The 115,509-nt window shown below is 36.4% G+C and overlaps 12 protein-coding genes across 20 annotated transcripts; 5 read left to right on the forward strand and 7 right to left on the reverse strand.

Moving 5' to 3' along the window:
• Positions 1-4,852: 4,852 nt before the first annotated feature.
• Positions 4,853-16,990, forward strand: camk1gb (calcium/calmodulin-dependent protein kinase IGb). Its single transcript, XM_032558856.1, has 13 exons — positions 4,853-5,033; positions 6,745-6,847; positions 10,575-10,700; positions 10,785-10,859; positions 10,948-11,086; positions 11,645-11,768; positions 11,854-11,929; positions 12,842-12,954; positions 13,049-13,127; positions 13,215-13,302; positions 14,519-14,868; positions 15,530-15,625; positions 16,195-16,990. The coding sequence occupies exons 2-12, from the start codon at positions 6,762-6,764 to the stop codon at positions 15,585-15,587; spliced, it is 1,314 nt and encodes a 437-aa protein (XP_032414747.1). The 5' UTR covers positions 4,853-5,033; positions 6,745-6,761; the 3' UTR covers positions 15,588-15,625; positions 16,195-16,990.
• A 6,027-nt stretch (positions 16,991-23,017) lies between these two features.
• g0s2 (G0/G1 switch 2) lies at positions 23,018-23,971 on the forward strand. Of its 2 annotated transcripts, none has more exons than XM_032567993.1 (2): positions 23,018-23,137; positions 23,235-23,971. In XM_032567993.1, exon 2 carries the CDS (start codon positions 23,252-23,254, stop codon positions 23,600-23,602), a length of 351 nt encoding a protein of 116 aa, XP_032423884.1. In that variant the 5' UTR covers positions 23,018-23,137; positions 23,235-23,251; the 3' UTR covers positions 23,603-23,971. The 2 variants fall into 2 exon arrangements, with proteins under 2 accessions (XP_032423884.1, XP_032423877.1); XM_032567986.1 differs by having other exon boundaries at positions 23,021-23,137; positions 23,232-23,971.
• A 518-nt stretch (positions 23,972-24,489) lies between these two features.
• Positions 24,490-28,771, forward strand: taf8 (TAF8 RNA polymerase II, TATA box binding protein (TBP)-associated factor). The gene is made up of 8 exons (XM_032558870.1): positions 24,490-24,670; positions 24,953-25,106; positions 26,045-26,143; positions 26,231-26,293; positions 26,377-26,501; positions 26,608-26,755; positions 27,034-27,176; positions 28,092-28,771. Exons 1-8 carry the CDS (start codon positions 24,623-24,625, stop codon positions 28,230-28,232), a joined length of 921 nt encoding a protein of 306 aa, XP_032414761.1. The 5' UTR covers positions 24,490-24,622; the 3' UTR covers positions 28,233-28,771.
• Positions 28,573-31,597, reverse strand: LOC116717460 (protein pitchfork). Of its 2 annotated transcripts, XM_032558891.1 has the most exons (5): positions 31,295-31,597; positions 30,844-30,939; positions 29,677-29,807; positions 29,492-29,609; positions 28,573-28,638 (listed from the first exon to the last, which is right to left on the reverse strand). In XM_032558891.1, the coding sequence occupies exons 1-5, from the start codon at positions 31,451-31,453 to the stop codon at positions 28,573-28,575; spliced, it is 570 nt and encodes a 189-aa protein (XP_032414782.1). In that variant the 5' UTR covers positions 31,454-31,597. The 2 variants fall into 2 exon arrangements, with proteins under 2 accessions (XP_032414782.1, XP_032414773.1); XM_032558882.1 differs by lacking the exon at positions 28,573-28,638 and having other exon boundaries at positions 29,136-29,609; positions 31,295-31,596.
• A 636-nt stretch (positions 31,598-32,233) lies between these two features.
• Positions 32,234-38,907, reverse strand: LOC116717475 (V-type proton ATPase subunit S1-like). Its single transcript, XM_032558901.1, has 10 exons — positions 38,745-38,907; positions 37,380-37,500; positions 36,755-36,829; positions 36,480-36,673; positions 35,477-35,514; positions 35,301-35,386; positions 34,971-35,200; positions 34,853-34,885; positions 33,829-34,051; positions 32,234-33,190 (listed from the first exon to the last, which is right to left on the reverse strand). Exons 1-10 carry the CDS (start codon positions 38,864-38,866, stop codon positions 32,978-32,980), a joined length of 1,335 nt encoding a protein of 444 aa, XP_032414792.1. The 5' UTR covers positions 38,867-38,907; the 3' UTR covers positions 32,234-32,977.
• Positions 38,908-40,835: 1,928 nt separating this feature from the next.
• gdi1 (GDP dissociation inhibitor 1) lies at positions 40,836-51,066 on the forward strand. The gene is made up of 11 exons (XM_032558950.1): positions 40,836-41,152; positions 43,348-43,455; positions 43,557-43,656; positions 45,006-45,140; positions 45,246-45,444; positions 45,540-45,671; positions 46,842-46,941; positions 47,026-47,197; positions 48,139-48,283; positions 48,381-48,435; positions 50,223-51,066. Exons 1-11 carry the CDS (start codon positions 41,108-41,110, stop codon positions 50,373-50,375), a joined length of 1,344 nt encoding a protein of 447 aa, XP_032414841.1. The 5' UTR covers positions 40,836-41,107; the 3' UTR covers positions 50,376-51,066.
• A 1,393-nt stretch (positions 51,067-52,459) lies between these two features.
• On the reverse strand, positions 52,460-66,518 carry itih6 (inter-alpha-trypsin inhibitor heavy chain family member 6). 4 transcript variants are annotated; one of them, XM_032558940.1, is made up of 17 exons: positions 65,564-66,518; positions 65,058-65,093; positions 62,411-62,565; positions 60,538-60,648; positions 60,173-60,420; positions 59,095-59,264; positions 58,901-59,017; positions 58,614-58,785; positions 57,012-58,529; positions 56,582-56,608; positions 56,002-56,019; positions 55,866-55,913; positions 55,761-55,784; positions 55,586-55,630; positions 55,395-55,508; positions 54,881-55,264; positions 52,460-53,787 (listed from the first exon to the last, which is right to left on the reverse strand). In XM_032558940.1, exons 1-17 carry the CDS (start codon positions 65,669-65,671, stop codon positions 53,540-53,542), a joined length of 3,543 nt encoding a protein of 1,180 aa, XP_032414831.1. In that variant the 5' UTR covers positions 65,672-66,518; the 3' UTR covers positions 52,460-53,539. The 4 variants fall into 4 exon arrangements, with proteins under 4 accessions (XP_032414831.1, XP_032414812.1, XP_032414821.1 ...); XM_032558921.1 differs by having other exon boundaries at positions 55,586-55,681; XM_032558930.1 differs by having other exon boundaries at positions 56,002-56,022.
• A 434-nt stretch (positions 66,519-66,952) lies between these two features.
• On the reverse strand, positions 66,953-82,056 carry LOC116717526 (6-phosphofructo-2-kinase/fructose-2,6-bisphosphatase-like). 3 transcript variants are annotated; one of them, XM_032558982.1, is made up of 14 exons: positions 81,868-82,055; positions 76,387-76,512; positions 76,181-76,277; positions 75,448-75,514; positions 75,120-75,194; positions 74,134-74,190; positions 73,936-74,057; positions 72,620-72,827; positions 71,254-71,400; positions 70,447-70,551; positions 69,391-69,520; positions 69,231-69,293; positions 69,087-69,151; positions 66,953-67,351 (listed from the first exon to the last, which is right to left on the reverse strand). In XM_032558982.1, the coding sequence occupies exons 1-14, from the start codon at positions 82,025-82,027 to the stop codon at positions 67,292-67,294; spliced, it is 1,482 nt and encodes a 493-aa protein (XP_032414873.1). In that variant the 5' UTR covers positions 82,028-82,055; the 3' UTR covers positions 66,953-67,291. The 3 variants fall into 3 exon arrangements, with proteins under 3 accessions (XP_032414873.1, XP_032414882.1, XP_032414891.1); XM_032558991.1 differs by lacking the exon at positions 81,868-82,055 and adding an exon at positions 78,042-78,167; XM_032559000.1 differs by lacking the exons at positions 69,087-69,151; positions 69,231-69,293 and having other exon boundaries at positions 81,868-82,056.
• Positions 82,057-86,332: 4,276 nt separating this feature from the next.
• Positions 86,333-103,540, forward strand: LOC116717513 (UDP-glucuronosyltransferase 2B17-like). Of its 2 annotated transcripts, XM_032558969.1 has the most exons (3): positions 86,333-86,440; positions 88,930-89,630; positions 102,583-103,540. In XM_032558969.1, the coding sequence occupies exons 2-3, from the start codon at positions 88,932-88,934 to the stop codon at positions 103,471-103,473; spliced, it is 1,590 nt and encodes a 529-aa protein (XP_032414860.1). In that variant the 5' UTR covers positions 86,333-86,440; positions 88,930-88,931; the 3' UTR covers positions 103,474-103,540. The 2 variants fall into 2 exon arrangements, with proteins under 2 accessions (XP_032414860.1, XP_032414852.1); XM_032558961.1 differs by lacking the exons at positions 86,333-86,440; positions 88,930-89,630 and adding an exon at positions 101,301-101,418 and having other exon boundaries at positions 101,882-103,540.
• LOC116717541 (P2Y purinoceptor 1-like) lies at positions 93,197-94,475 on the reverse strand. The gene has a single exon (XM_032559013.1). The coding sequence runs from the start codon at positions 94,313-94,315 to the stop codon at positions 93,329-93,331; it is 987 nt and encodes a 328-aa protein (XP_032414904.1). The 5' UTR covers positions 94,316-94,475; the 3' UTR covers positions 93,197-93,328.
• A 2,362-nt stretch (positions 103,541-105,902) lies between the features above and the next one.
• On the reverse strand, positions 105,903-107,244 carry LOC116717551 (P2Y purinoceptor 1-like). The gene has a single exon (XM_032559023.1). It carries the CDS (start codon positions 107,016-107,018, stop codon positions 106,029-106,031), a length of 990 nt encoding a protein of 329 aa, XP_032414914.1. The 5' UTR covers positions 107,019-107,244; the 3' UTR covers positions 105,903-106,028.
• Positions 107,245-109,299: 2,055 nt separating this feature from the next.
• Positions 109,300-110,799, reverse strand: LOC116717558 (P2Y purinoceptor 1-like). The gene has a single exon (XM_032559035.1). It carries the CDS (start codon positions 110,723-110,725, stop codon positions 109,748-109,750), a length of 978 nt encoding a protein of 325 aa, XP_032414926.1. The 5' UTR covers positions 110,726-110,799; the 3' UTR covers positions 109,300-109,747.
• Between the last annotated feature and the right edge of the window lie 4,710 nt (positions 110,800-115,509).

Below are 115,509 nucleotides of genomic sequence, written 5' to 3' on the forward strand. Positions count from 1 at the left end.
GTTTTGAAACTTTTGGGGAGAAAAAGGAAAAACTACCCTGAAACAGACGGAAACAAGATCAAAATAAATATCAATTGTTCATATCAGTCCAGTTTTATTTATTGGACCGATACCAATATGTCATAAAATTACTAATCGGCCAGTACCGATGTTAGTCCCGATATATTTTGCACCCATAATTGGTTCCAGCTGCTCATCTTTTAATAACTTTTTAAAACTGACCTCTATATTTATAATATGCAAAAAAGGCTCCAAAATTCACTAAAACACCCTTTAGATTTGAGTCTGGAAATTTGCATTTTTAATTAATGACAGATGTTTAGGAATGTTGCTTTATTATTAAGATTATCTCTCAAAATCTAAATAATTGTACTGTTATTAGTGAAAGAAATTGTTGAACCTTTGTTGTATTTTTACAACAACTATTAATAGGATGAGACATTTAAAAAAAATTTAAATCCTCTTTTCTGCTCAGCCTTTTTATTTTCTTGTTTCTTTTTTCCAGATTAAAGCATCTGTTTGCATTGTATGCGTTTGAAATGTAAATGATTAATTCTGTAAGAAATAATGAGCTGAATCCTTTCCTGTGAACGATTGACCCGGCTCTGCAAGATCCTTCATCGTTACGTCAGCTGGAAAAAGATCCAACCCTCTGCCTGCAACTCTAAACAGGATTAAATGCTATTAGAAAAGAGCTAAATAATGATTAATGCCTATTTTCAAAATGTATGCAATGAAGAATCTTTTCTTACTCAAGTCTTGAATTAATTTTTCTACACAACTAATGCATATGTTGAAGAGTTTTATCTGGGTAAAAAGAGGAAACTGTTCCAAATTAATTAAAATATCCAACATGTGGGCAGCATAAACTACAAGAGTTTTTAATTTTACCTCTGAAATAACTTACTGTTAATTCAACAAAAGCACATTTGCTGACTAACTGCGATTATTTCTGGCACCTCCAGGCCTTTAAAGCCACCCTGAACGTTCGGCCCTTCTAAATAAAAGTGCATAATTGCAGAGCACCCACTTGCTTCTAAATAAAAATGATTGTATAACCTCATATTATTTTAACAAACCAACGTTTGTTTTCAACAGATATCAAGCTAACAGTGTGTGCAGCTGCCACATGCTCTCTACTCTCCTGTCTTTAATCCAGGTTATATGAGCATGGATTAAATTAACACCCAGATGAACATAAAGTAGTTTAATTAAACAACCTCCTGGTTCCTTCATGTCAACAGTCAAGCATGCAGTAAGGATGAAAAATGATAAAATCTCTCGCAGTCGTTTTATCATTTCAGGAACAATTTAAATTATATAAGGCCTTTGATCCATTTAGCGTAATCCTGGTGAGCATTAATTTAGTCACCGGGAATCTAAAGAGCTGCAGGTGGTTTACATCACAGAAGTGACATAATGAAAGGTGAGTCTTAGATAACGGCTGGTGGGGATTAAAGTGCTGTTGGTAGGACGGCGCTGCTCCAATCAGAAATTTAAAAAACAAAACAGTGGCAAATTATACTCAGAAAATGAAATGTATGATATTTCCATTTGTTCTTAAATAAGAACTACAGAAGAAAAACACAACTGGAAATCTACAACAGAAAGTCAATAGTTTGTTTTCAACTTGGCAACTAATAAATGGTACATTATCTCAAATAAAACTAATAAGTCACATTTCTGTTGAACCAGGAGTAATAGTGTTTATTCAAAATGTTTCACATATCATTTGTTGATGTTTGATATTTTTAACACTTTTGCATCATGAACTAGAAAATCTTTGGAGTATTTTTTTTAAGGATTTAACATTTTCAGCTAGATTTTCTCACGAGGTTATAGAGTAAAGAGCTGTGATTTAAACGTCAACTGGACCGGAGGAACCGACACCGCTCAGTTTGTCCAGGAACACATTTATAATTAAACATCAGAAAACCAAGATCAATTCCTGATATTGTTATTTAGCTGGGAAATTTTCTGTCAGTGTGAATCATCAATGAAATTGATGTGAGGCAAAACAAAACATTTTCACAGGAGCTTTATTTATGCATTTTTATGAAGAAACATGCGTGTTTTGTTTTCTTACTTACCTGTAGTTTATAGACTATTTTCAGCTGAAAATCTTATGTAAGCTCCTGTCCTGATGACATGATGGCTCCTCTTTTCATAGAAAAAAAAAAATCACTTGAAACACCTAAAATAGCAGATGACCACAATAACCTCTTGAGCCAGTATCCATGGCAACATAAAGGCGATAATCAGTTTGTTCAAATTCTGTCTCTGTTTGCGTCAGATGGATTCACCTCAGGTAGCCGAGTCCATCAGAATCCCTTCGTTCGTTTGTTTTGGACACCAGGAGCTTTTTCATGAACAGAAAATGAACAAAGAAAACAATAACATAATATCAGAATATGCAGGATATAATTACAGACGTTTGGGGGATTTTATAGATCCAACTTCTGCAAGTTTTCTTTTCCAGTCTAACACAGGAATCTGCAACCTGAACCAAATGTGCTTGATAACAATGACTAAAATTGAAAAAAATAAATAAATAAATTTAAATATAGATATAACAACAAATGCAGGATTTAAACAATATTTCTTCTTTTTTTATTGCAATATTTGCACTTAATGTCCACAAAAATGACCCTAAGGCACTAGTAACATTCCTTTTAGATCTGCTTTTTCTTGTTTTTGCATTTTCTGTCTCAGAAATACTCATCCTTTCTTATTTTTGTGACATTTTAAATGCCACATAACGTCACATAACGTTCATAACGGCTCTAAATTAGTTTTATTTGGTTTTCCTGAGAACACAGTGACTCTTAAAGGTTGCAGATCCCTGGTCTAAAAGAAATCTGCTGGGTCCGCTGTGAATAATCTCAGTTTCCAATAAAGAGATTAGAAATAACCTCTTAATTGTTCCCAGTCTGAACATTTATGAGTCTGATAAATGCTCAGACTGTTCTCTGTCTGAGCATTTATCAGGTCACTGCTGATTTATTTCCATCTAGCTGCAGCGTTACATCATGTCTTATATGGAAAACGTAAGAGCAGACCTATGTTATTGCTTCTGAATTTCAGAATTTTACATAAACTTTATTGTTTTATCATGTGGTAAAATTAAAACCAGAAGAGAGCACAGTTTGTATTTACCACTAACCATAGCAGCACATCTGCATGTACCCAGGATCTCTCTTCTCAGGTGCATTATTTAATTTAAGCTCAATAAAGACTTATTGTATTTTGCACAGACAGTGCTAATGTTTACCAGCTGTAATTACGTGACCAGAGGGGGCCATCTGCATGGTCTGCACAACATGTCCTCTGTCCCCGCTGCACGCCTGTTCGTACAGCAAGTGACAAGAGCACCTGATGCAGATTAAAACATAAGCCTGTTAAAGGTTACCCTGAAGTCGAGTGGTGTGCAGCATACCGCAATAATCCAAAGCCCTGCAGCTAAAGGACGCCTGCTGACCTAAATTTACATTTTCATTAACTGTGAAAGTGATGTCAACCCCAGAGTTTGAGAAGGAACTGTTTGTACCCATATAATAATGGATCTGATTCCTCTAGGACGGTAAAATTAAAAAGTAGAATCCAAAAAATTACTCAAAAATTCTACCACAGAACCAGAGGTGGACAGAGTACCCAGAAATTGTACTCAAGTAAGAGTAGCACTGCTTAAACATATGTATAATTTAAGTATTTATAATTTTACTTTTATACTCAAGTAAAAGTAAAAGTTGCCATCCAAGAAATACTCAAGAAAGAGTAAAAAAGTATTTGGTAAAAGGACTACTCAAGTCCTGAGTAACTAATCAAATCATCAATCATTTAATATTTAAATATTACATCATCAGATGGATCAAAATATAAAGTAAAGTGGAAATTTTGGTATTAAAGGACCAAAATGATAATAATTCATATAAGTAACCAAAAAAAATTACCAAATGAGGCAACCAAATTAGTTTTTTTTTCCAATATAAAACTTATGAAACTTTAACAAAAACTGCAGGTGTGTGTCTGTGTCTGGTGAATTTTTGGCTAAAACATATTTGCTCCCCAACGCAACGTTTACACCTGAAAATGGCTGCTAACAGATGTGCAATTATACAACCATACATCTTTGAAAAGCAATAGTAGAACCTCCTGCACAACCAACAAGAATGCAGCAAGTAGTTTCTGGATTGCAAGTCAAAGACAAAACATTTGTTTTTACTGAAGTCACTGTATAGTGCGTGCAGCAGAAAAAACAGCTGATGAAACATGTTGGAGCTCTGCTTGGGTTGCTAGGTAACAGGCGGGGCTTGGCTGTAACTTAACAATCAGGAGGTTTTTGAAATGGCTCATAGTTCTGCTTTTGAATGTATAAAATTTTAGCTCACCTCTCTCGCGCCCTACAGCTTCACCCATTCAGAAGACTTTGTTGTAAATACTAAGGCTAGTTCTCTAAGGCTAGTTAGCATAGCCTCCGATGGGAGCGGAAAAACAGTTTTCCTGTAATGATGAGTTGTTTCTCCCCTTTTACCACATTCAGCAGGTTCATGAGGTTGATTGAAAGCACTAAGCCCCGCCTCCTGGCTCTGATTGGTTGTTTTTGGTTGAAAGGTGCAGTTCTTCAATAGCAGCCCAGAGAGAGGATGGAGGATATCGATCTTTTTACAGATTATCTGTCAAATATTTTACTGTCACGTGGTGTAAAATGTAAAAAAAAAAAAAAATTAAGCTATTTGTGTAAAATTCCCAACTCTTCAAAAATATCGTGACGTTTACTATTATTATTTTTATTCTCCATTTGCTGCAGGGCTGTTCCGCTGCTGCAGGCAGATGAATGATGGAGCTGCAGGTGATCCGCTCCCAGTCTGAATGAGAAGCCCCGCCCCTTCCGGGTTCTGTCCACTGGGACGCAATAATCCCCAACGTGACAACGGCTATTTGAGCGCTGCTGCACTCGGTAATCTGTCCAGACCCGCTGAGTTTTTGGTAGGAGATTCACAGTGATACAGCTCTTTACCGTGCAGAGCATCTCGGTGAGTCTCAGCTGTTTGATGCCTCATTTGTATTATGCGAACAGCTTGTTTAGATTAATAATTGACAATATCTTCTATTTATTGTTGTGCTTTTTTTTCTTTTTTCTATTATGGGTTCAAACCTGAGCTGAATGTCTGATGATTCGTTTATGTCGCAGAGATTTTTTTTTTTTTTTCCGCGGATGCTGCAGCCTCTTCGGCTCCTCTGTTGGTGCATGAATGCATCATCCAGTCTCAGATAGCAGAGAGTATTTTCTCTCTTCTGTCACGACAGAATGACAGCAACAGCAACAGAAATTAAACAGGGGGATAAATGATCTCTTTTTAAAACCGCAACTTGTTGCATGTTTTTGACTTTTAGAAATCACTTTTGTTTCCCTGGTTTTGTTGGTTTTGCTGCAGCGTCTGCAGTCATGTAAGGAAATGAAAACAGAATCTGCTCTAAAACTCATTAATTTCAACGTTAAAGTTTAATACATTTAACTGAACTTATCGAGACAGTTCATAAGAAGAAACTATTTTTCATTAATACATTCCGGAGCCGGTTTTTGGAGCATCTCACTCAGTGTAAGGTTGAACCAAATGCCCTCTGTTTCTTTGTATGTCATCTTTTCCTTTATAAACAGGTAGTACCATTATAAAATATAAATCTGTGCAGTGCAACCAGTTATTTAGATAATTTCCCTCACAGGCTGTTTTATTTATTTTTTGTTTGTTTTCACTTTGTTCTATTAGTGTCAGTATAAACGGTGGGTTTTTTTTGTCAGTAATCTGTTAAATATATATATATATATATATATTCTCCTTTCAATATCGTCACCTTCCTAAAATAATAGTCTAAGTATTTTTTTGTTGAAAGGGATTTATTTTATTTTTTATTTAATTTTTTGTTTGCCTAAATTAAAGAAGAGGTGGCGTTTTTGTTTGTTTCTTAGTAAACCAAAACACTTCTGGCAAAAAAAAAAAAAAAAAAAAAAATTTGTTTATTTATTTCAGGCAGACAATAGATAATAAAACAAATCATGCCAACTGACATGCAATTTTACACGACTTGTTCAAAAAGAAACAGGTAGAAGATACAATATCTTGTGATTTTCTGCCCCTCCAAAATGACTTAGGTTATTAATTTTAGGGCGGTGATGATATGTTTCATTAGGCCTTAAGGTATTTCCGGGTGTCACCTGTGAGACGGTCAGGTCTCCAGATCAGGAGTTTCTAATCCCTTATATAAGAGGAAAGAGGACAAGAAACCAAAGTGGGTAACCTGCTCATTAAAAGTTCTCCTAATCCTTCTTGGAACCTCCAGTTTTAATGGCTTCTCCCCGAACTCGGTTTTAATCCTTCCAGGTCTTGATCTGGTTATTTCCTCAGGATCTGATTATATTCTCATCATTCGGTTTTACTGTATTCCCTTTGTGAAGTTGATGCACAGATGTGAGCTGAATAAACTGGCTTCTGATCAGATTATTGGGCGAACCTTTAGTCTGCTGCTGTCAGACAGTCTGAGCTGTGCGGCAGACGCATCAACCTTCACAACTGCTTCGTCATGCCTGCAGTAATCCCACATGACTGTCTGGACGTATGATTATTATATCACGGTGGATGAGTCGGCGCGCTGAGCAGGCGTCGCCTCCCAGGCAGCACTTTGACATCCGTGGAGCTTCGGTGTGCGCTGACCTCTCGGCTTGTGTCTCCTGTTTCCCTCTGAAAGAAATCCCAGCCGCAGACATGGGGCGCCAGGAGGGCGACTACGCGTGGAAGAAGAACACGGAAAACATCCAGGAGATTTTTGAATTCATAGAAGAGTTGGGATCGTAAGTACTTCGCTCATCTGTCTGTCACTTGTTGTTTGAAATGTTCCGCACAGCTGGAGGTGGAGCAGATTAGTGGTTTGATTGGATTGACCTAAGGAGGCCTGTTTCGTTAATGTTTTAGTTTCCTGATGGAGTCTGTCTGATGAGGCAGAGACAAAGTTCATTCACTAAAACTGGGACCTGTCTATTGGCATTTTTCTTAAAAAATTAGTACAAAAAAAACACGGATATGTGCCGCTCAAACAATCTTTCTTTTCATAAAGAAAATTTAAAGCTTCAAATGTCTCATATTAGCAAAAATTAGGGGCAAAATTTACATTTTCATTCATGAATAAAACAGAAAATGCAGCTTGAGCATGAAAAATAAATGTACAACTCATGAAAAAATTAAGTGACCACTTTAAATGATCAGTTTATCTGATTTCACTCTTTATATGAACTACTGACAACATGTCTCTGAAATCCCAAGCCAAAATTTAGCATTAATTTCCAGAACATGAGAAAGAGTCACAATAACAAAAAAGATGCAGTGCTTTCTGACCTCAAATAATGTCAAGAAAACGAGTCCATATTCATTTAGGAACAATAATGCTAATGTTTTAACTCAGGAAGAGTTCAGAAATCAACACATTTGGTGGAATAACCAAGAGGTTTTCAATGGGTTTTCAGTGCAGTGGTCTCGTCATTTTTTCCAGATAATATTTTAGATAATTTTTTCTGTATGTTCCACATGTTACCTGAACAAAAGTGCCTATTTTTTTTACTTTTTGTCAAATTCTCATCTCCATAAATGATCCTAAAGGTGAAAAACTGACCTTTAAAAAAATATTTATGTAAATGTGAACATATTAGATGCTCCTGACACGAACAGTGGTTTTCTAATCAGTGTGTGGTGATAAGAAATATAAATTCAATATATATATATATGTACAGTACATATATATATATACAGTACAGACCAAAAGTTTGGACACACCTTCTCATTGAGTTCAATGAGAAGGTGTGTCCAAACTTTTGGTCTGTACTGTATATGAAATAAGACACTAAAACAGACTAAAATATAAAGCATTAGTTGTAATTCCTCCTGCTGAAGTCATTACTCTGTAACTTGTTGCTCCACTCTGTGCAGACGGTTCTTAATCTCATCTGCTGGCCTGATTTCCGTGCATCAGAGGTGATAATCAGCAAGTTGAGCATCTTAAAAACAACAGATATAAAAAAAAAAAATCTGATGTGCTGCCAAACTGAAAACGCAGTCTTGTAGAGAACGCTGTCGAGGGATTTTGAGCTGCGAGGATCAGCAGTGATTAGTCTGTGTTTTCCCTGGAGGGAATAGTGTGTGGCTCAGTTAGTCAAAAGCAATTACGTTTATTTCCCTGAACAGCTTGAAAAACAGGCTCAGGGTTTTGGTTATGTGGGCGAAGATTTATGGAAACCATAACGTGCTAAACGTTTTTTCATTGGTTTGCTAAAAAGAGGCACCAAAATCGTCTCTTTGTAAGTTCACTTTCATTCGAGTGGTTGACCCACTTTCAAGAGAAATGTAGCTTCCTTCACTATATTGTCATGAAAATCCATCAGAATTAAAAAAGAAATAAAGCACATTCTTAATGGATTAAGCTTAATTAACAATAGATAATTTTATTTTGACAGTTTGCTGAGAAAAAAGATAAATTGTTTAAATTGTAGTACACTTAAATTATTAATATCAAATTTAGTAGTTGCAAATGATGGAGCAGTCAAAAAGAAAATGTTTGGCATGAATAAATAAACAAAAAAATTACAGCAAACTTTTTTTATATATAGATGTGGTGATAAGTAAACAAAACATAACATCAGTTTTATAATAAATTATATTGTCAGCATCCTGAAGTAATGGCCCAAGCCATTTTATTTATTAATTTTTTTGCCAAAAGTTATATATTTTGCCTAAATCATCTTTTGGCAAAAAAAAAAAAAAATTACTCTAGGAAGATCAAAATGCACCAAAAACTTGTGGACAAAAAAATTAAAAAATACGGTTTGTTTATCATTGTGAGATTTGACTATCCTGAGTCTCTGTTTTCTTTTTGTTTTATTTAAAAAATGTTATATAAACTGTAAAAATGTTTAAGTGTATCAGGATGCTTCTGACTTTGCTTTTTGGGTGTTATTTGTGAATAAAAATAAATATGACATACATTTGTTCGACTAAAACATATCAAATCCTGCTATTGTACTAACGGAAGTGTGGACTCTCTTGAGAGCCAGCTTGATGAAGATGTTCTCATTTATTTTCTCTGATAGTGCCTGAATATTTCTAGCTTTACCACTTGGTAATAAAAACAAACCGGGTCATAAAACTACAAGCAACTTCAGCCCAGATCAGCTTTGACCTTTTATTTTTTTCGTCTATATGAAAAGTGTGTCACCTCCTGGGCAGATGGCGGCTTTATGATATCCTGTCTGCCTGAAAACCTTGACACCTGTCCGTGACCCGGTCCGCTCAGCGTCTGCTCCTTAAGACGCCCCACCGCCGCACATGCTCACCGTCTGACCTTTGGAGCCCTCAGCTGGCCACGGTTTCCGTTGCGTCAGGGATAAACGCTCTAATCCACCTGGAGGAACAACTATTCCCAGACTGCAGCTGAAGATAGCATGGGAACAGAACACAATAACAGGCTTCTGGCATGCGAATAGTTAAGCTGCAGAGTTGATCAGATCTTAATCTTATGATAATACTATTTTTTATTAGCTCCAAGAAACTCAAATCTGGACATTTTTATTCCAAGAAGAGGCATTAAGGAGAATAAATGAAACATTTCCTGTCTTTGTAACACAAAAAACATACAAATAAATTGGTTATTCAATCAAATATCTTGAAACTACGGGATTTGGTTAATTTAAAAATTGTATTAGTTATTTTTACATTATTACCAATTAATTTACAAAAGTTTTTTTTGTATTTTGTCTTTTGAAACTAAAACTGTGTGAACTACTTTAAAGCAAATGTGCATTTCAGTGAATTATGGAGTAAAATTCTGGAATAGTTTGGAAAAGGACTTGAAAAAATTCTCTACTTTAAACGAATCCAAAATACTTTTTAGGAAAAAGAGTATATATTGTTTCCAATTTATATTCTTGATTTAATGTATGCAGCAAAAAAAAACAACATTTATTTTAAATTATTAAAAAATGTTTTTCTTCTTCCTGCTCTCTTTTCACTCATCCAGAGTAAATTTAATAACAGAAAGAGTTTGTATGATGAAATTTGTTAAATTGAGTGAATAAAACTATTGATTGATTATTGATATGTTAAACTGTAAATAACTGCTGCAGTGTTTTACAAAGCTTATCACATTTTGTCATGTTTACCACCACAACCAACCACAAATTAAAAAAAATATAAACTTTTTTTCATTTCTCAAATATGCACTGCCTTTAGTTGGTCTGTCACAAAAAATCAAGGTTAAATTTTGTAAGGAACTAAAGATTTAGTTGCCTGGTTAAAGTGTTTTTTTTTTATTTCCAAAAGTAAAAATAATTTTCTACTGACTCATCCGAAGCTGCTGATGCATTAAATTATCACAACCTACAAATGAATGTGTTTAATTAACTTTCAAAATGTGAAAAAGCTCCTAGCAGACGAACAGGAAAGCAGGTTAATGATTATATGACTATGTCATAAAGGAATAACTCATTTCCTCCAGCGCTGATTGTCTTAAAGTCATTTGTGTGTCATCAACAGAGGCGCGTTCTCTGAGGTCTACATGGTGAGAGAGCGGAAGACCGGGAAGACGTTCGCCATGAAGTGTGTGAAGAAGAAAAAGAAGAGGGACATCAACCTGGAGAACGAGATTGCTGTGCTGAGAAAGTAATTACTGTTTGATTAACCGTTCCTCAGCTGGAAGAGAGTTAAAAATGTCTCATAAAATCCTGTTTGTGTTTTTTCAAACAGAATCCAACATGAGAATGTTGTAGGGATGGAAGATCTCTACGAAAGTCGGACGCATTACTACATCATCATGCATCTGTGAGTTTTCCGTTTTGCGTGAGAATCCAATCAGAGCCGCTAATGATGGGGATGGTTGAAATTTACCGGCGCGGATTTTCTGTTTCAGGGTTTCGGGCGGTGAGCTGTTCGACCGTATTCTGGACCGCGGCGTTTATTCAGAGAAGGACGCCAGCAGGGTGATCCAGCAGGTTCTGGAAGCCGTCAGCTTCCTGCATCAAAACGGCATCGTGCATCGAGACCTCAAGGTGAAAAATCACAGTCATATTTTATTCCCCTTTTAATACAACAAACCAGAGTTGGGCTGTAACTTTTTGTTTGTTTTTTTTTGTTTATGAGGTTTTTTTCCTATGCTGTACTTTTTACTTTTATTTGAGTAACTTTATCATAAAGTTTTTCTACTCTTACTTGAGTAAAGTTTCTGGATTTTCTACCCACTGAATGAAAAACAAACTTATTTAACCAAAGATTCACCTCACACCTGAAGTTTTTATTGAAAGAAAGTGTTTTGGAAACATTTTCTTTTGCCTGATTTTGTTATATTTTCTTACTTATATGAATTATTGATATATTGGTCTTTAAAACACCAAAATTTCCACTTAACTTTATATTTTGGTCCACCTGATGATCCAATTTTTAAATATTAAATGATTGATAATTTGACTTTTTACCAAATACTTGTTGATTAGTCATCAGAATTATCATAAATAAATATCATAAATAATCATTAGTTGCAGCTCTCATCAGCCTTATAGCTACTTTAGGATGTTGGGATGAACTGATTTTGTGTGTTGGTTCCCTCACAGCCAGAGAACATCCTCTATTACAGCCAGGACGAAGACTCCAAGATCATGATCAGTGACTTCGGCCTGTCAAAGATGGCCGAAAACGGCATCATGTCCACAGCGTGCGGCACCCCAGGTTACGTAGGTAAGGAAACGCTCTATAGAAAATGATCAAATACTAGAAATGTGACACAATATAAATTATTTTAACCTTTTCTTCTCTCTCTCAGCTCCTGAAGTTTTAGCACAGAAGCCCTACAGCAAGGCAGTCGACTGCTGGTCCATTGGAGTAATCACATACATCCTGTAAGCATCAATTCAAAATCGATTTTCACATTAAAGGCTGCTTGATGCATCTGGGATCTATTTTTCTAAATACTAAAAGTATTGATTGATTGATGAAGAATGCCTTTAGGAGGCAAGAATATGCAAATACAACAAACATATGTTAATAGTAGGTGAACAATAGCACCCCCTAGTGGAAATGTACCTTCATACAGCCGATATGCGGATTTAAATAGTAAAATTAGGAACACTGATCAACATATTTGATATGTATTGATCAGAGCTGAGTAGTAACTAATTACATTTACTCAATTACATTTAATTTAGTAACTGTTTTGAAAAAAAAAATTACTTTTAGGAGTATTTTTTTACTATTAAGTATTGTTACTGTTACTTGAGTTACATTTCTGGATTCTCCACCGTCTGAATGAAAAACAAACATGTTTTAACCAAAAATTCACCTGAAACAAACACACATCTGAAGTTTTTGACAAAGTTTCAGAAGCTTTTTTTATTGAAAGAAACTGATTTGGAAATTTTATTATTTACCAGATTTTGCTATTTTCTTTGTTACTTACATGAATTATTGTCATTAAAATACAAAAACTTCCACTTAACTTTATATTTTGGTCCATCTGGTTATGTAATTTTTAAATATTAAATGAGTAGACTTTTCACTAAATACTTTTTTTACTCTTACTTGAGTAATTTCCTAGATGGGTACTTTTTACTTTTACTCGAGTAAAAATACATTGAAGTAGTGCTACTCCTACTTGTGTATAGTTTTTAAGTATTGCTTGTTTCACAAATTGATGACTTTCTATGATGTATAACACTTTTAATCTATTTGTTGCTGAAAGATGATATACAAATAAACTTAAATTAAATTGAAAACATCCAGTTAAATAACTAAATGCCCATGTTTCATTGCAGACTCTGTGGCTATCCTCCTTTTTATGAAGAAAGTGAGACAAGACTCTTTTCCAAGATCATGAAGGCTCAGTATGAGTTTGACTCACCATTTTGGGATAACATATCTGAATCTGGTAATTACTTTCCCTTTTCATGCACACAACTCTCTCTTTATAGTGTTTTTTTGTTGTTTTTCCAATAAAGTAAGTGTCCCATTTTCCTCTGCAGCCAAGGATTTCATCCGTAATATGATGCAGAAGAACCCCAGCATGCGCTACACCACAGAGCAAGCTCTCAGACACCCCTGGTGAGTTGCACTCACCTGTTTCAGGTAATGGCCTAATCTCCATCTTGGAATAAATCTAAGCTTTCCATTGCGTTGTCCATTCTCCAGGATAATCGGAAAGACGGCTCGGAGCCAAGACATCTACTACTCCGTCAGCTCTCAGATCCAGAAGAACTTCGCCCAGTCCAAGTGGAAGGTCAGTTCGCTCTCATTTCCTGGATTTAATGTGATGTAACCTGAAGTTGCAGTTTGGAGTCCATTAATCAGGTGTGCACCTAAATCCTTCCCGATTAAGGTCGGTTAAATAAGATGGGCTTATGGAAAAGTCACTAACTGACGATGAGGTACCAAACCAAATCGGATTGGTCCCCAATAGAAATTAGCTTAAAACATCTGCCAAGTTTATTTGTGTCGCACATTTCAGTTCATCATTAAAACATCACCAACTACAACATTTTAATTTGTCAAAATTAAGAAAACACACATAAAATATGTAGATTATTGTTCTCTAGACAGGTTGCAAAATAATGGGGGGTTTTTACATTAGTTGAATATTGACAAAGTTTTGCGTACATTCGTAATAGAAACGCAGCTAATGTTCCACTAACGTAGAAAATCTTTTCAATTTCTTTTTTTCCATTAAATGCGAGTAAAGTCACATGTCATTAAAAACATGTCATGAGCCTCCAACTTCTACTTCCTGTTGTCTTCTTCTTCCTGGTTTGTTGATCATACGACTCATGTAATGTGAAAAAAGTGTTTTCATTGCAAAATAAACCAATTTTGAAACGGTCAAAAAAAAGAATACGTCATAAAGCAAATTTATTTCCCAAATGTCAAATTATATAGTCAGTGTAGCTAGCGTGACGACTTTAAAGGAGGAGTAAATTCACGCCAAAAAATTAGGACATTTCAGAGTTTTAAATGCAGAAAATTTACTAGAAAAAAACTTTGAAATGTTGAGATTAATCTCATAAATTTTCAAAAAAATAAATGGAACTTTGAGTTTCATAAGTTTAACATTTGCTAGAAAAAAATTTACATTTTCCAAAAGTCAAAAATTTTCAGATTTTGAAACTCCAAGAATAAAAAAATCCATATTTTTTTCCTAAAAACTTATGAGATTAATCTTAGAAATTTGAGTATTTCTCCAGAAACTTTTCCACTTTTCAAGCTCAGATTTATTTTTGTTTTTTCAAGAAAATATCTATTAACCCAATTTTTTTTTTCAATCTTTTTTGACTTTTCAGATTCAGTATTTTTATCTTGCTTTGTTGATTAAAAATACAACAACAAAAAAACAATGCATTAATGGCATAGTTAATGGAAATTGGGGTGATGTGCTCCTATCTTTCTGGCTTTAATGAAAAACCAGGAAGCTTGACGCCTGTTTTTCCTTGTTCTCCATACAGCAAGCCTTCAACGCCGCTGTAGCCATCAATCACATGAAGAAGCTGCAGCTGGCGCACACAGAGCTGGCCCTGCGGCAGGCCAGCGTCCCAGACATCAAAGTGATCGATGTGTCTTCACCAACAAAGAGTCGCAAACATCCGGATCCGGAAAAACCAGAGGCCAAGAAGGAAGACATCAACGGCAACATAAGCGAGACGCAGCACATGTCTCTGCCCCCGAGCCACGTTGATCTGAAAAACCACTTCCACCCACTGAAGGCCAGTCAGAGCCAGAACGCCGCACAGCACGCGCCCACCATGGCCGAGCAGGGGAAGCACGTGTACCACTCAGAGCCCGCCAACCTGAACGGGTAGGCGTCAGAATCCACTCATGGATCTGGACTGTGACAGATGCAAACATCTACAAAAAAAGAGCAGGCGTACATTTATGCCAAAAAAAATCTCAGAAATATTCTAGAAAAACTTGGAAATTTCTTAGTTTGAAAAGTTGAAAATTTGCTACAGGAAACTCTGAAATTTTAGATTAATATCTAAAATGTACTAGGAAAAAAAAAGACATTTCCGAGTTTGTAAAGTCAAACATTTGCTAGAAAGATTATCAGACATTTTCATGAAAAACACTTAGAAATTTCCGAGCTGCAAAGGCTTTAATTTGGTAGAAAAAACTCAGAAACTTTTTGATTAATCTCAGAATTAAAAAAAAATATACATTTTAGTTGTGTCAAGAAGAGCTTGAAAAGTCAAAAATTTGTGTTGAACATTCTCGACTTTTGAAATTTCCATGTTTTTTCTAAAAAAATTAACACCAAAATTTCAGAGTTTCTCCTAGCAAATTTTAAACTTTTCAAAAGCCAAAATTTTTCTTCTTTTCACTGGAATATATATGAGATTCATATCAAAATTTCTGAGTTGTTTTTGGCAGAAATTTACTCTTTTTTAAAAATTTTATCTGCATTGGTCTTAGACACATCTGATGTGCGATAACGTTTCTCTCTGCTTTCTTTTTTTTAGATATGCTAAAAACCGGAATGGGAAGACTGTACAGACCGGAGTTTGCTCTATCATGTGAAAGCTGGATGAAGTTTTAATGGGTTAAAACTTTTTTTGGTAAGTAGAAAATCAAATGCAATATAAATAATGTTGCACTCTTTCACATTTTGTCACTTTACAAACAGCATACATAATATATTTTGTTAGTATTTTATGTGAAGAGTCCACACAAAGGCTATACTTAGCTCCTGGAAGCTGAGCCTCCACTTAAAATCTCGGATCTCATTTGCTTTTTCCGCACCTTTGTAAATATATTTGAATTTTATTGGCTGGATCCAATTTCTTTGGGTTGTAAGTTCAAGTACAATTTGAGCTCTTGAAATGCTATCAGCTGCTCCCAGTTGTAGAAACAATGCATTGTTGCCATGGTTACACTTGTAAAAGCAAAAACTCTTTCAGCTGCACAGCATCCAAAACCAAATGGAAAAATCACCCATTTTTTTGAAAACCAAAAGAAGACAAACAACACAGAGCAGAGTGAGCTGCTCTGTGATGATTTATTACATAAAATCCTGATAAAATACACAAATTTGAGGTTATAAAGTGACAAAATGTGCATGAATACTCATGCATCTCAGGTCCAGCTCATAGGAAAGATGAAACTCTTGTGTTTCTGCCCTCTGCAGGTCAGTGCTGCTGTTTTGACTCGGTGTGACGCCGTCTTGTGTCAGCAGCTCCTCTCTGCTCAGAGTCAGAGGAGGTTGACCCCCAGTGGACCCGACCGGTCCGCACCATCAGTCTGTGGGGCTTCTTGTCGGAAAGAGTGCCAATAAAAACTCAAAACACTCACATTAAACCTCCAAACATTTATCTAAGACACACATCTCCACATTGCAGACGTTGAGTTTCAAAGGACAAGATGGTGGATTGGAAAAGAGAGTTCATGATCTTTTTACGGAAAGTCGACTTGATACCTTTCATGTTTGTTTGCAGCTTTTTTTCAAAGGATCATTTGAGATCTGAAAAGCACAGACAGGAAGGAGACGATAACCTTCACCCACTTTTGTAAATAAATAAAAACCCACATTGTAAATAAATCGTTTTAAAGAAGTGCTCACAGCTTCTAGTAAGCAACACTGATGTAAATCTACGTCTTCATTCTTCCTGTAAATGTTTTTCTTTGCCTGCTCAAGTGAATAAATCACAGTAATTATGAATGTTGCAAGTATGATTAAAAATTGCCAATGCATAGCTCTTGCATGCCATCAGTGATTTAATACCTAAATGTTTATTAATTGCTTAGTAAAAACACACTTTGTAACGTGATTTGTTTTTTTTCTTCAGTTTGGTGCAGTTTTATTGATCTTGTTTGCAGTGTATTCTGAAGAAATCTGGTTGGCTCAGAAATAAAAACTAAATGTGAAATTTATGTAATTCGTCTACTTGAACTCATGAGTCAATAAAATATTCATTTACCAAAAATGTTTCTCAAGTTGTTTTCTGTTGCTTCAACAGAGATATTTTTCAAAAATAACTATATAAATAAAAAAATATATATTAATAAAAATAAATAATAAAAAGAATTTAAAAATCTACATAGAAGAGATCAAATGAAATGTCTGAAATAGGTTAATTCTGAGCTGTGGAAATTATTTTCAGCATTTTTACTGACTAAAGTAAGCACTGATTAAAGTGCTTAGAAAATGTTACTACATATAATTTGACCCAGGTATAATAAAAATTGTAAAATAGGCCAAAACATTATAGAAAATCAACTCCTAATAAAATGAATAGAGAGGAGTGTTTGTTATATTGGGTATAAAAAGAGAGTCAGCAAGAATATTTTTTAAATGAGTAAAAAATAAAACTGGCTTAAAAAATACCTGAACTTTTTTATTAGAGCATTTATATATGACTGACTGATCAAAACTGTAAATAAACTTTTTTTCTTACTGTATTTTTCTATTTTCAAAAACTCTTCAGGCATATTCAAACATTTTCACCTTTGACCTGATTTAGTGTCTCCAATTAAACTAACCTGAAAGCCAATTAGCAGGCAACACTTCATTAGATCAGATTACATTTAAGCACCCAACACAGTTAGGATTAACACGAGAGTGTATTTAGAGCAGCAGGTTTCAAAACACGTGAATTACACTCAGCATAAAACACATTTTCAGAAGCTACAACAACAAAAAATCCCTAATTCAATGTATGTAAGTTTAACCAACTATATTTTATACATTGTTCCTCTTGTCTGCATTTGGTCTATATCTAAAAAAAACTCTTGGATTAAAAACAAATCACCCTTTCATTTTTGAAATGCTGCAAATAAACATTCTAGTCAGGTTGTTAGTAATAATTTTTATTTAAAGCAGAATAAACAGGACATCCTACCCTTTTTCATCCAAACCCTCACTGAAAAGCCTCCTCACATCTGGACCCGTTTCCTCACCTCACCTAAAAGACCGGCTTGGTGAAGTCCAGTGGGAAGACAGACTGTCCATTCAAGTGCAGAAACGCAGCAAATTGGGGGAAAGGTCTCCAAACAGACTCAACCTTTTCCCGGCAGCTGCCAACTCAAATGCCCAGAATCCAAAGTCACTTTGTATAGAGGAACATTTTGGACAACGTAATCACAGAGAGATTACCACAGCGTCTTTGGAAAGTCTCGTGTTTATTTAGCAAAAACAAACCAAAATGTGCAACATTACCAATACTCACATCAGGGTAACCATGGAAAAACATAAAAGAGATAAACTGGTGAGAGGTTATCCTTACATAGAAACAAAGTCCCAAATTTAAGTAGGAAATCAGGGAACTTTAATGGCTTTTGGTGTATAATTTTCTTCCTGATGGATGCTCGTACACTGCAAAAGCACAAAATCTTACAGGGTTTCCCAAAGAAAACTAGTTTTTGAGTTGAAAAATGTTTAAAGTTGGCAGGAAATTTGAAAATATTACTAGGTAATTATGTGTTACTCAAAGAATTATCAACAATACCTAAACACCAACTACAAGATCTTTAAAAAAAGGCAAACATTAAAATAAATAAATAAACAATTCTTAGTCTGGTGGGAGTATAAGCAGTGGTGGAGAAAGTACTCAAAAAATGTACTTAAGTAAAAGTACAAATACACAGGCAAAAATGTACTCAAGTAAAAGTCAAAGTACCACATTAACATTTTACTTAAGTAAAAGTAAAAAAGTACTGGCTTTTAAAAATACTTAAGTATTAAAAGTAAAAGTACTTGCTGAATACATAACCTAATCGCTAATATCATTAAGTGTGCCGATAGTATTTAATTTGAATATATCATAAATGTGCCATTTTAATAAACAATGTCACAGATTAAACATGTTCTTATTGTGTTTATTCTCTGTAAGAGTTTAGACTTAGATATGTGATTCTATGCATCATAATTTCAGGGATGGAAACATCTTATTTCCTGTCCTAACGTAGCATGAACTTCATTAGTGACATTTATTTAGAAAGAAATCCAACTGAAAGGGGATGGAACGAAGGTGTGGGGGGGAAGACATGCAATCGAGGAGCCACGTAGCAGAGTTGTAGTCAAGACCACTGAACACGAGACCAAGACCAGCGCCCTGCGCTACATGACACAATAAAATGAAGTGCACCTATCAAAATTGGTTCTCAGATTGATCTGAAAGATCCACATTTCCATAAAAACACCTAGATATAAATACTTAGAGCTGAAATATATTTAACCAGTATCAATTACAACTCATTTCATTCTGTTTTGCTTTCATCGCTGTGCTACAATCCGCAGAGGTCGCCTGCCATCCCTATAAAAATAACGCCCTGGGCGGTTGCCCATATTGCCCATGTCAGAAACCACAACTGTCTGCACCATTAAACCATGAAACATAGCAATTAACTGTAATTGCTATGTTACAATTACAGTTGTAATTGTAACATTACAACAACACTATGAACACTGTCCAACGGCGCAACAAGCAGAAGGAGCACCATGACTGTTCTCATCCTCCCTCCCACTGCACGTTTGCCACCATGACAGGAGACAAAATCAATCAATGAGCATGCTCTGTGTTCATACGTTCAACTTTTACTTATTCGGCAATTAAATAAATGTGTGTGTGTGTGTGTATATATATATATATATATATATATATATATATATATATATATATATATATATATATATAGCTATTGCAGTGTATACAAGAACAAAGAACGGCTCTCAGTGAGGCTTCAGTCCCATCAACCTTAGTAAAGATCCGTCCAGAAGAATCGGATCGTTCCTGAATCCACACAATAATTCAGCGCGAGTGACAACTTTTTTTCATCGCAGATGCAACATGTGTCTCAGTACAGCTAGCTTTGCTAGCATCACGTCCACAGATCTTACCTTTCTTTAAGCTTTCCTTCCAAGTGACGCTAAAAGTTGGACAAAGTCCCACCGTCTGTGAAAGCGAAGCGCTGCTGGTTTTACATGTCGTCATATCTTATGATTTATGCAGCTATTATCGATTAGTTAGACATCTTCTCCCGCTCAGAGGAAACCACTGCGCATGTCTGGAGCTCCGCGTGCTAGTAAAGGGGGAGGCGATGGGTGACAACAGACACTAAGTCACGTTATTGCTTGGATTTTACGGCGCCACCTTAAAGTCCCTGAACTTCATATTTTAACGGACAAAAAGAGAGCAGTGCGACTTGGATGTAACGAGTAACGCGACACTTTTGTAGAAATGTAGTGAAGTAGAAAGTACAGATACTTACTGTAAAATGTAGTGGAGTAAAAGTAGAAAGTACCCATTATTAAATCTACTTAAGTAAAGTACAGATACATGAAAATTGTACTTAAGTACAGTAACGAAGTACTTGTACTTCGTTACTTCCCACCACTGAGTATAAGTTATACATTCTAGTATAACTAAGATAGTTAGTTATACTAGACCAAAAATACTTGGTAAGTTTAAGTGTTTTTGCAATCTACTACAGTGGTCCAGAAGTGCAAGCCTTTAAAAACAACAAATTGAAAAACATAGTAACTGAAAAATACAACGACATAAACAAAACAGCAGAGGTAAATCTCAGTGGGATTTATAGTTTGGTTGCATTCCAGTTTGCCCTGGAATTATTTGCCTCTGTTGTTGTGTCCTGCCTTGCCTGAAGGTGTTGGCAAGGCCCTTCTAATGTTGGTCCCCGACAGCAACAGTACGCAAAGAAAGCGAATGCACACATAAAGTTCTGTGCTTTTGCTTTCGACCATATCCTTAACAAATTTTGGAATGCTGCAAATGGGAAAGTATCCAGCATGCTTCCCTAGAGATAGCAGATATACTCCTGCTTGGGTTTGAAGCAAGACATCCTGATCCCATGGTTTCATATTTAAAATCTGATGCAGTCAGGAAAGCAGTAAAGGTAAAAATCCAAGAGATTGCTACTATGGAGAGTAAATGCAGCCAGGTGAATGGACGTTGATGCTAATCCAAGAGTTACGCTGAGTTCATAGGCTAAAAAAATCCAAGATTGCTACTAAGGAAACTAAATGCAGCCAGGTGAAAGGACATTTACGCTATTCCAGGAGTTCATAGGCTAGTCCCAATGTCTATGCACTTTGGATATTGATGGATATGAGATGTAATGTAAAATTTTATAATGTGCTCCTCAAACCTCTTCTGCTTTAGGTATTTCTGCATGGTCTTATCATGAGATTGGTCAAGCTGCTCTCTAGACTTATGCAGTGTCATATAACAGCAGGGGAGAGCTCCTTGATCCTTCAGACTATCTAAGTGTTACTTCCCCAACATGGAATTTACGTATCTGCCCTCTTTAGCATGAAAGAACAAACCCCTATCTTTAACAATAGACAAATGGCAAAACCATCTGTGTTGGGCTCCACAGAATCCTGGTACATCACAATCTGGGATTCACACCTATAGTCCGATCAAGTCTCTCTTCTCTGACCAGAATCTATAAAAGGAAGTCAGATCCACTGTTAGTCAGAGCAACTCTTGACAGACTCCTTTGACTCTGTATTTCTGTTCTCACCTTGCAAGGTTTTAATAAATTTTCCAGACTCTTGTTAAAGTAATTTTTTCCACAACAGGGATAGGAGCTACACTACTCTGTGGTGCTGTTAGATCCCTACATCTAGAAAGCTTCTTATTCCTTAACATTACAGGGGTAAAAGAAATGCAAGGAATGGTACAATCACTTCCTCTAAGCAATGCATAATTTCAGTCTTCTTTCTATTCATGGTAATAAATGGACAGCCATCATGCAAAATTGTGTTTTTTTGTATTTTTTGATGAGTTTAAGTGACTATCTGTACTACTGGAAAGATACAGATTGAATTTTCTTTCAAGGTGACGTTATTGTTCTCTATCCTAATCTTTTAAAAAGTTCTTTTTGTATGTTCTTTCCACCTTGTTGACATTGTCAATCGATATGACAACTTTGACCACAGAATTTGTTTTTATTTACACTCTTGCATGAAACTTGCTATTTTGACGCGGTTATTCCCCAGCAATTGTAGAAGTTCTATTCAAAATCTGACAGAGAGCGCAATCATTGGAATAATTGAAGAAGACTGCATGTAGAGTCGAGTTTTAAATCCAGGAGAGTTGCAAGAAAGACAATTACCTCAGTATATGCTGTGTCTGCTCTACCACTGACCCATAAGTCACCTAGAAATTTAAATATTTAATTTATCAGATATTTTCTGACTGGATCACTGAAAAGACAAAAGATAGACATTCGCCATCAATGTGGCTTAAAATCCAACTGGACTAAAAGCTACCGTGTGAAGCGTGCATCATCTGTTGTACAGATGTTGATTCAGCCCTAATGTGTGTTCTGTGTCCGTTTCACTGAGTCTGCATGACACATGGCCCTGTGTGACAAAGAGCAGACTCGTTTCCCAACTGTCGCGTGCAGCAAGATCTGGGTCGAAGGGCATGGAGTTTGAGGCAAAGATTGCATGCGCACGTGAACACCCCCACACACGAACACCCTAGTCTCTTACCGAGTCAGATGGGTTGCAGGAGTGCAGGAGTCAGAGCAGCACAGGACTGCATGATTCAAAGGATTGTGTAGCTACTTATCTGGCCATGGAACTTATCTGTCAGTGTTCAATAAGGGGTATTCCTTGTATAACCAAGCAATCTTTGTCAGTCAATACGTGGGAGGGACTTTTCTCAGCCACACATACTTTGATTGGACATTGTTCAAGCTCACCTGAGGAGGTCTATGTGCATAGTTACAACTCACCCAATGCAAATCAACCACACATGTTATTCAGTTTGTATCAGTATTGATGGATATGCCAAAACCCAATTGTCAGAGATTGTCCACACACCAACCTGTTTACTGTATCTGCTTTGGTAAATGTGATGTCACATGCTCAGCATCATGCACAAGGAGTGTTTCACTTCTTGCTCTACAACTGCATGCCCTTTGACACAAACAAGTGTGAATCGCTTAAAAAAATGACTGCAGTACTCATGAATATTCATCAAGTCTGAGGGAGTTGACGTGGCTCTTCTCGCCCTTAAATTGCAGGATTTTCTCTTGCCTTTCCACCATCAAGATTGAGCCAAACACTTTGGGACAATCAAGACTTTGGTACGTGCGTCAAGGTGAGTTGTTGCTTCTAAAACACGGTGAACATTTTCAGGACTATTTTCTCAGACAAAACAGGTTTGTACATTGTTTTTCTTGATTTTTTTTCAGCAGGGTCATCAAATCCAAATATGGAAAGCATAAGTGACATCATCCCTTTCGCCAAGGATCTGCTGAGCCAGAAGCCTACCCGCAGCATGTTGAAGATCTACATGCTCGGCTCCACTCTGGCTGTCCTTGGAATGGTTGGCGGAATGGTGGAGATGATTTTCCTGCCCTTTGAGGAGGATCGCACCATAGAGGAAGAACTGGAGCAACTTCTCATTGAAAACAAGAAAAAGAAAGATGTCCCAACAGCTGATACTACCTCTGTTCGTATTGAAGCTGAAGACATGATGGCAGTCGTAAAGTCTGAGGCGAAGGTCAAACATCCGGGAACTGCTTTGCAGAGAAGCTCAGCCAACCGTTTGCACGCATCTTAGGGAAACCCTTCGTACCCAGAAATGGACTCTGAAGACAGGGTTGTTGATGGCAGTAGTGATAAACCCTATCACCACATTAAACTGATCCCCTTTTCTGCAGTATTTATTTCTCATGTGGCTAAAAATGTAGTTTGCCCTTGTTGTTGACAAAACAAAATACGGTGAACTGTTTGACTGAAAAACTGCAGGATACAGTAATGTTCGGCTGCTGGGCAGCAGATTCTAATAAATGACTTGTACTGGATGTTCAAGGAAGAATTTTTACATGTTTTGTATAGTAATAAACAGCTTTTCTTTTGCAAGCAAAATTCTACATGTGACTTTTATAACTATGTGGGCTAATTCAAATAAATTCATCATAAAATGTAAGCAAAATATAAAATCATTTGTAAAATTTAAATTTAAAGCAAAAAAACTGTTCATAGTCTCATAAACTGGAAAGTTTCACAAATCAATAATGTTTTTTGTCCTGACTTAAATAAGTGAGCAGAATCTGCACATCTCAGGATTTGGAGATTTGTTCACAGGAGCGTAGATACACAATGTATAATAATTTAGAGTGTTATTTAACCCCAAAACTGTTCTGTGACATAAAATTAGACATCAATTATTCTACAAACATGAAAGCAGCACATTAATTTGAGAACTATTGTGATGATCCATCTTCCCGGTGATGGCCTGAATCAGTTGTTTTAAACACACATAAAGATACTATGATGTAAACAAAATCTCTATTTAAATTTTTAATAAATAAAACAATAATAAAACGGATGGTGTTAAAATAGTGCAAAAATCAGACTTAGGATTTGTTTTTCATGGTAACAGATGTGTCGTTTAACAAATTAGCACTAGATGGCAGTGTTAAGTAAAACTGCAGGTGGATTCAACTTCCGCCCAAGTAGCGGAAACGACGTCATTAAGCCGCACTATGTTTACTATCAGTAGCTACGCGCCAGTCGAATGAGTAAAATACGTTTACACATTTATTTAGCTAAGGAAAGAAAGTTGAAGTGAGTGCAGATGGGGGATTCCTCGGCAGCATCGGGGACGTCGCTGAATTCAAGCGGGGTAAGAGTCGCTCTCTTCGGTCACGCAACAGAATGTAACGGTCTTTAAGCTAGGTAGTGTTAGCTCGCAGTCAAACAGCAGATATATTTCTTCAATGTCTTACATATTGAGAAGGATTAGTTACTGAAAGTCATAAATATATTTACAAATTACTGCGCTGTGTTATGAGCATTAGGTTCAGATAACTTCCTTTTTGGTCATATCTACATATGTTTTGATAAACATGTAGCTAACTAAAGATGAAGTCTTTATTCAGGCTCTGTTTCCTCTGTGCTCTGTCAGCGGGGAGCTAAAGCAGCCTCCAGCCCCGCAGAGAACTACCAGCTGGCCCGGCGGCGGACCCTGCAGGTTGTTGTCAGCGCCCTGCTTACCGAGAGCGGCTTCGAGAGCGCCGAGAAGGCCGCCGTGGAGACGCTGACGGAGATGATGCAGAGCTGTACGTATGATTCATTTAACTGGAAGATTTAAAATATTCTAAAGATCGTAAGACTTCAATGCGAAAACTTGAAATGGTGTCCGCCCATAAAATAATCATCAAAATAGAGCACTTAAAAAAAGAGATGTTTGAGAACCTGTCTTTTACTTCTCATTAGGAAGTAAAGAATAATCTTCTTGGGCAATATTGCCAAAACTGTTATCACGACATATGAAAAATATATTTATATATAAAAATATACAAAATCACACAATGCTTTTTGTGCATCAAAGAAAATACAAAATATATCTAAATATAAATGTAAACTACTTTTGATCAGCTACTAAGTGTAAATAAAAATACTTAAATAGAAAAATGAGACAAACTGCTGTGGTTCAACAGAGCTTTATTTTACAAAATGTTGAAAAGTGTTTTCCACTCACGTATCTTTAAGAACTCAAACATTATGTGCAAAATTAAGAATCTTTGTTTTAATATAAAAGGAAATATTAATTTTAAAAATGCTCAACAACAAAATACGTCAAATAGAAAAACCCTGGAAAAAGTAAAAGCTTGTGCTCGCTTCCTATTGATCAGGAATTTTGTTCATTTTTATTTCTACCATCTAACACGAACATCTCCATAAGAGTAATGACTGCCAAAGCCTGTCAAATGACTACTTATGTTTGTTGACAGTACTTAAATCTGTTCTCCACTGAAATATATTTAAATAAAAAAAGCTTTTTGTGGTGAATTTTTCTCATGTAATTAAAAAAATGAATACATTTTCTTATTTAAAACATAATTTTTTTAAACATTTAATTAAAAAGCAGGATATGATTTAAGAAATGGCAATTTTGTATCCACTTTTCTGTACAAACACAAACCCTTGAATATTATTACATCCCTTTTGTTGTGTAAAAGAAAAGATAAAATATTTGTCTTTTTGTTCCTCCAAGACATAACTGAAATCGGTCGATGTGCTAAAACGTACTGTGAACACACAGCCAGGAGCGTCCCGACGTTGTCGGACACCGTGGTGACCCTCATTGAAATGGGTGAGATCAGAAATCCACAAACCGACGGCATGCGTTTCCTTTTGCTGCCGACAGACTCAAATCTGATGAAATTCAAACTGTTTGTAGGTTTCAACGTCGACACGCTGCCTGTGTACGCCAAGCGATCTCAGAGGATGGTCATAACCGCCCGTAAGGAAGTTGTCTGCCTCTCATTTATGTTCCCTGTGTGCTTTCCAAACTTCTAACTTTTTATTTTCATTTTTGAATTTCAGCTCCAGTGACGAACGCGCCTGTGACTCCTAAATCTCTGTCTGCTGGACAAAAGCGGACGCATCCGTCTCACATTCCCGGCCACTTCCCGGAGTTCCCCGACCCTCACACCTACATCAAAACACCCGTGAGCCAGAAACCAGTTTTAGAAAACAAATCCTTGAAAATCAAATGAGCTTACTGGTTTCTCTGAAGGTAACTGCTGATTACATTTGAACTTTTACGTCCTTCAGACATTTCGAGAGCCTGTGTCGGACTACCAGGTAGTGAGAGAAAAAGCTGCCACCCAGAGGAGAGACGTGGAACGAGCACTCACCCGTTTCATGGCCAAAACCGGAGAAACCCAAAGCCTCTTCAAAGATGACATCTCTGCCTTTCCCTGTGAGTGATGTCATTGTAACACTGGTTATTTTATAGTGTAAACTTCCACAGTATCTGTAGTAGAGACGACCCTAGAACTCACCTCCTTTCTTCATACCTTGTTTGTTGAAATGAATTGTTTCTCAATAAGGTTTTAAGTAGAAAAAGGAACATTTTAAATCAATTCAGCTGTTTTTCTGTATCAGATTGGTATTTACTGATACTAAACCTAAGATACAAGTATCAGAAGTGAAATAAATGTATCAGTGCATCACTAATATGTATATAACTGATTTCAGTGATCGCTGCCCGGCCGAGCACCATCCCGTACCTCAATGCCCTCCTTCCTTCAGAGCTGGAACTGCAGACTCTGGAGGAGACGGACTCATCAGAGCAGGACGACCAGACAGACAGCGAGAACGCAGCAGGGAATGTTATCGCTGTAAGTCTTCACAGCTGGAGTCTAACACCATTTTTCTATGATTTTAGTACTTGGATGTATTTTTGTGGGGAACTTTCTTCAGAAAATGTAGTTTTTCTTACTAATCTTACCAATATTAATCTTGTCTTTCTGAACTCACACAATCTGGAAATTACCCACAGATTAGAGCTGGGTAGTATGGCTTAAAATAAAATTTCAAATTTTTATCATGTCAGATATTATTTGATTTTTATTTCTTATTTTTGCTCGCTTTCTTTTCTAAAAAAGAAGAAAATATATTTAATAAGTGGTGTTTATTTCAGTCATCCCTTCTGTGAGTTGTATTACTGAAAATCTTTAATTACAAGAATATAATCATAATATTATTAAGATTAATAATAAAAAGACGCAATTTTACTAGGAGAAACATCTTAAAATTCAGAGAGAAAAAAGTTCTTTAAATAAAAAAACCATGCTTGTCCTGGGCATCCTGACATCACTGAGAGCTATGGAAACCAAAAGAGTGCGTTGGTGGGAAAAGAAATCCAGATATTCCAAAAGTTAAATCTTGAAAAACAAAAATTTGATTAGTTGATAAAATCGATTTATCACCCAACCCAATATTATAATAGTTTTATTGATATTTTTTTGACAGAATAATCAGTTTCATTTATGATTTTGGTTATATGGTTTTTAATTCCATTTATTTTATTTTGGATATTTAAAATATCTTGCAGTTCCAGCGTCAAGTGTCAAACTTAAAGTTTATTGCTCTTTTATTTACTCTCACTTGTAAATTGTCTCAAAACTATATGAACGCTTATTGCTTTCCTTTTTTGTCCTTCACTGCTCTATAAAAAATTTTTTAGTGGCTTATTTTATTAGTTTGATGCGGGAGCGGACATATTTTAACGTAAAACTTTCTTTGCGTCTCAGGATGATCCGAGCGCCGACAAAGAGAACTCCGTGCTGCCCCCTGGTGGCGTCGTTCCATCAACCAAGGCCAGCGAAGACAACGTGATCGACAACCCGTATCTCCGGCCCGTCAAGAAACCCAAAGTGAGGAGGAAGAAATGACCTCGCTCTAATGATGAACTCTTGTTTGCTTCTTTTGTTGCGGCTCAGCGGTGAAGACGTTTTCTCCTCTCAGAGACGAAACTTTAAAAACCTGCTTTGAGAGCAGGAAGCAGCCGCTCACTGTTTTTTTTTTATGTTTTCTGTACACACCCACTTCATATTGGGATTTGTATGCAACAAATGTTCCACGTCACCTCCTCCCACTTTTTGTACAAATGCAAAAAGCAAGTTTGTTTTTTTATTAACTCTTACGGTATCTCCTAGGTGAGGATTTCTGCAGCTTCAGGCAACTCATCGCGGCATCCATGTTGTGATGTGATTTCATTCCGCAGCTGTAGAGTTAAAAGTACAAACTCAGATAGGCCAGTTTGCCCCTGTGCCTAACGAACCCATAGTCATTGGGTATCTGAGGGGAGGAAAGAAAAACAGAAGCTGGCTTTCAGTTGCTGCGTGTATAGTTTATACATCAACCTTTGTTGTTTTTGTTTCTTCATTCATAGTGTTGGATTGTCTTTTAAATACAATGACTTGGCAAAGTAGTGGAGCTTTTTTTTCCTTCAAAGTTTGTTTTGTAAAACCTCAAATCTCTTTGGATTTTATTTAAATCCAAACATAAAGTAACACATTTGTAAAGTGGGACCAAAATGATACTTTGTTTTGTAAATATTTTAAAAATAATGTGCAGTTTAGGGCTGCAACTACTGAATATTCTGACAATAAACAGGATTTAAAAAAATGGCACATTCTGCTAATTTACACTTACGCCATTTTATACAATATTAGAAATACAAAAAAGATGCTAATAAACAAATTAAATTTTTAAAGAAGAAAAATATTTTATTGCCTCAAATGCATCGACAGCATTTATTTAGTGTTTGCTTGATCATTTGAAGCAAAGGACGCATCTGCAGCTAAAAAATACTTGTAAAATAAAAAATAATCAGTACAGTCTTGATTAATTTTTGGATTAAGTTATTAATAATTAGGGGAAGGTGCTTTAAAGGAGATTTTTTTAAGGAGAATTTGATTTGGTTGCATTGAATTTTATTTACAGGTATCAGCATAAACGAGGCTGAAACATCCCATTCACACTTTTCAGGAAATCAAATATGTTTCATTTCCTTCCTGATCTAAAATATTTGATACTTTGTGTTGATCTATTACATAAAAGCCCAAACAAGAAGCAGTGAAGTTTGTGGTGTTAATGTGAAAAAGTTCAAGAGGTATAGGCATATATTTAGATTTTTGGTGTTACTCACCGTCACTTTGACAGCCTTCTTGTTCTGATGCGGCAGTTTGGACCAGTCTGGTTTCCCAAAGCACATGGGCCAGATCACCTTCCTGTCCTTTTTTGTGATGTGTTCGTAAATCCCAGGGCTGAGTCAGGAAGAAACGACCGTTAGCTCAGTTCAACTCTGAGGCGTATTTATGGATCGTCTCTCACCCTGGGCTGTTGTAGGAGGTGTTTTTCGGCATTTTGAATTTATATTCATAAGAACCGAACGGAGCTCTGCCGTGGAAAGGAACTCTGGATTTGCTCTGATCTCTCTGGTACTGCTGAGGTGATGGAGTCAACTGGAAAAATGAATCAAAAATGAATTTAAGGATTATGGATCAATTCATAAATCTGAATTAAATCAAGGTCAAGGGTCAAACGTGACAGGATTGGTCAATATTTTAAAGGTGCAGTATTCTGGGACATTATCTGTAACCCAATTCTGATCGCCACTGCATCAAGCAGTGTAACTTGAATCGGTATTACACAAGATAAAAGACATAAAGAACAGAAACCCATAAGGTAATCTCAGGTCAGCAGAGTGAAAACGCACACATGTTCTCTATTAAACTGAGTCAACCTCTCCATTTGATTTAGTGAGGGAAAAAATCCAGCTCACTGTGCCAAAGATAAGAAAACCCATCGAACTCTGAGCTTCAACAAACTTTACCAGGTTGTGTTTGTGCAGGGCGCCCATCAGTGCTGCTTGAGAAATAAAATAGTTCAGTGTGAAGGATGTTGGTTTTGAGATCTGAGTAAACTGAGGAAAGATATGCTGCTGAGAAGGTGAAGCGTCTTTTTTTTTTCCAGCAGAAGAATTCAACAGATCGCTTTACAGACATGAGTCGTTTAAACGATGCAGGGTGGAGTTCTGAAACAACCTCATCTTCCCTTATCAAAATGAAAAATTTATACCTCAGAATCAGAGAAAAATCCTCTGAAGTGTTAGTTTGCACATTAAAACAATACAATGATCACTGCAAAGAAATATTGCAGCAATTAGAAGAATCTTCTAGATCAAAATCACATCATTTATTAAAACATCACTGCTTAATTCAAGTTTTAATTCATTATAAAATGATTGATTCCACATTAATTTGCCACCCAGACAGAATCAGTCTTGCTTTATTAAATTTTGTTTGTAGAGCAGGTAAAAAAAAATTATACCTTTAATCTTTTGCTATATCACTGAAAAAAATAATGTTTTTGGCACTTGAACACCAGTCTTCCAGCACCACAAAGAAAGGCTGCAGGTTGTTCTTTTTTAAAAATTAAATAATAGCTGTATTTTATAACGGAGTTAACAACCGCCTCGACATGTAGTATAAACTATACCTTAAAAGGTGGAAAACGAATGTCAGTCCGGGCAGAGAGAGTATATCCCTTGTAACTCACAGGTCTGGTTTCCAGATTGTAAACAATGGAGCCAAACTGCAAAGAGAAAAAAAACAGCAGTTCTCTTAAAATTCAACATATCGTAGTCTCAAATCCACATCTCCTATCTCCATTTATTTATTTATTTTATAACATCTTTCACATTTACAAAAGATTCACAGATTTACTCATTAGGGTTTTATCATCTGTACAAACCACAAAAAATGTGTAATTTAATAATAAACAAAGCGGGGTATGAGCTAATTTCCGTTTTTTCTTTTTTCCTTCCAGTACTTTTAGATTAGGCTATCCTTTAAATAAAAAAGTACAACATAAAATGGGCACTGTATCTTAGATTTTTTTTTTTTTTTTTTTTTAAAAAGGGGGAATAATTTGTGATCAACGTATTCACCTCATCGTTGGAATAGCAGCCCGGTCCGAGATGAGGCGGTTTCCGAGCTTCTTCTCTTTTCAGTTGGTTTCCTAATCGGTCGAGTGGAAAGTAGCGGGGGTAAATTCTCCTGTCCTGTGAGCTTCCGAATCTAACGCGACGAGAAACCGGTTTTGGCATTTTAGAGGCAAACTGTCAACAGGGCGAGTAAAACTGGCTTAAATGTTTAGGGCCGTTACTATAGTAACAGGGACGTCGCCATAGTTACACAACGCCCGATGTTGTGTAAAGTTCTGGAAGTGTTTTAACGTTCAAATGTAGCAAACGGCTATGCTGCGAGTCCAGACAGCAGTAACTTATTTCCGTTAGGAAACCTCAAAGTTTTGAGATTATCAGAAATTTTCTAAAAAATAAATAAATAAATTAATAAAATAAAACTTCCAAGTCAAAAACTTTCTATAAAAACACTAGAATTTTCTAGAACAATCACAAAATGTCTGAGCAGCAAAAGTTGAAAACTTTGCGAGAAAAAAACCGCAAATGTTGAGATTAATTTCCAAAAAATATTTGTAAAAAAATATTTTTTTTGATTTTCATAAATCTAAAATTTGCAGCCTTTGAAGCTCAAATTTTCACGTTTTTTCTAGGAAATGTCAAAAATTAATTTGCAAATTAAAAAGCAACTTTTTCTTGCAAATATTTGACAATGGAGTGCTCAAATTTATGACATTAATCTCAAAATTTTTGTTTTCTCACAAACATTTTGCTTCTGGAGTCAGAATTTCTTTTTTTTTTCTGTTTTATCTTTTCTATCTACCATGGTCCTAATATTTAGAGCTACATTAACAATAGCTCTAAAACAAAATACACACATACACATTATGTAATATTATAAATTATTACATTACACACACACGCACCCACCCTCACACGCATACATATATTCAAACATTTTACAACTGTTTAATCCATTTATTTTTATTCACTATTTTAATTCAAATTCCAAAATACTTTATTGATTCCAAGGGAAAATTAAATGTTCTTGTAAAGCATTAATTCAATATTCTTTCAAGAGTTATTGTAGATGTTAAATTAGAGGCAATTTACAGTACATGCAGTAGCATTTGCACATCAAAAGTTTTGATAAATATCCAATGAGGCACAAAATGGATTAGCTGATAACCATTAGGCTTGCAAGGCAAAGTACGGTAAACGGAGTAATTTTATTTTTTACAAATAAATTACAGTCTAAGCGAACATCGTATAACAGTGATAAACTAATGTGGCCGAACCCTGACAAGTGAAAAATAGATATTTTACACAGCCACGTTTGTTTTCTTTTACTAGTAATGCTAGTATATGATTAAAAAAGCAAGATTTGAGGTCTGTAATGTTCCAGCCAGCATTCAGTGAACACATGCATTTTGGCAATAAAGGCATTTTCAGGTAAGAGTGCAAACTGCTTGTTTCAGGCACACTTTTCTTTAGCACAGACATTAAATCAAATTTTATAACTTATAGATTTTGGGACATTAAAATATGGTGGAAAAAAAGGAATGTGTTTTACTCTCAAAACGTCTGCCAGGGAATTGCTAAAGAAAACTGAACAAAAGCATTTGTGTCTATAGAGGTCCAGACGTAGAAGCAACATGGCAGCTTCATTAGGGACTGATGGACACTGGAGGGCATCTTTGGTTGAACGCTTTAATCGGACTGAGGGACTGAAATCGATGGACCTTTGGGGTCATCAAACCGGTCCATTGTGTTTAGCTGCATGATCATATGCAAGCCGTACACAAAAATTAGCAGCATGAGCAGTGAGGTGATGAGGCCCATCCAAATCCCAGCCGTAAAGAAACTGGCGCAGTCGCTGGCGTAAGAAAAGTTTGTTCCATTGGCCAACCGGAAACCCTGAATCTGCACCGGAAAAGAAACACAAAAAATTATTAAATTATTTATTTTTAAAAATCATAATTTCCTTAAACTAATCATTAAAATAAGCACTTGGCATTCATGCGATGTTAGAACAGTATTTTCAGTATTTTTCAAAGTGGGAGCGCTAGAGGGCGCCGTGGGGCATCAGAAAGGTAAATAAAAATATGTAACAAATTGAATCCCATGCGTTTTTTAATCTTATAAATTTTGCTTTCTGTTATTCAATCATTTTTAAATATAAAACATAATTAAAAATAATTTATTTACATTTTTGTTTCTGATTGGCCGACAGTGAAATTAAACAAACCGTTTTGCTCCTCAAGCAAGACATTAAAAAGTTTATGACAAAAAAACAAAAAATGTGGAGGAGATTTGGTGGAATAAAGTAAAATATTAATGGGACTAATACAAAACAGTACATACTTCCTTAAGATCAAACGTTTGATAAAATTTTCCGCCACAGAACTCATGGCCAATTAAAATCAGAAGGTGTGAGGCAGCATTTATGCTAAATGAATGTAAAAATTACTGAATAGTTAATAATAATAAAAAATAAAAACATTCTAAAAGTTTATGTTTCCTTACATATTTTGTAACATTATGTGGAAAACAGCTATTACCTGGAAGTCAACAAAACTCAGCCTCCACTGAGTGGAGTTTACAGGGACTAGCAGGGCGTCTCCGACCGACTGGCAGTGGAAAGAATACTCTGCAGGCGCGTAGATCCCGTGACTCCCAACAAAAGACGCGGTCTGACCAGATGAACGCACCTGCATCTGAACAGAGTCCAGGGTGAACCAGTTTCGAGCAGAAACTGGATAGAACCGCTGACTCATTGTAAACCTGCCAATTAGCAGGAGAAGAAAAGAGAGTTACTCGAAAATGTATTGAGAAATGATGAATTGATTTCAACAAATGAAAAAAGTGTCAAGATTATATTAGTATAGAAATCTGAAAAGTTTATAGTTTCAGAAACTATGGGGAAATATCAGTCATTTTTATTGATGCATTTATTTATTCACCTGGTATGGATCAATATTAAAAAAGCTTTCTTGCATTTTCACAGAGAAAAGTTACAAAACATTTTCTAAAAAAAAAAAATTCTTACCAAGTTTCTGGCATTAAGCAAATAGAAATAAATTTGGTAATTCTAACTAAGGTAAAAGAAGAAAAGTTCAGTCTGATTTAACTACAGACACTGAGAAAAAATATTTTGTGTCTTTTTTCAGTGCGTGTAAATATCTGACTTAAAACTGTATAATAACTATAAAAAACTTTGATAATAAAAACTCCTACAATGTCTCATTATTATTGTTTTGTATTTTGTTTGTATAAATAAAATATTATTGGACTGTATTGGATGAAGCACTGTAGTTTGAAAAAAAAACAACTAAAAAAGGTACAGCAGTTAAAAGACAAAATATAGTTTTACAATATATTATGTCTACTAATCGAATCAGGTTTAAACTCTATATTAAATACATGCAGCCTTATTTTTCTATACAGCTTTAAAAAGTTATTTTTAGACGGTTACTTTCTAAATACTTTCCATATTTCAGACTTTAGAAAAGTCAACCGATGACTGTCGTTCAAAACATTACTCAAATAAGATTAAAGTTTTTAGTGTGCAGCTTGTTGCCTTACCTCAGAGTGTAGTTCAGAAAGGTAAGCACAAGCCTACAGATGGGGGAAAAGCAATTAAATAACTTTATAATCTATAATATAAAAAAAATCATCTTTAAACTGAAAACCGCTGTCTTACTCTGAAGTAGTGTTGCTACACATGGATCCATTCGTTGTTGCGTTTTCTATAGGAAGGTAGATGGGCTTCTGAGGGCCTGGGGGCGTGATGGAGAGATTCTGAGCCCACAGCATAATGCAGGGAAGTCCGGCCGTATTATTAAATATTATAGGCTCTTTATCATCAGCTGCAGAGGCTTGTAACAAGGTCCGGCCCACTTGCTGGTTTAACGAAGATGACATTGAAATCGCCTAAAAATTTGAACAAAGTTCACTGAGTAACTTGTACAAAAAAATCCAGAGCATGTCCAAACTTTAACCATTTATGTTTCTGACAACTGTGAGATCTTACTTGTGATGGCTGCAGCCCTGTGTACACTGCAGTGTACGAAACATCTTTGGCCTTCAGGGAACTCAGAACTTTCCCTATAATCTCATCTGGTGACAAAAAAAATGTGTTATATCCATTATACTGAAATCAATCCCTAATTCTGTACTTTAAACAGATAACCAGTATTTTAAACATACCATTGCTGGAGAGGACTTCCTTGCAAGATTTGAGTGAGCTGCAAAACAATAAAGAATTGGTAAATCTCTGCGTTTCCATTACAAATGTGAGCAAATCTGTCAATGTTCTGCTGATGTTGAAAAAACACAATTTTGAAATTAAATTTAAATAAGCTTGTTCATACAATAAGTCATTAAAAATTATGCAACAGTGGATGTAAAAGTTTTATGAAATGTATCCATGTTTCAGCAATCATGATCTATCAGAAGGAATGTCTGTGTTTTATTCAGGCACTGGGGAGACAGGCAATAAGCAATAAATCAACTAATCGCATGACAAATTAAAATAAGCTCAATAATTTCCATTTGCATGATTTATCATTTATCTCTTTTTACCAAAAACTGGATGACAAATGTCTTCAACTAGCCATTCTTTTAAAGGACAATTTTGTTTACGAAGTCTTCATTATTCATTTTATTTGTCATTTCTGTTGTTTTAGTTTATTTATTTTCAATATTCAAAACCTCTTCCAGTTCCAGTCAAAAACATTCATCAGAATTTAATGCCAACTGATCTTTGAGAATGTGTTCTTGCATTATAATACCATTACTTGAAAATGGCCTCAAAACAACAATATTGTCATTTATCGTAATAACTTCTTTAACGGTTTATCGTCTAGAAAAATTATTGTGACAGATTTTAATTTGGGGCATTTTGGGGAAATTGTAGTCAGATTTCACAGAAGAGCTATAGATTCAACACACTCAAAAGACAACCTTATATGAACCATCACTTCCTGTCTTCTTCTTCATCGTTCCCCTTACATCTAATTCCGATACGGCTAAAAAAACCACCTCGTCCTACTACAAAACTTTTTTTATTGAAAAACTTCAGTTTTCTCTAAACTGAAGTTTCTATTAAGAGAATTTATTTTCACAATTTCAATTTGCGCATTTTTATGGTTACTAGGAACGCAGCTGGTGATTACAAATGGAAATTCACAGAAAAACAAAAGAATCTCACTCGCAACCGTAAGGCAGATTGATGATCAGTAAATTGCTGATCGATGTGTTGAGGCTCAGGTGAGACAGAGTGTCTGGATCGACCAGCAGGGGGGCAGCGCCGAGTTTCTGCTGCAGCAGGGTGGGGATGGCAGACTCTCCTGTCCACTCCAGAGCAGGAAAATTCACTGAAGAGGAAGCGGACTGGAGTGCAGCCTGTAAAAAAGTGATTGGAAAGAGTTTTAATATTATGCAGGTTAGTTACCAGCTCATAATTAGTGCCCAAAATAAACCCACCTCAAGGTTCCTAAAGACACTTTCCTGCTTGTTTCCAAACACTCCACCAAACAGGGTGAAGTCATCTTTGCTTAACTAAACATATAAATAAACATATTTAGTTAAAAACAAGCAACAAAATGATCAAAATGAGTTAAGTAAGAATCAACACAATAACCAAACTGCAAAAAGCCCAGAACAATGAAAGCAGGAACCGTGCAAAGGGAAGTACAGTAAAAGCTCAGAGTCACGCCAGAATGAGAAGTCTGTTCCAGAGTCTCCTGATTCAGTAAGACTGGCGCTTTTTGTTTAACATTTACTGCAGAGAAGGAGGCTGGGTTTTAATTTACCCACTTGTTGATTTGTACAAAAAAGGTTCTGTGTGCCATGGGATGTCTCAAAACGCCAGGAAGTCCAATAATAATACCCTCTTTGATAACTGATGGTTTAAAATAATTATATATATACAAATTATACATGACATTTGTGCTTTTTTTATTACAATTTATCTCCATTGTTTGTCTTTAAGTACTAACAGAAATAAAAATGATATTTAGTGAATGCCAAACTGTCTTAATAGGGGAAGGATGTTAGCCTCAGCTAACTTGTGTTAGCAAAAGCTAACTAATGTGTGCGATGCTCTGACCTTGTCCTGCAGGAACAGGATCACAGTGTTGGAGCCAGAGCCAAACACAGGCGTGAGGTAGGCGGCCAGCTCCTCCATGGATGTTATGTGTCCGGCCGGTGGAGAGGTCAAAGATGGCAAACTGAAAATGACAACAACAGAAGCTAAATGCTAATTCTTCAACTTAGTTGCTAAAACATTAAGAACAGTCATCACAGCAATTTACAGGTTTATCCATGAGTCAATACATTTTCAATTAAAGTATTTTCATTAGTCTGTTAGACGTGTCTGCTGTCACAAAATAAATAAATTCATTTACTTATTTGCAGCGTATATTTGTGATCAAATCACATGAGAGATGATTAAGCTAACACCTGAAATGTTCTTTTTATTTCTTATTCCAGATTTTAGCTTTGAGGAATTCAGATGATAATTTAAACAAATACACAATATAATTTCTTAATTTTGTTTGGTTCATTAATAACCAGTACCTATATGCTAAATAAGTCACTGATTTGATACATGAGCACCCAAAAATAAAATCAGGTTTTAGTTTTTAACAATAATGTTTAGCAACATTAATGCAAAGCCTTTTTGTTTCAAGGCAGATTATTCTTTATTACTGTTTTTAATTGTATAAATGTCATTTTACTCTAAAAAAAAAAGTTACACTCAGGCTAAATAAAGGGATTGAAATATGCAAGTAAATTACATCTATATTACTTACTAAAATCACATATAATTCAACAAAGGTCATAAGCTGAATGTTTCATGGCAATTTCTAAAACATATACGTATAAAAGTGAACTTCTTTGTACATTTTGGTCACAGTATTTCAAAGGCTTTAATGATCCAAAATTGTATATTTTTAACCTAAACTCAACATCATAGCATCAACTAAAAGCTAGTTTAGTGTTCTCTCAGACGAAACAGTTTGCTTTGAAATGCAACTCTTTAGAAAATGTTGCTAACATTCCTAATAATGCCAGCTAATCAGCTCGATTATTGAGCCTCTTGTCATGTCATTGACCCACAATCACACAAAACACAATTTGCAGCTTTAAGAAAAATATGTGTGTATTTTTACATCGGAAATTTAAGTTGTATTATTAGTTATGCTGGACGTTTGTTTATGAAAATAAATACAACACTCTATATTTAATAACGCCCACAGATGAATTGTCGAATAAACTCTTTATAGTTTCTTTAAAAAAAAAAAAACTACGAATACAGAAAAAAATCCATCTTTTCTTCACGTTTGTGTTGTTTTAGAAATTCTAGACATTAAAAAGCTACGTAGCCACTTGTGTTAGCTTTAGCATGTAAGACCAGACTTCAAATGAGTCTTGCTACGTAAATTTAAAAACGAAAAAGAAAATTCAATACCTTTTGGTAGACCACATAAGAAGTGGCACTTGTGCCGTGCTGCTCCCTGAAGCTAAAAAGGCGGCGAAAAAGAATATAAAAGCCATTATTGATCCTTTACTGAAGTTCCTGGATTCCGCCATTTTCGTTCTCCTTTCCGCACTGCTGCGCGTCACGTGACTCTAACCAGCTGACAGTCATGTGAGCAGATCCAAAGAAAGAACTTCCTGCTTCTTTCATTCAACCGGAGCAGCTCAACACTCACTCCCAGTGCAGCGGAAGGCTGCAGCCCTTACCATTTTGTTCTGTTTTAGTTGAAATTAAAGCTTAAGGAAGGTTTTAATTTACACAACCTGGTATCGCTGAACATATTAGCTCTCTTCCCGCCTGCTTTAATGTTAAAAATACATCATAATGTTGCAATCTGTAATAAAACACCTGCTATTGTTCTTAATAACGCTTGAAAATGTGTTTAAAGTGCGCTGACTAAAAAGTGAGGGTTCACCTGGCAGCTGTCCATGGTGCTGACACTACCTAAAATCATGACAATTTACCACCACAGCTTTTATATGCCTCGATGTTCACACATAGCGATATAAAATTCTGAAAACAAATACTACAAAGAAAGTAACTGCATATACAAGTAAAACTATATGATGCCTTTTGTTATATTTATAAAGCCCAACGTGTTTTCAGTCTGAAAAACCAACTCCCATCCACCCAGCTGTGGCGGCGGAGGGATACCACTGCGTGCATCCACGCAGGCAACGCTGGACCTACAACTGGGAAGGAAGGATGGAAAATACTCAGAAACAAGCTTTGCTCCCAGGATAAACTGGTAAAATCTGAACAGAAATGTTGAACTAAACTTTAGGTGTGAAGAAGGCAACTCAAAGTGGGGTTTCCCTCTGGCCCCATTGTGTTGTTAGGTGGGAAGAAGCATAGGCATAGAAGGGTAGACGCCGCATAAGCATCCGGATTGTGCATCAACGTCGCCGCCATATTGGGGGTGTCATTTATAGGGAGATTTATCCAAAAAGATTATAGAAAGGATTTTATATGGAACTGTTTGTAATAATGAATGAAGAAAATTATATTAATAGTAATGATAACAAATCTAATTATTTTATATACAAAAAATTTGGAGAGAAGATGTGGAAAAATGTTTAAATATTACACATTTTACATACGATTTCTATGATCGTTGTAGAATTATTTTATTATATTTAACATCAGATTTAAAAAGTCAGAATATATAACTTGATTAAAAAAAATTCTACCACAGAACCAGAGGTGGACAGAGTAACCAGAAATTGTACTCAAGTAAGAGTAAAAGTAGCCATCCAAGAAATACTCAAGAAAGAGTCAAAAAGTATTTGGTAAAAAGTCTATTCAAGTACTCAGCAACTGATACAATTATCAGTCATTTAATATTTAAAATTGCATAATCAAACCAACCAAAATATAAATTTACATGGAAATTTTGGTAGTTTAATGACAATAATTCATATAAGTAACAAAAAAATCAAATCAGGCAAAGTAACAATTTTCCAAATCATTTTCTTTGAAACTTTATCAAAAACCTGCTAGTGTGTGTTTGATGATTTTTTTTTTTAACATTTTTGTTCTGGGTAGAGAATCCTGAAATTTGACTTGGTTAAGAGTAGTAATAAAGTTACTCAAGCAAAAGTACAAAGTACAGCATAGTAAAAATACTTTTTCAAAAATGTTACTCAAGTAAATGTAACTAGTTTTCTACCCAACTCTGAATAGAACTAGTTGCCAACTAAAACCAGAAGGTATGAGGCAGCATTTATGTGAAATGAATGTAATAATTATTGAACAGTAAATACAAGCGATAAGAAAAACATACAATTCAATGTTTCTTTATATATTTTGTAGCCTTGTCTAATCAACATTTGGACTATACAAAACATATATTGTACAGAACTTAATTCAGCAAAATCATTTGAAACGTAAATGTTGCTTTCCAAGGCGAATACTCCACTCACAATATGGCGGACGCGCTGACGCATCGTCTGTGCTTCGCTACGTCTATGGGAGGATGGGAGAGAGAGGAGGATGCGCACTATTTCCCGACGCGCAGTGACATTGTTCTCTATCGCTCCATGGACAGGGCCATCTTTGGTCGTCTCCGCCGGTGACAGTGTGGGCTGTATTCCCCATTGATCATTAATGCCCAATGATTAATAAATAACACGTTCCGCTGAAGAGCCTTTTAAAGCAGCCACGCCTGAGAGAAAACACAGGAATTTAATTTCTCAGCTTTTTTTTGTGGAGCCACTGGCATTATTTCCTTCAGCACCCCTTCATTTCCCCAGGCTGAAAAAAAGAGGGCGAGACGGGAGAGGCGGTGATACAACATGGATGAGGAATATGATGTGATCGTTTTGGGCACCGGACTCACAGTGAGTAGAGACAAATAAAAACAGAGTTTGTGAACTTTTTAAATGATTTCCCCCCCTCCACACACAGAGACAGAGATAAGGCCTGCTATCGTCTCTGGAGCGAAAGCCTCAGCTGCAATTGTGCGCTGTGACATCAGATAATTGTGTTTGGATTTGCGCATTAGAAATATCGCTAAATAAAACTACAATTGAGCTTCTCGTCTGTCGCCAAGAAGCCCGCAGATCTCAGAGTCAGCTGGGTGGTTTTTAAATATTTTTTATTGTTATTTCGGCTGCAGACTGTGCTCAGTGTTGTGTTACGCCCTGTAGCATCTTTTAGGCGTAACCCTTCAGTGTGTCATGGTTCTCTTTGCATAGACAGGCCTCCATCCTGGGGTTGGCGCAGGCCTGATGGCACAGCTTTTTATTCACGGCTTTACTTTTCCTAAACACGCACTGCGACAGAAACACACCGGCCATCAAGATGTTTCATTTTCACCATGTTTGCAGCTATAGCAGCAAATATTTAGGTAGGTTATTATTGTGTCACACGCCTCTCTAACAGCTGTTTATATAATAATAATAATAATAATAATAATAATAATAATAATAATAATAATAACAATAATAATACATTTAATAAAGAAAATAAAAAATATTAAAAAAACAATTCAATAAGATGTGATTAGAGTTAATTCACTTAATAAACATGGTATCTAAAACATAATTTAACAAGTTATTATTAATATTATTACAACTTTCTCTGGATCATGATGACCTTCAAATCCAATTTAATGTGTTTGTAACTCATTAGTTCAAGAATTTTCAAATAGTTTTTTATTGAAAGTGATGGTTCTGCTGTAGCAGTCTGTGTTACAGTGAATTTGAAGAAGCCTCTGACTGAAGACACTGTTTTTTCTAATATGGTCAGAGTTGTCCATCATTTCATTTATTTTATGTAAAATCCTTTAAACTTAAGTAAAAAATATATCTTTCCTTAATTATTTCTAACATATATAAAGACCCAATATATCTTGTTACCTTGTTGGGTTTTTTATTTACTTACTAGTTATTTTTCAATAATAATAAAAGTTATTTTCCTATTCACTCATTGTTTTTCATGTATCTATTACATAGATACATGCTTTGATTTTTGATCAATTTGAAAATGATCAAATTGATTTCATGATTTTATGAAAAATTCTCTAACGTTAAGTAAAAAAATACCCATTTATTAAATCATTTATAGCATAAATAATTCAACTACCCATTATATCTTACCTGTAATAACGCCATGGTCAGTTACATTTTTAGTTATTTACTAGTTATTTTAATAATAATAATAATAATAATAATAATAATAATAATAATAATAATAATAATAATACTTACTTCCCTATTTACTTATTAACATATATGTTGCTTCTATGTAAAATTTTCAACTTTTTAACAATTTTGAGGTAGGAAATGATCAAAATTGACATAATTTTATTGAGTTTAAAGATGGATGGATGGGTATTTTCTAAAGATTTATTTATATATATTTATTATTACCAGACTGTAAGTAGCTCCTAGCGGAACTTCATTTGCAGCCGTTTTTCTAATTGCACCCACTGAAATTATTACAAACTTTGGAGAGTCAAAGAAGAGGGGTGAAGTTTAACGATTAGATTATTAGTTATTGGTCAACAAAAAATGTAGGGAGGTCATGAAACACAGTAGAAATGTGTAAAGTAGCAATGAAATAATTAAATGTACACACAACAACTCCTTTTATAAACTTGTCCTGTGCCAGCAGGGTGACTAAACAATTACAAAGTCATTTTATACTTTGGATCGACTCTGATCACATTTACAGTAAATTAAGAGCAGAATATAAAAATTTCTTGTGGTGTGTTTGAAATATTTCGTGGTTAGTGTGAGGCGTCCCGTGACAGTCAGATGTAAAGATTTAGACTGAAACATACAAAATAATAGGGGTGAAATGATTAGTTATGGTTATCGTCATTGTTTTTGCACGTTTGAAGATAAATTCTATGATTTATTTTTGATGTTGAACATCAAAATGCATTTTTTTATAGAAGTTTGCACTATCAGTGCAGCAGTTGTGTTCTGGTTGTGATGGTGCACTTTCCTTAAACCTGTTAGCTATGGTTAGTTGATTTCCGGCTGTTTGTTTTCTGAGTGTTTTCTGGGTGTTTAAATGTTTCATGCAGGAATGCATTCTGTCTGGGATCATGTCTGTGAATGGGAAAAAGGTTCTGCACATGGACAGGAACCCTTACTACGGTGGGGAAAGCTCTTCCATTACACCGCTGGAAGAGGTACGGGGGACAACAAATCATATTTAAAGAATTATTTGATCATATTTTTGTTAATTCCTAAGAGTTGAATGAATTTGCTTTTTCTCTTTCGTGTCCTGCAGCTTTACAAGCGCTTTACTCTCCCTGATAGCCCACCGGAGTCAATGGGCAGAGGAAGGGACTGGAACGTTGATCTCATCCCCAAGTTCCTCATGGCCAATGGTCAGTATCAGCTTAAATGTACTGCATTCAACTTTTCCACATTTTGTCACGTCACAGCCACAAACTTTATAGTTCTTATTGGGATTTCCAACAGAAGGAAGCACAATAATGGTTAAGTGAACGTTCATATATTTGAACGGTCCAGTCAAAGTCCAGACCGAAATCCAATTAAGAATGTGAAATTTGATGTGCACAGATGTTCTCCATCCAATTTGTCTGACAGCAAATTATTGTGAAATTAAATGAAAATATGTTTAAAGTTGGTAAGGACACATCCGAAAATACTTCCAACTGTAGCTGCAATGAAAAATTGTTCATGAATGTCACATTAATATGTTTTCCTGGACAATAAATTGTCCCAGAAGTTAATAAATTAAACAATAATGTTGTTATTTTGGGGCTATTTTCATGTAATATACTGGTAATGGCATAATAATGCAAGAAGAGATTCTCAAACATCAATAAAATTTCAATTCTAATGAACACTTAACACTGGAACTGAAAAACATTTTAAAAATCCAAAATAAATAAACAAAACAACTCAAACAACAAATATAATTATAAAGTGTCTGTAAACAAAATCATCCTTCAAAAAATGGGTTAGTTAAGACCAAAGCACCAGACTGAAGACTTTTATCACCGAGTTTTTGGTAGAAAGAGAAAAATGATAAATTATGCTATTGGAAATTATTGAGCTCGTTTTACTTTATCATGCGATTAATTGATTTATTGCTTATTGCGACAGGCCTGTTCATGTCACAGTTTTCAGCTCTTTGACCCATTTGAAAACCATTCTTCACTTACTTCCTATTTCAAAATCATGTGGTGTTTTGTGTTGGTCGTTCTGCTTAAAATCTCATTAAATACAGTGAGGTTTCCTGTTATCCAAGGGATTATATACATTTCAAAGTCATTGCAGAACCTTAGATATCATAAACATAAGATAAAATAAGTTGATAAGAAAATCTTACCAAGTATTTTTGGTCTAGTTTCTTAGTGAACTTGAAATAAGTGAAAAGTAGCTCAAAAGCAACATTTCAGGAAGATACTGGAATTAGAGTTGAGTAAATAATTAATTAAAAATTAATTTTAAAAAAGTACTGTTTCCACTAGAAGACTATTGTACTGAAAACAAGACATTTTTCTCATGTTATAAGTGAAATAATCTACCAGTGGAACTAACGTTTTAATCAACATTAAGGAATTATTGCTGAAAAGTTACTTGTATGCTAATTTTCTTTTATTTCAAGTGTACTGAGATATTTGGAGTTGAAAGTAAGCCAAAAATATTTGGTAAAATTTTGTGTTTTTGCAGTGAAAGATTCAAAGAACGAGTGTGTGTATTTTAGGTCAGCTTGTGAAGATGCTGCTATACACAGAAGTGACTCGGTACCTGGACTTTAAAGTGGTGGAGGGAAGCTTCGTCTACAAAGGAGGAAAAATCTACAAGGTGCCGTCAACCGAGACAGAGGCACTTGCTTCCAGTAAGACTCACAAAACTCCTCGGATACAAATACACAAAGAGCTGCGCTCATGTTTAATAGTTCCTTGTTAAATTTTGAGATGAATCGTCTTATTTCAACGTCTAGATCTGATGGGAATGTTTGAGAAGAGAAGGTTTCGGAAGTTTTTGGTCTTTGTGGCCAATTTCGACGAGAACGACCCCAAGACCTTTGAGGGGGTTGACCCTAAAACCACCACCATGAGGGACGTCTACAAGAAGTTTGACCTGGGCCAGGACGTCATCGACTTTACTGGACACGCCCTGGCCCTCTACCGGACAGATGAGTAAGAGTTGGAAAAAAGACATTTGAAACAAAAGTACAAATATTTCAGGAAATTTAATGTAAAGATTTACTTGATTGTCTTATATCTGCATCCAGCTATCTTGACGTTCCCTGTTTGGAGACGATCAATCGTATCAAACTGTACAGCGAATCTCTGGCGCGTTATGGAAAGAGCCCCTACCTCTACCCGCTGTACGGTCTGGGGGAACTGCCGCAGGGATTTGCCAGGTTTTTAAATCATTTCTCATTAATTAGTCAAAATTTCTGTACAGAGGAGAAAAAAGCTTGTTCATCTTTTATTGCATTTGCATAATTTCACTTTTAACATTGGTTTAAAATCAAGCCTTTAGTTTGAGTACATTTGTCCGGGAAAGAAACACTGCTATGTAAAGAAGTTATTTTTAACAAATCACCAGTTGCACAGTTATTGTTCCCCTCCTTGCCTGTGGTGGCGCTGCACCAAGAATTACTGAAGGAAACGACATAAAAGCCTCAGAAGAAGAAACTGAACATAACTTCCTCTTTCACGAAATGTAAACAAAACTGGAGTAGCGATTTTACTGGTTGGAGGATTTCTCTTTTGTCGCTGGTAAAAAGACTATGAGCCATTTCTCCAGCTAGCGATACACTTGCACGTTTGTTTTTGGTGTATTTACCCAGAATGCCGAGTGCTTTAGTCCACTTCCTGCTTTTGGAGCGATCTCCGGTTCCCTTGGCATTTACAAACACATTCAAACTGCGCCAACTGAACCGAGACCAAGGTTTTTAGTTCACATTTTTGGTCCCAATCAGAGGTCGATTGCTCATTCACACCTCCCCAAATAAACCGGACTTTTCAGGCAAACGGACCGGAGTTTGACTGAAGCAGATTAAACAGGGCTGGTGGGAGTACAGAGATTGAAGCTTTTGGCTACAAATACTCTAGAAAAATAATAAATGTGCGGAAAGTACTCAAGATCCATTGTTAGATATAGCAGAGGCTATTTGATACAATGGGACTTTTTTTATTTATTTCAGCAGTTCTGAAAACTTTGTTCTCACAACTTTGTTCTTACTGAAAATAGCTTCTTTAACTCATTAGTTATTCAAAATATTTGGCCAATCAACACAGAAATGGTTACCTAGAAAAATAATCAGATTTCATGTCTGAGCTGCTTAGTCCTTTTCAATGAAAATGAAAACCAGTGAAAACCAGTGAAATATAATTTTGTTGAAAACAGTTAACTTAATTTTTTCTTTATAAATGAATGTACCCAGATCGAAGGATGCGTGAAATTATGCTTCTGCAGTAACATAAGAATTGTTTTAATTTATGTCTGTAAACAACAGTAAAAGTGGAAAATATATATCTATATATAAAACAAAACTCCATTTAATTTGATTTAATTCGTCTGTTAGGCTGAGCGCAATCTACGGAGGAACCTACATGCTGAACAAGCCTGTAGATGAGATCGTAATGGATGGTGGCAAAGTGATTGGAGTGAAGTCGGAAGGCGAGGTATGACAGCTGTGGTATGTTGTTATTTATGTAATAATAATAAGTGTCTTTAAACGTGCTGGACGAATTTCTCTCCTGCTGCAGGTGGCTCGGTGCAAGCAGCTCATCTGTGACCCCAGCTACATCCCGGACCGCGTCCGTAAGGCGGGCCAGGTGATCCGTGTCATCTGCATCCTGAGCCATCCAATCAAGAACACCAACGACGCCAACTCCTGCCAGATCATCATCCCTCAGAATCAGGTCAACCGCAACTCTGGTGAGCACTTTTCAGCTGCAGGACCTGATTACGTTTACATATTTAGCAGAAACCGATTCTTTGATGTCATCTTAAACATATAGCTAAAACTCTGTAATGTTGCATTATGTAATAATGTAATAAAGTCAAGTTTTAAAATGTATTAAAACATCAGTAAAACCGCATTACGTAATAATAGACGCAAAATGTGATGAAACGCATTTTGGATTGTTTTGCCTTGAGCAACATGTAGATTAATACCAAGGGTTCTGACTGAGTTTGAAAAGGCGACTCAATGACCAAAGGTTTGGCATTTATTGACCAAAGTTTCAATTTTTAATTATACAGATCTTTATTAGCAGATCAGTATAAAAACCTCAGAAGAAGAACTAGCATAAACACAGTTTGTGATCGTTTATTACATTATCATTTCCAAAAAAGAGCTACCTACACATTTTGTAATAATTGGTGGAAAATATAGTAATGTTACATATGTGACAAAGTATTGCAAAATGAAGAATTTTTTTATATTTTGCATAAAAACATTTGATCACATTTTAAGTCTGATTTTATTACATTTATACATATTGTGGCATTACAAGATCTCTGTCATGCATTTGGTTTATCTCTTAATTTGCTGCCTATTATTAAACAGACCTGATAGTTAACTCTGAACATGTAATTTTCTTTATCAGCGGATCTGCTTCACAACTTGACACATTAATTTGCTCTCCTGTCGCAATTTAGCTACTTAGCTAATAGCATTACTAATACATTATGTTTCAAACATGAAACAGACTTGAACTTATTTCAAGCTATACTCAATGTAATCAGCCAAAATGGAGCCACCCTTGTTAAAAAAGTCTGAGTTTGGGATAATATGTGAATCTTTAAGTGGACAAATGACGTAAAGCAGTTCTAAAGGATTCTGATTGACTTTTTTTTTTTTTTTAAATGACCAGACATCTACGTCTGCATGATCTCTTACGCTCACAACGTGGCGGCCCAGGGGAAGTACATAGCCATCGTCAGCACCACAGTGGAGACCAGCGAACCCGAGGCTGAGATCGAACCGGCCTTGGAGCTCCTGGAGCCCATCGATCAAAAGTCAGTGACGTCTGTCGACACTTTGTGCTTTTATGCTTTAACAGCCTGGCATCCGTAGAAAATTTTATGATAATATTTACTCTTTCTTTTTCCTCAGGTTTGTGGCTATTAGTGACCTTTATGAGCCCACAGACGACGGCACTGAGAGCCAGGTAAGATTATTTCCCTCTTTTATGTTGTTTGTGGTTAATATGCTAATTAAACAAAAGCTTTTTGTTGTGAAATCTTCAACATTCATGTATTTATGTTCAAATTATTGCATTTCTTTCATGTCTTAGTGAATATTCTCTTTGGGGATTCTAATGGGGATGTATTCTGTAAATTTCACATTTTGCACATTTTTGTACTTCCATTTGGGTTTCTACGGCTTCTAAAAACAGCCTAAGTGCTAAGTTAATGTGTTTTGGTGTCTGGAAAATGATCTGTTTCAAAAACTTTTGGAATGTAACGTCACAAATCAGCAAGCACTGCCCGTTACCTAGCAACCTCAGCGGAACCCAACCCGTGACCTAGCAACCCAAGCAGATTTCCAGCACTTTCAGTCAGTTGGTTTTACCACTATATGCACTGTACAATGGCTACTGGAAAAGACAAGTGTTCTGTTGTCAGCTTATCATTCAGAAGCTACTTGTTGCATTCTTGTTGGTTGTGCTGTAAGCTCTACTAATGCTTTTCCATGTATAATTGTGCGTCTCATTATCGAAAAATGGTTTTGCGCAAAAAATTAGATAAACATGTTTTGTATATCGCGCAGACCTCTTCAATGAAGCACAATAGGTCACTTTTAAACTAAAAGGGATCAGATATTTTGCATTGCAGACTTCTGCAACAGCATAATGTATTTCCACTGCTAGCTGAGCAGTGTGCTGGAGTTTCCCCTTTTTTTCTAATATTTTATCATGCAAATGATTTCAAAAGCAAAAGTAAAAATGCAAAACAAAACTGCTTGTTAGGCACCAGCATTTTGTCGAAACTGCTTTCAGCTCCAAACATAGCTGCTGCCTCAGTCTCAGCAGCTATGTTAGCACAGTGCTAAGCTAGTGCTGCGTTAGCACCAGTTCATTTGCTTAAGCTGCTTAAGCATTGTTTCTTAATGTTTTTGATGTGTTAGTGTGTCTACAAACACTCTTTATGCAGGTCTAAATGTGAACAAATAAAGCATGGTTTTGTAAAATATCAAGTGGTAATATATATATATATATATATATATATATATATATATATATATATATATATATATATATATATATATAATGTGTTATTGGGCAACGTGATTTTCTTTTTAACCATCATGTTTTCTTTCATAGGGCTCATTTATTAATTTTTTCAGTACATATAAATATTAAATTCTATCCAGTGTATTAGTATCCCCAACTAATCAAATTATTATTAGCTCAAATAAAGAGAAAATAGGCCTGGATGTCCTGGGCTGATTAAAGTACTTGTTAATAAATCAATAACAATATATATCGTTATAGACATGTGATCAAGTAAAATTAACTAGTTACTACCCAACTCTGTATATAAACATAATTAAACAACAAATAAATTTAAGATTTAAAAGATTTAAGGGATAATTTTTTTTTCTCATCTTCTCTCCAAGTTTCTGAGGCCCCCACAGTGGGCACTGCCCGTTACCTAGCAACCCCAGCAAAGCCCAGGCCGTTACCTAGCAACCCAACTGAAGTAAATGCAACTAGTTACTGCCCAACTCTAGCAATGACTACTTTGTAGAAACAGATTTTTTTGTGTTATATGAGATCTATGCACCGTATCTTGCTGCTTTGTCACTTTCTACCTTAAAAAGTACAATAGTTTTATTTGAAATTTAGAAGAAATGCTGTCAGAAATTTGTTAAAAAAAAAAATCACAACCATTTTTGAAAATCAGAGATAAAATGATAGATAAATTGTCGTCGATTCTCACTGTTTTCTTCCAGGTCTTCGCCTCGAGGTCCTACGATGCCACGACTCACTTCGAGACCACTTGCAACGACATCAAGGACATCTACAAGCGCATGACTGGGACCGACTTTGACTTTGAGAACATGAAGCGCAAACAGAACGACGTGTTTGGGGAGGACGAGCAGTGAGGGCGGTCTGAGGGATTCCTGGGAGCAGAAAAAAGAAGCGAAGGCGGAAAAGGAGCCGAGAGACGGCGTCTGCCTCCATTTCTTTTCTCTTCCTCCCTCCCTCCACTCTCAATGAAATTCGCTCACAAACAAAAACACATACATGCTTTTCAAACACTCCCTTCCTCTGACACAGAAAAGCAGGGTTGAGTAGGTCTTTCTTTCAGTTGTGAAATATACAGTATAGTCATAACTTTAGCTTCGTCATTAGGGGTGAGTTTTTGACTTGTTGCAGATTTTCAGAACATTTCAGTCTGTTTTTGTCTGTCATTCTCATATCAGGCTTTAGCTGTTTGGCAGGTCTGAGCTTAACGTAAAATCCTCTCGCAGGGTCACCTCCAGTTGGCATGCATGCGTCTTTTACACAGTAGTTATTGTACATAGACTGGATCAACTCAGCGGTTTAAAGACCCGACCGCTCCCATCAACCCTGCTTTCACTCCCCGTCTTTTACTTGCGTGACTTAAAACAGACGCCACTCCTTTGTTGGCGAAAACTTAAATGTGATCCAAACAGGCATATAAATGGGCTGCTCTGTCAACTGGTAGTGCTCACTTTTGCAACGCTGTTGTGTTCTCAGTGCAAGCAGGAAAGTTAATCAGTGGCTATACCTGTCACCCTCCAACACCTCTACATAAAAAAATAAAAAAAAACAAAAAACACTTTTCTTTGTCTCAGTTATGTAACAACAGTTTTGAAACTGAATAGTTTACTTTCTAACTTGTTAAATTATTAAAGAGTTTATTTCTATATAATGGGTGCACATTTCACTGGCTGAAGTTATGAAGTTTACAGAGCAGTGGTAAAACTGTGGTCTTCAAGTTGAACTTAAAAACAAAGGGAATTCGTGGAAAACAAAGACCAGACGTTGGTTGGTGAGTCTTTTTCGGGGGAATGGCCTTCGAAGAAGTGAAAGAGGAATAGTTTGGAATGTGGCATGGAGGAAAGACAATGTTGGGAATGTTGTCGGGTTTCTTCGCAGGGTTTTAAAGATGAAGACTGAAATTTCAGCTCTAGGTGGAACCACCCCGTCTTATCTCGGTTGTTTGACCCCTTGTGTTTGACTTCGTTCCCTTTCTAGATGTGAGGTGGAAGGAGGACTTTGTAGCGTAGATGCAGTCACATGTGCGGCCCATTCTGAACGAACCGAGTTGCTTTTGTTTAGCCTTACCGTCCCGTCTGTCTGCGATGCATGGACTCCTTCAGAAAAATCAACTGCTTTGTTTTAACTCAGAACATTGTTGCAGGTTAGTCTTGTGCCAAAATTGGTCTTTTCTGTTATTGGCGACAATTAAAGTTCACATCAGCAGAGAGTGCAGAGTTGAAGGACAATTGTTTTGTTTCATACCAGTTTAAGGGTTTTATCATACAACTAAAACAGACACAGGAAACAGACAGATTGCTGCTGTCATTTGCTACAAAAGCGGCTTCATCTCAATTTACCACCCACCACCTAATCTCATGTCTGTGTTTTATCCTTACAGTCTATTTATTTAAATTCTTCTTGCTGACGTCAAATGCTGACTCATTTCAAAATTGTCTTGTTGCTCTAATTTGTTTGTTTATTTGCTGTGTCATATGTTATGTTTACCTTATTAAGTGATCATTCCATGATTTAATGTTACATCGATAGCGTTCCTCTGACATGTTTTGGTGGAAGGAAAACTCAACCTTAGCCTTGAATTCACACTGTGCACCGTTCGGCTTCATGTGTGAATCGTTACCTGAAGAAAACTGGAATATTGTTTACCTGTTGTTCCCTCTTTCTCTCCTCATCATCCTCTCCTTTTTTATTTACTGAGAACAGAAGCCTTGTGTGGTGTTGCTGTTTTTATTTTCATCCAGTATGGCCTTTGAAAACCACTATCAACAACATCCCTCGAAAATTGACAAAAGAAATAGTCCAGGCTGAGTAGTAGAAAACTTACTGTCCTTGTTTGATCACTAGTATGTGAACAATACCTAACGTCTTGTGTAACAAATAAAACCAATTAAACTATGAAATGAAATGATAGAAAAATAAAAAGCACATGGCAAACCTGGAAAAACTGCCTCAAATGTCTTTTTCATTTTCTGGGAATAATATAATTTCACATACATACACAGAGTGATGCTTTTTTAAAAATTACATATGATTTAGACAGAAAGTAATACTACGGCGTATTAGGACCATTGTAGATAAAAAAAGGAGTCTATTTCTGACAAAACCCCCCAAAATTTTAAGACTAAACTCAGAAACTTTTCCTAAAAAAACAAGGAAATTTCTATTGAAAAGTGGAAAAATTGCTAGAAAAAATATATATATATTTTGAGGGGTTAATCTCAGAAATTTTCTTGAAAAAAAAAAAACGATCAGAATTTCAAAAATCTAAAGATTTTCGACTTGGAAATTTTTAGAGTTGCAAAAGTGGAAATTTCAGAGGTTTTTTTTCTAGCGTATTTTTGACTTTTTTTTTTTAATTTCTGAGATTTTTCTCAAAATTTCTGGACTTCTAGCAAATTTCCAACTTTACAAACTCAGAAATTTTATTTTGTTTTCTAGAAAATTTCTGAGACTTTTTTAGCAAATTTTTGACTTAAAATTCGTTTTTTGTTTCACAAAAATATCTCTTGATTAATCTAAAAAATGTGAGTTTTTTCCTAGCAAATTTTCAACTTTTCAAACTCTATCAGCTAGAAAATTTTTTAGCAGAAATGTACTTAATTTTTTTCTATCTCCAATAAACCTATTGTGCCATTGTAAAAAAAACGACATATAAGATCATTCCAATAAATAACTTTCAAAGCGGCAGCATAAATAGATGATCTGTTGTTGCCATGCGACTAGAAGCACATCGAGTCTCTGTGACAGACACAAAATGAATCCAGGGAGAGATAAAGAGCCTCTGTTCAGTTCTGTATTTGAGTAACTGTAGATTTTAACTATTATTTTCCTAACTTCTTCTTTCTGCCTCCAAGCTGCACCACCCAGTTCTTCCTGTTTCACAACCGCCTCTGTGTCTGTCGTTCTTATCCAGCAGACTCTCAGTCAGCTTCGTCCTTTGTGTGGGTCCTGGTACCTGAGCCGTGCTGTGGGCAAGCAACAGGTGGAGCTGAGTTGGATATGTAGCCCAACTCAGCTTGGGTTACATATTGTTCACCACGTAACTCTCGTAGGAGTGACTCAGCAGTCTCTCGATCTCCGCCTTGGGAACCACCCAGCATTTGCCCAGGTGGCGCTTTTGCACCGAGTCTTTCACCGTCTTGTCCTGTAAAGTCACGTCCATCTGCTGCGCTGCCCACCTCAACATTCCCCTCGCTTGAACCCTGTCTTTGTTTTTGGGGTGATGATCGGTCGTCACAGTTACAGTCATGTCAGAGTGCTGAAACTGGCCTGCAGGCAGATAAAGAGGAGCAATAGTTAACTATAACTACATTTCCTCACCATAAAATTATAATCCAGGGTTTTAAGTAACAGTGAATTTAACAGAGGGTTTCTGCATAGTCTTAAAAAGCCATAACTTTAATAAATGTTATTTTTAGACCTATTAAAATCTTACAAATGCTCAGAATTTCAATGCTTTTGTCCTTAAAAAATGTGCCAGTGGCGTATATGTTCTGGGATTTGTAGTTCTAGCAAACTGGTTGACAAAAGACAAGACAAATAAAAAAGTCCTTGTTAATTTACTCTCTATCAGCTTCTTCATCATGTTAAGTAAGTTTTTATTTTTCATAACTCACACAGGTTTTTGCAGTGGAGTATTAGGGCCAGGCAAAGAAAAATAAAATAAATAAGTACAATTATCAGAATAAAGTCAGAACATTATGACTTTAGCCTGGTAATACTACAATTTTATTCTCGTAATATTATGATGTTATTCTGATATTATTACAACTTTATTCTCATTATTCCGACTTTATTTTGGCAATGCTACAACTTTATTCTTGTATTACTACTGCAACTTTATGCAGGCAATCTGCATAAAGTTTGAATAGAATCTAAATATTATGACTTTATTCTCATGTTATTACGACTTTATTCTTGTAATATTGTGACTTTATTCTCATGTTATTACGACTTTATTCTTGTAATATTGTGACTTTATTCTCATGTTATTATGACTTTATTTAGGTAGTGATAGGACTTTATTCTCATATTTGTCTGTTTTTTAATTAACCTGGCCCAAATTTCATTCATAAGACATTTTTCTCTTGTTATAAGTGAAATATTCTGCCAGTGGAACAGGTTCTGACCAAAAATACTTGGTAAGATTTTGTGTTTTTGTAGTGAAAATTAATTGGTTCATGATTTGTTAAAAATATGTTTTTTTAAGTTAAAACATAATCCTGGATGTGTTCCTAACCAGCTATTCTTCACCAAGAAGCAATAAGGTTACTAAAACCAAAGACTCTGCAACTCAACACACTTGATACAAGGTAAGATTTTAAGATCTCCTACTTTAAGACAAAAACATCCGGCAGCTTACCCAGAAGGCCTTGGGTCGACCTTGACAGCCCTCTTCCATCTGTGATGTAAAACCCCAGGTGAGCCATCTGCAGGTAGTTGGGGTGTTTGTAGTGATGGAACAGCACCAGGAAGCGCACACCTTTCGCCAGCTCGATCCAGCAGCTCTGATGGTTGTCCACGGTCACAGTCACGCCCTGCCTGGTCACAGATCCCTGCTGATTGGTGGGGAGGATCTCCCGTCCTTCTCCATCCACTACCACCCCATCCAGCGTCAAGGTGATCATGATGTCAGCCGAACTGCCAGCCGGTAATGAGATGGTGAGCCGGTCGAAGTACGTTCGGGAACGGCCTTCTGCTCCAGGCTTTGGGGGAGCCCCCATCAGGTGACCGTCCACAATGATACCTGGAAGAGCAACATGCACACTCTGTTAAAATATGCTTACGTGGTTTAATGAAAAATCTGCAGAATCTACAAATTTTACTCGATTAATCGTTAGAATAATCAAATGTTAGCAATTAAATCGAATGCTTACCTCGCTCTGGATCCTCCAGAAGTCTGAGAACGTCATTGGCTCTGCCGTCCACAGTGAAACACAGATCCTGGTGCAACTTTGGAAGTTGGACCACAAAATGAGGATCTCCATCCACTACAACAGAGAATCCAGCAGCTAAATAAAGCCAGACATCACAACTTTGTGATTTAAAATAATAAATGAATCCTGACCTGATGAGGAGAAGAGCCTCACAGAGTTGAGTCTGGATTGAGGTTCTAAAAGGACAAGACATTCAGCTAAAGGACAGTCCTCCTCACTCCCAAGCACTGAAACCAATGACAGGACTAGACATGTATTGCAGAGAACAACACTACTACGAATTACACTCCCCTTCGAAATACTCACCAAATGAATCACTGTTGTCATCCCCTGAGAAAACACAGGAACGATTTTAACGTAAAACATCAGATGTTTGTTTTGTTTTACCGAATCAAAGAAAAACTGACTTACAGGTGTCGTAGCTGATATCGTAGTCATAATTATATGTTGCATCATAATCTGGCAAATAGAAGGAGTCATTAAAAATTTTTAAAAAAATCACTTTTAAACAAGAGATTTTGTTTTAATGAAGAGTTGTTACCCGTACCTGTAACAAGATTCAGATCTATTCAAAAGGAAAAAAGCAAAAATTTGTTAAATTCTCAATCCCAAGCAGGTTTTCCAAATTAGAAATAGGTTTATAAAACCTGAGTGAAGTTGGCTTCCCCTCCTCCTTCAAATTAAACATATTGATTTGCGTTATGTTTGTGCCGCTCTCATTTTAAAGATATTAATAAATGTTTCCAGAGATCATCAAAGATCAACGAGCCCAGCTATATTTACAAAATAAAAAAATACGGTGTCAATCAACTGTGCTACATTTATACAGCAAATTTTTATTTCAATTTTTAGATTTTAATATAAACATTATACAGCTACAGTTTTGGAAGCACAGTTGATAGATGCCAATTTTTTAAATTTTGTGAATGTGGGGCAGATGGCTGACCTTTGATAACCCCCTGAAACATTTATTAATACCTTTAAAATAATAGCAGCACAAACAAAATGCAGCATAAATGTTTTACACCAATTTTGTCTGACTAGAAGAAAGCAGGAGGAGCCAACTTCCCTCAGGTGATGAACAACAAAATAAAAATGAAATAGATTAGGAGGCAAATGAAATGTACCTTCACTTTGAATGGAGGCAGAGACATCTAGGGAAGAAAGACAGAGGATTTATTTTGAATTAAAATATGAAAACCAGCACTCACTCCATCCATTCATTCATTCATAATGATTCTTTGATTTGATTGAATTTCATTTTTGTCGGGATGCCAGAAAAACGGCAGACAGTAGCAGAGTTTCCATTACCAATGTTCGCAAAACTGTCAGTAGTCCGCTAATGTCGAAAAAACACAATTTCCCCAATTGCGGTGTTTTCATTAAATAAGAAGCACAATTAAAATCATACGTGCGAATATGTTTGCGCCAGTGGCATCATCTGGTTTTTGATCAGCGTTTCTGAGTTGTCTTTTTTTTTATTGCCGTGTTTCCGTTATTATCAAAATGTTAAGTCGTTGACATGGTCAATGGAAACGCAGCTACTGTGTTACTTACCCAGAAGTCCGGCTGCTTCCCACAGACCTGGTCCATCTGTAACACCGGGCATGGGAGCAAAGGTTCCCAACACCAGGGTGGCAATGCTCAGATTGGTATCAACATCCAGATTTGAGTTGTTGTGTCCAACATCTGGCGGTGAGGCTGGGGTGGGCGAGCGCAGTGTTGCTACAGGAGTAGTTTCGGACTGATGAAGATCTGGGGCAGATTTGGTGCGGTTCTCCACCTCTGAAACTGGCCCTGATGTTTTCCCAGGACTGGTTCTCCTTGTTCCAGGTGCAGGGTCGGTTCTGGATGAAGTGAGGTGTGGTGAAGGGCTGGTATCCAATGTTTGCTTAGCCGTTGACGTTGGGATAGTGGTCGTTTTGCCGGGAGCAGGAGGCTGTGCGGTTTTTAGAGCATTTAGAAGAGAAGTGGATAACTTTGGAGAACGAATGGGTGTTTTTGGATCATCTTGGGAGGCAGCAAGTTTTTTTCCAGAGATTGTTGCTGGGGCAGTTTTGATGGGACTGGAACTTGGGTTTATGGCTGTTTTTTTGGCTGGTGGAGCCTTTGTTTTAGCCAGAGACACTGGCAAAGGCTTAGTTTTCTGTTTATTTGCAGGCTGTTGAGGTGGGTGTAACCTAAGGCTGGGCTTTCTGGGAACTCTAGCGGTTAACATGTCGGTGGGGCGTGCTGTTGTTGTTGCTGTGGTGGTGGTAGTGCCAGTAGTTGTGGGTTGCACAGTGGTCAATGCTGCTTCATCTGCATCTGGCTTTACAACAACCAAAGACGTGACTGGGGTCACAAAGTTATATTTGAGGGAGAGGTTGGTGGCTTTGTCTGCCAGTAACCTTTGAGTTGCAGGGTCAGTTGCATTGAGTTTGGCCAGTAGTAGCTCTTTGATGGTGAAATATGCCCAGAGACGACGCACAAAGTTGGACACTCCTTCCAACTCTCCTGAACAATTTAGAAAACCTGTGCTCCCATTTTCTTTTGCACTGGAAATAAGCACATTATCTTCCAGGCTTATGTTATGCTTTGAATCAGTTGCTGAGACTGACACCTTTAAGTCTTTGACTCCAGGTTTTACCCTTCCTGCCACAACTAACTCCGAGCCTTGGAAGTAGTTTGGGAACAGGGTATGGGTGACGTCAAACGCCTGATCGTCCATGTAGGAAAGCTGGATGTCTGACAGCAAAGGGTTGGCCACTTCATCATAGAAACCCTTCAGCTGCAAAGCTGCGTCTGCTTCCTCATACACCATCCTGGCCACACCTTGGTTCTCCAAAGCCAGGCGTCTAAGGAGAAGGAAGTCTGCGTCATCGCCAAAGGCAATGCCAAACAGAGTAACTGAGCCCAATGCCTTCTTGGCGTTATTAAGGATGGTGTCACCAGATGTCACTCCAGTGGTTGCTTCACCATCTGTCAGAAAGATAACCAGAGGAACCCGTTGGGATGCAAGGCGGCTGGAGGATCCAAAGGGTGAAGGGTTAACAAGCTGGGCAGCAGATAGAAGAGCTGCGTTGATATTTGTCCCTGATACGACAGTAAAGTCAACATAATCAGTTTTATTCGTACAAACAACATACATTTGATGCAAAGGATCAAATTTCAACTCACATCCCTCCGCATTAATTCTCCTCACAAACTCTTTGGCATCTCTCACATTCTGCCGAGTTGCTCGCACTGTTCGACCTTTCTTCCAAGTGTGAACCTTATCTGAGAAGGTGATGATGTTAAAGTGGTCTCCTTCTCTAAGGTCTCCAAGGATGGTATTCATCGCCTGCTTGGTCTACTGACAGAAATCAATGGTGTTATTGACCCACTTTTGTCTTAAACAGAAAAAACAGCAAGTGAAGCTATTTTAGAGAAAGTATTTCATCTTCCAGATGATTTCTCCTCTTTACCTGCTTTATCTTGGTGCCTATCATAGACCCACTGATATCTATGACAAATATAATATCCTTGGGGACCACTGGAAGCCCTCTTGGTGCAAAGTAATGCACAAAGTAGCCATCATACACCTAACGGGCGTGAGAAGTCAAAGATTTAGTGAGATTCAAGTGACTTTGACAAACCAGAAGTAAATGATGCAGCTGACCTGAACATCACCCAAGAGGTCTTTAAGCTCCACATCATACTGAATGATGAAATCTGCATTTAACCCTTTGGAGGATACGCTGGTTTGCTGCAGTACAGTTGGGCTGTAGTAAATTCTAGCACAATTATCGCTCTGCTCAACCTGAGTGGAGGCAGGAGGGCTGGAGTCACCTGAAGGAAGGCAGTGCTTCATCAGGCATACTGATAGATCACCATTAAATGCACAAACAGAAGCAGAAAGTGACAAAGAAATGGGACGAAAATCTTTATCTTGGTCTAATTTTATCTATTTTGCAGAAAGAGAGCTTGAATTTTTACCCTCTATAACCGAAAGCTTATTTTTGCAGAAAAAACTTGGAAAGTAGAGATTCGAGCGCTGATGACTGGCAATCTGAGCTCCTAAAGATTTAAACTGTTTGCTCTCCGCAGACAAACTTGGAAAGATTTATTTTCAAACGATTATTGAGTTGTGAGTTCAGGTTGCTAATTCTGACTTTTCCCTCTTTTTTCCCCTTCTTCAGTCTGTTCAGTTATCTACTGTGAAATTAATCCAACAGCTTATGAAACCTTGACTTTAAGTCTATCTTATATACAGTGTCTGGTTTTACTGACTATTTTTCTTACTAATATTTCACTTAAAATGCAGTTGTAGAAAGTAATCTATGTTCAACTGATTTAGTTGCTGAGGTCTATGCTGAAGTGCATCTCATATAGATTTTAAGTGTTGTATTTCAAGGAATAATAAAACAAGACAGTCTTTTCTAGGTGCTAAATTTGTTTAATTTCAACCTGAAGTGTACAAAAAACAATGGATTTTTATTATTTGTTAAAGAAAAAGTAAATGTTTTGATTCAGATACACTCAACTGGACTGCTGATTGTCAATTAATTAATTGCATTATAATATATTTATTATTACTTGGGATGTATATAAAAAGTTTCCTATCTTTTTATGACGTCTGAATTTCCAGAATTTTGGACTTTATTCTCAAACACAGTGGACACTTGGCAACGTACCAGTGATATCAAACTAGTATTCAGAGATTTTTCTGTTTTAAATTATACTTCCTTGCGTCTTACCCTGGGCAGAGTTTGACAGCAGTCGACTCGTCTTCAGAGGAAGAGCTTTGATGAAACTGATTCCCGTTCTTTCATGTATGCTGACGTCCAACGTGAGGTTCTGCACCGGCTGCCCGGTCCTCAGACCCAAACTGAGCTCGTAGCGGCCGAGTCGACGAGGTAACAATTCCTCGTAGATCAGGACGAAAGACATCCGAGTTCCCGATGGTACGCTCACTGCTACACGAAACTTCTCGATTTCCCTTTCTCTGCAATGACAAAACGAATAAGGCAAGTAAAAAGTTCAGGCCGTTTTTAAGACGTTCTACAAAACCAAAGATGTAAGGAAAATTTCTTTGCTCACAAGAGGTTTTAAAAAAACTAACTTGGTGGCAACAAGTCCGGCTGTTTTTCCTTGCTTTTTAGCGGCGTCGTAAATTTTCCTGGCTGCCGCTCTTTCCTTCACTTGGGCAACATACACCTTACCATTGGAGGCTCTGGTGGGATAGAGGGAAGAGGAGAAAGAAGCAGTTCTTTGTGTGACATAACAGTAGCCAGATTATGTTACCTTTAGTGGACTGAAGTGAGTTTTGAGAGAGATTTACTTTATTTTGACTCTTGTTTTGTAAAGCAAACGTTCATCCCTTATGAGGGTTGGGGTTGAGGGTTTTAAATGGAAAAAAACAACCTTGAGGAACTTTGATCTTCTCAGGTTGATCTATAAATACTCTCAGTTCTAAAAGACTGAAGATCTATGATGTCATGAGACAGGGTGTCACTTTAAGGTCATGTCTTTTAAGTAAATATTTCTAATGAGCAAAAAAGTGCAACTAAAATAAACTGGGTCGTATTTGACACAGAGCAGAAATCACATAAGCGGAGAGTGGAAAGTGTGTGTGCCGGGTGTATTTATGCATGTGGCTGGCATAGTGGCTGAGGAAATGACTGAACATCACACAGAACACAGACTTCTTAGTTTCACACACGCAAAAATGCCAAAGAACCAACGTAATACGTCTGCCACACTTATTTCCCTCAAGGTATCTGGAGATAGGGCTGTTTTGGTTTTGCGTGTGTAAAAATATGAGAAAAAAGCTCACACATACTTAAAAATATTGACTCCACATCCAAAGTCTACATCCACCTATGCATGTAGTATACAGTAGATGTAGGCTTGTGTAGAGTAGGTGTATGAAAACTGGCAGGCTGCCTCAGTAAACGATGTGGGGAGAAAAAAGGGGCGACTGGGCCAACCTCTGTCATTTTCTCTGTTAACTTTCTGACTTCCATTTACAAAGCCTGGTATTCATTCAGCTTCTGGTTTCCCCTCCTCCTGACCTGCTTCCGCTCCCAAATCCAGCAAAGCCCACTTGTTTGTTTTATTTATAGGTAGCATTTTTAAATAGAATAGATGCCAGGCTTTTTAGTAATGGAATTAAAGTTCTTTACGTCATTTATCCAAACGTTTATCTTTGGATTGTGGCTGTCATCAAGAACATTACTGATATCTGTCTCAATTTAGTCCCAGTGGCTATGAAGACTTGAAATATGTGAATTTTAGCTCCATTTGTGAAACCAAAGGCTCTTTGTGATATAAATATATGTTATCTATCCCCAGAAAAAGAACTAAACATGGAGAAACAGCCACAAATCTGGAACACACTTCCAGAAAACTGCAAAACAGCTGAAACACTGAGTTCCTTTAAATCAAGACTAAAACCCCACCTGTTTAGAGCAAAATACATGAAAAATGTACCAACATTTTGATGTGTCTTATTGATTTTTGAAGCTGTGACTCTAGATCGTTCCTCTTTAGGTCTAATAGCTGAATAGAGCTGCGGCATATTGACTTGTTCTAAGCATCTTCTCAGCTCGTGAACTGGTTCACAGTCACATGTTGACATCTTAATGTATAGCTGTGTATCATATGCATAGCTGCGGTAACTAATCTGATAACTTCTTCTTCTATTCAAATCTTAAGTTGGGTTTTCATTAACTATAAGAAGAAAATCTTCAAAATTAATACAAAAAGTTGAAGACATCAATTAGTGCATAATTAACCTCTATGATGTGTTTCTCATAGTGAGTTACCAAAATAAACTGTCTAATAATATTCTAATGTATTTTTAAATATTACAGTGTTTCTAAATATTTGTATATTTTCTGTTTTTCTTACATGTTTGTGGAAGCGTTTGTGAATAATACTTGCAGTAGGAGCCCAAACATGCAGATAAAATGAATTTCTTTTGGTTTTCTTACATGGTAAAGTTGGAGATGAAAGCTGACGAGGGCAGGTCCACCTCAAACGCTGCCTCTTTAGTGTTGGGCAGCTGGTTCCACACCGAACTCTGGATCGTTGTGACAGCGTAACGAGACACCACCGAACACCTGACATGGTAGTCTGTGACCTTCAGCTGGTGGCACAAAAAACACACATGGCAACAGAAAAACTAAAAGTACAGTAGGAGATTTATTTATTTTTTTACGGTTAGTTATTTGAATGTAAAACAATATTCTGAGCCAATGTCTTTGAAAAACAAGGATGCATTTAGTGTCTTGTAATTGGAAAGTGAAATGAAAACTTGCTTTTTAACAAATAAAATTTTAAAAGTGTTGTATTCCTCTTGACTCTTGCACCCCTAAATAAATCTGAGAACTACCAACTTTCTTTGAAGAATTAGATTATAAAATATTACCCCAGGTTTTAAAAGTCCTACATCATACTGGCTAATCCATAATGTGAAAAAGGAAAGAATATAGCAGAACTTGACCCTGGTATGCTCAGATATTGAGAAATGATTCCTTCCTGCAGTCGTGGTCTTTGTTGAAGTTTTAAATTTTACCTAATTGCTAACTTTTGTCCATGACATATGTAATTAATGTGACAGTTTGACACTATGAAGCTTACCTATGGTGTAAATTTTATGCCAAAACTCAATGTAAACAAACATCTATCATGGCTGTTAATGTTAATTCAGTATTTGGAAGTGTGGCCAACATGGACTGAAAGGTTTTATTGACTTCCATTGCTGCCATTTCCAAAACTACAGGCAGACTATAATTCCAAAACAGCGCAGAAAATTGACGTCATTCTTCACAACTTCTTCTTTTGTCCGATGATAGGCTCGATTGAAATTCTAATGGAGGAATCCAAGTCAATGGGCGAAAGCCCAAATGGAGAACTGAAGGGAGCTGAGAATTGAGTGGAACTGAATAGGAAGGCTAAGACCAGGCTAGCACAACTGCAAACCCAACAAGCCCTGGTAACTGAACTGAACTAAAACCAGATCTAAAGCTTCAGAGAACTGATTTGGCCATTATGTGAAAATTGATACCTACCAAGTCAGACAAGGTCATCCACCTTCATAGAGCTCCAGACGTCACGTGACCAAGTTTGTTTACGTCGCCATATTGGCAGGAGGCAGCAGAGAAATCGTTGAAAAGAATGGATGGCAGCACTCAACTTTCGGAAAGCGATACACATCAATACCCCACTAAACTTCACAGAATACATATCAGTGATCCATTTTCTGTGCTTTTTAAAACCATTGTTCAGGTACCACTATCTAATCAAATTTCCCTGGAAATTCCCCGAAGGTTGCAGACTGGATTGTTTTGTTGTTACAAGGTTGAGTAGCCATGTCAGTTAAACGCCTTGGTTTTGTACAATGCCTTGGAGAAAAAAAATGTCTCCACAAATCTGATCTTTGTGGTGCCAAGAAGAAGCCCATAGAAAGTCATGTGGATAGAGCCAGAAACCCAGTTAGAGACTACAAATGGTGACGAGGTTCACATTCCATCAGTTCCAGTCACCAGAACTGAAATGCAATGGTTAGATTAAAGTCCAGGCCTAAATCCAATCTGCAGAAAGACTCAAACAGTGATGTTCAAACACTCTCCAACAAATCTGACTAGGTGCAAGTATTATTTTTTGCAAAGATGATTGGGCAAAATGTTGATGATTAGATTGAGGAATGCTGCATCTGTCATGTGTCTCTGCCAAAAGGAACTCAGTAGAACCTAACTGCATGTCAAGGACCCCACAATCTGACATTTGATTTAGGTGTACTGGACCATAATAAGGTCTACAATCCCAGTAAGATACATAGAAATTTGCGGTTGTAACCAAATCTGAAAAAGTCTGAGGAGTATTAGTAATCCTGCAAGTGAAATGTTAAGTTTGGCACCTCGCATTACCAGTAGTTGGTGAGGTTTGACATGGAGTTGCATTTTTAGTTTCTTATGCAGTATAAAGTAATTATGTGGCTTGTGGGTTTACTCTTTAAAACAAAATGTGTGATGGTGCCCTCATTTTCCCACTGAGCAGTTAACTTGGTGTTTTAGCAAAACAACTTAGATTTTCCCAATTTTGCAATCTTGTACTAAAATTATACTTTTTTCCATGCTTTTCTTCTTCTATGCAAGTGTTTTGAAACTCCATAAAGCAGATTTTAGACAAAAGTATGAACTCTGTTCAGGTAGAGGTTTTTGTGGAGCTATTTTAGTATGTGAGTAAGCAGAAAGGAAGCAGTGTTGTTATCTTAAATTAACTGTGCCAGTCTGAGACGTATCACTTCGGTGCCCTTCCCTTGTTTACTTATGGGACGTTGGCGCCTGATCTGGTCAGTGCGGGCCACATGAGTCCATTACGAGGCGACATGAAGGAGGAGGACAGCCACTCCAGGCCTCCAGTTCACTGGTATTTAAGAACGCTGTGGTTTGTGCTACACAGAAAGGATTACTGTATATTCCTAGGAATTTTCTTAGTTAGCCCTGAAGCAAACTGAAGGTAAAAGCCACAGCGGCATGACTCAAGGTACCCAGAAACGTCTCTTTATGTCTTTAAAGCTTGGACCTCTAGGTTAATTTGGTGTTATGTGTGGCAGTAAACTCAGTTAAAACTTACCACTGGTTTTGCTGGTTTGCTTTGACGTTTTGTTCTCTGGAAAAGAACAAACAAAAACATCATCAGGTATCTAGTGTTATACATTTTTGGGGAATCAGTGCTTTACAGAAATGATGAACTGCACAATAAATTAGGTCAAAACTGGGTTAATTCCGCCACCAATCTGAGCAAATGAGGGTTGGGTCAAGACCTTATGTCAAAACAAGTTGAATTAGCCATTCATGAATGAATGAAAGAAGGGAAAGTGGAATTGGAAATAAATGCTCTCACTGTACACAGGATTGCACGCTCTGCCTCCTGTTAATTCTGCACACAAGTCCGTGCTGTGTCGGTCCATTACCAAATATCCTGCGCATTGGTGGGACTTTAAACATAAACAACCTGCAGGGTGGAAACCCTTCACAGGGAAAATATTATGCAACCCATACGAGATGTAAATTACTCCTTTATTTACTAAGTCTGGGCGTGTTCCAGAAAGTTGCATAAAATATTTAATACATCCTTACCTGGAATTGTAAATTCCTCCTAAGGTGCGTCTTAAAATCCCCCGATAATCCTTCTTGTACGCAGTAATAAACGCAAAGAAGAAAACACAGAATCTTCAAAACCCTCATGCTTGCAACGATTCAACCTTTAAATTAAAATGGAAGAAAAACGTCCGGTGATCTCACGTTGGGCGCATTTTACACAAGCTACAAGCAGGAGTAATTTTAGCTCCGCTCCATGTGAGAGCGCCCTAAAAATGAGATCTGGTGAAGAGTTACACCTGCGATAGGTGAGAGCAAAAGAAAAGCGGAAAAGTTCAGACTTCAGAGGGAGGTTTGCGCCAGTCCTGATGCGCGGTTTGCGCGCAGCTCGGGTTCACGCATTCTGCCATCGAGGTCGCAGAGAAATGAGGGGTGACTGACACCGGGCTCCAAGGTTTGGATGAAAACGCCTCCATCTCCTCCCCTTCCACTGCTGGTTTTTAAAAAAAACCCTAAATAAATAAATCCGTTCAGCAGCGGTTGAGATCCATTGAAGTTTGCGAATGTATTTTTTCACCTCACATTTAGTCAGATAAATAAATATCTGGCTCTGATAGATTCTGTCCAGTAGGTTCCCAAAACGCACCAACTCAAACCTCCTACTGACCCAACATGGATTAACTGCTATAGAGAATGGATGAATTAGAAAATACAAAAAGTTTTGTCTCCATTTGTATTCAGCGGAAAAACCTCATGAGAACGTTATCATTGTCACGTTATTAAAAAACCTAACACCCTGAATTTGGACAACTTCGTGAATTACCGTAATGTCACATTGATTTTTCAATGTTTGAAAGGTCAAATTCCAACAGGTGCTTCTTAATATCACGACGTACTAAGGCCACTGTTGGTGGGAAAAAAGGAGTACATTTCACCCAAAAAACTTGGATTCATTTTTTAAATGATCTGGATAAAACATTTCTGAATTTGAAAAGTTGACACTCTGCAAGAAAAACCAAAAAACATTGAAATTTCTGATTTTCAAACCTCCTTTTATAGATATTAATTTAATTTTTCTGTGAGATTAATTTAAAAAAATCCTGAGTTTTTTGTTACAAATTTAAAATTTTTGGAGCTTAGACATTTCCTGCATTTTCTGGAAAATTCTTATCAATTTAACACTTCAAAGATTTTTCTCGAAGATTTTCGACTTATAGAGCTTAAAAAATTCCATCGTTTTTTCTAGAAGATTTCTGATTTTAATCTCAATATGTCTGGCAATGATGTGCCGTGGTAGCTACAGTTACATCCAGACATGATAGTGGAGAAAGATAAAAATCCTAAACAAAATAATACATGTGTCATGTTAGTATGGACCAGTCAAAGTCCAGACATAAATCTAATAATCCACACATAAAAAAAACAAAATATAAATAAATTATGCTGAAGTTTTTGGCTTTAATGACAAAATCTAAACCATTTTAGAGTCTGAAACGTTTAACCTCCACCTGTTTGTGATGCGTTCAACAGAATCAGAAAAGTCAACCACACAGATTAGACAGGAACTATCCACAGTTGTAGGTCTTTTTCTTCTCTGGTATTGTAACAGAAGCCCATTTGAGTCTGGATTAACACCTTCCATCTCCTCCAGTTCTTCTGTGTTGATCCATTTCTCTTCTGTTTACCATCAGAAAACATGTGTGTGGCTCTCTAAGATTTATTGCGACCTATTAACATAGCTGTAGTCCATTTCTCCCAGATATGACTTTAGTTGTGGTCAGGAACTGTCAGAAGAGCTTCCTCTGTCTTTCTACTGATGCTCACATTCTGCAAACAAAGAGAAACGACAATTAAATTCCTACTGGCTGCTACTAGTATTTTCCAAGCATGATGGGGCCTCCACTGGAAACCTGGTAGAAATTGCTTTTGTTCATTGAAACCAGATTTTTAAAATGAAGGATACATAAGAAGTTTTTCCTCAAAAGACAAAGAAGTTCACATATAAACCTTTAAATAAATGTAGATTTATAAACGTTCCATTTTCTTATGTTACAGAGAAGTATAAAGGTTGGAAATATGCTCCTCTAAAATAATTCTCTAACTAAAATAATGTTACTCCAAAGCTGTAATTTCAATATTGATGCAACTTTCGGTTGCGTTTCTGTTTAAATTACTTTGTAATTATTTTACACAGGAAAACTCTAATGTGTGACAAAGTTTGTGTGAAAACTTCAGACGTTTTTTATTCCGGTGAATGCAAAAAAAGTCAAGTTTTTCAGGGTGGATCTGTCTGGTTCTCTTTTAGAGTCTTTATGTTCATCTTTGAGTGATTCTTTTAGCTTCTTAAAATGTTTTAAAAATCTGGAAGTTTATTCATAATTTAGACTTAACTTCTGTTAATTGTGAAGAAAACCAATACCAAACATGTAGCTTGAGCTTGAAAACCTGGTGGAGGTTATTTAGATGCTGCAGAGTAATCCTCTATAATGTTTTTTATTCTTCTCTAAAGTTATGAGGTATAAACTATTTACTAATTACAAAAAAACCGACCTCAAAACCAACAGAAATTATTGCTTTATCAATAGTTTTATCCTTGTTCAGATTGCATTTATGTTCAAATCACCTTAAACTCAGAAATTTCCTTATTTTAGTTTAAAACATTCTGAGTTTTTTCTGGTAAATTTTTGACTTTTAGAGCTGAGAAATGTCCTGAGTTATTCTGTTATTCCTGTGAAATTTTATTATCGTCATGTTTGGTTTTTGTCTTTTTTCAGAGTCCTGTTCAGTGACTCTCCCTCAAGTTGATGTAGTTCTCCTTCTGGACACTAAATGTCCTCAGTTACCAACATTTTTCCATCTTCCTGTTTCACTTTCACTCACTATTTCTCTCGATATATATTCTTAGAGGTGACCTATTATGCTTCCTTGATCAAGTTAGGATAAGTTTCATACATATTCATCACATTTTTAGCACAAATTATTCTTTTAGTCTGGACAATTCTTTCTGTTGAGTTCCTTTCCATTTCAAACTAAATAAGTTGCTGCACCTCAGTGTTGACACTCATACATGTAAACATACGCAATTATACAACAGTACATCTTTGAAAAGTAAAAGTGGAGCCTCCTGCACAACCAACAAGAATGCAGGAAGTCATTTCTAAATGGTAAGTCAACAACAAAACATTTGTCTTTTCCAACAGCCATTGTAAAATGGCACTAAAACCAGCTGAATAAATGTGCTGGAACTCAGCTTGGGTTGGTAGGTAATGGGCTGGAGTTGCTAGGTAACAGGCAGTTCCTACTGATTTGTGAAGTTACATTTCAGATGTTTTTGAAACGGTTCATTTCCCAGCACTAAAAACCATCAATTTATTATCAAAAACCTGTCTGGGTGTGTTTTTAATCGCTCTAGTTGGTTTTAAAAGCAGTAGAAACCCAAATGGAAGTACAAAAACATGCAAAATGTGAATTTTTTTATAATAAACATAAAATCTTTATGTTTATTGAACAGGACAAATCTTTGATCCACTTCAGAGAGAAAATATTCGCCTGTGGATCTTACCCCTGGCCTCTCTCTGTGTGTGTTGACAGCTTCAATATTGAGAAAAAATGACTCAACTTTACATCCTGGCAGGAAAGACAAAAACAAAAGTGTCAAGAAAGCATTCAGAGATCAGTTATTAAAGATGCATGATTTACTGCTTACCGTAAGCTACCGGAGTGAGTTTGAGCACCGTGTGAAGGGGACACCTAACATAAGGCAGCTCATCTTCACAGGTGATTGGAAACAATGTTTGAGCATTCAGAGGTGAACATTTTGTGGTGATAATAAGAAGGAAGGTGAATCAGTCCATCTCTTTTAGTACCTGCAGGTTTGTCTAGAAAGTAGGACAGCAGGCAGCGCATTATGGCTTGGTGGCAGATGACCAGGACGTTTTCCTGCCTCTCCAGCTCCATGATGACCGGCTCCAGACGATGAACAAGATCCTCATAGGACTTTGTCATAAAGACAAACCAAACTAATATTAGCTTTGATTCCTAAACTTTAAACCACATGTTTTTCTGTGGCCCTCCAGTCTTTAAAATGACACATAAAAGAACCTTAAAGATTACAGTTGGGTGTTTAAGTATCATTTTATCATTCAATAAAAGCTATTTTTATCTGTAATTTTATCAATTTGGAAGACTGAAAACAAGAGAATGCAGCTCCAACTTTAATAAAAAGGTTTTAATTGGTCATAAATGATCAAATTAAGTTTATTAACGTTAAGTTATTGGGGAAAACAAGGTTTGATAAACTTCATTAAATTACTTGTGACCTATTCACACCTTTTTATGTTGAAGCTGAATTTTCTGTTTTTCGGTTAATGTTCCTAGACGTACTCATTGAATGCAGATATAGCTATTTATTAATATTTTAACAATTTGTTCATGGGTTTTATCAATAGGAAAATAAAATAGAAAAATAAAGAAAAAACTGCAATCTCAAATTCTCAAAAATATGTTCAATGTTTGGAAGAACAACTTTTAATTTACACATCAGTTTGTTTAAATATTTGAATATTTACAAATACTGGTGCTAAAATTTAATTAAAATGTGTTTAACTATCCAACACTTTCCATAACATTCTGCCTGTGAAGTAGGTAAATATATAAGCTTAAAACCACATCTTGATTATAATAATGTATGATAAAATACACATTTCTCTTAATTGAACAATTCTACATGAATAGTGTTTTTACTTAAGGTACTTATATTTTATTATTACTATTAAATTTACCTTCCCTGTTAGTCCAGTTGGAAGAAAAGTAAGTCAAAAGTTAACAAGTAAGTTTGCAAATCCAAAAATTAGAAGTGATAGATCATTAAATGTAAACATAAAATTAGGAAAAAGTTGTCGTCTAATGAAAGCAGCTCTTACCTCGCCCTTTGGGTAACGGTAACGATATTTCTCCTGGTCTCTCATCGCAAACTCATCGGGAAAGTTCTCCTGAATCTCCTCATATGTTAACTCCTCACAAACACCCTTAGAAAAAACAAGAATAAAATGTTAATTTAAACTGAGATGTTTTTATAGAAAACATTATACAAACAAGCTTAGGGAATCCTTAAGCTCTAAGCATCATATTTAAAATGTGGTAAGAGAAAAGTGCAGCTTGAATCAACAGGACTGAAATATGTTTGTGTTTATAATACCTTAAACACAAAATGGAACCTTTAATTTAATCTCCATTTGGAATCAATAAAGTATTTTTTAAATTGAATTTGATTTGAATTTGTAAAAGAGATAAAAGCTTAAAATTACAATTTTAATACTATAAAAAGAGTCCAAACAATTCCCACTGAAATGACTGTAACTAAACTTTTTTGTAATTTATACTACCTCATTAAATTGTGAGTGTCCAGAAACTTTAGATTAATAAACCATTATTTTTTGTTTTCCTAGGTTATGAATATTGTTTGACTTGTTCATTTCCTGCTTTTCAAAATGGGAAAGACAAGAAAACCATTCTAACAGGGCAGATTTGTGTTGATTTTCCTGGGTGTAAACCTGGAAACATTAGACTCAGATAAATTAAGAAAATATTTATAACAGTTTGAACTAATAAGGCTGGACAGGGAGCCGGTTTATCTGTCTCTCACTTAAGGGAACATGTTAAAGGAGGTAAAGAAACATCACCAGATCTGCAAACAACTATTTATGTTTGTAAAAGTCTTTTAACCTCACAGCATCGATCTCGTTGAGAGCTTTCCACTGTTCGTACTGGACGCCCAGAGCCTCTGCAGTCTGGATGGTCCTCTTCATGTGGCTCGTCCACACCTTCAGGTCCTTGATGTTCTGACCTCTGATAAACTTCGCCAAGGCATCAGCAAACTGCAGGAAAGATGCTTTTTTATGTTGTTATTGAGAATGTAAGATAAGTTTCTCAGAATTAAGGCTTGTTTTTAAAATACACCAAAATTTAATTTAACTTTTGTCAGCAATTAGAAGTTCTATTTCAATAATCTTGGTATTGAAATAAAGCTGACACTAGGGAGACTCCATTAGAAGTGTAAGAATCACTTCTGATGGAAGTGAAAACAGTTTCAGTTTTTCTGAAACTGTTTTCTCTACAGTTTCAGAGAAAATGAGGACTAAACATAAAATAATTTCCGATGTTTTTTTACCCTTACCAGAATTTTTGTACAGGATGTAAATATTTTTAGAAATATCATAAATATGGTATTTCTAAAATACCATATTTATAATATTTATGATACCATATTTATGGTATCATAAATATGGTATTTCTAAAATACCATATTCATGGTATTTTAAATATACCATAAAAACAGTTTGCAGCAGTTTGAATCCAACAGCTGTAAACTGTTGGATACCCTAAATCAACCTGTCACTGTAACTTGAGCAAAGATTGATGCAGCTGAGGAAATTTACAGTAGTTTTAGTAAAAAACTAAGCATAAAATCCAAGTAATTTCAGTCTAGTTTCTAGTGTAAATATCATAGTACCATTGAAATGGTACTATGCTACAGTTATAAGTAACTGTTCATCAAGATGTTAGAGCTTGTTTTAAGTCAATAATTCCTTAATATTTACTTTAATTTACTTATTCCATTGGTAGATTAGATCACTTATAACATAGGACAAATGTCTTGCTATAAATTATATAATCTGCCAATAAAATAATTATTCACTTAAAAAGCTCCTATACATATTATGAAAAGTTACTTGTAAGTTGGTTTTGTCTTATTTCAAGTATACTAAAATATTTGCTCTAAAAACTAGACCAAACAACCTCAGTAAGATTTTGTGTTTCGCCTTTGGTTCAGGTTGACACCATCAACAAAACTGGGGATTTTCTGTGTTTTTATTAATTATTACATGTTTTTACCTTTTTATTAATTTTTTGATTTCAAACACTCACATTTATGTTTTACTTAAATATAATAAAACAATAAAGAATTTATATATTTGACTCCAATTCAAGTGCATTTTTTGGAAATCCGGAATAAAACAAACAAAAACAGAAGTTAAAAATCTGCTCCCACTACCAGGGGCATGGGGCTTAAAAAGTTTTAAAATCTAAGCTCACCTTTAGTCCTCGTGGTGACAAACCCGAATCGCCGCCTATCCGACCCAACAGGTTGAGTTCACTCTCTCCGTGGCGGCTCAGGTAAATGGTTCTCGGTGTGACGTGGATGTTCATGAGGTAGTAGACAATCCGGCTCTGGATGTGATCCTGGACTCGGTTCACCAAGAACCTACTGCCCACATCAAAGATCTTTATGTAGGAGAGTTTCCTAGTCAAAGTAAAGAGATAGGTACATATTTTATAAACAATTACTTAAATATTTTATCCGTTCACCTTCTTCACGACAAAAACACAAAATATTACCAAGTATTTTTGGTTTAGTTTCTAGTAAAAATATCTTATTGCACTTGAAATAAGACCAAACAAACTTACAAGTAACTTTTCAGAAAGATGTAGGAGCTTTTTCATTAATATTAAGGGATTATTGACAGTAAGCAAGCTCATGTATCTTGTTAAAAAGTTACTTATAGGTTAGTTTTGTCTTATTTCACGTGTATTAAAGTATTTGCACTAGGACGTCTTTCTCAAACTGTGGTCCATGAGGCACTGCATGTAAATAACTGTTTATTTGCCGTGACGTGAGCTCAAAGTGCGACGCTACAATTAGCTTACCAAAGGATTGTATTTAAAAATAATTATGATAACTGGCTTATGACTGGGTCACTAAATCGAGAGCCTGAAGATACTTGAGAAAAGTTTCTCAGGGTGAGTGGCAGAACGTTTGTCTTTCAACACAATGCAGGTTTAGGTTTGAGGCTAAGCTGAATGCGATATGTCGGTGACGAGGCAGTGAACAGCGCTGCACTCCAGGTTGACTAACTGCATCTTAACTCCTAAAATAAAATTATTTATGTTGGGCTATCTACTGGCTGAAAGAAAATGTTTTTGCCAAAGCAACTCAAGACTATTTTTCTTTTATTATGCTTCCAAATTACAAATAGCCCTAAAATGTTATTAGTGCACACTAATAACATTTGTAGTAAAGAGCTTTTCTGATATCCATGTGTTTTCTATCATAACTCAAAGCGTCTCTTGTAGACCTTTTCATGAATTTATTGTGGCCAGTCACATTTACAAAACAGCGCCATCCTTCACATTCAGAAGAACAAAGACAATGAGTTAAGAGACAAATCTTTTTGTTTCAGATTGTATACTGTATATTGAGATGTTGTGTTATTGGGGGGACAATTTCAAGATAGGTGGTACTTAAATGGGGTAAGTGGTCCTGCTGGGCCTGAAAAAGTTTGAGAAACACCAAAAATACTTGGTAGGATTTTGTGTTTTTGCAATGTTGCGACACATGGGTTGCTCAGTACCTGTCTCTCTCATCGTCTATTGACGTGTAGCTCGCCTTGTAGCACTCAATGCGCTGGATGAAGTCCGTCATGGCCTCTTCTATGTCACGGTCGATATAATCTGGGCTGCCAAATTTTACTTGCTGTAAAAAAATTGGTTTTAGACTTTAATTAAAATCCCCACTTCTAACAAGTATGGATATTTTGTTTGTGCCTCACCTTAATATTCTCGGTTATTATGTCTGGGTCATCACAGATTGATTCTACAAAGAACACCTGTAAATAAAAAATAATTTCAACATTTTGTTGTAATTTCAGTACATTGAAGTCAATATTTACATTACTATGAAAAGGTATTTGCCTCCTTGTAAACTTCCTGCTTTTATTCTGGTCTTACACTTTGGAAATATTTTATAAGATCAAACTTATTTGTATAATTACCCAAGGTTATCCTGAGTAAATTTCAAAAATTTATTTTCAAGTGATAATTTAATTTATTAAGGGAGAACATCCTACTCAAACAAGTCACAAACTGAGAGTCAAATAATTTCCTGCAAAGTTTTCTTTTAAGAAAACAGAACTGATGTTTCTGAGGTATTCAGGTCCAGAAGCAGCTAATTTAGCTTTCAGTTGTAGTAGGACCTGCACCTTCATTGTCTCTTCAGTCCCCAGATTGTTTTTCTCAAAAGCTTTGGGGCTCATCAAATGTTTTTTCTCTGGTAATGTGATTGGACTCGTCTACTTTTCAATTAGCTGTTGCTTTCAATGTGTAAATCGTCACTAATGCAATTTTTGTTATCACTTTTATTGATGAATGTAAAGTTTTGTTTTTTACTGTTTTATGTTTTCTTTATTTTGCTGGAGTAGCAAAGTATTAAAAATGGCATTTGACATTTCTCCTATTAGTTTACTTCAAGTGTTTTCTTTTCCAGGATAATTGCGACAATGCTATACTAAATTAAATAATTTAAAACCACATTAAAAAATATACAAATATACAAAATTCAGGTAGTAAAGGCATATTCATCGTTTAAGCAGTACTTATTGCCTTATTTGACACAGAAAATAACATTTATCTAATGTGTAGCAAACAAATGATTAGTAAATTCAACAGTATTCCAAATAAAAAAATATGAAAACAGTTTTTTATGCTAAGAAGTAGAAATATCAGTAGTAGAGATTTTAAAAATCACTTCGTCACTTACCTTATAGCCTTTTTCTTTTGCAAAACTGTTGATGACGGCCCTCCTCTCTCTTGTGGTGTTAGTAGCATCAAACACCTACAGGACATGTTTCCATCATTATCAATACTTTTAAAAACCATACTTTTTTAGCACTTCAGATAAAAAAATACCATCTGAAACACCTAGATCAGGCAGTAAGATCCACAAATAATGACAAATTCTCTAAAATATGTGAATAGCTGAAAAAAAAGTCTGAATGTTTTGTTTCACTTTATTGTCTTTCCTCCACAACAATAAAATCATGCTGGACTGTAATTAGAAGGAAAGTTTTAATTATCCATTTTCTTACGGCTACATGTCCATGTTCTTTTGTGAAGTAGGCAGCAACGTCTTTGAGCGCAGCTGAAGCGCAGGCCCTGAGAGAGAAAAGGCAAACTTGAATGGGCAACAATAAAAAAAAAAATAGCAAGATAACAATGTATTTAAACGATTTTGACATAACATTCATACAGAAGTTCTTTACAGAAAAAAAATACATTATTACAGCAAGGCACTGTGGTTAACAGGTGACAAAGAAATAAAAAGTGGTATATCAGTATAAATACCGCTAAGTTGTAATAGTCTATAATCAAAATTATGACAGAAAAGGGTCCGACAATAGAGCCTTGATCAAAATCTATCAGATTTTTTCTTTTAATTGGACAGTTGATATTAACTCAAATTGCTCTACAAAAGAAAAGGAAGTATAATAATTTAAATTGTACTCCATCAACCTGTTGATACAACAGACACACTCTTAATGTTTTTAAGGCATTGTAATAATGTTGTGGCAGAAATATGAAGCTGTATTTCATCAGAAAAATAAAATACTTAGAGATAGGGGAATAATGTTGATGCTGAACAAATGTGGTCCAACAGGAACACCACATGTGATGTTAGTTTGCTCAGATTTATGATTTCCCAGTTAGCCAAGAGAGCTGAACCAGTTTAGATCACAAATCTGATCAAATGCCTAAAAGTAAAAGAAAAGTCAAAGCAATTATGATTCCTTTTTCATGAGTTTTCATGAGCTTTGCACTCACTTGCGGATCCTCATGGCCTCTTCGTTGTCAGGTTTAAAAAACTCAAAGTTCTTGTAGGTCTTGACTGCCTCTCTGCGGTACTGGCCCACATTAAAAACTGGTGGAAATTCAAAGAAAATATCTGGGTTGGAAAATGCAGCATTCAATTAATTGTTATATACATTAATAAAATAAATAAATGTAAGAATTTAAAGGTTCAAACTGACCTTTTGTAGGAACTCCGATCCAGTTTAGATAGCGGGTGAGCTTCTTGGAGATGTATGTCTTCCCTCTGGCAGGTAATCCCACCATCACAATCACTGTTGGGGAGTTGCAGAACTGAGGTACAGACGCTGATGGGAAAACATACACCGAAAAACACAGAGAGGATGTAATTCTGGACTGGGTCGGTGATTAAATATTCAGGAAATCAACATCTGTTAGGTACAATCCAGCTCGGTAGGGCTGGAGGTTTGTGTCATTGGATAGGTAAACTTCATTAAAAGAACAAGAGTTACACAAGGAAACTCACATTTCTGCAAAGCAAATCTGGATTTCAGTGAAAACTCTTAATATCAGACATCAAACGCTTTGCTTCATACTCAGATTTCACAATAAGGAAAAAATAAAACCTGATCTTCAAATCATTTGTTTTTCTTATCCAAACATGATGGAGCTGGGTAAAATTTGTCACTCCTTTAGGTACAAAAGTTACCAGTGATTTACAGGCATAAACTTCGAAGAATGAGTTTATCGAGCCTTTGCACGTGACGTCATGACCTGCCCACTCTGCCATGTCGGACGTCAAAACAACCAATGCGCTTCTTTAAAGCCTGTCATACATTGAAATTAAAGCCACAATATTGTTCCAGTTTCTTCTTGTTTACTTTTAATAGCCTGGTTTTTAGTTGATACGTTTCTTTTCACTAGACGCTCCTGTACATCTGATGTTGATGAATTGAAGGAATACTTACAATAACCCACACAAAGTCTGAAGAACGATGAACTTCAAAATTAAAGTTCATCGTTCAGATTAACTTTATCTGAACAGATATCAAACAACTATTTGTTGTTTGATATCTTCAAAAAAGGTTATGGAACAAGCTAGCCACATCACATCCATTTTTTTCTGATTTCCTGTCACGCAGTACTTCCACTAGAGGGTGCTTTTACACAAAAACATACTAAAAGAAGATTTTACTATTAAGGAAATATCTAAATATGCAATAACCACACACAAATAACTGTAAACAATGTAATTAAATGAGATTTTTGGATCTTGATATCTTGAGCATGTTGCAAATGCTAATGCTAGTTAGAATAGCCACCAGCGTTGGCGGCTAAACGTTTTTTCTGTAACAGTGAATTGTTTCTTCACCATTAGTACATTTAGCAGCGAGTACATGAGTTCGATTGCCAGCGCTAAGACCCTTCTCCTGCCTCTGATTGGTAATTTTTGGTCGGGAGTGGTTCATTTCTACAGACAGCAAGAATAGCTCAGGAAGGAGATGAAGGACATTTATCTTTCACAGATTGTGTCTCATATTAAAGTGTAACAACATGGTGACAGTTTTAAAAAACATTAATAAAAACATAGTCTTTATAAAAGCTATATACTGCAGCTTTAAGAAAATATCTAAATATACAATAACCATGCACAATAATAACCAATGTTACAGAATAAAATTTTTAGCTCTTACAGAAGTTTCATCAAATGTTTACCTCAACATGTATTCCCAACCTGTATTCAGAAACATCAGCATTTAACACTTCTCTGCAGGAAGCGTTCAACCAAAAGGCAAATGCTAAAACAAAATAAAAGCAGAGCAAACTGAAGTACTAGAATCTCACTTCAAAACTAAAGTTTTTTCACAGGACTTACATCCTCTCCTATGATTCAAGTTATATCCCATCCACGGCACCCGGATCTTCAGCAGACGGGTCTGTGTGAGGTTTTTATGCTCTGTGGACATGGTACAATGAACGAGTGAACGGTCGAGGTGCACTGTTCTGTGTGCTTTCCTGAACCTACATGGAGATCAGCAGATCAGCTGACTGTTGCTAAGGGAAAACACTTGGCGAGCAGGAGACGCAGAGGACCTGAGGCCAGACTGCTTGTCTGCCTTACAATCAGTTTCATTATTTAAAACTCCTTATAAGAGCTGCCAAAGTCTCTTCTTTGACCTCAGACAGCAATAAATCATGTCTAATTATTCCTAATCTTTTATACTGTAAACTGGCGTGACAGTGAGAGCAACGTCTCTTAATAGTTGAGCAAGTAACACAAGAAAGAACTGCTCATGAATTTAGATGAGCACTTTTGACTTTGTTTATAGGAAATTCCTTCAACCCACCACTAGAGGGCAGGTTACACTTTTATTTTAAAATAAGAAATGGCCTTGCCAAGTTCTATATATAAACATTTGCGTCTGTGTGTGTGTGTTCTTGTATATACTTCATACAGAGGACCTGTTATACCATGTTCACCCATAAATTGAGGTCATTGTGAAAAGTGAGGACCTTTTCCTCGTCTGTACTTTCCTGCAGTTCTACTGCTCTCTACCAGTTAGATTTAGAGGGATGGTGTCAATTATATTTTAGTTAATTAGGGTTAGGAATAAATTAGTTAGGGTAAGAGAAAATGTCTGGGTTGGGCATAAACCCAGACATTTATGCCTGTATGTCATTCATTTAGTAAATGAATGACATCTTTTAATTTACTAAAATGGATGAACATCAATACAAAACCTTCAGTTTGTATAGAAGTACAAGAACATGCGTGCGTGTGTGTGTGTGTGTGTGTGTGTGTGTATTCTTGTATATGCTACATACAGAGGACCTGTTTTACCACTTTCACCCACAAATTGAGGTCATTGTAGAAAGTGAGGTTCTTCTGCTACTGTTACTCTTGGCTAAGGCTGGGGTTAGGAATAGATTAATAATAGTTACAGTTAGTGAGAATATCTGGGTTAGTCATCCCTGCAGTTATTAAATGAATAGAAATCAATAGCAAATCCGCTTCCATCAAAGTATACATTCTTATACTTTGATGGAAGTATAAGAATGTGTAGGGGTGTGTGTGTGTGTGGTGCATGTAACCATCTAATTCATAGAAATACAAGCTCTATTGTCAGTAGAAAGTTTCCTCTATGTGGTTTGGTTTACTTTTGCATTGCATTTTTACAGAACACCAACAACCCAGATTGCCATGTGTTGCGAAGAGCACACCCTGCAGGCAAACCGCAACTGGCGTCACTTGCAAGAAAACAGTTTTTTTAACAGAACCACTGATTTTTTTCTTCTTCTTCAACTTTCATCCTTTCCTCAGCAAAGACAGGTGTTTGAGGAAACAAATTTGGGTCAAATCACTAAAGTGGTTAAGCACCTAAAACAAGTGGAAGCAGGTTTAAAGTGACTTACACTGCTGCATCTGAATGAATCAGAAGATTTCTGCCTTTTTAAATGCATACAATTTATTTAAATATGCAGCTTTAATCAATCAGATGAGTCTTTAGTTTGGCTCTTCTCTTACTGAGCTGATAAGAAAATGTTTTCAGCTACTTATCTGGATATCTTTCAACGCTTACATTTAGCGTGTTCCTCTATTGTAATCTGTAATCTATGGTTTTAAAATTCCACCGACTGCTCGTACATCTACTGTAAATGCTGAACCACCATAATGTTATCACTGCTCAGAATCTGCCAAACAGAAGAAACAACCAACAGGGGTTTTTAGAAATTAATGTAATTGTCAAGCATGTGTAAGTTTTACTTGTGCAAATGTAAAATAGGGGCTTCTTGACACACACAGGAAGTCATCTCAGTCATTTCATTCCCTCCTTTGTTTGATTGCTATGATTGGAAGAAAAGTACTTTTTTTATACCCTTTTTTCAATAAAGCACAGAAACTACTGAATTTTGACAGATTTACATTAATGTTGAACACATACAACCATTTTTTCTAGTCTTTACTGCAAGCTGAGATCGCTGAGTACGACTAACATTGACAACTACGTCCTACGTCTCATGTTAAAAATACTCAAACACAAAAATGGGAAATTTCCATTCTTATTACAGGAAAATTGTACCACCTCTTAAAGTTGCTGATAATAATTGGGTAACATTTTGAATCACACAAGTTCTTAGTTATTTTTCCGTTGTTTGTCTGAGCTTCCTCATTACTGGACAAAAACACATTTCCGTCTCAAGTTCCAAGTTTTAAAAATACTACCGATGACTGGCTGATTTGACAAGTGTGAAGTCAGACTTGTATAGATTAAAGTTTCTGGGTTGGAGGTTGTAAATAGATGCTTAGCTTACGTTTTGTTATGTTTCGTTGGGCTTACTTTCTTTTTAATCACACTTTTAAAGCAATGTTTCTTATTCATTTTCAGTATGTTCTCAATGATTCTGAGGGTTAAAGCACAAGGGAAATTTTATGTTTCTAAGAAAGATTTACACAATTGTTAAATAAAATGAGATAATTTTTGCTGTCCTTAAGATATATTCAAGTTTACTCAGACTAGAAAAAGTCATCTGACGCTTTTCTTGCAAACGGATTTGGTGAATCAGTAGGCTAACTATAATTAGCTTGTAATTAGATGGTAATGTGCGTAGTTTACAGGATGTGGCAATGAAGTGTGAAGTCAGAGGCCCAAAGCATAATAATGCATCTGTGAAAATCATACAAAACCAAACCGATCTAGGCTGAATCCCTTCTATACAAGATCATTTCAGCTGCTTGAACCTGGGATCCTGACTTATCTCCTAAAATATTCTGTAATTCAGTCAGATACACTTTATTCACACAAAAAACTCTTGATGAAAATATTTTCTGCTGAAAAATAGACTACCTTACCTGTTTTTTAAATGCAAACTACCTAAAATAATGCCAACATCAGATCAAGTCATAAGTTTTTTTCCCAAATGATCTGGTTTTAGGTTTTAAAAGTCAAAGAAGAGAAAGTCCTTTCATATTTTTTTCTATTCTCTACTAAGAAAGTATTAGCATCTGAGCTTGACAACCAATTATACTATCCACCTCTGGCAACACCATATTTAAATCCACAATTCAAGGATCTCCCAAAAAAATATCATTATGAACCAGTTTTTTTTATTTTGAATTCAAAATCTAACGGGTAGGACGTGTGAGGCCTGTATGTTCTGCTTATGAACTGCATGTAACGTTCTTTGGTATTTAACCCTTCAACAGTTCAACCAACCCAAATGTAAACAACAACAACAACTCAGACTTTCATCACTGTCTTCTCATTCCCCTTTTATACAGTGGCTACAGCTGCAAATTGAGGAAAATCCATGTATTGCAATGAATCTTTTCCTGTTTTTTAACCTTGCAAAAGAAAAACAACCTTAAGCTTTGGAGACTTGGACGATCTCAAGCGTCCAATTATATATTTCCTCTTAAAGTGCATTAGGGTGTTTATTACATGTCATCAATGTAGCTATGGAGAAAATAGTTAAATTTTGATTAAACTGATTAACTATGATGACATCTGTTAACCTTTTCTCTTATTCATGCTTCTTTGAAGTCTCTACAGTAAAACAGAGAAGCAGTACTCCATTGATTTATGAAGCATGACGGCACAGATGTTTTTTAAACTCTGCTGAACCCAGTCAGCCTGACCACACTAAGGTGCTGCACATTAATAGATAGCCGTTCAATGACATGCTCCCTAGAAAGGGCTCACCTGCACTGTCACACCTGCGGCGCCTTACATATTCCAGTTGGGAAGGCTCCATTCTTTCTAACGCTTCCAGTGAAGCAACCAGTGCACCATCACAATCACAAACAGGATCATGTGGCAGCAAAGATCTTTTTAAAGACACGGATGCCCCCTGCCAATGCATTCTCAAGCCAAGCCCCGTCCTCTCTAAGCCATCACTTTCTGCGGCCCGCAGGACATATGATAGCAGCATGTGGGCTTGTCCTTTAATGTTTGCCACGGCCAAAGTTCACAATATACACACATTGCAGAGAGAAGCAGTACTCAGAGGGAACACTGTAGAAAAGGCAAAGGGCAATGAGAAGTTGACTGTTATCTCACATTAAAACAATCAGACTGTCTTGATTTCCACTGAAGAGGAAGCCTACACAGTCATGAGAGGTGTTCCTTTTGACAAATTGGGAAGTGCCTTGCAAAAGTCTTCCCATCCCTTGACCTTAACATTTTGTCACATGGTAACCACCAACTTCAATGTATTTTTTTAGGGTCCCTGTGCTTTCAAATCCAAAGAGTTATTCATGCTCTGTCTCTCCTAAACAACTTAAGGCCCTGAAAATAATCTTTGTAGAGATTTTTATTGTAGAAATTACATATAGACATTTATTGCCTCTAAAATAATTTATAAAAACATATAACTTGTAAGTCCATGGGGAGTTACATAACCTCCTGTGGTAAAGTTATTGTTAATTTTTTGTGTTACCACACAAAAAAGTTTTTGGTGTCTAAAAAATGAGCTGTTTCAAAAACCTTCCTATTGTTATGTCACATTTGACAGGCACTGCACTGTTATCTAGCTCCTCCAGCAAAGCTCCAGCACATTTGATTAGCTGGTTTTACCGCTGTTTGCACTGCAAAATGGCTGCTGGAAAAGACATTGTTGTTGACTTACCATTCAGAAACTACTGCTGCATTCTTGTTGGTTGTGCAGAAAGCTCCACTTCTGTTTTTCAAAGATGTACAGTTGTGTAATTGAACAGCTGTTTTCATGTGCAAGTGTAAACACTGAGTTGGGGGAGTGGGACCTATTCTCGGGCAATTGTGATCCATCCCCACCCACGAATATTGGTGATCCACCGTATTGGGATACAATTTTCTTGCATAATTTTCCTTCCGATTATTCACTTATCTGTTACATAAAATTTCATAAAATACATTAGTTGGTGATTGTGACATCACAAAGTGCTAAAATCTTCAGAAATATTTCCATTTGTCAACGCTCTTCCATAAATGTAGATATCTGTATTCTAATCTCAGGAGATACTGTAACTATCATGTAATCTACTGTACTTTTTAATCTTTTGCTTGCATCAGCAAACAGAGCAGGTTGTGAAACACATGTAGTTAATACAAAATCGAAACTATGAATGATTGAGCCCAATAGTTAAAGTGTGATACCTCTCTTAACATCTAAAATCTAACTGTGTGGTTTCCATTCAATAAAATACTAGGAAATTCTAACTTTAGGTTCTATTTTCTTATGCAATAGTTAAAACTAGGTGGTGTAAAGGAATGTAAGTGCCATCTTGAAGATGAGAAAGTAGAGTTTCTGTTTTTCAGTTAAAGCTATAATTTGATGCAGCTTCCCAGAAGCAGGCAGAGCTGTGGGGAAGATTGCTTGTGACATGTTAAAACAAGCTTTCAAAAGATTCAAATAAAAATGGATTACATTCTCATTGCTTATTTAACAGAAAATTCCAAAACAAAGCCAGCAGCCCTGAGCAGTTTCTGGTGCGGAGCCATCAGCACATACAATAAATCTATAAAGTTACAGCGTCGGCCTTCCTGGATTGGGGATATTTGTCTAGCATACCTGCCAGATGTTTCCAGATATGGACCCGAGGACTTTGGAGGCCAAAGTTGCATGTAAAATATACAACTGCTTAACCGGCTTTGCAGCATGGGAATGTCATTGAAGCTTTTATTTTAAGTCACACGATTTAAAAGATAACTAGATTCATGAGAACAAGCTGAGGTTTACCAGAGAGTATTGGAGTGACACTAAGAAATAAAAAAAAAATAGAATTCCGAGAATAAAGTCACAGAATTACAAGAATAAAGTCATAATATTATAAAAATAATATTATGACTTTATTCTCACTCTACCCTTTCTTCTCAGGGTAGAGTGCCTACTTCGGATTGGGGGGGTGTCCTGCCCCAATGGAGGAGTTTAAGTATCTCGGAATCTTGTTCACGAATGAGGGAAAAATGGAACGGGCGATCAACAGATGGATTGGTGCGGCATCTGCAGTGAAGCGGATGCTGTACCGGTCTGTCGTGGTGAAGAGAGAGCTGAGTCAAAAAGGGAAGCTCTTGATTTACCGGTCGATCTATGCTCCTACGCTTATCTATGGTCATGAGCTTTGGGTCATGACCGAAAGAACGAGATTGGGGATACAAGCGGCCGAACTGAGTTTTCTTTGTAGGGTGTCTGGGCTCTCCCTTAGAGACAGGGTGAGAAGCTCAGTCATCCGGGAGCCGCTGCTCCTTCATGTCGAGAGGAGTCAGTTGAGGTGGCTCGAGCATCTGGTCAGGATGCCTCCTGGACGCCTCTCTGGTGAGGTGTTCCTGGCACGTCCCACCGGGAGGAGGCCCGGGGAAGACCCAGGACACGCTGGAGGGACTATGTTTCTCGGCTGGCCTGGGAAAGCCTTGGGATTCCCATGGAGTAGCTGGAACAAGCGGCTGGGAAGAGGGAAGTCTGGGCCTCCTTACTTAGGCTGCTGTCCCTGCGACTTGACCCCGGATAAGCGGAAGAAGATGGATGGATGGATGGATGGATGGATGGATGGATGGATGGATGGATGGATGGATGGATGGATAAAATCATAACATTACAAGAATAAAAGTCGTAGTATTATGATGCTTACGTTACTCTTAATATTATGAATTTATTCTTGAAATATGACTTTCTCATATCACGACTTTATTCTCACATTGTTTTGATTTTATTCTCGCAACATGACTTCATTCTCATGACTTCAACATGACTTTATTCTCGTAATTTTATCTATTTTCTTACTGTGGCCATAATACTCTGTCGTACAAGTTGAACTGAGTTTCTTATTTTTGCATGTTTGCTGTAGTGTAGAGGGCAGCAATTTGGCAACCTGACCTGTTTGCAGTTCATGCAAAGCAAACAGCAACCTCTGCAACTGCCCACAAGACTTGGAAAAGCTTGAGGAAATGATATGGTCCATTTTGTCCGTGCTGTTAGCCCTGTTAGGAGATTTCAGATTCTCATAGTCCATGTGTGGGTTCTAACCGGCTGCTATTGATTCTTCCAACAGTCCAAAAACCTGTATGTTCTTTGGTTGAGATTGTATTTATCTCAGAGGTCAGGACTTCTTGTTCCCATTAAGCACACAAGTAGTTACAAAATGCAGCTGGTGCCAGCAATAACTGGAAGCTTTAGATTTTTGGGGTCAAAAGTGATAAATTAAATAATCTTTTTCAAAGGCATTTTTGGTTTTATCTCAGGTTGTCTTGATCTGATATTGAAGTTATTTTAATGATCTGAAATATTTAAGTGTGACAGAAAAGCAAAACTAAATTCATATGCAAACAGACATAAATGCAAATTAATCATGAACATGTGACTTCATGGTCACTTTGTGGTAAATAGAAAAATTAAGCTGGATTTTCCATTTGATATATGTTTAGCTTTTGCTTATTAATGTTTACTCATTTTATAATTGGTAATTGCATGATGTTTTTAGGATGTTTATGTTTTTATAATGTAAAGCACTCTGAACTGCCTTGTTGCTGAAATGTGCTATACAATAAATTTGAACTTGATTATTCACAGTACAGTTTCAACTTTAACACTTGAGACAATCAGTTTCGCTTTAGGTCAGTGAAGAAACACTTATCTTTGTTTAAGATGTGAACCAGTCTTGACTGTGTTGTCAGTCCGACAGTCATGTTCAATTCATTAGAATGAGGCTCATTTTTATATTAAAAGTACCTTTTGAAAATTGAAGCTAGTAAACATTTCAATACGGCTACATTAATGTATAAAAACAGTTTGTTATGGTCTGATTTAATATTCAAATTGTGAATAAATTTTCATTAATTGTAAGTGGAAACATCCTCATAATTAATAAGAATAAAGGCTGCCAAACATCCATCTGTGTAACTAATATGTTTTGACTTGGTGATAAAGTTCCTGAATTAAATTGACTTTTCAATAATATTCTGATTTATTGAACAGGTTTATACATTAAGCTTTATTCTTAGACAAAAATACTTTTTGACCCTGTTAAATTTATTGATGCATTTGAGCATGACTGCACAAAAATGGCAAACAGGAGAGAACAGTTTTATATTTGCAGTTTACAGAGGGTTTGGTGGGGGCTAGTTAAAATATGCTTACATGCAGTGCCAGCCTACTGAGCAGGTTTATTTAAGAGCATGAAGTTATATATTCACTTGCATTTCACCCAACAGCTGACCATGACTGTTGCATGACAAGGGCAGACATTTTATTGCCTGTAGTTTGGATTAGAATTGAAAGAAACAGAAACTACCAAGGCTGAAGGTGAGAATCAGTTTTATCAACCTATCAGATTTCATCTTACTGCAGATAATATTATTTAATTTCATCATTTCAAAGATAAATGTTGCAACATTTAATAAGACACTGATTAATTTTTTTTACTGGTATGCTGTACTTTCCCCACACTTGTGCTCATTTCAGTATTGAAGGAGCGGAGGCCGTTGCCTACACCTTTGAGGTCTTTTTGGTTCACTTTGTAAAACCAATCACACATGTGTTTATGTATGTTCTGCATTATCAAACTTGAAAGCAATCTAACTTTCCAACTTGAGGATGCATAATTTGGTTTTATCTGCATCTGTATTTGGGTCTGTGAATCTGTTTTTTTCTCGTTTCTGTCTGGCTTGTCTGCCTTGAGAACATTTTGTGCTGCACATATAGCTTGCACATGTGGTTGTGGCAAACGTGCACACACACTCGTACAGAAACCAAAGTGCAATGAAACATAAACAAGACCATCTTATTGGTTTGCTGGTTAGAGGATGTGGCTCAGGTAAAAAGTTTCAACCAAGCAGAGAATAGCTGTAACAGAAACATGATCAAAACAGGAATAGCTCCAAAGTACACAACAAGCAGTAACTGGTGATTGTAATCATTCATATTCAGTAGAGAGATATGTTGATTTAATTGGAGGAGTTTTCTGGACTGCTTGAAAATGTGCTAAAATAACAAAAATATTACCTAGCAGGTAGAGATTTTATAAAAAGTAACCTGAGATACTTTTGCTAGTTTAAAATATGTTAAAGATCTGCTGTTGTATCAATGTTCCAAGCCACTCAGATCTTCTGGTCCAGGTCTACTCTACCTCTCAAGAGTCAGAAGTAAACATGAAGAAGCAGCATTCAAGGGCTTATTTATGTTCCACTAGTCTTGAACAAACTTCCAGAAAACTGCAGTATTTTTCCAACTTGTCATCGTTTTCCTTTACTTTGCTACTGTAATGTAATGTTTTTTGCTAGTTTGTTGTTTTGTTTTCCTTCTAATCATGTAAATGACTTTGAATTGCCTTGTTGCTGAAATTATGAGATAAAATTGTCTCGCCTTAAAGTAACAAAGTAGCTGGAGACTATCAAACCACTACCACCACTTTTTAACTTTTAATCTTTTTTGTCTCGAATGTGGTTAGTTTTATGCCACTTATAATTGGACATAAACATTCACAACCAATTCTACTTTCTTCCCAATTTGTCTTTAATATTGTCAAGATGTTTTCTAGGAAAAGTGGGATTGATTTTTTGAATAAGTAATGAATAAACTTTAGGGGGTTTGAATTAAAATATATTTTCAAATGCAAAAGATCAAGTATAAAACTAATATTGTAATTATCTAGAGAGATATGCTTGATTTAATGACTCCAGTAGTGACAATGGATGCTATACAAGTTCAAATGTTCGCAAAGTGGCATGAATACTGGTAACAATTAACATACAGTACTTCTCTTAGGTCCAATAAAAAGCAACGCAATTCAAATTTAGGTTACTCAAATGCTCTTTAATCAATTGCTTGGAACAGGTTGAGTTATAGTTGTTGAGAAAGAAGTGGTCGTTTGATGCATTCTGCAGGAAATGTGCACGGCTGTAGTGTGAACTGACACAATGTGTGTGGTTTTCAACAACCACAAGACTTTGAAGGACATTTTGGCCAAGCTGGTATAGCTACTGTGGTTTACCCAAACAGAACTGCGTCTCATTTTGCAGCTTTGCAGCTGTTCAGATAACCAGCTTGAAATCTGTCTACATTATTTAACTGACTATGTATTTGTGAATAAAAATTGTTTTTATGCTGCTAAGCTCCTTGAGATGGTGCTGTGAGTGGGCACTATATAAATAAATATATTATTTTTATATAATTTGCCTGTGTTTCAGACATGTTGGACCATATCATTTAAAACTGAGTACATCCTAAAAACCTTATGTAAAACACACAAATAAACATAACTCTTCAAGCTGAAAAAGACAAAAAAAAAACATTTTAAACATGAAAACTTGGTGCCATGGATCTAAATTTATAGTATTTTCTGGTGATCAGATGTACAATAATGTAAATTAACATTTAAATGGAGTTTACAAGATGAAATGTTTAAGTAAAATTCTGGACAACAAACTTATTTGGAGTCCTCATATTTAATATATTAGAAATACAATTTCTAGAAACTATCGGAATATTGTTTAAAATAAAATATTCATGTTTGTTAACATTTAAACATGCTAAAGAGAGAAGTAAAGTAAATATAAAAGTTATTAGTGGTGAAACTGCAATGAACTGAATGATAATCTCAAATTATGAGTTTTTTTGGTGAGTATTAACTGTTATGTAGATACTGTATGTATGTATAAGTATTGTGTAAAGATATGTATGCAATATGAGTATTTTTTGATTATCAGTTTATAAAAAAGCATTTTATTTTATTTTGTTGTAAATTTACCAAAATTAAGTTAATCTCAATCTGACATTATGTGTCTGTTATACAGAAATGAGTCCAGTTCTGGTGATCCTACTGTTGTCTGCAGCGCTGCTGTCAACTGGTGACGGTGGAAAAGTGTTGGTTTTCCCAGTGGATGGGAGTCACTGGCTGAACATGAAAATCCTTTTGGAAGCGTTACATTCTCGGGGGCATGAGATAACGGTGTTCCGCTCCTCAACCAGCTGGTACATTTCTGAATTTTCCCCCCTTTACACGTCCATTACGATTCCACAGGAGCAGCCAGGAAACATCGAGAGCCAAGAAGTCATGACGTCCTTCCTGGAGAGGTCTATGGAAATCCGTCGAAATGAAGGAACATTATGGGCTTTCTTTCAGTTTTACAGGAATCTGTTCGATTTGTTTGGAGAAAACCAGAAGGGTGTAGCAAAGTTGGTCATCAACATCTTTGAGAATGAGACTCTGCTAAGGCAGCTAAATGAAACTGGATATGATCTTTGTCTGACGGACCCTGCGTTCCCAGGAGGAGTGCTGCTGGCACACTATCTCAAGCTTCCTTTGGTGTTGAATGTACGCTGGATTCCCGGTGGAGAGGGTCACTTTGCTATCGCTCCTTCTCCTCTGTCCTACATTCCTGCTGTGTTCTCCCATTTCTCTGACAAAATGCACTTTTTCCAAAGACTCCACAACATTATCTTCCAGGGCATGTTGGTCTACATGTACTACTATGTTGCAAATCCACCATTCCAGGTTGTATGTGATAAATATTTTGGAGATGACGTGAATACCTTGTCTCTGATACAGGCTGCAGATCTCTGGTTAATGCGGGTTGATTTTACCTTTGAGTTCCCTCGCCCCACCATGCCCAACGTCATCTACATTGGAGGTTTCCAAGGAAAACCATCCAAGCCTTTGTCATCGGATTTAGAGGCATTTGTGCAGAGCTCTGGTGAACATGGAGTAATTGTGATGACTCTTGGCACTCTGCTGAGCGACCTTGGCCCTGAGGTGTCAGAAACCTTCGCATCAGCGTTTGCCAGCCTCCCTCAAAAAGTTTTGTGGAGACATATTGGTAAACAACCAGCTGCTTTAGGAAACAACACTATGCTGGTTGAATGGTTGCCTCAAAACGACATCCTTGGCCATCCTAAAACTAAGGTTTTCATCACACATGGAGGCACCAATGGCATCTACCAGGCCATCTACCACAGCGTACCAGTTCTAGGCATTCCACTTATCTTTGACCAGTACGACAACATCCTCCGTCTGAAGGCACGAGGTGTGGCTGAGATAGTCGACGTGACTAAAATGACTGTTGACTCTCTGAAAAGTGCTCTGAAGTCCATTTTAGACCCAGAAAAACCCTACAAGCAGAATATGGTCAAACTATCACAGCTTCATCATGACAAACCAATGAAACCCGTTGACAGTGCTGTATTCTGGATCGAGTATGTCATGAGGCATCGGGGTGCGCCACACTTGCGCTCCGAGTCTTATAAGATGCCCTGGTATTCCTACCACTGCCTAGATGTGATGGCATTCTGTTTAGCAATTGTGTTGCTTATCATTTTGATGATTTGGGTTTCCTGTAGAACCTGCTTTAGCAGTTTGATTAGAACCAGGAAGTCTAAGGTTGAATAGAGGGAGTGATAATACATTTTGTTGTAGGTAATCAAGAGCAGGAATTTACAAAGTGTCACCATATAAATTTTCTTGAAATCACTGTATTAAACCACACAATATGTCCTCTAAAAAATATGGTGAAAAAAGTTTTTAACTCACTAAATACCACAGCATATACCTCATAAGACCATTTTTGATACTGCAGTAAAAAACATTTTGGAACTACTATTAACTAGTATTTACTTCTGATCAGAAGATCAGAAGTCTTGATGTTAACTTTTTCTCATCAAAGCCAAAAAGTTAACATCAAAGTAACTTATTTTGGTGAGATGGAAACATTGAATCGGTTACATAACCCATTACCCGGGTCTATGAACCAAAAGCAGAAAAACATGAGCAAAGACAGCACCAACACTACTGCATATCACATTTATTATTATTATTACTATAGCAAAATACTGAAAAATGAAAAAGAGATCGACTAGTTTTATTGTTGTTGTAATGTGTCTGTCAATACAGCACTTGAAAATCTTAGAACTTACTCAGGTGGTCGTTGTTATGAAAAGTTTAAGAACCACTGCACTGTGTGGATGAATTATTTCCGAATGTCTCAAACTGTAAATAGCAATAGTCACTGACTAGTGCTGCCAAAACAATCAAAGACTGCACTAGTTGTTGCTCAGTTGCAAAATACATTTCTATGGATCCTTTGACTCTTTAAAGAGAGAGCAAAGGATTGGAAAATAATATGCAACAAATCTTCCAAATTCAGTATATTTGCATGTCAACAATGAGTACTATCTGATTATAGTGTGATGTGAATTCCAAAGTCCAAAATGAAACAAGGTCACATGGGAATCGTCATCATGACTCGGAAAAATCTGCTAAAGAGTTTTCTGTAGTGCTGCCACATGGCTACACTAAGAAATCTGTATATATTTCATTATTTTTGTATATTGTTTGAGTTTATTATTTTGGTTAGAAAGGCAGTTTTTCAGTCTCAACTCAATGTGTGAACAGAATGAATACTTTCAAAGGTTTGAGAGTCCCATATAAATCTATTGCTGCTAGTGCAGAAAGCAGGTTCATAATCACACATTAGTAAAGCAGAAGTTGGTAATAGGAAATAATGTGTTTTGCATTATCAGATGGAAACAGACGCTGCATTGTTTAAAAAAGTGTGTTCCTGTTTTAGAAACACTTATAATGCCTAGAAGGGAAAAAACCCCCCATCAAATTCTAATTCTATAATTTCTCTGCTATAATTTCCAGTCAGTGTGTGCATGACTGGGTGAAGAAGAGGTAAAGGTAGAGTTTTAGCTCACATTCAGGATGTGACACAGTTCATGACTGTGTCACATCTCGGTTCATGCGCTATCTTCAAGTTCATTTTATAAATAACGTGTTAAATGAGATCAAAACTGTTTGAAAAGTAAAGCTATCATTAGCTGTAAAAGCTTTACTGTTATTCTTTGCTTTCAGATATGAATATGATTGTTGGTCCTGTTTCCTTAAATTGTTAGTCACACCTGGTTTGAAATCTAAAGAAAAAATACTTTACTTCTAAAGAACTGGCAAAAAGGTTCTGGTACCTGCAACATTTCTAGAGAAATGCTGCTTCATGTATAGCAACTGAAACCGTGGTGTTTGTGTTTTAGTTTCAGACCCGCCCAGCTACCACTGCTGGGTTTTAGTGACGTGAATTATTTTCTCCTGTAGGTTTATTAACTCTGTGATGGACAGGCAACCTGCCCAGGGGCAACAACCAATCAGCACCACTGATTGGTTGATGCTGCTCCTGGACGATTGGCTGCTGTCAAAATGCCAGTTAATAGTGTATCAAGTAGTATTGTGCTATTGCTATTACTCCATTTATTCATGTAGATATCTAATGAATAAATTGAGTATGTTTTGGTTTATCATCACTTCAGTCATTACATTAAACAATCCTAAGACTATCCATCAATATAAATATATTAAGGTTTTGATATTATTTATTCTTGTCATGTTGAGGGTGAAATATGATGCATATATTCAATGTTTTGAATGTTTCAGGGCAGTGCATGGTGTAGATGTAGAGCAGCTACCCTGTATACAAAAGTTATTTGTTCTCAAAGCAGCAGTAAAGGGTTTGAACTCTTTGTGACCTTAACCGTATATCTTGACCCTTCTCTTTTTAACCATTTCTTATTTAATCTGCTCAAAAGATCAGAAATGCCAGAAAAACCTTTAAAAAAAGAATGCTAATCAATGTTTGCTAGTAACCCCCCAACACATACACATGCAGATTAATAAAAAAGGTTAGTTGATAAATGAATTGGAAACCTAAAATTTGAGCTTGTGTCCATAAAATGGATTTTGTAAGTATTTCAGTTTTGTGTTGAATAATCAAGAACTTTGATAAAATATGAGTTAGATAAAACATAAAATAATTAAGATGTTCTTGTTTAGGAGGGGTGTTTGTGAATATTGAAGCAAAACAGTATGTGTGACAAATATATCTGCTAATCAGTAAAGCACTTTATAAAATATATTCTCTCCAACCCAGATTCTAACATACTAATATAAGCATAAGTCAGAAGAGGATTAATTGAATAAATTGGAGTTTATACATTGTACAAGGTTTTATTATTCTAAAATAATGGGATCCTCATTATTATTCTATTACTATTCTAATAAAACACTGAAACCGATTTGACTTCATTTTAAATGTATTACTTTAATTATTTGCATCTGACAACATAAGAAAAAATAAATCAAAGCGTAAAACAATTTACAGAAATGTACGAAATATCAATTAATATATCGAATGAAAAAGAAAAATGTCACAAGTCATCTGGGTCACTCTGTGCTACCGGCGCAGAGCAGGAATTTGACTTAAACAATCGACTGAACATCTGTTGGCCTCCCTGCAGCTGCTGCTTGAGGTGAGCACCCATGTCTTCATAAACGTGGAGGTAAACCAGCGGGTTGAGAGCGCTGTTCAGGCTCACAAGACCACGACTTGCTTGACGCATTATAAAAACTCCAGAATCCCATTTGGGGCATATCTTCTTATTTATGAGAACTCTGGAATACATGCTGAGGTTCTTGAAGACATGGTAGGGTGCATAACAAAGCAAGAAGAGAAGAATCAAAATTACCAACAGCTTCAAGCTTCGTCGTTTCAGGTCCTTGTCAATCGTATTTGAGCGGCAGACAACCAGAGTCACGTGTCCGTAGCTCCAAATGGTGATAAGAAATGGGATGCAAAATCCAAATGACGTCCATATGATGGAGTACTTCAGGTAACTCTTCATATGTTGATTTGAGGTACTGTCAAAACATTTTTTTTTTCCAAATGTTTTTGGGTAGAACATGTCTGGAGAACTTTGAGCACAAACCAGAATCAAAACAACGATTGAGATGACCACAGAGTGAGTCGTAGTTAATCTCCCCATCGTTCTCATGGGATGGACAATGGACAGGTACCTGTACACACTTATACAGGTGAGGAACCCGATGCTGCAGTACAGATTCAGGTTGAAGCAAAATCTTGTTACCAAGCAGAATTCTTCTCCAAAGATCCATTTGTTTCCTTTAAGGTGGTACACGATCAGAAAGGGGAGAGTGAGCAGATACAAAATGTCTGCTAGTCCAAGGTTTAGGACAAAGATGTTGATATTTCCCAGTTTCCTCCAGTTGTTCCGCAAAGAGTTCAATCCCCATCCATTAGCAATCAGTCCAACAATAAACACTAAGATGTGAAGAGTAGGCAGTATTGTATGTTCAAATAATTCCTTATCTGGTTGAGGACAACTGGTTTTATTCATTTTGTCTTCCAGAAACAAGTGATCTCAGCCCTTCTCCTCTGAAGCTCTGCTCACAGATGAATTTAAACTGAAAGGAAACCCGCCGTAAATAACTTCCTTTTTGAAGCCCTGCCTAGTTGTAGGCAGAGTTATCTGTGCATTTAAATTAAAAAAAAGAACTGCAACATGCTGTCCACACCTATCTAGAGAGTCATATTATAGGTGTGGTGCAGATTTTATTTCTTTATAGGTGAAAGAGAAATTAAGAAATGCTAATGATTCAATATAATAAAACCTGTATATTACATTTGACCTTTGTAGCAAAAATATCTTGTTATAAGTGAGATAATATGCCAACGGAACAAGTACATATATAGCAACTAAGGAATTATTGACCCACTCCATAGTAGTGAAAAGATGGCCTTGCTATGAATGTTGGCTCTGCTCTGCCATCAGTTTCAATTACATTAAAGATTTCTTGGGTTGTCAGGGGGTTGTATGTAATACTGAGCAATACTTTGTGTTTAAATCGAACTAAAACCAGTTTAAACCTCGCGTTAATTCATGAGATTTGTTTTTGACCTTTCTTCAAGTTGGATTGAGTGTTTGGTGCCATCTGGTGGCGGTGAAAATCATTACACCCATCTGGTGTTTACATGTACATTTGTTGATTTTTAAGCAGTTATTAATTAAACAAACTCTCCTCAGACATATAATTATTAATATTTATATGCATCCACATGTGTTTGCCCTAAAAAACCAGATTCTGTTGTGAATGCAATGTAGTTTTTACATTTGGCAAAATGGAGAAGTAGAGAGAGGGATTCTACCACCTACCGACAACATGATGGCGGCTTCAGTCAGAAAAAAATACTGTGATTACTTATTGACAGCTGGTAAGATGTCATGGAAACATCAAGCAGGTAGCCAGCAGAAAAGACCAGAAAATACAAAGTCTACATAGTTCTTGGGTTTGCTGTGAAAGCAAGATGGTGTGACATTTTAACCCATTCTGATAAGCTAAAACATAAGCAATATCGTCCCAAATTTTGAATAAAAATGTCTCAATAAAAAGGAATAAGCTGATGAAGGTCAATAGTAACCAAAAACACAATTTCTACTCATGCAAAGGGAATTTTTGGTCAAAAATGACTAATTATCCTTTAAAGTATTCCATCAAAAATAAAGACTATTAGGGACAATGAAATTAGTTATGCTACTAAATATGCTTTTAGGCAACATACCTGGAAAAATGCAACCACCTTTCACTTTAAACCTTAATAGAAAATAAAATAAAATCACCTGAGATTGACCAATTGCTAGTAGTATACATAATCCAATATGTGTATTACTAGATTTAGTTTAAAAAATATATGTTCCATAAATCTTTTGTCATGCATTTACCCATGTAAAACAGAACGCATGTCCTGATTACCAAAATAAAAACAACTGTTATCTTAATATATGTATATTTTAGCTACGTAAATATGTAATGCAAGTCTTCTGTCGGCCATTATGTTTAAGTTTGTTTCGAAGTCGCAACGTTGCATGAAGTCTCGTCTATTCAGAAAGTGGATCTATGTCTCTTTCTCACCGGCTTTGCCCTGAAACGATAACAGGGTTTACACAGAAAACCTGGAGTTGAATTTATTACTTTTTACTACCTTTTACTGGCCTTAATTTGAGCTCATTTAATTTACTACCACGGAAACCCTGTTGTTAAATGAGGTAAGTGGTCCTGCTGGGCCTGAAAAAGTTTGAGAAACACCAAAACTATCTGGTAAGATTTTGTTTTTGCATTGTTGTGACACAAAGACAGGTACTGGGTTGCTCAGTACCTGTCTTTCTCATCGTCTATTGACGTGTAGCTAGCCTTGTAGCACTTAATGCGCTGGATAAAGTCCAACATGGCCTCTTCTATGATATTGATATAATCTGGGCTGCCAAATTTTACTTACTGTAAAATAAATGAACCAACTGCTGTTTCTCCAGAGTCTCTGAGTCCCCCAGAATTGACTGCTAGTTGTCCTGAGTACCCGAGTCTACCTGACTTCCTTACCGACTCTCCACAGCCAATCGGCCTGTGCGTCCTCTCAGCATGTCCGTTCTCCACAGCCCTATGTTGACGTGGCCACTCCTTCTGCTGGTGTGCCTGAGCCGGCCGGTCTGCCTCAGCATCGGGGATCCAGAGATCGGGGTGTTTTCCGGAGGAACCAGTGTTGGCAGCTCTTCCGACCTGCGCTGTTCCACGCTGTTTGACTCATCCACTGCCGTCAGGTGAACCCTCTCAGGGGATTTCGTCTTCTCCTTTGACGTGGGCTGGCTCTACCACTCTCCCCCAGGCTCCTTTGTTGCCACCGGCTCCCAGGCCCTCGCCAGGGGTTTCCTCCAGACCTTCTGCTGGGAGACCGTCACCATTTTGGAACGGTTCCAGACATCCTCAGGTTTTTCCCTCATAAGCCAGTGGGTGGCTTACGAGATTGAACTTCCGTCCAGCGCCCCTACCCCCAGCCTTTTTTGGGCGTCTGGTAGCCGCTGTTGAGGGGGGGTACTGATCTGCTCCTCTTTATTTTACCAGTTTTGTCTTGTTTACCCCTTGTTTCTGTGTGACTTTCCTTGATCGCCATCAGCCGTTTTCTGTTTGCTGATTATCTCTCGCCTATATTTAAGTTATCTGTGTGTCCCTTATTGGGGCGGATTCTTTGTTGGTGCTTTGAGATCCTAGGTGAAGCCGAGCACGTTTTGATGCACAGCTGTTTACTACCTGTTTTTGCATATTAAAACTACTTTACTTGCCCAAGTGCAACCTGCCTGCAAACCGGTTGATGGCATTTCGTGCACTTGATATTAATTCAAATTGCTCTACAAAAGAAAAGGAAGGATAATGAAATTATACTCCATCGACCTGTTGATACTACTGACACACTCCCTCTGTATCTTTAAGGCATTGTAATCATGTTGTGGTAGAAATATAAAGCTGCATTTCATCAGAAAAATAAAATACTCTGGGATAGAGGAATCATGTTTATGCTGAACAAATGTGGCCCAACAACAGAGCCTTGAGGAACATTACATGTAATATTGGTTTGCTCAGATTTATGATTACCAATTGACAAAAATCACTCCCAGTTAGCCAAGAGACCTGAACCAGTTTAGATCACAAATCTGGTCAAATGCTTAAAAGTAAAAGAAAAATCAATTATTGTTCGGTTTCATGAGTTTTCATGAGCTTTGCACTCACTTGCGGATCCTCATGGCCTCTTCGTTGTCAGGTTTAAAAAACTCAAAGTTCTTGTAGGTCTTGACTACCTCTCTGCGGTACTGGCCCACATTAAAAACTGGTGGAAATTCAAAAAAAATATCTGGGTTTGAAAATGCAGCATTCAATTAATTGCTATATAAATTAATAAAATAAATAAATGTAAGAATTTAAAGGTTCAAACTGACCTTTTGTAGGAACTCCGATCCAGTTTAGATAGCGGGTGAGCTTCTTGGAGATGTATGTCTTCCCTCTGGCAGGTAATCCCACCATCACAATCACCGTTGGGGAGTTGCAGAACTGAGGTACAGACGCTGAAAGGGAAAACATACACTGAAAAACACAGAGAGGATGTAATTTTGGACTGGGTCGGTGATTAAATAATCTGGAAATCAACATCCGTTAGGTACAATCCAGCTCGGTGGGGCTCAGTGTTGTTTGTGTCATTGGATAGGTAAACTTCATTATAAGAACAAGAGTTACACAAGGAAACTCACATTTCTGCAAAGCAAATCTGGATTTCAGAGAAAACTCTTAATATCAGACATCAAACACTTTGCTTCATACTCAGATTTGACAATAAGTAATATAAGACCTGAGACAGCAATAAATCATGTCTAATTATTTCTAATCTTTTATACTGTGAACTGGTGTGTGAGACAGGAATGTGTCCTACTAGTTGAGCAAGTAACACAAGAAGGAACTTCTCATGAATTTAGATGAGCACATTTGGGTTTGTTTATATAAAAAATTCTTCAACCACCACTAGAGGGCAGGTTACACTGTTATTCTAAAATAAGAAATTGCCTTGCCAAGTTTTATATATATTTACATATATATAAAGTTGTGTGTGTGAGGACATAGAAAAGGCAAAGGGCAATGAGAAGTTGACTGTTGCCTCACATTAAAACAATCAGCATGGATTTCTACTGAAAAGGAAGCCTACACAGTCTTTAGAGGTGTTGCTTTTGACAATTTGGCAAGAACCTTGCAAAAGTCTTCCCATCACTTAACATTTTGTCACATGGTAACCACCAACTTCAATGTATATTTTTAGGGTCCCTGTGCTTTAAAATCCAAAGAGTTATTCATACTTACCAGACATGGACAACCAACATCTAGTTTTATTAGAACAAAAATCCAGAGAAGCCCCTACTAATTCATAAATTATGGACTACTTATTCTATTGAACACAGAGAACCAATATGTGGTTTTATACTTTTACCTTTTTGTCTATTTTTTTTGTTTTGTTTTGTTTGCATTTCCTTCTAATTTATGCAAAACATTTTGCACTGCATGGTGCTGTTCAACAAGGCAGCTGAACAGCAACATGCAACACTGGAAGTCAAGAGACTGTTATCTCTCTGTAGGAGATCTTAAAAGGATTACTTTTTAATCTTTCACTTACTTTCTGCAAACAGAGCAGGCTGGGAAATATGTGTAGTTAATACAGAATCGAAACTATGAATGATTGAGCCCGAGAGTTAAGTATGATGCTTCTCTTAACATCCTCTCTAGAAGTTACATCAACCTGATCTAAATACAAACTGTGGTTTCGATTCAATAAAATAATAGGAAATTTGAACTTTAGGTTGTTTTTTTTCTTATGCAATAGTTAATCACTAGGTGATGTAAAGGAATGTAAATGTCATCTTCAAGATAAGAAAGCAGAGTTTCTGTTTTCCAGGAAAAGCTATAACGTGATGCAGCTTCCCAGCAGCAGGCAGAGTTGTGGGGAAGATTGCTTGTGACATGTTAAAACAAGCTTTCAAAAGATTCAGATAAAAATGGATTACATCCTCGTTGCTTATTTAACAGAAAATGCCAAAACAAAGCCAGCAGGTCTGAGCAGTTTCTGGTGCTGAGCCATCAGCACATACAATAAATCTATAAAGTTACTGTATGATTTTATTCTCATATTGTTATGACATTATTCTCATGCGAGTTTATTTTTGTGGTATTCTTGTAATTTTAGGATTTTATTCTTGCAATATTGTAATTTTATTTGCATGTTACTTTTTCTTGTGCAACTATTCTCATAACTTGACCTTATTCTCAAAATTCTCATTTCATTCTCATTATGACCCTTTTCTCATTTTATTTCGTATTCTCGTACAACTTTATTTTCATAATTTTATTTATTTTATTAATATGGCCTTTATACTGCGGTCTAGAAGTTAAACTGAGTTTCTTATTTTTGCATGTTTGCTGTAGAGTAGAGGTCAGCAATTTGGCAACTTGACCTGTTTGTAGTTCATACAAAGCAAACAGCAACCTCTGCAACCGTTTAGATTTTGGGGCTAATTACTTTTTAACGCAGGGCCAAATATCCACTTTTCTTAATAAATTAAATAATCTTTTTCAAATGCATTTTTTGTTTTTTCTCAGGTTGTCTTGATCTTTGTTAAAAATGTAAATTCTGTTGCGACACCTCCAGGCGCTGCAACCATCTTCTGATGTCTATTTCTCATTTTGTACTATTTATTTCTTTATCTTTGTATATTATGTATATTCACATAACCTGCATCTTAACTCGAGTCGAGCAAATCTCAATCTCGTTGTAATTTGTTGATGACAATGACAATAAATCTTATCTTATATTGAAGTTATTTTGATAATGTGAAATATTTAAGTGCGACAAAAAAGCAAAAACTGTAGTAAAGTAATTCATATGCAAACAGAAATGAAAAATCAAGAACCTCTGACTTCATGGTAATGAAACACATCATACATATGGAAATTAAGCTGGATTTTTCTATATGTTTTGCTTTTTGAACAGTAATGTTTACTTGTTTTATAATTGATAACTGTCTGATGTTTTTTTATGTTTTTATAATGTAAAGCATTTTGAACTGCCTTGTTGCTGATATTGAAGTTATTGTGATAATGTGAAATCACAATAACTTCAAGTTCAAACACAAAACATTTGAACTTGATTATCCACAGTATAGTTTCAATTCTATCGTTAACACTGGAGACAGTCAGTTTCACTTTAGGTCAGTGAAGAAACATTCATCTTTTTATTTCCTACATTGGATCCTGAAAACACTATGTAACTTAAAGGGATGTAAAATGCATAATACTGATTTGAATAAAATAAAACATATTTTAAAATAAAATAAAACTTACATCCTAATATAAACTAATTTATCACCTTGACCTGTTTGGTTTACTTAAACTCAACTGTACCACCAATTAATGTTTTAAAAGACGTGAACCAGTCTTGACTGTTGTCAGTCCGACAGTCATGTTCAATTCATTAGAATGAGGCTCATTTTTATATTAAAAGTACCTTTTGAAAATTGAAGCTAGTAAACTTTTCCATATGGCTACATTTCGGTATTAAAACAGTTTGTTATGGTCTGATTTAATATTCAAATTGTGAATAAGTTTTCATTAATTGTAAGTGGAAACATCCTCATAATTAATAAGAATAAAGGCTGCCAAACATCCATCTGTGTAACTAATATGTTTTGACTTGGTGATAAAGTTCCTGAATTAAATTGACTTTTCAATAATATTCTGATTTATTGAACAGGTTTATACATTAAGCTTTATTCTTAGACAAAAATACTTTTTGACCCTGTTAAATTTATTGATGCATTTGAGCATGACTGCACAAAAATGGCAAACAGGACAGAACAGTTTTATATTTGCAGTTTACAGAGGGTTTGGTGGGGGCTAGTTAAAATATGCTTACATGCAGTGCCAGCCTACTGGGCAGGTTTATTTAAGAGCATGAAGTTATATATTCACTTGCATTTCACCCAACAGCTGACCATGACTGTTGCATGACAAGGGCAGACATTTTATTGCCTGTAGTTTGGATTAGAATTGAAAGAAACAGAAACAACCAAGGCTGAAGGTGAGAATCAGTTTTATCAACCTATCAGATTTCATCTTACTGCAGATAATATTATTTAATTTCATCATTTCAAAGATAAATGTTGCAACAATTTAATGAGACACTGATTCATTTTTTTTTTTTACTGGTATGCTGGTGAAACAGTGGAATTAATTGAATGATGATCTCAAATTATGTACTTTAGTGAGCTTTAACAGTTATTGTAAAGATATGTATGCAATGTGAGTATGTGTACAGATGTATATACATGCATATTGAAATGTAAATCAGTGTATGTGTACTTGCATGCATGTATATGGACAGTAGCTGCTAAGTCTATGAATAAGGTACACTCTAGCCTATTCCTTTACTGGTAATTTATTGATTTGCAAAATAGCATTTTATTTTATTTTATTTTTTGTAATGTTATAAATTTACCAAAATTAAGTTAATCTCAATCTGACATTATGTGTCTGTTATACAGAAATGAGTCCAGTTCTGGTGATCCTACTGTTGTCTGCAGCGCTGCTGTCAACTGGTGACGGTGGAAAAGTGTTGGTTTTCCCAGTGGATGGGAGTCACTGGCTGAACATGAAAATCCTTTTGGAGGTGTTACATTCTCGGGGGCATGAGATAATGGTGTTCCGCTCCTCAACCAGCTGGTACATTTCTGAATTTTCCCCCCTTTACACGTCCATTACGATTGCACAGGAGCAGCCAGAAAACATCGAGAGCCAAGAAGTCATGACGTCCTTCCTGGAGAGGTCTATGGAAATCCGTCGAAATGAAGGAACATTATGGGCTTTCTTTCAGTATTATAGGAATCTGTTTAATTTGTTTGGAGAAAACCAGAAGGGTGTAGCAAAGTTGGTCAACAACACCTTTGAGAATGAGACTCTGCTAAGGCAGCTAAATGAAACTGGATATGATCTTTGTCTGACGGACCCTGCGTTCCCAGGAGGAGTGCTGCTGGCACACTATCTCAAGCTTCCTTTGGTGTTGAATGTACGCTGGATTCCCGGTGGAGAGGGTCACTTTGCTATCGCTCCTTCTCCTCTGTCCTACATTCCTGCTGTGTTCTCCCATTTCTCTGACAAAATGCACTTTTTCCAAAGACTCCACAACATTATCTCCCAGGGCATGTTGGTCTACATGTACTACTATGTTTCTGGTCCAAAATACCAGGTTGTATGTGATAAATATTTTGGAGATGACGTGAATACCTTGTCTCTGATACAGGCTGCAGATCTCTGGTTAATGCGGGTTGATTTTACCTTTGAGTTCCCTCGCCCCACCATGCCCAACGTCATCTACATTGGAGGTTTCCAAGGAAAACCATCCAAGCCTTTGTCGTCGGATTTAGAGGCATTTGTGCAGAGCTCTGGTGAACATGGAGTAATTGTGATGACTCTTGGCACTCTGCTGAGCAACCTTGGCCCTGAGGTGTCAGAAACCGTCGCATCAGCGTTTGCCAGCCTCCCTCAGAAAGTTTTGTGGAGACATGTTGGTAAACAACCAGCTGCTTTAGGGAACAACACTATGCTGGTTGAATGGTTGCCTCAAAATGACATCCTTGGCCATCCTAAAACTAAGGTTTTCATCACACATGGAGGCACCAATGGCATCTACCAGGCCATCTACCACGGCGTACCAGTTCTAGGCATTCCACTTATCTTTGACCAGTACGACAACATCCTCCGTCTGAAGGCACGAGGTGTGGCTGAGATAGTCGACGTGACCAAAATGACTGTTGACTCTCTGAAAAGTGCTCTGAAGTCCATTTTAGACCCAGAAAAACCCTACAAGCAGAATATGGTCAAACTATCACAGCTTCATCATGACAAACCAATGAAACCCGTTGACAGTGCTGTATTCTGGATCGAATATGTCATGAGGCATCGGGGTGCGCCACACTTGCGCTCCGAGTCTTATAAGATGCCCTGGTATTCCTACCACTGCCTAGATGTGATGGCATTCTGTTTAGCAATTGTGTTGCTTATCATTTTGATGATCTGGGTTTCCTGTAGAACCTGCTTTAGCAGTTTGACAAGAACCAGGAAGTCTAAGGTTGAATAGAGGGAGTGATAATACATTTTGTTGTAGGTAATCAAGAGCAGGAATTTACAAAGTGTCACCATATAAATTTTCTTGAAATCACTGTATTAAATCACACAATATGTCCCCTAAATAATATGGTGAAAAACGTTTTTAACTCAATAAATACCACAGCATATACCTGATAAGACCATTTTTGATACTGCAGTAAAAAACATTTTGGAACTACTATTAACTAGTATTTACTTCTGATCAGAAGATCAGTAGTCTTGATGTTAACTTTTTCTCATCAAAGCCAAAAAGTTAACATCAAAGTAACTTATGTTGGTGAGATGGAAACATTGAATCGGTTACATAACCCATTACCCGGATCTATGAACCAAAAGCAGAAAAACATGAGCAAAGACAGCACCAACACTACTGCATATCACATTTATTATTATTATTATTATTATTATTATTATTATTATTATTATTATTATTACTATAGCAAAATACTGAAAAATGAAAAGAGATCGACTAGTTTTATTGTTGTTGTAATGTGTCTGTCAATACGGCACTTGAAAATCTTAGAACTTACTCAGGTGGTCGTTGTTATGAAAAGTTTAAGAACCACTGCACTGTGTGGATGAATTATTCCCAAATGTCTCAAACTGTAAATAGCAATAGTCACTGACTAGTGCTGCCAAAACAATCAAAGACTGCACTAGTTGTTGCTCAGTTGCAAAATACATTTCTATGGATCCTTTGACTCTTTAAAGAGAGAGCAGAGGATTGGAAAATAATATGCAACAAATCTTCCAAATTAAGTACATTTGCATGTCAACAATGAGTACTATCTGATTATAGTGTGATGTGAATTCCAAAGTCCAAAATGAAACAAGGTCACATGGGAATCGTGATCATGACTCGGAAAAATCTGCTAAAGAGTTTTCTGTAGTGCTGCCACATGGCTACACTAAGAAATCTTTATATATTTCATTATTTATCTATATTGTTTGAGTTTATTATTTTGGTTAGAAAGGCAGTTTTTCAGTCTCAACTCAATGTGTGAACAGAATGAATACTTTCAAAGGTTTGAGAGTCCCACATAATCTATTGCTGCTAGTGCAGAAAGCAGGTTCATAATCACACATTAGTAAAGCAGAAGTTGGTGACAGGAAATAATGTGTTTTGCATTATCAGATGGAAACAGCTGCTTGACACCACACCAAGCATCGGTGAAAAAAAGTGTATTCCTGTTTTAGAAACACTTATAGAAGAAGGAAAAAACATATTCCAATTCTACACTGCTATAATTTCCAGTCAGTGTGTGGATGACTGGGTGAAGAAGAGCTGAAGGGAGAGTTTTAGCTCACATTCAGGACGTGACACAGTTCATGACAGTGGTTCATGCGCTATCTTCAAGTTCATTTTATAAATAACCAGTTAAATGAGATCAAAACTGTTCGAAAAGTAAAGTTATCATTAGCTGTAAAAGTATAATCGTTATTCTTTGCTTTCAGATATGAATATGATTGTTGGTCCTGTTTCCTTAAATTGTTAGTCACATCTGGTTTGAAATCTAAAGAAAAAATACTTTACTTCTAAAGAACTGGCAAAAAGGTTCTGGTACCTGCAACATTTCTAGAGAAATGCTGCTTCATGTATAGCAACTGAAATCGTGGTGTTTGTGTTTTAGTTTCAGATCCGCCCAGCTGCCACTGCTGGGTTTTAGTGACGTAAATTATTTTGTCCTGTTGGTTTATTATCTCTGTGATGGACAGGCAACCTGCCCAGGGGCAACAACCAATCAGCACCAATGATTGGTTGATGCTGCTCCTGGATGATTGGCTGCAGTCAAAATGCCAGCTAATAGTGTATCAAGTAGTATTGTGCTATTACTATTACTCCATTTATTCATGTTGATATCTAATGAATAAATTGAGTATGTTTTGGTTTATCATCACTTCAGTCATTACATTAAACAATCCTAAGACTATCCATCAATATAAAGATATTAAGGGCTTGATATTATTTATTCTTGTCATGTTGAGGGTGAAATATGATGCATATATTCAATGTTTTGAATGTTTCAGAGCAGTGCATGGTGTAGAGCAGCTACCCTGTATACAAAAGTTATTAGTTCTCAAAGCAGCAGTAAAGGGTTTGATAAAATATAAGTTACATAAAACATAAAATAATTAAGATGTTCTTGTTTAGGGGGGGTGTTTGTAAATATTGAAGCAAAACAGTATGTGTGACAAATATATCTGCTGATCAGTAAAACACTTTATAAAATATATTCCTTCCAACACAGATTCTAACATACTAATATAAGCATAAGTCAGAAGAGGATTAATTGAATATATTGGAGTTTATACATTGTACAAGGTTTTATTATTCTAAAATAATGGGATCCTCATTATTATTCTATTACTATTCTAGTAAAACACTGAAACCGATTTGACTTCATTTTAAATGTATTACTTTAATTCTTTGCATCTGACAACATAAGAAAAAATAAATCAAAGCGTAAAAAACTTTACAGAAATGTACGAAATATCAATTAATATATTGAATGAAAAAGAAAAATGTCACAAGTCATCTGGGTCACTCTGTGCTACCGGCGCAGAGCAGGAATTTGACTTAAACAATCGACTGAACATCTGTTGGCCTCCCTGCAGCTGCTGCTTGAGGTGAGCACCCATGTCTTCATAAACGTGGAGGTAAACCAGCGGGTTGAGAGCGCTGTTCAGGCTCACAAGACCACGACTTGCTTGACGCATTATAAAGACTCCAGAATCCCAACCAGGGCACGTTCCCTTACTAATCAAAGTTCTGGAATACATGCTGAGGTTCTTGAAGACATGGTAGGGTGTATAACAAAGCAAGAAGAGAAGAATCAATATAGCTAAAAGCTTTAAGAGTTGTTGTTTCACATTCTTGTCAATCATTTTTGAGCGGCAGATAACAACAGTCACATGTCCATAGCAGCCCACAATGATGGCAAAAGGGATGCAGAATCCAAAGAAGGTCCATCCGATGGTGTAATCCAGGTAACTCTCAGAATGTTCATAAGAGGTGGTGTCAAAGCATTTTGATCCGTTCATAAATATTTTTTCGTAGAACATGTCTGGAGAACTTTGAGCACAAACCAGAATCCAAACAACGATTGAGATGACCACAGAGTGAGCCGTAGTTAATCTCCCCATCGTTCTCATGGGATGGACAATGGACAGGTACCTGTACACACTTATACAGGTGAGGAACCCGATGCTGCAGTACAGATTCAGGTTGAAGCAGAATCTTGTTACCAAGCAGAATTCTTCTAAAAAGATCCATTTGTTTCCTTTAAGGTGGTACACGATCAGAAAGGGGAGAGTGAGCAGATACAAGATGTCTGCTAGTCCAAGGTTTAGGACAAAGATGTTGATATTTCCCAGTTTCCTCCAGTTGTTCCGCAAAGAGTTCAATCCCCATCCATTAGCAATCAGTCCAACAATAAACACCAAGATGTGAAGAGTAGGCAGTATTGTATGTTCAAATAATTTCTTATCTGGTTGAGGACAACTGGTTTTATTCATTTTGTCTTCCAGAAACAAGTGATCTCAGCCCTTCTCCTCTGAAGCTCCACTCACAGATGAAAATAAACTGAAAGGAAACCCGCCGTAAATAACTTCCTTTTTGAAGCCCTGCCTAGTTGTAGGCAGAGATATCTGTGCATTTAAAAAAAAAAAAAAGAACTGCAACACCCTGCCTGCAGGTGTCTAGAGGGTCTCATTACAGGTGCGGGGCAGATTTTATTTCTTTAGAAGTGAAAGAGAAATTAAGAAATGCTAATGATTCAATATAATAAAACCTGTATATTACATGTGACCTTTGTAGCAAAAATATCTTGTTATAAGTAAGATAATATGCCAACGGAACAAGTACATTTATATCAACTAAGGAATTATTGACTAACTCCATAATAGTGAAAAGATGGCCTTACTATGAATGTTGGCTCTGCTCCGCCATCAGTTTCAATTACATTAAAGATTTATTTTTCTTGGGTTGTTCCTGAGTTTCACTGAGTTCAATTAACTTCCCAATTGTTCTGAGTATTTTACATCAATATGGCCCCTGTTTGTTCTGTTTTACATAATAAATAAGGTCTGGGAATGAAGTGACAAGGCAGTTGAAAAGAATGCAGTTTGTAGTTAAAAATGAAGTTATTCTAAAACAAAAAAGATACAATAAAATTATATAATTAGGGCAAAAATAAGCTGTCAAAAAAAAACACACAAACACAGTAAGGAGTTTCTTTTATATTTTTGAAGAGATCCAAATCTATACTGATTTAATATTTTCAGTTTCAAAAATGTTCAACAATACTTTGTGTTTAAACCGAACTAAAACCAGTTTAAACCTCGCGTTAATTCATGAGATTTGGTTTTGACCTTTCTTCAAGTTGGATTGAGTCTTTGGTGCCATCTGGTGGCGGTGAAAATCATTACACCCATCTGGTGTTTGCATGTACATTTGTTGATTTTTAAGCAGTTATTAATTAATTAAACAAACTCTCCTCAGACATATAATTATTAATATTTATATGCATCCACATGTGTTTGCCCTAGAAAACCAGATTCTGTTGTGAATGCAATGCAGTTTTTACATTTGGCAAATTGGAGAAGTAGAGAGAGGGATTCTACCACCTACCGACAACATGATGGCGGCTTCAGTCAGAAAAAAATACTGTGATTACTTATTGACAGCTGGTAAGATGTCATGGAAACATCAAGCAGGTAGCCAGCAGAAAAAGACCAGAAAATACAAAGTCTACATAGTTCTTGGGTTTGCTGTGAAAGCAAGATGGTGTGACATTTTAACCCATTCTGATAAGCTAAAACATAAGCAATTTCGTCCCAAATTTTGAATAAAAATGTCTTAATAAAAAGGAATAAGCTGATGAAGGTCAATAGTAACCAAAAACACAATTTCTACTCATGCAAAGGGAATTTTTGGTCAAAAATGACTAATTATCCTTTAAAGTATTCCATCAAAAATAAAGACTATTAGGAACAATGAAATTAGTTATGCTTCTAAATATGCTTTTAGGCAACATACCTGGAACAATGCAACCACCTTTCACTTTAAACCTTAATAGAAAATAAAATAAAATCCCCTGAGATTGACCAATTGTTAGTAGTACACATAATCCAATATGTGTATTACTAGATTTAGTTTAAAAAATATGTTCCATAAATCATTTATCATGCATTTACCCATGTAAAAACAGAACGCATGTCCTGATTACCAAAATAAAAACAACTGTTATCTTAATATATGTTTTCTAGCTGCGTAAATATGAAATGCAAGTCTTTTGTCATCCAATATGTTTAAGTTTGTTTTGAAGTCGCAACGCCTCATGAAGTCTCGTCCAATCAGAAAGTGAATCTGTGTCTCTTTCTCACTGGCTTTGCTCTGAATCAATAACAAAGCCAGCAGTCGGCACCATGATCCTCGCTAGACGCTGGACTGGTGTTAAAGTGTGAAGAAAAAGGAGTTGCATAACCTGTTCACATGGCTGCACATGCCCTGTTGGATTATCTTTTGTGTCAGTTTCAGTGTTGAGTTAAAGAGGCTAATTTCCTGGTGTAGAGTTTCTCCCCGAGTTAACTTGTTCGTGCAGAAATGCCTTTCAGTATGGCAAAGATCCAGACAGTCTCAAATTCTCTTCTGTGTTTATAATTTTTCTCTACGACTTTTCTGGAAAAACTGATGTGTTGCGTGTCTGAACGTGTCCAGAGCTGTACTCTGGCCTGTTTTCACTACACTGGTTTCCAACTAACACCCTGGATGGGAGCAGCTGCTGCACAAGAAATGAAAACCAAAACATTTATTCTGCTTAGAAGGAATTACGTTTCCTGTGTTTTTCCTTTTTCAATCAATAAAAGCATAACTTTTAGTACAAACAACATTTTGTACTTCCTCTAGATACATTTGTCTTCTATCACAATGTGTTTGATGTTAAACATTTGCATGTGGCAAAAAAGAAGTAGAAGAAAAATTATGAAAGGGAACAAAAACTTTTTCAAAGAACTATGTATAATTTTGATACTGTGTGAACAAGAAAAAAACACATTCAGCACAATGAATAAGAAAAGAGACTGCAGATTTTATACCAGCAGTAAAACTAAAACTGGTTAGACTTGATTTGATTATGAATGTTTTAGAATCTGGCAACGAGAGTGAATATGTTGGAGGAATAGAAAGCGTACAGAAGTGTGAAACATTTTCACTCATGATATGGTTAAAAACATAAGTGCTATTGTCATATAATATTTTTAGCTTCTTGCTCAGTCTGAGGTACAGATACAGACCTAGATTTCAGCTTGAAACAGGATCTGAACATCTGCCTGAACTGATCACCCATATCCTCATTTACATGCAAGTAAACCAGCGGGTTGAGAGCGCTGTTCAGGCTCACAAGACCACGACTTGCCTGACGCATTATAAAGACTCCAGAATCCCAACCAGGGCACGTTCCCTTACTAATCAGAATTCTGGAATACATGCTGAGGTTCTTGAAGACATGGTAGGGTGTATAACAAAGCAAGAAGAGAAGAATCAATATAGCTAAAAGCTTTAAGAGTTGTTGTTTCACATTCTTGTCAATCGTTTCTGAGCGACAGATAACAACAGTCACATGTCCATAGCAGCCCACAATGATGGCAAAAGGGATGCAGAATCCAAAGAAGGTCCATCCGATGGTGTAATCCAGGTAACTCTCAGAATGTTCATAAGAGGTGGTGTCAAAGCATTTTGATCCGTTCATAAATATTTTTTCGTAGGTCATGTCTGGAGAACTTTGAGCACACACCAGAATCCAAACAACGATTGAGATGACCACAGAGTGAGTCGTAGTTATTCTCCCCATCGTTCTCATGGGATGGACAATGGACAGGTACCTGTACACACTTATACAGGTGAGGAACCCGATGCTGCAGTACAGATTCAGGTTGAAGCAGAATCTTGTTACCAAGCAGAATTCTTCTAAAAAGATCCATTTGTTTCCTTTAAGGTGGTACACGATCAGAAAGGGGAGAGTGAGCAGATACAAAATGTCTGCTAGTCCAAGGTTTAGGACAAAGATGTTGATATTTCCCAGTTTCCTCCAGTTGTTCCGCAAAGAGTTCAATCCCCATCCATTAGCAATCAGTCCAACAATAAACACCAAGATGTGAAGAGTAGGCAGAATTGTATGTTCAAATAATTTCTTATCTGGGTGAGGACAACTGGTATTACTCATTTTGTCTTCCAGAAACAAGTGATCTCAGCCCTTCTCCTCTGAAGCTCCACTCACAGAAGAATGCAAGCTGAAAGAAAACGCACCGTAAATAACTTTCTTTTTGAAGCCCCGCCTAGTCATAGGCAAATTTGGTTGTGCATGTAACTGCACAACCAATTGCCCATAGCAATGCATAAGGAGAGCATGCATATATAATATATAATATTAGCATGCATTATATTTTTCTCTCAGGTTAGGGAACTGCCTTGCGCAGCAAGGCAGTTCATTAGCATTAGCCTTTTACCTTAAATAAGCTATTAGCTATTTTCTTACTTATTAGCCATGTTTAATATACTGAGTGGAGTAAGTCAATTACAGACAACATTCTAATGATATCCCACATGCTATTGACAGCATGTAGGGAAAGATATGTTCAGCCTGCTTTGATCAGAAAAACTAACTGCTTCAAACAGTTACAATTCTGTCTCTCCCTCTCTGTCTCACTCACATGACAGCTGAACTGCTCTTTAGAACTACAATGACTGAAGGTTAGAACTACAACATGGCGGACACTCTGTGCCTACAAAAGAGGTCTGAGCTGAATGTCAGAACTACAAACATGGAGGAACTGTCAGTTACTACAGAGGAGGACTGAGCTGGCCTTTAGAACTACTTGTGTTTTGGGCTTTTTATAACTGATTTTACCCAACCATTGTTACACATGGGATTAGTGTGGCAATTTAAAATTAAGCTTAATGAAAATTTCAAAATAAAAGCCTTGACAATTTTTACATGAGATTATTGCTCTTTTGAGCATTATATAACTGATTTAACCCAATGACTATTAGACATGGGATTAGTGTGGCCCTTTGAAATGAAGCTTAACAAAAATTTCAAAATAAAAGCCTTGAGAAGTTTTACATCATGTAATTGCGCTTTTTGGCTTTATGTGACTTTTTTTATCCAAAGCACTGTTACACATTGGATTAGTTTGGAACTTTAAAATGAAGCATACTGAAAATTTCAAAATAAAAGAATTGAATATTTTTACAACATGTAATTGCTCTTTTGAGCATTATATAACTGATTTTATCAAATCACTGTTATACATGGGATTAGTTTGCACCTTGGAAATGAAGCTTAACAAAAATTTCAAAATAAAAGCCTTGCCAATTTTTACATCATGTAATTGCTCTTTTTGGCTTTATGTGACTGGTTTATCCAAAGCACTGTTACACAATGGAAGAGTGTGGGTATTTAATATGAAGCTTACTTCAAATTTCAAAATAAAAGCCTCAATATGCCCCTCAGGATAGTGCACCGCCGTAGGCGGTGCAATAATATTATTCTGCATTATCTGTTTCTCTCAGGTTAGGGAACTGCCTTGCACAGCAAGGCAGTTCATTAGCATTAGCATTTTAGCTTTAATAAGCTATTAGCTATTTATTTTACTTTTTAGCCATGTTTAGTATACTGAATGGAGTAAGTCCATTATAGAAAACATCCTAGTGATGTCCCACATGCTACTGACAGCAATCACGCTAACATTAGCATTTTTGCTAATTTTAGCTGATACACTTACTTTATCATACTGAATGGTGCAAGTCCATGTTAGTAAACATTCTTGTCAATCTCCACATGCTATTGGTTACGTTGCAGCTTTCTAAAGCATTGATGCTAATTTCTAGCATCAGAACGCTGGGTCCAAACCGACGGGCACACTTTGGCAGGCCCCAGTTAAATTTCTTCAGGAATTTTCTAGTTGTTATTACTGTTGTTCAGCAGACTTTATTCTTTTGAAAGTGAAAGGAATAAAAAAAAAATACAAATGATTAAACATGAATAGAGGACAATGCAGAGCAATTGTTGAGTAAATCAATGCATTCTTTTGTTGTGGTTTGTAACATTTAATAGTGACAGCCTTGTGGATGAATGCATGCAGGATATATGCTGCAGCCACGAAAACAATAGAGCTACAGATTTTTCAGCAATAAAAAATCTGAATGGAGAAAAAAGATTCTAAGGACCAGAAGCAAAAGTCTGCATTTCCACGCAAAATCTCCAGTTAGACATAAATCTCACTTTGTCATGTACAAATATTTTTTTCTGTTGTAGTTGTACTTTTTAGCAGCACATGCCCAAGCAGTGACCAGTCAAGCCATTTTGGATGTCAAAGTTACGTCACGGGGCGTACTGTCCCAATTCTCACATTTTTGCACACTTGTAACCTGCACACTCAAACCTTTATGTGCACTTCAACGGAGTCCACACTTCATCGAGGTGCGTAGGGTGCTGTCTGAGTTTTGGGACCGGGCCGTGGAAACACGCACACACTTATATACTCTCATAAGTTTAAGGAAATGACACATCAGGAGCTTGGATAGAGGGCGGAGCTTAGAATCAGCAAAGGAATCAGAAACTGTTGCCAGGCAAATTTGCTGTGTTCTCCCATAAAGAAACCTGCCGATGGATCAGCGCTGTATTTTGGTCCTAATAAATGGGACTGATGATTTCAACTCGCTGACTTTTCTTGAACCTCATACATTACATCTCCAACCAAGCTGGAGAAAGTATAATCTCCAACATGCTATAAAATTACACAGTCACAAATTAACAGCAATAATTTGGGTTATTTAGCCTGTTAACAGAGAAAACAATGGAGGTTCCTTTTCCAGTCATATTATCATCATGTTATTCATTCATTGTTAAATGTCAGTTTCAAACTAAATATTTATTTAGCAAGCAGGTGTTTAGCTTACGAATTAGATATTAAACTCTGAATTAGCTAGATATTTAGTTTTAACTAGCTAAATATTAAGTCTACAGGTACTGTGTGCAGAGTTAACTGAAACTGATTGACTGAGCAGATAGGTATAAAAACTGTTAGACGTACAGAGAGCCTGGAGAACCGTGGATCAGATGTTAGGGGTGGCCCAGCCACAGCAGAGGAATTTTGTCAAATTTCAATGTATTTCAATGGGGCTGAAATTTGCACAAAAGCGCAAATATTTCAAAAAGTACAACAGCAAAATTTAGCAAAAGATATAGCAGAAATCTCCAAAAGAAGCAAAATGTTTTGATATATGAATTAGTCAAATTCGTTAGTTAGCAGAAGTAGTTAAAGACCGAAAGACGTAAACAGAATCTTAATAAGTGACACTGATGAGAATGCATTAATGCACTGATAAAAATAATTAATCCCCACCCTCCAGAAAATTTTTCGCAGGAAGCGGTATGGATGAATGGTGAAAAATAAACAACAAAAAAACAGTTACACAAAAGTGTTTCACTGTAAAGATGGTTTGTAGTGTGTTTTGTTGCAACCTGAAGTGTGAAATAAACTTCAGTGGAGTTTGAAAACAAAATATGTGTATAGGTTTATGTCTATTTGAATGATGTGTGTCCCCAGTTGTTTTTTTTGTTGTTTTTTTTTATTTTTAGGGGTGATTTTATTGTAATCTATAGGGGGGCCCAGAAAATCTTTGGGAATTAATTTTAGGGGGCCCAGAAGAAAATCTTTGGGAACCACTGAAGTAATGAACCTTTGTGCAAAGCCTCTCCAATAACTTAGAAGAAATGAGGGAAACTGTTTAGTGAAACTTAAGCTAATGTTTGAATAGAATCTGTTAAAAGTGTGGAGTAGTGATTGGACATCTGAAGCCAGGCTTCCAGGAGTGTACCGAGTAAACATGGGGCGTGTCAAATGAAGCCCCGCTTCCATGCTTGTTTCCTCTTGCTGAAACCACGTGACTGGCAACAGATGATACGTCGCATTGCATGGGTCACGTGACTGCTTCATTTTGCATGTCGGTTTTCAAAATAAAAGCGTGATGAGACGCGTTGCTTCATGGCATGGATATTTGATCGCATCAGAGGAGTATCAGCCGTGGCCGAAATAAAAGGAACCCTTTATAGTTCATGTGTATTAATGATTTTGATGATGGCACTCATCAAAATGTAATGTTTGTTACCGGTTTTCTTAATTGTTGATTATGGCATATTTTGTGACTTTATATTTGTGGATTTTATTGTGTAAAGCACTTTGAAACTGCATTGTTGCTGAAATGTGCTACACAAATAAACTTGATTAAAATGGAGCCAGGAAGAAGAAAAACTCTGACATCTGGGAAGACTTTGAGATGATCGCTCACAAGATTCTTAAATAAAAACAATTAACCCCTTCACCTCCAAAATGATCACCTTCATTTGGCCATCACTAGTGTGGAGTAAAAGAAGTGATGTGGAGGTGCCAAGATATAATGACTCACCTGTCTTCTCTGTGTCCTCTCCAAGGTCTTTGGACAAATATGTTGGACAAATACGTCCCTCAGGGTCTAGACTCCATTTATAGGTTCCAGCAAAGGCCATGAAAAAGTGTGGGGAATTGTTTGCACATTGGTTTTTGTGGTGTTTTATGATGGTGCTCACGTGTAATCATAAAATACAAAATATTTATAGAAAGTAAATGGGAATGTGTATGATTTTGTATTTAGTGAAATGTATTTTAATTAAATAGGTGGAAGTTGCAAATTAGTAAAATCCCCTGTGAATTCAGAATGGTTTAGTCCCCAACAATCAATCAAATTTTATTTGTATAGCACATTTCAGCAGCAAGCCATTTCAAAGTGCTTTACATCATATCAAACACAGAAACACAATGCAACAATCAAAACACGATATTAAGTCAGGTTCCATCAATAAATTTGTAATTGATTACGTTTCAAATACAATCCTAAACAGGTGGGTTTTTAGTCGAGTTTGCATCCATAAAAGATTTACTTTTTACACTCCTACTGTGTTATATG

This window comes from Xiphophorus hellerii, chromosome 1 (genome assembly GCF_003331165.1).
Source record: "Xiphophorus hellerii strain 12219 chromosome 1, Xiphophorus_hellerii-4.1, whole genome shotgun sequence".
Classification (NCBI taxonomy): domain Eukaryota; kingdom Metazoa; phylum Chordata; class Actinopteri; order Cyprinodontiformes; family Poeciliidae; genus Xiphophorus; species Xiphophorus hellerii.

Excerpts from the sequence above, each read along its gene's own strand:
- camk1gb (XM_032558856.1), top strand. The coding sequence starts at position 6,762 with ATGGGGCGCCAGGAGGGCGACTACGCGTGGAAGAAGAACACGGAAAAC. Across the intron at positions 6,848-10,574 it reads TTCATAGAAGAGTTGGGATC|AGGCGCGTTCTCTGAGGTCT; the intron begins GTAAGTACTTCG and ends TGTCATCAACAG. Across the intron at positions 12,955-13,048 it reads GGATAACATATCTGAATCTG|CCAAGGATTTCATCCGTAAT; the intron begins GTAATTACTTTC and ends TTTCCTCTGCAG.
- g0s2 (XM_032567993.1), top strand. The coding sequence starts at position 23,252 with ATGGAAAGCATAAGTGACATCATCCCTTTCGCCAAGGATCTGCTGAGC.
- taf8 (XM_032558870.1), top strand. The coding sequence starts at position 24,623 with ATGGGGGATTCCTCGGCAGCATCGGGGACGTCGCTGAATTCAAGCGGG. Across the intron at positions 26,144-26,230 it reads GGTGACCCTCATTGAAATGG|GTTTCAACGTCGACACGCTG; the intron begins GTGAGATCAGAA and ends AACTGTTTGTAG. Across the intron at positions 26,756-27,033 it reads TGACATCTCTGCCTTTCCCT|TGATCGCTGCCCGGCCGAGC; the intron begins GTGAGTGATGTC and ends AACTGATTTCAG.
- LOC116717460 (XM_032558882.1), bottom strand. The coding sequence starts at position 31,453 with ATGCCAAAACCGGTTTCTCGTCGCGTTAGATTCGGAAGCTCACAGGAC. Across the intron at positions 29,808-30,843 it reads TTCGTTTTCCACCTTTTAAG|TTGACTCCATCACCTCAGCA; the intron begins GTATAGTTTATA and ends TCATTTTTCCAG. Across the intron at positions 29,610-29,676 it reads ACCTCCTACAACAGCCCAGG|CCCTGGGATTTACGAACACA; the intron begins GTGAGAGACGAT and ends TTCCTGACTCAG.
- LOC116717475 (XM_032558901.1), bottom strand. The coding sequence starts at position 38,866 with ATGGCGGAATCCAGGAACTTCAGTAAAGGATCAATAATGGCTTTTATA. Across the intron at positions 37,501-38,744 it reads CTTATGTGGTCTACCAAAAG|TTTGCCATCTTTGACCTCTC; the intron begins GTATTGAATTTT and ends TGTCATTTTCAG. Across the intron at positions 36,674-36,754 it reads GTGTCTTTAGGAACCTTGAG|GCTGCACTCCAGTCCGCTTC; the intron begins GTGGGTTTATTT and ends ACTTTTTTACAG.
- gdi1 (XM_032558950.1), top strand. The coding sequence starts at position 41,108 with ATGGATGAGGAATATGATGTGATCGTTTTGGGCACCGGACTCACA. Across the intron at positions 45,672-46,841 it reads CTGCCGCAGGGATTTGCCAG|GCTGAGCGCAATCTACGGAG; the intron begins GTTTTTAAATCA and ends TTCGTCTGTTAG. Across the intron at positions 47,198-48,138 it reads TCAGGTCAACCGCAACTCTG|ACATCTACGTCTGCATGATC; the intron begins GTGAGCACTTTT and ends TTAAATGACCAG.
- itih6 (XM_032558913.1), bottom strand. The coding sequence starts at position 65,671 with ATGAGGGTTTTGAAGATTCTGTGTTTTCTTCTTTGCGTTTATTACTGC. Across the intron at positions 60,649-62,410 it reads TTCATCTCCAACTTTACCAT|AGCCTCCAATGGTAAGGTGT; the intron begins GTAAGAAAACCA and ends CTATCCCACCAG. Across the intron at positions 55,509-55,585 it reads GAGGCTCTTCTCCTCATCAG|TGGATGGAGATCCTCATTTT; the intron begins GTCAGGATTCAT and ends TCTCTGTTGTAG.
- LOC116717526 (XM_032558982.1), bottom strand. The coding sequence starts at position 82,027 with ATGCATTGGCAGGGGGCATCCGTGTCTTTAAAAAGATCTTTGCTGCCA. Across the intron at positions 76,278-76,386 it reads GATCGGAGTTCCTACAAAAG|TTTTTAATGTGGGCCAGTAC; the intron begins GTCAGTTTGAAC and ends AATTTCCACCAG. Across the intron at positions 67,352-69,086 it reads CACACAGAGAGAGGCCAGGG|AATGTGAGCATCAGTAGAAA; the intron begins GTAAGATCCACA and ends CTTTGTTTGCAG.
- LOC116717513 (XM_032558969.1), top strand. The coding sequence starts at position 88,932 with ATGAGTCCAGTTCTGGTGATCCTACTGTTGTCTGCAGCGCTGCTGTCA. Across the intron at positions 89,631-102,582 it reads TTGCAAATCCACCATTCCAG|GTTGTATGTGATAAATATTT; the intron begins GTTGTATGTGAT and ends CCAAAATACCAG.
- LOC116717541 (XM_032559013.1), bottom strand. The coding sequence starts at position 94,315 with ATGAATAAAACCAGTTGTCCTCAACCAGATAAGGAATTATTTGAACAT.
- LOC116717551 (XM_032559023.1), bottom strand. The coding sequence starts at position 107,018 with ATGAATAAAACCAGTTGTCCTCAACCAGATAAGAAATTATTTGAACAT.
- LOC116717558 (XM_032559035.1), bottom strand. The coding sequence starts at position 110,725 with ATGAGTAATACCAGTTGTCCTCACCCAGATAAGAAATTATTTGAACAT.